Source organism: Castor canadensis, chromosome 7 (genome assembly GCF_047511655.1).
Source record: "Castor canadensis chromosome 7, mCasCan1.hap1v2, whole genome shotgun sequence".
Classification (NCBI taxonomy): Eukaryota; Metazoa; Chordata; class Mammalia; order Rodentia; family Castoridae; genus Castor; species Castor canadensis.
The window spans coordinates 18,657,220-18,801,398 of NC_133392.1; the positions used below are offsets into that span (position 1 = coordinate 18,657,220).

A 144,179-nucleotide genomic window follows, 5' to 3' on the forward strand; every position below is an offset into this window, starting at 1 on the left:
CTTGTAATAATTTGCAAATAAGGCAAGCTTACTATACTGGACATACAGAGAACAGGAAATGTGATCCACCATCTGGAGAAAAATCAGTAAATAGAAAATATGTAATGATTCTGCTTTTGAAATGAGACAAGCACTTTATAGAGGTTAGCATAAAATAAAATAGGTCTATAAAAATAATCTCTAATAATTAATATTTTGTTTATTAAAACTTTGATTGACCATGTAAGAGGTCACTGGGGCAGTTTAGCTCCTGCAAGGCAGCCCCTACTTACCAGGAAAATACAAACTGCATTATTGTGTTGAAGAATTTAAAAGAGAAGATATTAATAATTATTGAACAGATAGGAAATCAATAGAGAATGAAATTATTAAAAAACAATCAAAAGAAATACTAGAACTGAGAATTAGAAAATGAAGCATTCACTGCATATTAGACCTTCTTTTCTGAAATCTTCCAAATCTTCCTCATTGGACCAACCGTAGATCTAATTGGGTAAAAATGCAACTTGGGAGTGGAGGCATGGCTTAAGTGGTAGAATACTTGCCAAACAGGAGGCCCTGAGTTCCAATCCCAGTACCACACAAACAAAAGAGTAAAAAAAGAAAGGGAATGCAACTAGATGCATTTGTACTCTTTATTGAAAGACTATATACTACTGAAATATTTCTTAACTTGCTGTAGGTTAACCTACGTGCGTGCATCTAGGGAAAGTGTAAAGAGATACAAGGAAATGATGAGCATCAATTTTAGGTTGTGACTCTGAGGGAGGAGAGAAGGTGTCATGGTAGCAAAGGAGTATACTGAGAGCTTTAACTGATAATATTTTACTTAAGCTGGATGCTGATATGTAGATTTTCATTTTATTATTCTTCATATCACTCTATATCTCTTAACTATTATATAATGTGCCTACTCAAAGAAAAACCTATGAAAATGCTTATGGGGCTGTGCTTTATTCCCATCTTATATTTTCTTTCTTCATTGTAGTGATAAAGATGCACCATAAGTAGTTGAGAATTTTAGCAAGAGTGAGGGTACAGTGGTTGAAAGCATACAGTTAGAACTTCAGGGAAGGTGTCTTGGATGGGACTCCCAGGAACCAGAGGTAACAGGAGCTCTGGGGTGTGGTCAGGAAGGGAGAAATGAACTCACAATAGAGTGGGAGGAGATTCTGGAGTTAACTTCCTGCTTGGTAAGCATTGTCTTTTGGGGCTTTTGTCCAAGAAGATACTTCTGCACTAAGGGTTAGCCTGAACCCATTGGCTGGAAAGAAACTGTCAGTGTCCATTCCTAGGGAGTGTCATTGTAAGCTCAAGGTCCAAACCAAAGTTTGGGGCTTGGACACAACTGGCAGAGGTGATGTGGTCCTTTTGTCATCCTGAGGCAGGAAAGTTTGCAAAGTGGTGGTTGAGTGAGTCCAAGCAAACAAACTTGGAGATAGGGACTGAGATCTAGTACATATTAACAATAATAACAATGTGTAACATTTAGATAGCACTTACTACATAACGGCTCTAGGCACCTTTAAATCCTATGCCTCAATCATCTCATTATATCTTCAGAACAACCCTGTGAGCTAGGTACTGCTATCCTCTCCATTAAAAATCTGCAAAATCCAAGAGATCTGTAGGACCAAGGTCATATACTAAAAGGGGGTAAAGCCAAGAGTGTAATTGAGAGTCTCAGCCTAGAGTTTTATTTAACTGCACATTACTGCTCAGTGTAATGTTGAGAAAAAAGAATGACTATGGCTAGGAGCCAATTCTAATCCAGCATCAGAATATCCTGGATTCAAGAGTCCAGAGACAGATCGAGGTCTTCAAATGCCAATGTCTGCTTCTGTTAGGGCTGAGCCTCTGTTTGCTTGTTCTGAAATAATTGCAGCAGGCACAGATGAAACTTTGTGGACTTGAAGCTTTTGCAAATTTGAAACTTTAAGAAAAGCAATGCAAAACAGTACTTATTTTAAGATAAAAAATAGGTGGTGATATAAACACATAGAAGAGATCCTCCAGGCCTTGAGAGGGACCAGTACAGATGGGCAACCCAGAAGATTAAGTTTTCTCAGTGACAATTGGCTGCTGGCTGTGTTTGCGGATCATATAGCTTTGCAGTTTGTGAGATATTTATTAGTGTCTATCTCCTCACCAAATAAAGGATTCTAGCAGGAGAGAGAATATGTGTTTCTTGTTCCTTATTTTATTGTCACATAGTAGGCACTCTTTTGTGCTTTAAAATTCTAGGTTGAACTTTATTTGTGCCTTCTGTTAGAAGCATCTGTGTCAGGCTGGGGATGTTAGCATTCAGAGGCCAGCAAGGATGCTGACACATTCTAAGGCTTTCAAAAAGACAGCAGTTGATGAAATTGTTTAGCCAGGTGATAGTGAACTGAGGAGCCAAGCAGAAGATACTGAAAGCTACTTCTACCCTTAGGGATAGAAAGATGAAGGAAATGGGCAAGTCAAATCCAGAAGCCAGGGCTACTCACAAGGGACACAGTCTCACAAGGACTGCCCACCAAGAGTCGGGACCATTTAGGAGGAGCTTTCTAGTAGGTGCTGGAATAATGGAGGAGGGCCAGCCATTTTTCAGAGAGGGTGCTCATGACACAGGGAGAAATGCTCTGCTTCATCCCTTTTGTTACCCAGTGTCTTCTACCTACCTAGAATCAGTTGGCAAGGAAACCTGGGAAATGTAATTTTCTGCAACACAGAAGAGAGAAAGGTAAGGCTGGAAATACAACTGACAGTAACTGGTCTAAGCACAGAGACAACACATTTAAGATGGGTTGTGTGTTAAAATTGTATCTCCCATCCTATCTCTAATTTCATATATTGAGTTCTTAATCTTCAGCACCTCAGAATATGACTACATTTGGGGATAATTAAGTAACAATGAGGTTATTAGGGTGGGCTTAGAAGAAATTTGAACCCCAAACCAGTACAGAGGGATTATCATGTAAAGACATAAGAAAAATATAGTCATATTTAGGCTAAGGAGAGAGGCCTCAGAAGAAATCCTGATGACCCATTGATCTTGTACATATAGCCTCCAAAACCACAGTAAAATGTGGTGGAGCTAGCCAACCTATGATGGTTGGTTATGGCAGCCCTGGCAATCTGTCACCAGAAGACTGCAGCATCTGAGGTATAATGTGTTCCATTGTTGTCCTGGAGATTGTCTCCAGTACTCAATAATTAAACTTGATTCTTCCCAGGTTTCTTCAGCTGTCCATTTACAGAACTCAGTTGGGTCACTCCTAGAGATGGAAACCTCATCCATCACCATTTGATTTTCCTTCTCTTCTTTCTTGAGGTTCCAGGAAACCCTTTGCTGTCTCCTCTGTTCACAGAGTACATCAATTCATGTTTTAATTTCAAGAAGCCTCCTCTTATCTGTGAGCCAAGAAACAAAAACGTGGTGCAATTTGTTTCTGAAACTGTCCAACTCCTCAAGGCAAAACAAAAAACTTTTTGGAGCTGCCACCAATCCTATGTGGCAATAGTTACATAATAAATAATTCCCTCCAGACCAGATGGCAATTGGATGCTTTAGAGGCAAACAACTACCTTTTCATTTTCCCTTTGCTGCACCACAATTCATGTGGATCAGGACAACAGGAGCAGGAGGAAGAACATTCTGCATTTTCTCTCCATCTGTTCCTACAAGGCCAGCATGATAACAATATGGCATTCACTGCGGGATGACAACACAGGCTCTAGACTTGGACCAACAGAATCCTATTTTATAATAGGAAATTGTACTGCTAGGCCCTGGAGGGAAATGTGGCCAATTCCAGAACTTCAAAATATGGTCACTGTGTCCAGTGGTATAGTAAATGAGACATGGTATTTAGCCACAAAACACCAGGCTCAAGGCTTGGCTAAGAGTTCTTCCCATCTGTATGACCTTGGGCAAGTCACCTCTCATTCTGGACATGAGCATCTCATCTGTCAAGTGGGAGCAGCATATCCTGTATGCTGTAAATGTGTGTCTAGCTCTAAATTAGCACTGTGAATATAGAAGTTGTGATTTTTTTGTCATGATCCCAGGCTAAATTTTTGGAACAGTAGTCTCTGTTTTCTGCTCTCTTACTAATTTAGAGAGGCAAACATCACTTTTCACTACTATGACTAAAAGCTTTGGCTTGATCTCATAGTGGAGGCTTTGGGAGTGGTTAATATAACCTAGAATGGCAATTTCCCCATTTAAAAATATCTACATTCGAGGTATTTCTTCACAAATAAGTTGTTTATAATGTTATTCATGTAGCAGAACAATTTTTTTCAGTTTATTGAGGTATAATTTATAAATAATAAAGTTCACTTATTTAAAAAGTACACCATTCTGTGAGATTTGTCAATGTATGTAGTCATGAAATTACCACCATGATAGGCTGGGCAATCTCTGCAGAGAATGATTTAGAATATTCTTTCTTTCCATTTTTCCAAATGGCTAGCAGGCTCTAGCTTCCTATCTTAGTTGGGATTTGTAAATTACATAAGGGCAAACTTGGCCAAGATTCATTTCCTGATTTGGCTTTTCAACATCCTCAGCTATGGAGGAACTTAAGGTGTTCTGGCAGGAAAGAAAGCATCCAAAGATGAGAATGGAGATGATATTATTAAAGTTGATCAAATGCCAGCTCTGGAGGCTTGTATATGTGTAGTTTACTTCACCATTATAACATTTTGTGAGATAGATTCTGGTTTTCTTCCCATTTTATGGATGAGGAATCTGAAGCATTGTGTTGGCAATCTGTCCTTGTAACGAAGTATCTGAGATAAACAATATAATGGAGGAAAGATTTATTTTGGCTAAGTTTTAAAGGGGTCAGTCCAATGCCAGCCAATTCCATTGTTTGGGGCCTGAGGTAAGCAAAATATCAAGGTGGGAGCATGTAGAGGAAGAGGTTTCTTACCATATGGCAACCAGGAAGCAAAGACAGAGAGGGGAAAGGATGGGGGTCCTTAATTTCTCCTTCAAAACCATATTCCCAATGACTTACTTTCTTCAACTAGACCCCATCTCCTAAGAGTTGTACAACTTCCCAAAAGTGCCACTGGCTAACAACCAAGCCTTTAGCACCTTGGTTATAGATCCAAACTATCCTAGCCAGAGATGTAGTGTCTCTCATCCAAGGCAACCTGCATCATAAGTAGCAAAGTCAGGATTGGAACCCATATTCTGCTCTAGGACCTAGTCCATGAAGATAAACAACACGATTTCCCCATATCTAGAAAAAAATTCCAGAGTATGGAATAATGAAAGAGGAACTCTGGTTTTTGCAAGATATGGTAAGCCATATCTGCTACTTCAGGAAAGAGTGGTTTTACTGGAGAAGCCTAGACTAAGCAAGGGTCATACAAACTAGGCTGATAGGCTTGTCAGGGTTAAGCAAGGTGAAAGGGGACTCCTGTGATATAGCAGTGAGTAGGGACTGATGGAGTTATATACTTAGCAGGTTCATTGAAGGAAGGCCTGGAGATGATATTTAGACTTAATTTTCATATGTTCTTGAAGTTGTTATTTGTAATTTAAAACATAAGCTTTCATTTTACAGTACTTTGAAAAGGGGAATTGGTACCCACAGTTCAAATTCCTGAGTTGGGTTAATACACTCAAAAGTGGGATTCTTCTGCCCTTGAAACCATAATTTTCATTAAAATATTCTTGCTGTAATGTTAGGAGGGCAAGAAAGACAACAACTAAGAGGAACTTGGGGAAAGAAGGAAAGGAAAGGAAATGATAGAACATCAGTAATATATTAAAACAAGGTCTGTGAAGGGAGAGGATATAAGGATGTGCATTGAAAGCTGCTGGAAAAAGGAGGGAAGGAAGAGTAATGGAAGGGGTTAAATGGATCAAAGTGAAGTATACCCAGAGTGGGCATACATTGAGAAACTCCTTTGAACGTCAACTTAAATATTAATAATGAAAGACAGGATTGTAAAATAGGTACAGTGTGTGCATGTAGAGGAGTAATAGTGGGAGGGGGGAGGGTGAATAAAGGAGATTAAGGTGAGTAAATATGGTTGATGGACTTCATATACCCATATGAAAGAACAAAGAAACCTTTTGCAACTGCTTTAAGTGGGGTGGGGAGAGACAGTGGGGGTGATGTAACTAATGTACAATGTAAGTCTAATCAGAATTGTCACTATGAATCCCCCCATAATGAATATATCCTAATTTAAAAAAAACCATGAAATTTGACAGGAACACTATTGTTAACCTCCTGTTCTCTCATATCCCTATCAGAATGTTTACAATTGAAAAACAAAAAGTTAAAACAAATGATGATGAAGGTATAGAGAAATCAAAAGGCTCATACCTTACTGATGGGAATGTAAATGGTATTATCATTCTGGAAATCATTAAGTCATCTTCTTATAAAACTAGACATATCATTTCTATATTATCCAGCAATTTCACTCCTAGACATTGATCCCAGAGAGAGGAAAACTCATGATCATGCATAAACCTGTGCAAAAATGTTCATTATGGATTTTGGATCCAAGATGGTAACTGGGACACAGCTGAAGAGCCCATGAGCTCCATGAACCAGGGACTTTGCTGAGAGGCTGGAGACACACTTGGTTGAGGTAAAGCACCAGGGAGAGCCAAAATTTTGGCACTCTGGACCCCTAGCTCATGGAAGGCTCCTCCATACCATGATTTACTAAATGAACAGCCAGCACTGCATGCCAAGCCCTGCCCCATAGACCCGCGGAGGCGCTGCTCTGCAGGCTGTGGAATCCCCCGGCTGCTCCTCAGCCCCATCAGGGCCGCGCTTCACAAAACCACCAGATCTCCCCCAAACCCCCATCCCTCAGGCCCACACGATCTCTGCTGGGCCGCGCTCCCATGCCTGACAAGCCCATGCTCCAAAGGCACTCAAGAAACTCCAAGAGGACAAAAATAAAGAATATGAGAAAACACAAAAATAAATAAATGAAATCATAGGAGCCCTAAATAAAAACCAAAATGAAACAGAAAATACCACAGATAGAGAAATCAATGAATTAAGGATGAAAATTGACAACATTAAAGAGGAAGTGACCCATGATATGGAAAACCTCAGAATAAAAGAATGAAACAGAAATAAAAAACAAAATGGAAGGCCATTCCAGCAGAATAGAACAAACAGAAGACAGAATCTCAAACTTGAAGATGAAATGGTAATTAAAGGAAAAACCAAAGAACTATTAGTCAAACAACTCAATACCTGTGAAAGGAATATGCAAGAACTCACCAACTCCATTAAAAGACCAAACCTGAGAATCATGGGCATTGAAGAAGGAGAAGAGGTGCAAGCAAAAGGAATGCATAACATATTCAATAAAATAATAACAGAAAATTTCCCAAATGTAGAGAAAACTATGCCCATTCAGGTACAGGAAGCCTCCAGAACACCGAACAGACTTGACCAAAATAGAATTACCCCATGACATAATATTATTAAAACAACAAACACAGAGACTAGAGAAGAATATTGAAGTCTACAAGAGAGAAAAAACAAATAACATACAAAGGTAAACCCATCAAAATCACAGCAGATGTCTCCATGGAAACCTTCAAAGCACGAAGAGCATGGAGTGAGGTCTTCCAGTTACTAAATGAAAATAACTTCAACCCTAGGATACTCTACCCAGCAAAACTATCATTCAAAATACATGGAGCAATAAAAGTTTTCCATGATAAGCAGACACTAAAACAATATATGACCACCAAGCCACCACTACAAAAGATTCTCCAGGGAATTCTGCACAAAACCATGAAAGGGCAGGCAATACCAAACCACAGGAGAAGAAAAGCAAGAAAGTAGACAATAACATTGACTCAGCTACACACAATCAAACCCTTAAACAACAAAGACAACTAAATGACAGGTATCACCACATACTTATCAATACTAACACTTAACATTAATGGACTAAATTCCCCCATCAAAAGGCACTGATTGGCAAACTGGATTAAAAAGGAAGATCCAACAATCTGCTGCCTACAGGAGACCCAACTCATCAACAGAAATAAGCACTGGCTGAGAGTGAAAGGCTGGAAAAAGATTTACCAAGCCAATGGCCCCTGTAAACAGGCAGGATAGCAATACAGACAAAGTAGACTTCAAACTTACACTGATCAAACAAGATAAAGAAGAGCACTCTATACTAATAAAAGGGGAAATACACCAAAAAGAAATAACAATTATCAACCTATATGCACCCAACGTCAGTGCACCCACCTTCCTCAAACATACTCTGAAGGACCTAAAAACATATATAAACTCCAACACAGTGATAGTGGGAGAATTTAATACCCTCTTATCACCAATAGATAGGCCATCCAAGCAAAAAATAAAGAAATCGTAGAACTAAATCACACTATAGACCAAGTTGACGTAGTTGACATCTACAGAATATTTCACCCAACTGCTGCACAATTTACATTCTTCTCAGCTGCTCATGGAACCTTCTCTAAAATTGATCACATCTTAAGGCACAAAGCAAGCCTCAACAAATATAAGAAAAGAGAAATAATCCCATGCATTCTATCTGACCACAATGCATTAAAACTAGAAATCAACAACAAAAACAGCAATAAAAAACATGCAAACAATTGGAAGCTGAACAACACATTGCTTAATGATCAGTGGGTCATTGATGAAATAAAAGAGAAAATTAAAAGTTTCCTGGAAGTTAATGAAAATGAAAACACGACCTACCATAACCTCTGGGACACAGCAAAGGCTGTCCTAAGAGGAAAGTTTATAGCCATGAGTGCATATATTTAAAGGCCAGAAAGATCTCAAATCAATGATCTAATGCTACAGCTCAAACTCCTAGAAAAACAAGAACAAGCAAACCCCAAAACAAGCAGAAGGAGAGAAATAATTAAAATGAGGGCTGAAATCAATGAAATAGAAACAACAACAACAACAAAAAACCATACAAAGAATGAAACAAAAAGCTGGTTCTTTGAAAAAAATAAACAAGATTGACAGACCCATGGCAAACCTGACTAAAATGAGGAAAGAAAAAACTCGAATCAGTAAAATCAGAAATGCAAAAGGGGAGATAGCAACAAACAACACAGAAATCCAGGAAGTCATCAGAGACTACTTTAAGAGTCTATACTCTAATAAATTTGAAAATTTTGAAGAAATGGACAGATTTCTAAATACTTATGGCCATCCAAAACTGAACCAAGAGGACATTAGTCACCTGAATAGGTCTATAACACAAAATGAAATTGAAGCAGCAATTAAGGGTCTCCCAAAAAAGAAAAGTCCAGGACCTGATGGATTCTCTGCTGAATTCTATCAGACGTTTCAAGAAGAACTAATACCGACCCTCCTTAAACTGTTCCATGAAATAGAAAGGGAAGGAACACTGCCTAATTCACTTTATGAAGCCAACATTACTCTCATCCCAAAACCAGACAAAGACACCTCCGAAAAGGAGAACTATAGGCCAATTTCCTTAGTGAATATCGATGCAAAAATCCTCAATAAAATAATGACAAACTGAATCCAACAACATATCAGAAAGATCATACACCATGACCAAGTTGGCTTCATCCCAGGAATGCAGGGGTGGTTCAACATATGCAAATCTATAAATGTAATACAGCACATTAACAGAAGCAAAGACAAAAACCACTTGATCATCTCAATAGATACAGAAAAATCCTTCGACAAGATCCAACACCACTTCATTATAAAAGCTCTAAGAAAACTAGGACTAGAAGGAATGTACCTCAACATTATAAAGGCTATATATGACAAACCTATAGCCAACAACATACTTAACAGTGAAAAACAAACCATTCCCCCTAAAATCAGGAATGAGACATGGGTGCCCACCATCCCCACTCCTTTTCAACATAGTACTAGAATTTCTAGCCAGAGCAATTAGGCAAGAAGAAGAAATAAAAGGAATACAAATAGGTAAAGAAACTGTCAAAATATCCCTATTTGCAGATGATATGATTCTATACCTTAAAGACCCAAAAAACTCTATCCAAAACTCCTAGACACCATCAACAGCTATAGCAAGGTGGCAGGATACAAAATCAACTTACAAAAACCATTAGCTTTTCTATACACCAACAATGAACCAACTGAAAAGGAATATATGGAAAGAATTCCATTTACAATAGCCTAAAAAAAATCAAATACTAAGGAGTAAACTTAACAAAGGATGTGAATAACCTCTACAAGGAGAATTACAAACCCCCAAAGAAAGGGGTTTGTAGACTATAGAAAATGGAAAGATCTCCCATGCTCATGGATTGGTAGAATCAATATAGTAAAAATGGCTATACTACCAAAAGCAATCTACATGTTTAATGCAATTCCCATCAAAATCCAAAAGACTTTCATCACAGAGATTGAAAAATCTACCCTAAAGTTCATTTGGAAACACAAGAGACTGCGAATAGCCAAGGCAATACTCAGCAAAAAGAGCAATGCTGATGGTATCACAATACCCAGCTTCAAACTATATTACACAGCAATAGCAATAAAAACAGCATAGTATTGGCACAAAAATAGACATGAAGACCAGTGGAACAGAATAGAGGACCTGAATATGAATCCACATAAATATACCCACCTTATTTTTGACAAAGGGGCCAAAAATATATGATGGAGAAAAGACAGCCTCTTCAACAAATGCTGCTCGAAAAAGTGGTTACCCATCTGCAAGAAACTGAAACTAGATCCATGTCTATCACCCTGCACTAATATCAACTCAAAATGGATCAAGGACCTTAATATCAGACCCCAAACTCTGAAGTTAGTACAGGAAGGAGCAGGAAACACTCTGGAAGTAATAGGTATAGCCAAGGACTTCCTCAATAGAACCCCAGCAGCCCAGCAACTAAGAGAAAGAATGGACAAATGGGACTTCATAAAATTAAAAAGCTTCTGCACAACAAAAGAAATGGTCTCTAAAACTGAAGAGACCACCCACAGAGTGGGAGGAAATATTTGCTAGCTATACATCAGACAAAGGACTGATAACCAGAATATACAGGGAACTTAAGAAACTAAACTCTCCCAAAATCAATGAGCAAATAAAGAAATGGGCAAGTGAACTAAACAGAACTTTCTCAAAAGAAGAAATTCAAATGGCCAAAAACATATGAAAAAATGCTCACCATCTCTAGCCATAAAGGAAATGCAAATCAAAACCACACTAAGTTTCCACCTCACCCCTGTTAGAATAGCCATCACCAAAAACACCACCACCAACATGTTTTGGCAAGGATGTGGGGAAAAAGGAATGTTCGTACACTGCTGGTGGGAATACAAGCTGGTACAACCACTCTGGAAAAACATTTGGAGGCATCTTAAAAATCTAAACATAGATCTTCCATATGATCCAGCAATCCTACTCCTGGCGATATTCCCCATGGAATGTGACATAGGTTACTCCAGAGGCACCTGCACACCCATGTTTATTGCAGCGCTATTCACAATAGCCAAATTATGGAAACAATCAAGATGCCCCACTACTGATGAATGGATCAAGAAAATGTGGTATTTATACACAATGGAATTTTACTCAGCCATGAAGAAAACTGAAGTCTTATCACTTGCAAGTAAATGGATGGAACTGGAGAACATCATTCTGAGCGAGGTTAGCTAGATTCAGAAGACCAAAAATGTTCTCCCTTATATTCGGAGTTTAGATCTAGAGCAAATACAGCAATGATGTAGGACTTGGGTTACATGACAAGGGCAGAACATATACGGGAGGTACAGGGTTAGATAGAAAACCCAAAATATGAAAGCATTTGATGTCCCCACTCCAGAGGAACTAATACAGAAACCTTAAAACAACAGAGGTTATCATGAGCAGGGGATCAGGAACCAGTGTAAAGATCAGTTAGAGATGATTCAACTTGGGTTGTAACACATTAGTGCATGAAAGCAAAACTAGGAATCTCTGTATAGCTGTCCTTATCTCAACTAGCAAAAATGCTATGTCTTTCTTATTATTGCTTATTTCTACTCTTCAATGGAACTGGAGAAAAGAGCAGAGCATGTTCTGCCTGGAAGAAAGGGGGGAGGTTGGGTGATGGTGGAGGTGGGGGTAGGGTGGAGAAATGACCCAAACAATGTATGCACATGTGAATAAATGAATAAAAAAAAGTTCATTATGGCTTCATTTGTAATAGCCTCAAACCAGAGTAAGCCCAGGTGTCCATGAATAGCTATGAAGTTAAAGAGATTGTGTTGTATTATAACCAATACAACGAATGAATTATTGAGACACTTAGATGGATCTCTGAAGAAATAAGTTATGTGAAACAGCAAATAACCCAAAGTATTGCAATAGAATTCTACTTATACAGCATTCTTGAAATGGCGTACCACAGACATGGAGAACAGACTAGTGGTTGTCAGAGGCTGAGGCAGGGACAGGTTGTTATGGATTGAATTTTGTCTTCCCAAAATTTATATGTGGAGGTCCTAATCCATAGTACCTCAGAATGTGACCGTATTTGGAAGGGGAGGTTGCAAGTATAATTAGTGAAGATAAGGTCAAACTGGAGTAGGATGGGTCACTCATTCAATATGACTGGTATCCTTTCAAAGAAAAATTTGGAGACATAGTCATTTAGGGAGAACACTGTGGAGATGAAGATAATGATATTCAAGGTGGCTAACAAACCATCATGAGCTAGACGATGAAACAGATGCTCTCTGACACCCCTCAGAAGGAGCCAGCCTTGTTCATAAGTGCATCTTGGATTTCCAGGCTCCAGAAGGGTGAAATGATAAATTTCAGTGTTTAAGCTGTGTAGTGCTTTGTTATGGCACTGAAGATGGTGAGAAGGAAGTGAGAATGCCTGTAAATGACACACGAGAGATCCTTATAATGCTGGAGGTATTCTGAATCTTGACTGCACTGATGTCAATACCCTGAGTGTGATATTGTGCTATAGTTTTGCAGGATGTCCTTAGGGTGGTGTCCCAGGTAGAGTACACAGGATCTATCTGTATTATTTCTTAACAACCACATTTGAATCTATAATTAACTCAAAATTTTTAGTTAAAAAACAAATCCTTTAGGCTGGAAAAACATATATGATGCTTGAAATTGTACTCTTTACATCTATTTAAGCTTAATATGAAAAATTTTAGTCATCACTTTTGAAAAGTATTTGTTTTCCCAAAATGTCTTAGGGGGATATACTAGCAATGAAGTTGGGAGGCCATAGACGGGGCTCTAGCATTGGTTTGGGGAACTGGCAGGTTGAGAATGGTTGAGCAAAGTCCCTTGGAAGAAAGGGGAATAATGTACTGAAAGGAGAGACTTGGGTTGGAAGACACATAATATTGATTTTTCCCTTGTGTGTGTTTCCCTGGTAGAGATTTTGAACTTACAGGGTTTCGCTCCATTGTGTCTGCCCTTGCCCTACCATGCTCCTTCCTTCCACCATGTTAGAGGTTTTTTTCATTTTTAGCCAAGCACAGGTTCTGGTGTTGTCCTCTAAGATGCACTTGGTCTGTTTGTTCATCTGCAAATAAAGAGTCAAATGAAGTTAGACTGAGAAAGATGTATAGGCACATGGCAGGGGCAGACTGAGAGGATGTATAATTGTGACCTTTTATCCTTTTAAGCAACTTCCTTCCTTGTTTTTTACCTTTTATGCTTAAAGCACAGTCACAATATGTGCCTTCTTTGTGTTTGTTGATCGGCCTGTGTTCTTTCTTTAAGAAACATGAGGAACTAAATGAGATAAAGCTGCAATGGAACCTGCTGTGGAACCAGGTGCAGAGTAGGTCCATCTTCAGCAGTGTGGTTAGTAGAAAGACCATTTGCTTTGTAGGCTGAAGGGCAATGATATTCTGAAAGTAGAGGCTTGGGTTGGAGAACAGAAATATTTAACTTTGTTGTGACACGAGAGATGTTTACAGATTAAGCCTTGCCTTCCTCAACTTTAAGAAAAAATAAGAGTTTTTGTTGCAATGATAAAATGTTATAATAAATCACCAAGGTAATTTGTAGCCAAATGATATCATTTTCTTGAGCCCCACTGGTAAGGAGTCGTGGAAGGGATAAGACACTAGGTTAATATTTGTTTATTGTTGCATAAGAATTGCCCCCAAATTTAGTGATTTCAATCAATCAATATTATTTCAGAGTTTCTGTGGATCATAAATCCAGGTGTTCCTGTCTTGAGGTCTTTCACAAGGCTTTCATCCCAGTTGTAGTCTCAATGAAGGCTTAACTACAGTGAGCTGCTTCCAAATTTACTCAGTGGTTTTGGCAGGATTCAGTTTCTCATGGATGGACCGAGAACTTGAGTTCTCTGCTGGCCATTTGGTCTGAGACTTCTCCAAAGGGCTGCTCACAACATTAGGTCCTAATAGATAGAGCAAGTAAGAGAGGGCAAGAGAAAATGAGCAGAACACAGAGTCATTTTTTGCAACTCACCTCACACCTTTTGTTGTGTTCTGTTCATTAGAAGCAAGCCAGTAGGTCTGGCCCACAAGGGGAGGGAATAAAAGAGGGGGACGGCTATCAGAGGGTAGGGACCACTGGGTGTTAAAGGCTACCTACCATAGTCTACACTCTTGCTTCTAATAATTCACATTCTCTCTCACATGCAAAATATAGTCTCCCTTTCCAGGCAACAGGTCTCCAGTTGCCTTATTCTGTGATAGCATTCGTTCAAAGTTCTCAATACCACGATCTGTGTTAGGTTCAGGATGTTGAATGAGGCTCCTTGACTCTGGTTGTTAAGTACAGCTCCCTGAGTACAGGTTCTAATACTATGAGGATCTGTGAAATTAAGGAGACAAGTTTCTTGCTGCCCTCTCTCAAACACACAGTGGTGGGAAAGCCATAGGCTATAGACATGACTGCTGTAGATATTCCTATTAAAATGGGGGAGTCGGGGTGAGCCACAAACAGAGCATCAGCTGATTTACAGACATTCTGAAATCTCTATGGGAAGTATCCTGCATTTCATAATTATGTTTTGGAGGACCATAATTCAAAATTCCTGTTTAGGTAGTATCCTTATCTTAGCTCAGAGGAGACCATGATGTGGTAGACTCATCAGCAGATGACGTTTAAATTGTGTTATCACTTCAAAGTCAATGGGTCTCTCGGAGGTCAGTTTTCTTATCTGTGAAGTGGGAATTGTATTTTCTTTTTACAGGCTGCTAAGAGAATGAAAAGGAAAAGAGATGTTATGTGTAGGGCTTCTGGCAAATGACTGGGCACACAGTAAACATTCAATAAATGCTAGCTTCCCTCTGCCTTCAGTTAATTAGCAAAAGAGTTAAACCATCCAACAGACCAATTTATGAGAAGGTCACTTGAACATTAACAGTTGGTTTTTATAGGCTTAATATAGCTCCAGTTAATGGCTTATGGATTCCTCATGGTCAGGCTCCACTAGCGATGTCTATTAAAGCAGAAAAGGAGGAGTTGGTGCCAAACAGCCTTATAGCTGGATACAGGCCCTTCCTGAGCCAGACTGGACAGGGATGTTCTTTCAAGATGTCATAGCTCTTGTGTAGGTATGAGACCTCAACCTGAGTGGCAATAACCTCTGAGAATGAAAACAGGTGTTTCTTCTGATTCTCAGCCAGTCATCTTGACAGTTAATGTAAAATAGAGGTTATACACCACAGTTCCTTGTGCCTGACTTCTCAGTGTTGGATATTGGCACTGCTACCTGCTCATTCTATGACCTTGGATAAGTCAGTTACTGGGTTTTTTTTCTTTGCCTTGTTCCTGAGAGTAAAAGTGTCTACTCACTGGGTTGAAGTAAAGCAATTAGAACCATGCCTGGCATGGGTTAAGCATGATATAAATGTTGACTGTTCCTATTATTTTAAGCTTGGGAGAACTATTCAAGCAGATTTGTTTCTAGTTGCCCATCTTTCCCTTGAGTGGAGAGGACCATGGGAGGAGACTTGTGGGGAGTAAGCAGAGGCTTATTATATTATAGTTAATTATAATAGTTCCCATTTATTGAATATAAATAGTACCAAGACCTATATTTGGAACATTATAAAAATCCAATTAAGAGAAAAAAAGAAACAAAAAAAGGAATCACTTAAGTACTTGGGAGGGAAGGAGAGTAAACCAGGGAATTGCTGGAGGAAAACTTGATGATGTAATGCAGACTATGAGGAATCTCAGATGAACCGAGCAGGGGTCTATCTCCACCCTTGGCTGGAGGGACACAGGAGTATGCGGGGTAACTGGAGACCACAGGCTGGGAGGTAGAAGCTAGAATTAGGGCAAGATTGTTAGTTGGAGCAAGAGGCACAACTGAGAAGCTGCTGTGAGGATGCTAATGAATCAGGAAAAAGAGAGAAAATACTATAGCTTCTCCCTTCTTCCACTTTCCAGTTTTTTGTGGGGTCTCCCATTGGCCAAACTAGTCTGAAATGAGCCAAGAAACACATCTTATAGGCCTCAGCCTCCTACCATACAAATAAAACCAATGGAAGTATAAGGAATAGACTTGAGGACATGGAGGCCCAGGGCTGGCATAATAAAATTGCTATAAACATAATGAGGGAGGCATTTTTATAACCCAGTTTATAGACACAGCTATTGAGGCTGGGTAGGTTAGTGATCCCAATATTCATAGCTGGTGAAATGGTAGAAATGGGAGCGTAATCCAAACTGGCCTGACTTAAAAGTCTATGTCTGTCTATTGTCATGAGGAATCTGGACTCAACTTTGCTCACATGTGCGCCATCCCCAGATTTACGTACATGGGGTCCAAGGTCCCTTTACAGAATCTCCTCATTTCATTTGGCCATGTTTGGAGATTCCCATCCTATACTTACTTGACTTGAGGAGCATTGCCTTATTGGTAACTCTTCAGGTTGTGTCTGTAGGTCAGATAGCCACATGGAACTAAAGGCCTTTGAAAGCTGTACTAGTTACACCATGGTCTAAAGGCTCTACCACACTTGGAACCAAGCCAGGCACATCAAAATCACATTGTGGGAGTTCTTAAAACTTTAAATCTCTTTGTCTTTAGATATCCTGAATCAGATAAGCCAGGATGCACCTAGAAAATTAAGGTACATGTTTTTAAAAAATTTTCTTGATGACTCCAAAGCCCAGTCCCGACTGGTCTCCTCGGGCCATACCATCTGCTCTGATGGCCTGCATGGGTGGGCAGGATTTTCTTTGTTCGAAATAAGTTCATCATTAAATGTCATATTAGCATCCTGGCTTATTAAGCACCTGGAGTGAAAATAGGGGGAGGCCAGGAGACCTTCCTGACCTTCAAATCCTACAAGTAGTTTTATTGGCATAAGGAAGAATGACTGGGTACACACATTAAAATGTGTTTGATATGCAAACAGTACTACTCTGTCTTTGGGAGAAGAAACTCATTGCTTTCATTTTGCTGCTTCTGCTTGACCTTTTATATTTGCTTTTAAGAGTCTGAAAAGGCTTTCCACCAAGAAGGGTTGATTGGCAAAAGAGTCTGTCTTACTCCCTCCATTCCCAGATGCTTAGACTACTTGGGCTAGCCTGGTATTTTCTCAGGGCTAAGAATTCAGGCACTCAGTTTGGAAGATAATTCAATGCTTGATTGTCTAAATAGGAGTACCTAGAGATTGTTTTGTATGATAAAGAAATGAATTTCAATTTGAAATTCTACTAGTTTGCAAAAGGTCTCAATTTTTAGTGCACTTTACAATAGATGTAGTGAGCTTTAAAATGTTGATGCAAATTTTTACCCACAGGCATTTTGATTAAATCAGTCGATGGGATGGGTTTAGGTGTTACTATTTTTTAAGTTTCCCAAGTGATTATAAAAGAATTAATGAGTTGAGAAGTAGAAAATGTGGTGCCTCCCTACTTTATATTCTGATGCTGTTTCAGACCAGGTAAGCCTAGCTTCAGATCTGGGTTCCAGGGCTGAAGAGCTGTGTGACCTTAGTCATCTAACTTCTCTGAGCTAGTGGCAGGCTGAGTATATATATATGGACTGGGGTGGGGCTGAAAGCTTAGGTGAAGGAATCAACTTTAGATGTTGGCAATAAAAGAATGTGTTTATAGAATATTTAAAACAATAACAAAAGTGAGTAAAATCCAACCTACTTTTTTATTTCAACCACACAATGGTAATTTAAAATAATATTAAATTAGCCCCCCATATAACTGTGATTTCAATTTTCCCTAATTTCAGTTGCCTATGATCAACTGTGGTAGAAAAATGTTAAAAGAACAATTCCAGAAATAAACAACTTATAAATTAAAATTGAGTGCTATAGTGTGGGTAGATGATGAAACCTTTCACCATCCACTCATCTAACCAGGAACGTGACTTGTCACTTTGTTAAGTGTATCCATGCTGTATACATTGCTAACCTGATAGTTACTTAGTAATGACTGTTATCAGATTGACTTTTGGGTATTGGCAATACTTATATTCAAGTAACCTTTATTTTACTTAGAGTCTCAAAGTGCAAGAATGTGATGCTAGTAATTTTATTATAGTATATTGTTATAATTCTATTTATTATGATTATTAATAGTTTGCTGTGCCTAATTTATAAATTAAGCTTTATAATATGTATGTGTGAATAGAAAAAACCATAGTACATATAGGGCTTTGTAATATCTACACTTGTAGTCCACTGGGGGTCTTTGAACACATCTCCCATGAATAAGGGGACTACTGTAATGACAGGATAGTCTCCTGCAGGTGACGATTCCCATCCACATCCCCCTGACTACACACAACTTTGGTATACCACTGAGCTTAGGTTCCTCATCCATGAAATTTAGTAAAATAGAGAAAAAATATCTACTTTGTAGAGTTGTTATAATTTAGAAATATTATATGTAAACTGTCACTTGGTCACCATTCTAGAGCTATTTAAGCTAGATTACCTGGATTAAATCCCAACTCCATCTCTGTGACCTTGAGCAAGTCACTCTCCCTCAATTTTCTTTGCCTGTGAAACAGGAATAAGAAATCACTACTTCATAGTGCTGCTCATTAATGAGTTAATGTACACAAAGTGCATTTAATCTTCTTTGGTCGTACTAAGTTTTCAATAAGTATTAGCTATTGTTACTGTCACATATTTGTTTACTACTAATTATTGGTTTACAGCTAATTAAACATTTGCTAAGCCCCTACACTTCCAATAAGTGCCATTTATGTTCTTACAGACCCCAAACAGAATGTTACCTAAACCATAATGATGTCAAGACAGTGAAATCCCTGATCTTCCTTTGGTGCCAGGTTCCTTGTCTGTTCTAAAAAATCCCCTGCTTTTATTCCTTTCCTTACCTTATGTGAGAAAATGTGCTGGAAATAGACATGACCTTATTGTCAACATTTCAGACAAATTATGCTGGCTTCTAGTCACCTGCCTCCAATACAGGAAGACCAATGGGTGTGCCATTTTGGTTAAAAGAAGGTTTTTTGATTTACAAAATGCTGCATCACATGGTCCTATCCTGAGAACATTATTTATAATAACTGGCATTATTTCACATGCATGGTGCGCTATGCACTGGACATGCATCATCTTACTTAATTTCCATCAAAATTACTTTGGGTAGGTTCTATATTTGTCCCTGTTCTACATGTGAGAAAACTAAAGCTAAAGAGGGCAAGTGCTTCCCTTCATATACACATATGAAGTAAAGTTCATATGTGGCAGCCTCAACCCCCAGCCTCTATCTCCAAATTCTATGTACTTAATAATCATCACCCTCAGCGTGTGCATACATGTTACTTCCTGCACATGTCTGCAGGGCCAGTAGTTGTTGAGTTTGTATTCTGGAAAGCCAGGTCTGCAATTCAGAGATACAAAATCAATCTGAGTTCTCATTCCATCTACAGGATTAGTTCTATATTTAGTTTGTTTTGTACAGAATTCAGATCTGGTGCATACCCCTATTAGGGATGGGCTGGGTATATTCTCACTAAATTTTCTAGGCGGTTTTCAGGTCTTCATTCCACTTGGAGAAGCATATCCCTGCCATCCTCATATATGAGGCACTTGGGCATTGCTGGCACCTGGAACCTTATATATTTGCTGTTTTTGACTGTGTCTAGTCTTGTGTAGATCAATGCAATGGAAGAATTCCCTCTGGTTGATGCTTTTGTTGGAGTCCACTCTTGACTAGAACAATGCTCTTGTAATTTTCCATCTCCACCCACAGACCCTCCACATCTTTGCCCATGTATTTCCTTCCCTTACATATCCATTTGCCTGATGCATTCATTTTCTAACTCATTATCACAGTGGCCATTACAATTACAATTGGCTTCTTAATTCTAGCTGCTCTAATCATCATGACAATTATGGTTAATTCACAGCAGCTCTTATTGTTATCATTATTATTCATTTATTCAGTTTCATTTTTAATATAATTATGGCTTAAGCCAGGGCATCCCAGGTCTCCACAGGGTGAGGGTACACCATCCAATGCGGTGCAATCAAAATAGCATGGGACTCTTTATGGCAAAACAATATTATAATAATAAATGGAGTTGAGAAGAAAATAATCCTAACTTCAGCATTCTCATGAAGTGACTTTAATTTTTCTTGTGTTTCTTTGTAACTTAACAGAACTCTTTTACACTATACTAATTATAATGTGCCTGTGACTTTGTGGGTTTATTTTTCCCCTTTCAGTAAGCACTATTCCAAATATAGTTGTCCACGTTGTTTTACTGTTCCTGTAAATTTGATGTTGGATTAGAATTTGAGTCTCTACTTGTGTGACTGTCAGTCTATTAACTAGCACTGAAGCTAGGCACAATAGCTGAAAACATGGTTATACTGAAATTCTGAGCTGTGCTTTCTGAGCTACACTAAAAGCTCACTTATAATGTGTTGCCTGTCTGTGAGGTTTTTGTGAGCAGTCAATGAGAGGCTGATAATACAAATACTTGGGAGAAGCCCTAGAAAAGGGAGTTTTAATATACGTTGGTGTCAACTCTCAAACTGTGATTCCAATAGTCTATGTTTGATCAATACCTTATTATTTGAGGCTGAAAAGCTTGGATGGTGAGATTTCTTTCAGAATATAGTTATTTCCTGGAGTTATTAAGAATTAATAAGTAACACCCCACTGGACAGGCAGCCCTGGGAGGCTATGATTGGCCACTTGGCTGGGCCAGCCCAGGCAATACCTTAAAGATAGCTATTGTTCTTTAACCTTGTCCTAGGCCAAAAATCCTGATGCTTAGATATTTTTTAAATGTCTATATTCTAAAGACATCTGATTGTAAAACAATGTTTAACTTCAAGATGTTTTTTTAAAATATCCTTTATAGCTTCACTATTTTCATATAACTGCTTTATTTGTAGATCATAGCAACCATGATCTACATGAAATTTGGTTTTTTGCTTTTTACACTGCTACCAAGGGCCATGACTTCCTTTTTAGTGTCTGTAACATCAAGCATTAAGTTCATGTCCTGTCATTTACTAGATCATCCTCCTGGGTTGGGTATTCGGGGTGTTTTCAGTGTTTAACTACTATATGTGATTCTGCAATGATCAATTTCATGTAACAATCACTTTTTCTTCTTTTAAAATACTTCCCAGAACAATCCTCAGGAGTAGGATTATGGAGTCATAGGGAATAAGCTTCTTAATAGTCCCAAAAGAATCCTGATGTAGCTTTCCAAAAATATTTGCAACAACTTAACCCTTATTTCTTTAATATAACAACTATCTTACTTATAGTCAGAGTAGTCAGTTAATATCAATTCTTCAAAATCATAAAAAGTAGATTAAGGAGAATTTAATGAAAAAATATCATATACCATTCTTTGAGCAAGTGAACAATCATTCACTCCTTCCCTTGCCTCACCTCTTCTCCCCTCCTCTTCCATTCCCATTGCAATTTATGTTAGGAATTAGAAGTGAAGAATCAAGGATGGAGTGAAATAGAAAGGGAGAGCAGGAATAATTAAGAATTGTATATTGCTTTATGGTATAAAGACAAATAATTCTACCATGAAGTTTAACAACAACTCTATAAAGGCTAGAGGGCAAATAATATCCCCATTTTATAGGAGATAGAACTGAGCCTCAAGGAAGTACAGTGACTTGGCTGCAGTCACCTGGCTAGTTGTCTGCCTAGCTGAAATGTTGACTTCCATCCCTTGGTTTTTGACACCTAAATCATTGCTTTTTAGATGCCCAGTTTCTATTCCCTAAAGTGGTTTATCTATGAGGTTGTCATAGAATGGATTAGAGAAGGATATTGTTAAGCACCATTGTTTATGATAATAATTCTAACAACAACAACAACAAAACCAGCTACCATTTACTCAGTGTATACCACAAGAGTGCCTTATCTTGTTTAATCCTCATGACAATCCCAATAGGACTTATTATCTTTATAAATGAGGGAACGGAATCACATAGAGGTTAAGTAACTCTCCCAAGATCATAGAACTTAAGTGAAGGATTTAAAACCAGGAAAACCAACAGTGGAGCTCCTCTTCTTGACTTTAATGTAAGGGGAGTTGGAGCCATGAACCGATTTTGGGAACTGAGACACTTTACTCTCAGCTAAATCCCTTCCTGTCCCAGAGAAGGGGCCTTCTTCCACTTGGTCCTGGTTGAAGAAATAGCTTTAGGACTCTGCTTATAAGGTCGAGAGCAGCGTTGGGCATGCAGAAGAGTGGATTAGTGCTTCCCTGGCACTTCTGAACTTAGGCTATCTATTGAGTGGTCTGTAGCAAAAAAAAAAAAAAAAAAAAGAGGTTCTGAATTCCCTTTGTTCTCCCCTTTTATGTTGCCCAAAGGAAAACCAAAGCAAAAAAAAAGCCCTTTGAAGCTGTTTTCTATATGAAAAAGTAAACGGAACCCTTTTCAGTGAGAGACTCCAGCCTTAGAGCAAGATTTCAGTAAAGCTTCCCTGATGGCCAATGCCCCGGGGACAGCTGTCTGGTGGGCAGAGGGATGCAGAGCTGGCTGCCAGAGTCAATTCATTACATTTCTTTATCCTATTCACCAAATCCTGTCCCTGACAATTTCCATTCTTTTAAACTACATGAATGCGATGCTGTGAGTGTCCTTTAAATAATGAAAATTCAATTAATATGATATTAATAAGTGTGATTCTCGCTTGTGCTCAGAATGGCAATGCCTTGCTTTGAATTGGTGGAGTGTGTGTGAAGAGGAGGAAAGGAGCTGATTTGGGACAGTGATCTATGCTATACTTCCTAGGGGCTCTAGTTGAACTTTCCTTCCCCACCTTCCTCTAATGCACCCACATGTGTGTATACACACACACACACACACACACACACACAGAGAGAGTCCTTCAATGACAAGAATGATTTTAGTTGTTCTTTTGGTCGCTGATTTCCCTAAAATAATTACAACAACAAACTATTCTCGTGCCCAGGATTAATCTTACAACTCATAGTCTTTGGGAACTCACAAAACATGTCTTTCATTCTTAGTTCCCCAATTCCCAAGAAAGGAAGTCCCAGTTTCCACAGGTGTTGACTTAGAGGTCTATATTTCTGATTTTCCACTGAAAGGCTTTGTAACCTGGTAAAGGAGTGAGACGAAGATCCTCCCTATCCTAGAGGGACCCACTTGAGCAGTGTTTTGTTTGACCTGCACAATATCTATGAAATATTAAACCTCATGGGATTTGACATGAAAGTCTGTTGTGTTACCTTTTCTTGGGATCTGGGTGATCAGACATGTTAATGACCTTCCCAGTTGGGATTACTTGGTTGGCACTGAATTACAGGGAGCTACACGCTCGGGGTTTGGGTTTGCAGTGCTTGGTTTCAAGGTTTGAGGGTAATAGTGGAGCCCAGAGACCTCTGTCTAAGTGATTACAGCTAGACCAACCTGTCAGAGTCTATCTGGACCATGGAATAGCTAATACTAATGTCTAATACTCCCACCTAATAGGATGACCCCTAGATGGCCAGGACAAAGATGGTGTTACTAATAAAGTGAAATCTACCTGTCAACTACTTTGCATGTACCTATGTTGATCACACTGGGCACGACCACTACCCAGCACCAAGAGGGTCCAAGGTGTGTGTGCCAGAATCATGACCAACTTTCTAGTGACCTACTCCTTTCTTGGTAGCCCATGATTTTTTTTTTTTTTACACTATTTCTTTTTTTTTAAATTTTTATTGTTTTATTATTCATATGTGCATACAATGCTTGGGTCATTTCTCCCCCCTGCCCCCACCCTCTTGCTTACCACCCACTCCGCACTCCACCCCCTCCCTCTTCCCCCACCCCCTTGATACCCGGCAGAAACTATTTTGCCCTTATCTCTAATTTTGTTGAAGAGAGAGTATAAGCAATAATAGGAAGGACCAAGGGTTTTTGCTGGTTGAGCTAAGGATAGCTATACAGGGAGTTGACTCACATTAATTTCCTGTGCATGTGTGTTACCTTCTAGGTTAATTCTTCTTGATCTAACCTTTTCTCTAGTTCCTGGTCCCCTTCTCCTATTGGCCACAGTTGCTTTTAAGGTATCTGCTTTAGTTTCTCTGCATTGCGGGCAACAAATGCTAGCTAATTATTTAGGTGTCTTACCTATCCTCACCCCTCCCTTATGTGCTAAAGCTTTTATCATGTGCTCAAAGTCCAATGCCCTTGTTGTGTTTGCCCTTGATCTAATGTCCACATATGAGGGAGAACATACGATTTTTGGTCTTTTGGGCCAGGCTAACCTCACTCAGAATTATATTCTCCAATTTCATCCATTTACCAATGAATGATAACATTTCGTTCTTCTTCATGGCTGCATAAAATTCCATTGTGTATAGATACCACATTTTCTTGATCCATTTGTCAGTGGTGGGGCATCTTGGCTGTTTCCATAACTTGGCTATTGTGAATAGTGCTGCAATAAACATGGGTGTGTAGGAGCCTCTGGAGTAACCTGTGTCACAGTCTTTTGGGTATATCCCCAGGAGTGGTATTGCGGGAACAAACGGTAGATCAATGCTTAGCTTCTTAAGTAGCCTCCAAATTTTTTTCCAGAGTGGTTGTACTAGTTTACATTCCCATCAAGAGTGTAAGAGGGTTCCTTTTTCCCTGCATCCTCGCCAACACCTGTTGTTGGTGGTGTTGCTACTGATGGCTATTCTAACAGGGGTAAGGTGGAATCTTAGTGTGGCTTTAATTTGTATTTCCTTTATTGCTAGAGATGGTGAGCATTTTTTAATGTGTCTTTTGATCATTTGAATTTCTTCTTTTGAGAAAGTTTTGTTTCGTTCACTTGCCCATTTCTTTATTGGTTCATTAGTTTTAGGAGAATTTAGTTTTTTAAGTTCCCTATCTATTCTGGTTATCAGTCCTTTGTCTGATGTGTAGCCAGCAAATATTTTCTCCCACTCTGTGGGTGTTCTTTTCAGTTTAGAGACCATTTCTTTTGTTGTGCAGAAGCTTTTTAATATATGCTTTTAGGTCCTTCAAGGTATGTTTGATGAATTGGGTGCATTGACATTGGGTGCATATAGGTTGATAATTGTTATTTCCTATTGGTCTATTTCCCCTTTTATTAGTATGGAATGTCCTTCTTTATCTCATTTGACCAATGTAGGTTTGAAATCTACTTTGTCAGAGATAAGCATTGTTACTCCTGCCTGTTTTGGGGGGCCATTGGCTTGGTAAATCTTCCAACCTTTCATCCTAAGCCTATGCTTATTTCTGTCAGTGAGATGGGTCTCCTGTAAGCAACAAATTGTTGGATCTTCCTTTTTAATCCATTTCATCAAGTGGTGCCTTTTGATGGGTGAATTAAGTCCATTACCACTGATAGGTATGTGGTGATTCCTGTCATTTAGTTGTCTTAGTTGTTTGAAGGTTTGATTGTGTGTGCCTAAGTTGAGGTTACTCTCTACTGTCTTGCTTTTTCTTTTCCTGTAATTTGGTGCTGCCTGTCCTTTCATGGTTATGTTGGGTTTCACTTTCTGTGTGCAGAATCCCTTGCAGAATCTTTTGTAGTGGTGGCTTTGTGGTCACATATTGTTTTAGTTTCTGCTTATCGTGGAAGACTTTTATTGCTCTATCTGTTTTGAATGATAGTTTTGCTGGGTAGAGTATCCTGGGGTTGAAGTTATTTTCATTCAATGCCTGGAAGATCTCACCCCACGCTCTTCTTGCTTTTAATGTTTCTGTTGAGAAGTCTGCTGTGATTATGATGGGTTTACCTTTTTTCTAACAGGCTTCAATATTCTTTCCCTACTTTCTGTACTTGTTGTTTTAATGATGATATGTCGTTGTGTAGTTCTATTTTGATCTGGTCTGTTTGGTGTCCTGGAGGCCTCTTGCATCTGTATGGGAATAGCTTTCGCTAGATTTGGGAAATTTCCTGTTATTATTTTGTTGAATATATTATGCATTCCCTTCGCTTGCACCTCTTCTCCTTCTTTGATGCCCATGATTCTCAAGTTTGGTCTTTTGATGGAGTTGGTGAGTTCTTGCATTTTCTCTTCACAGGTCTTGAGTTGTTTAATTAATAGTTCTTTGTTTTTTCCTTTAATTATCATTTCATCTTTGAGTTCTGAGATTCTGTCTTCTGTTTGTTCTATTCTGCTAGATTGGCCTTCCATTTTGTTTTGCAATTCTGTTTCGTTCTTTTTTCTGAGGTTTTCCATATCCTGGGTCATTTCCTCTTTAATGTTGTCTATTTTTGTCCTGAGTTCATTTATCTGTTTATTAATCATGTTCTCTGTTTCACTTTGGTGTTTATACCGTGCTTCTGTGGTTTCCTTTATTTCTTTTTTGCTTTTTCAAATTCTCTATTTTTGTTGTCTTGGAATTTCTTGAGTGTCTCCTGTACATTTTGGTTGACCCTATCCAGTATCATCTCTATAAAATTCTCATTGAATACCTGTAGTATGTCTTCTTTTAAATTATTCTTGTGGGCTTCATTGGGTTCTTTGGCATAGTTTATCTTCATCTTGTTGGAGTCTGTATCTGAGTATCTGTTTTCTTCATTTCCCTCTGGTTCCTGTAGTAATTTTTTGCTGTGGGGAAACTGGTTTCTCTGTTTTTTCTGTCTTCTCATCATTGTCCTTAGTGTTGTTATTGTCCCTGTACTGTGTGCAATTAAGTATTTTCTGGCTTGTAATAATAGCACTAGTGATATTTAGAATGGAAGGGTGAGAGGGGATGGGAAGCAAAGAAGTTAAAGGAAAAGGGAAAAACAAATAATCAAGGACAAAAAAACAAAACAAAGAAACAAACAAAAAATGTTTCAAAGATATAAACAGGGAGAGACAGTGTACTAATCAACCGTAAGCTTGTCTGCATCTTCCCAAGCTGTCTGGGCACAGGCGTCTGGCAGCCCAGGCCCTCCTGGTTTCTCTGTTCAACGTGAAGTGGAGATTCTCTGTGCAGGCTGCAGGTGTGGAGGGGTCAAAGTTTTGCCTCTTCTCGGTGTCCTTGCCTGCAAGGTGTGTCTCCAGCATTTCTCCAAGATTTCACTGTAGGAGGCATGCTTTCTGCTTCCTCCCTCTAGCCACCATCTTGGAATCTATACACTATTTTCTCCATAAAAACCTCATGGTTCCTATTGCTTTGGAGTTTGTATTTCCAAACAGGCCTCAGATCACTTCAACATCAAGATGGTTGTAGAAGGGTGTAGGCTGGCGCCATCTTTCCTGGAAGAGCAAAGGTTTCTTCAAGAAGAGGGATCAGCTGCATAGGATCCACCCATCCCTCCCCAATCTTCTTCAGTTCCTGGGGGACAGAATTGCCCATGATTTCTTTTTCTGAAATGGTTTGCTTTATTGACACCATCATCATATCACTTGTTAAGGAAAGATGCATTTATCCTGTGTCAACTATTAATCTCACACTCTCTTTACTTATTTTAGAGGACAGCTTTACCAAAGACCAGGAAAGCAAATGTTCCATCCATTTTGCACACAAATATACACACACACTTTTTTTCACTCTTGCCTTCAAAAAGTTGGGTAGACAGGGGTTTGACATAAATGCCTAGATTGTGGGGAATCAGCTCTGGGGCCCTTCTCCTACTCATCTCCAGGACTGTTGCTCTCCTGCTTAGCAAAATGAGCTCTCTGTTTGCTGAAGCAATACTTGGAGGCACTGGTCATCTCATTAAAGATCAGGCACTCCTTTTTGCTCCAGTACTCTTGCCCAGGGAATGGTCTCTGCAGGAAAGTATTTCTTTGATTAATGTATATTTCTAATATTTCTCAGAAAAAAGAACTTTTTCCCCCCTTCTTGTGATAGTCAGCTTTTGATTCATTGAGAGGTTAATATCAAACTCTTTGATTCAATCACATGAGGCACATGGATCTGAAGCTGCTTAAATACAAATAAGTTATCAGTAGATGATATTACACTTGCTTATATCCTTGTCACTAATTATTCCTCAAAAAGTTTAAACTAGATATTATTCACAGGATGCTTTTAGAAGATTCTCTTTGAGTGAGATAGGATGTAAAGGTAAAATATATAGCAAATAATGGCCTTGAAAGGCAACTGCTAAGATATGCCTCATTTCCACTAACTCACTTTACAGCTTCATCAGAGTAGCTCTAGGACCAGAGGCAAATCACCTAGATCCTAGGCAATGCATTGTCTGAAATCTTCTGAAAGGGCTGTCCCTCATTCAGCTGTAGCCCCATTCATATTTTATACCACTGGGCATATTTTCATGTCTCCTCAAACTCTGAACAGAAAAAGGAACTAAGAATGCTAGGAATGGGTATTTTCTTTTTCAGCAGTTTGAGGAGACAAGTGCAGTCAATTGTGCATGGAGAGATTGAGGAAACAGCATTATTATCAGGGATAGAACCTTCTTTTTTTCTCACAACTATTGATTACAACTTGGCAGAGGGGCTTTCTGTTAATTTACATGATATTCACATCACATGCTATCAGATAACTGTGTCTTCTCATTCTTACCCTTTAAAACTCTGGGATGCTAGTGATGTCATAGACTTGTTACATATTGGCTTTATTTCAGCTGAGATATGAAAAGTTAGTAAATAATATCCCAAATAAGTCCTAAAAATGTAAAGTCCTTTCCAGTATGGCTTAGAGTCATGTTGCAAATTTGTATTGCATAGACACACCTGGATGGAGACAGCACCTGTACTATGCCATAAATTTCCCCTTTTCACATTAGAAATTGGCAAACACCTGTGCCACTCACGTGTCTGGTGTGAGTTGTGAAGATGAGACCACAGCTTGAGTTTGCTGGGTGCAAACCACCATTATAGGTAAAGAAATTACATGTCATTAGATGCCTTGTGAGTTTCACACGAACTCCATAAGCATTATCTACTCAAAATAAAACTTTTTTTCTCTCCTCTAAGCCCCTTCCTCTTGGTGTCATCTACCTTGATAAGTGAGACCATTTCCCATCTAGACTTAGAGTAAAAATCTGAGTCACCCTAAGTTCTCTCCAGACTTTCTACACTCAATCCTAAAATTCAATTTGGTTCTTTTTTTTTTTTAAGTCCTCTTTCTCATTTCTTGGAATGATACCTTTTTGTGATAATCCTCCTTCTTTCTCTCCAGTACTGCCAGTTCTATCCAAACTTTACCACCAGAATGGTATTCTGAAACCCAGGCCTCCTTATACCAACATAATGCTCAAACAAAAAAACATCTTCAGTGGATTCTGGTTAATAGGGGATAAAAGCCCAAATGATCTCACACAGTCACCATTTATGGCAAATGTTTCCATCCTTCTTCACTCTTATTGTGGGACTCCTTGGTCTTCCAAGTTTCAAGGATTCAGCAGTGGGAGAGTGCTCACCTGAAGAAAAGTGAACAGGTGTTCTCAACTGGTTGCTGCACTGGGGTATGCAATTTCTTTTGTGTCCTACTGGCCATTATTCTGGTTTTCTAACACTCTGTCTTGCCCAATCTAAAGATCAGTCCTCCCAGTGATCCCTGAGTTTACTTTGTTTTTGAAGTGACAAAGAGCTAGAATTAGTTTCTGTCTTCCCATTTTTACTAGAAGAGACTCTTGAGGATTCTGAGTAGTATTCTGTGTCATTAAGAACTGTTTAGCTAGGGATTTTCAAACTTTGGTGTGCAGTAGAAGCCCTGGAGAGATTGTTGCAACACAGATTACTGGTTCTTATCCCCATAATTTCTAATTCAGGAGGTCTGGGATAAGGCTGAAAAATTTGTATGGCTAACAAGTTCCAAAGTGATGCTAATGTAGCTAAGCTGGGAGCTGAAAATTGAGAACCATGACTTTAGCTGATGTGTGTCAAGAACACATCAAGAACACAGAGGTAAGGACTAGACTCTGGGAAGAGTCACACCTTCTGGGAAAAACTGGGGTTCAAATGACATTTTGGGGTTGTTTTTCCTGTTTATGGGTCATTCCAGAGATAGGGAGAATAGTGCTGATGTGTCTCTGGAAAAGGATTAGTCCATGTGGACAAGTGTGTGACCAGGGTATGGTTTTGTCACATCCAATTACTCTGAGTCCAACTTCAGAAGTCCCTTCCTGTGTTCCTATGCCAATGGAACAGAGGCCTCCAAATTCAAGGGCTGTAATGTCCCTTAATAGTAAGTCTCCAGGTCTCCATCCTTTTTCCAGTGCTGGGTTCCCCACAAAGGCTGTATCAGGAGTGAGTGAGGATGCATCCTGAAAGTAGTGAGAATTTTGCCTCTGCCTGGACTGTAACATATAATCTGGGAGTTGCTTGCTTTCCCCAACATCTTTTTTGCAAATCCTTTCCAATCCTTTTAGGATAGTTGTTTGCTAATTTGTGTACAGAAAGGCCTGTACTTTTGTTTTCTTACAGTGCTGGGGATGGAACCCAGGGCTCTGTACACGCTAGGCATGTGCTTTACCCTTGAGCTACATCCCCAGCCTCCAAAAGCCTATATATTTTTAGTACTTTTTAAAGGATACTGTAGTGATTTTGATTTTGTCTGATGATTTGTTCCCTTTGTATATGATTGGTACTCCTAGAAAGAGAATGTGTGTATGTGTGTGTGTGTGTAATATATAAAACATTATAAAACATAAAAACATGTGTTCCATGCTTTTCCCTTAAAGCCAATGAATGATTGCCAGGTGAGTCATGAGCCCTACTTCCGCAAGCTTTGTGGTCTCCCTGCTCCAGGTGTGCAAATCCTCTTTTGCTCTCCAGGCTTCAGCCTTGTCCAGGTGGACACCATGTGTTCTGTCTCCTTTTGAGTCTATCTGCATTCCTTGTCAAGCCCCAAACTGGGTAAATGGTCAGAATTTTTTAAACTTGATAAATTGATTTTCTTCTGCTTCCGGGAAATGGGAGAGCATTAGGAGGAGGGATTCTACTTTCTAACTGTTCCTTGCAGAGGTTGAAATAAAAATAAATAAAGAGCTGCTGAGGCTTCAAAGTAGCTGTACATTTGGGAGATGAATGAAAGTGCTTGCACTTGGCTGAGAGGATCTTCTCTAATACAGATGACTATGGCCTTTGAAAGATCAAAGAGTCACTCTTTCTCCTGGAATCATCAGGGCTGTTAATAAGCTGACTTTTTCTTGGATAAAGCAGAGACTTTTTAACCTCATCCCAACTGTGGATCTCTCTGTTTGGCCTTCTGTGAGAGAAGAGTGGGCAGCAGTGGGCTTAGGTAATGTAAACATCTCTGTGAAGGTGGTGATGATGACTTATGACCCTCTACATCAACAGGTGATAAACATTTTTCTGATCAAGGTCAGCTAGTAAATATTTTAGGCTCTGTGGACCATATGGCCTCTGTCTCAACCACTCAACTCTGCCAATGTCTGAAAGCACTCACAGACAATACAGAAATGAAGACGCATACTGTGTTCCAATAAAACTTTATTTACAAAACCAGATGGTAAGGTAGATTTGGCCTTTAGTCTGTTGTTTGTTAAGACCTGCCCTAGAGCCCATAAAGCTCAGTGGCTAAGTTTGGTGGGCCTCCCAAACTTGAGTTGGGTTTTACGGTAACCAGAAAATTTAGAAGGACTAGAAAAAATAATTAAAAGTACCTGCTTTTATATTAAGTAATAATGTAGCCATTTTCATGCAGATAGGAAGGAATGGGTCCCTGATTCTTCCCTCCTGCTATGGTTTGAGTGTGTCCTGTAAGGGTTCATATGTTGAAATTTAGTCCTCACTGTAAGCTATGAAGAGGGTGGGAACTTCATCCAATTGTGGTTTTGAGAGCTGGGACCATGATAGGGGATTAGGATTTGATAAGGTCATTATGTTTGGATTCTCATGATTGAATTCTGGTGGTTTATAAGAAGAGAGAGACCAGAGGACCCATATGTTCCCCCCTGTTTGTTGCCATGTGATATCTTCCACCACTTTGGGACCTTCCCATGAATAAGGCCATCACCAGATGCAGGTTCATGAACCTCCAGAATTTATAAGTAAATAGGCTACTTTACTTCATAAAGTAACCTGCCTCAGATATTTTGTCATAATAACAAAAAGCAGACAAAGACATCTCTCAACTTTTGGTCTCCTTTCAGATCCTCATATTGGTAAAACATAACAGGAAACCAGAAAACAAAGGATTTTGCAAAAACACATTTGCTTTTGTGGAGTTCAGCCCAACACCACAAAGTATAGAAGTGTTTGAAGACTGAATTTAAAAACTGGACAAATGACCAACACATTACCAATGGAGTTAATACCATTGGTATAACATGAGATAAACAATGAGACTAATTTAAAATGCAGGTTGCATTCTGATAAACAGGTAAAACCTATCCATTTTATCACTTTCATTGTCCAGATGTAGAATTCAGTTAAGATTTCACTTCTAACTGAAAACTTTGAGGACAAACAAAACTCATATAAGATGGTCCAAATTTATCCTCAAACATACAAAATAAACATGTAGCTGTAATTATCTAAGAAGAAACCTAGTCATATTGTACCACATTGGGGAAGAGAAATTATGAGCAGAGGAATCTAGATAGTCTAGAGAAACACATCCAAAAGTGTATGAATGTGTTGCAGGAATCTCAAGCTGAGATATGGGACACTGAGGCAGTTTAGCAGGAAGAAACATTTTGTTGTGCCGGCACAGACTCAGCGGACTCGTGTCCAAAGGCTGAGCCCTGAGAACAAAGGGGTCTCAACTTATATATCCTTGCAAGCAGGTTACAGAAGCAAAAAGCAAAGCTCAACCCACATATAGCTGCATGTGACTTCATTGGCTATTTCATTTCCCCAGTGCTATGTGACCTTCTTCCTGTTTCAATTCTTTGAGTTTTATCTCTCTACTTTGCCATCCCTTCCCCCTGTCTCATTATCAGAACACAGCCTGCCTGTTTCTCTTCTGGTCCTCTTCCCTGCTACAAATGTACCCAGTGATAACTGTAGGCTTGATGTCCACAGACTCTGAAGTCACAATAATGTAAATTATGGCTTGGCAGAAGTGAATATTCAAGGTAATGAGTCCAATTTACCATAAGAGATTATTCCCTTTAATGAGATGCAAAAACTGCTAAGGGCACATTGGCTATTGAAAATGGGCACCAGCATGAGGTCAGAAAACCCACAGAATGGGAAGACTTTTGCCAGCTATTCATTGGACAAAGGACTAATATCCAGAATATATAAAGAGCTCAAAAACTGAACACCAAAAGATCAAGTAATTCAATCTAAATGGACCAATGAACATCGTTCTCAAAAGAGGAAATACAAATGGCAAATACATGAGGAAATGTTCAGAATCCTTAGCCATAAAGAAAACATAAAACAAAATGGCATTGAGAGTCTATTTTACCCCTCTTAGAATGACAATCAACAAGGAAACCAAGTGCTGGCAAAGATGTGGGGGGAAAAAGGAACACTGATACCCTGTTGGTGGGAATGTAAATTAGTGCACTATATGGAAATCAATATGAAATTTCCTCAAAGAACTAAAAGTACCCTGTTATACCACTCCCAGGCATATATCTGAAGGAATGTAAGTCAACACACAATAGAGATACCTGCATACCCATGTTTGTAGCAGCACTATTCACAATAGCTAAAGCCATGGACTCAGCCTAGATGCCTGCCAACTGATGGATGGGATAAAGAAAATGTGGCATAGATACTCAATGGAGTATTTATTATTGAACCATGAAGAATAGTGAAGCTATACCATTTGTAGGAAAGTGGATGGAACACTATAATAAGTGAACTAAGCCACACTGAAAAAGACAAACATATGTTTTCTCTCATATGCAGAATGTAGACTTTAAAAAAAGTCATGAATATAAAAGAGGGACTGTTTTGGGGTGGACCACTGGGAGAGGAGGATAGCAAAAGGAGAGCAGTTGGAAGGTTTGATTGAAATATTTATATACAATAATGAAAACCATTCAAAAATATGAAAAAAAAAGAGGAAGGGAGAGAAAGAGTAATGGAGGGGGTGAGTTTGATCAAAGCACATGTATGGATATATCACAATGAAACACCTTTTTACAATTAATACACACTAATAAAGTAATAAGAACAGCTGCTGGGGTATTTAAATATGTAAACATGATTAGTTTCCCTTCAAGTCTCCGGTTCAGCTTCTATACCCGGGAACAATAAGTTAATGTCCTTCTAAAGTAGGTGCTTCACTTGGTTCAAATGGATCGTCACTATAGCAGAAACTGTTCTAATCAAAGCCAGTTGTGTGTGAAGGACACTAGCTGATGCACTACCCAGGGGTCCAAGAGAACCAGAACTCACACTTACCCATTGTTCTTTACCTATTCAACCAGCAGTGGGATGGGGGTTGGGTGGATGTCTTAGATTGCTGTTAAGCTAAATCCTTCCTCATTAGAAGGCTGGAATCTGGAGGTAGTAGACATTGCCAACAGAAGGTGAATGTGTTTGATCATTTTTTTTTTGCATCATTTAATACATGGAATGGTTCCTCCATCTTTGCCCTTTGGACTCTCCTATGGTGTTTCATGCATATTTGTTCATATGTACAGAATGCTTTGGTCATACCTGTTTGAGAGTTTTGGTTCATGTGACAATTCTTTCTCATTGTATTAGCAACTCTCTTGGCCTTTGGCTTTTATATCAGACTCTCTGAACCTGGGTTCATGTGAGTCATCTTCAGATCATCAGATCCACTTGTGCTGCGCTCACAAAATCCAGATTTTGAGACTTTAAAGGCTGGTGTCAGAGACAAGCCATGGTGAGTTTCCCAAGGTAAATGGCTTCTTCAGAGTTTGTAAGCACATAGGCAATGGGGACTTGACCTTCCTGGGCAATATTCTGGTCAAGTTGCAATAATATTTTAAAGTTGCCTTTTCAACAAAATAAAATGATGAGCCTTCCCTGAGGCCATAAACCTCACGTCTTGAAGGCTTTGTTTTGGTATAAATCAGAAAGGTATAAACAAACAAATTCATGTGCACATGATTTCCACATGAAGAGATACAAGAAGCTGCTCTTTTGAAGATGGGCTAAGGCCTCTAACCTTGACCTAGTAGGACTCTGTGTGCTTCTATATGAAGATCATATCCAATCTACCTTAAAAGCTGAAAGGGGAAGAGGTAAAGGTTGTTATTCAAAGCTTCTACCACTCCCAGCTTTAGATTTCTGTAGAATACAGGGATGAAACCAGCTATGCTGCCTTTACTATAAATGCATGTCCCTCTACATTGAAAAGTTCACAGAATGTTCTATAGCTGGTGATATTTAATCAACATGATGGCTTCCAGAATCATAATAATTCTGTCTTCCTGTATGTATGTATTCTGCTTTCCATACCTCATTGACTCTCCATCTCATAAGGTCTGATTTCAGAACTTGTCTTAGCTTCTCTTCCCTGGTCTTTTAATTTCTCCTTCTTGCTACATTGGCTTATGACTGAATGCTGTAATTTTTCTCTGGGTAGTACAATGTCATTTCAGTATTGTTTTCTATAATTTATATCAACTACTATTTTCTGTACTGAATTATTTAACTCTTAAGAGTGGCAGACAAACATGTACTACCTAAAAAGGACTATGCAAAATAAACCATGTTTATTTCCTTTTGGTAGAGTTGAGAGCAAAATAGAATGTAGAGCCAGGGAGGGTAGGGCTGCCAGCCTCAGCTTGCTTTTTCTAGTCCTGCTGCCTTTAAACATGTCCCACATCCAGGAAAACACAGAGCTGTGATAGCTAACTGGGTTGTTTAGGTTTTTAAAAATTAACTTTGGGGAAGAAACAAAGTAAGCATGGCCCTTATGACAAAGACTCAACAATCCCCAAACACGTTCTAATCTCCCAAAGCCCACTTGTTAGTAATTGCTAGAATGTTTGTTTCCTTAAATCAACACTTATATACTTGCTTTTAAAGGCAAAGAAACACTATGCCTCATTTTTCCTTTGCCTAGGGAGCTGAAAGGGAGAGTTAGTGTCTCTGTTTATACCTCACTTCTTGAGAAAGGGAACTTACCTATCCAGTCTGCTTACATGAGATAGCTTCTGTTCTGGTTACTCTAACTTATTGTATTAGTTTTCTAGAGATGTTGTAACAAAGCAAAACAAACTGGGAGGCTTAGAACATTGTCTTGCAGTTGTCGTAAGCTAGAAGTCTTAAAGCAAGCATCAGCAGGGACAGGTTCCTGCTTTTGGCTCTAGGGAAGGCTCCTCTCTTGCCTCTCTCCAGTTCTAGTGCTTGATGGCAATATTTGGCATTCTTTGGCTTGTAGCTCCAATATCTGTCTCCTTTTCACGTGGCCGTCTATCCACTGTGTAGATCTCCTTAGTGTCTGTGTGTGTTCACTTGGCCTTCTTTGTCATTGTCCTGCAACAGACTCAGCGCCCACCCTATTTAGGATGACCTCATATTTATTTAAATAATTACATCTGCAGAGACTCTAGTTCCAGGTCAAGTCACATCTTGAAGCCTCAGATGGATGAGCATTTTGCCGGGATACTATTCGACCTACGACACTTGTCACATCTCATATTGACTTTGTAGTAGCATTATCTGGAATGATTTAGTGTTACATGTGTTCTTTCTCTACTCTTTGAATCTTTCTCCCACCCTGCCTGCTATGATGTACTAAAATACATTTCACAAGAAATAGGACTTTTCCTCTCTGTAAAAAATGGGACTTTTCCAAGCTGAAACCTGATATTAAGTAGGAACTTGAAAGAATTTGTGTTTAGTTAATTATTTAACTGATTTAGAGCTCAATTTTAATAGCTTTTCCTTGCTACAGGGACCTTTGTTAAAATGGCTTTTGAATTCTCTTATTTATCTATAACTAACCACCTAAAAATGCTTTTAGGGAGAAGTGGGGAAAAAATTATGAACAAAAATAAAAGGCTGTTGTTTGGAACCACAGTGTACTTTTCCTGAGAAGAAATGTGATGAGAGGAATGTGATAAGATTCCCAGGCTATTTCCTAAAGTTCAATTTTGTTTAAAAACTTTTGAACTTTAAATGGACTAGAAATATTATATATGGGTAGTGGAAAAGCCTAAAAAATAAATAATAGCATTTTCTGTGTACTTGCTTTCAGTTAGCTCTGGAGTAGGACAGTCCAAGAATGTGGTAGGAGGTCTGTTAATGTCCACTAAACATTCATTTATAAAGATAGAAGAGGCTACTCATTTACCTGTTTACCACAGGCTATTTCATGAAGGTGATGAGTTAGGGTTGGGGTGGGATCAGGCTGGCTCTGAATTCTTGATCGCTTGCTACTTGTGGCCCTCTGCTACTTGCAGATCACCAGATCTGAGATCAGAGAGATTTTGGAGTTCGATTGTCCTAACCAGTGCCCTTCTGTGGTTTAAGATTTCTCAGTCACACCTTTTTGTGAGCTTCTTGGTATTGTGCTTAAGCCTATTATACAGCTAAGTCTCTGGGAGCCACCCTTAAAGAGATGGGCCTGAAAAGTGATACACATGCAGCTGTTGTCACACTTATCTAAAAATGAGTCTAAAAGAAAATAACAAGAAAGTGAGAGGGAGGGTGTGAGACAGGGCACCAGGAAGAACATCTGTTGTCTTTGCTGCCTTTTCTAAAGAGACTGCTAGAGGGACTCATAGTAGCAAATGTTCTAGAACAACTTTCAGTATAGCAGGAGCTTCTCTGTCATTCCACTTACACCTTTCCTCCTCTGCTAAAAGATAAAGAGCATTTTGCTATGGAATAGGTGAACTAGAGTTAAATAATAGCCCAGGTCCCCTGGCAAGAGGGCATGGGATTGATTGGCAGTGACCAGTGCTGAGTTTATGGATATCAGTTCACAGATGTCATTCTGGCGGATGACATCACCTTCTTCAAGGATTAGTGTTACTGGGAAGTAGACTAGAAACCTTTCTCTTTATGACTATTGCCTGCACTGGCATCCTCTGGGAGAGGCTTCTCTTCATAGCAAAAGAAGCGTGTCCTGTGGACCTCACAGACAACCAATTAAAAGCTGGAAAGACTTTGAATGATGGCATTGGCCTCATCAGAGGAACACGGTGGTCTGTACCTGTATTCTCATGTGTCATGTGGAAGCAACCAAGCAAATGCTGTAGTTCACCTCCCTACCCAGAATCCTTGCTAAGGGGAGCTGCATGAGGTGTGTTTCTAAATACCAGGATAGAGTCATGATTTGTTAAAGGGTATCACTTTTCTTTTTGCTGGCTTAATTAATTAAGAGAAGATGAGCTGTTTAAACACAAACACCACATTTCTCAGGAAGTTAGCACAATAGACTTATTTCTGTTTTACATTACTGTCCAATGTGTTTGTTTCTGGACAATTAACCTTCCACTGGTTGTTCAAGGTCCTTGCTCCCTCCATCTTGTAGCCCGACACTCTTTGGGCTGTCAGCATCTTCTCTGTTCAGAGGATGGGTAGAGAGAAATAATAGAGAATCAAGTATGGTTGGCTTTTATGGGCCTGGTCTGGAAGTGACTCACCTCTGCCCACATTTCTTGGGCTAAAATGCAGACATAGACCCACCTAACTGTACGGTGGCCTGAAACACATTGTCCAACTGGGGGATCAGGAAAGAGAGGTACTGGGCAAGGGCAACATCTGGATAATCTCTGCCACAAAGGGCAGAATTTTGAGAGCTTGATTTTCCCACAGCAAGATGCAGAGGAGGAATGGCGGGCAGACTTGGTCCTAAGCTAGGTTCCTTGGTGTGAAGGTTTAGAACTAGCAAGCAGCCTTTGGTCCTCCATATGCAGCATACTGAACAACCTAGGGTACTCCACCAACTCCCTGCCAGACTGTTGGATATAATTATAGTTATCTCTCAAGAGACTGAAACCAAGAGAAGGAAAGTATCTACTCCAGACAATATAGTTAATTGTGCCAAAGTTACTATGAACAGCACTAATATCAAGATAATGTTGAATTTGCTTCTTTCTCTCTTACTATTTCTATGTGTGTACATATATACAAACATACATATATATGTACATATACAGACACATATGCATAAATATACATACATATAAAATTATATTCATACCTGTCCATATTAAATAACTTGAGAAGCTAAATATTTTAATTACTAAAGTTAACTTTTGTTAAATCGCTGCTTTTTGACATTGCAATTAAAAACTGCTAACTCAAAGGACTCAGAAAAATGGTTGACTTAGTTTGCCATTGGGACCAAACAATAAAACCCAACCCAGATTGTTTTTAAAAAAACAGATAATTATTCAAAATTATTTAGTAATAAACTGTCTTACACTGTACCTATCATATGCCATCCACCAACAGCCCTAAAATTATTTACTCAATCCTCATAACAACCCCTGGGGGGTGATGTTCTTATTATCTCATATTAAGCTGAGAAGTTGAGGTCCAGAAGGTTTAAGTAAGTTCCCCAGGTTGCATAAGTGGTTAGCGGTGGAGCCAGGATTGAAATCAGAAAGCAACTCCTTAGCCAGTTCCCCCTGTGACTGCATTGTGCACTCTATTTCAGATCACACAGAAGCCCCACAAGTCTAAGGACTTGTTGATTTTGTCTTCTGTGCACAGGTTCTTTTTAACTTTTGTTCTCTGCCTCTGCTTTACTCTATAGTGTAAAAGCAAAGTGGTAGTCATCAGGGCTGGGCTCCTCCACTTCTTCATATGTGGGAGGACTAGCCGCTTTTTCACATTCCTGAACCTCCCTCTCCTTGTGTTTCTTTGATGCAAACTCGTCCAACCTGCCTTCCATCCCTGAACTAATTAATCACTGGCAGGGAGTTGGCTTAGCATGATTGGCTTAGCTTCAGGTTGGTCATTGGGTGTGACATAGATTGAAGGACAATCATAAGGTCCAGTGCAGATGCCAGCATCTCGGCACAAACATGATTCTGATGCATTGCCTTGCTCAAGTGATACTTGGCAGTTCAGGACATTTATTTATAATGAAATTGTATTTTAAGATGGAGCACATTTACATCTATGTTGTCTCTGTTCCCGATGACTAGGTAAGGCACATTGTATGATTTCTATTTCTTAATTCAAAACAGGCTCAAGGATGATGTGTGTTTTCCAGAACCACACAGCTAGATAGTATGAGAGCAAACAGTTGAACCTGTGTCTCTTAGCTTATGCAGTCATCTGTCAATTAACTGTCCCATGTTAAGAGGGCATAGAGTTACAGACTAAAAAAATGTCCTTGCCAGAGCAAGTATTTGGGTCATTTTAGATTTGTTTTATTTATTTTAAAATCTCTATGGCAGGACTTAAGCATTTTGTATTTGTCTTAATCCTCCTGGGCAATTTCTAACTAGATTTTTGTTTCCTTCGAGTCATTCTGAACGTTCTACTTTTTGCTATCCCTAAGGACTTAGACTGTTAAAAATTCCTAATGCTAGATGCCTTTTATGCATGAAGAAAAAGTTTAGAAAGAGCATTACTGCAGCCAAATTTCCAGGACAAGATACACTTCTTCTGCAAGGAATTAAAACTTTTGGAACTTCTTTGTTTCATTAAAAGTATAAAAGCAAGCATTAATAAACAGGAAATTATTAAAGTAATGCATAAAACATATCCTGCTGGTTTCTCAAATCTGACAGTCTTAATTCTTTTGCTCTGTATGTTCTATAAATAGTGTCCAAAAATTTAACCAGCATGCCATAAAATTAATTCATTTGGGGGAATTAATGGTAATTTTAACTGTGGTGAGGAAATGATGGTTAGAATTGTCATCTTGGGAGATGTTGGTGCTGATAATTTAATTAAGCAAACTATTGGCCCATGCTGGCAGAGAGGGGTCAGCACATTGTTGGTTCTGTTTGATCCTTGGTATATTCTCAATTTTAAAGAAATGATAGAAATTCAGACCTAGAAATATCTTTTCATGACTGATGTATTTTAGATGCAGTATGAATTTATTACATACATGCTGAATAAATAAATCTCTACCCTTTTCAAATGAGAAAAGTAAAACCCAGAGAAGGGAAAAAACTGATTCAAGTTCACTTTATCTATTATGGTTAGTGCCAGGGCCAAGACCAATACTCATGAGTCCAAGTTCAGTGCTCATGCTACCAAGTTACCAAGTGGGGAAAGGCTTTCACACTAGTAATTTAATGCAAGTTATGCAAATGAAATCCACAAAGTCAATATGCAGTGTCATGGGCAAGGGGCTCTTTATCTGGGTGGGTCTTTAGATGTGAGTTTGATTAGGATGCATGAGGATCACCATATGATTCAGATTAGGATTGTTAGGGGAAGCAAGGTGAGGGTTTCAAGAAATTTCAGTGTACAAATTGTTGATGCTTTCTTTCATTTGAAGAGTCCTGGATCTTATAAAAATCTAGTAAGTCATTTTCCTGGGCAAAAGTTTCTTGGCATAATAAGACTATATGAATAACGATAGTGGCAATCATTTTAATGAAGACAGAGTAAGCTGTGTAGGGCAGGTGATTTGGGTTCTCAGAAGAAAAAGGTGTCTATAGAGTTGGCAACATAGACAGCAGTTCAAAGAAACAAACATAGCAGTCACTGGAGTGGCAGTGACATACATGGACATATAAGATATGGAAAATCTAAAGAGAGAAAGGTCTAGTTGTGAATCATTCCCCACTCAAAGATCCTTCCTGGTGTGAAATCTTCTACGGAAATCCTAAGAATTATTTTCATTGAGGAGTTTGTGGTAGACAGAGGTAGAAAAAAATGGTCTTTTAGCTGGTGGTAGTGACACATGCCTGTAATACCAGGTACAACGGAGGTAGAGGAAGGACCTTAGTCTGAGCATTTCCCCCCCAAAATTTGAGACCCTATCTGAAAATAAACTAAAAAGCAAAAGGATTTGGGGCATGGCTCAAATGGCAGGATGCTTGCCTAGCAAGTGTTAAACACCTAATACTGACCCCAAAAGAAGGCCTTTTGTGCTGAAACACAACTTGGGAATTTTAACAAAAATTATCTAAAAGGCAAGGCTATGTTCTGAAAATCACTGAATGGCAAATAAAACCAAACAAAGAAAAACAACAACAACAACAAACTCCTACAACAAAATCATCAAGAACAAAACACTCCTCTAATTTCAAAAGCATACTTCAATTGCATTGTTTCGCAATGTTTGGAAACAATGGTTGGCTAACTAAATATTCTAAGTTTTTTTCCAATGGCTGATATGTAGGTCATATCTATCTTTATAAATTTGCTAGTTAGTGGGTGCAATATTTATTTATGGCTTAAATTTGCAAATAGTTTTATTAAAGTCAAAATGACTGAAGAAGAGAAGTGAGTGTAGCTGTGGCATATTCCAGAAAGAATGGGTTGTTTGACTCTCTTGCACTCTTGGTGGATGCATGCTCATTGTGAGCCACCAGGACGAGAATCATAGTGGGGTCTCCTTTCAGTGGTTAAGACAGTCATAAGGGATTATACTGTGAAGATTTCCGTTTATAAGTAGTTTTGATAGCTGCCCTTTTCTCTTCTTAGTATTTGTGGTCTTTTGTTTTCAAGCATAAAACCAATTGTTTGAGTTCTCTACCAGGCAAGTTTTCTCTGCATCTTGTTATTCATCTTCCTTTCATGATTCTGACTAAAAAAATCTGTGAAGTGGGGCTTTCTTTGTCTAATACCTAATACCTGGATGCTATGGTTTGGATACATGTCCTCCAAAGACCCTAGTGTTTCAGGGAACCTTAGGGTCTAGGAGAAGAAATTTAGGTCATTGCAGAGAGGGGGTTCCCTAAAAGGGGATTTTTGCATCTTGTCCCTTACTCTTCCTCTCTTTTTGCTTCCTGGCTACCATGAGGTGAGTAGTTTCCTGCATTACACCCTCTCTCCCTAGATGTATTGCTTCCCCCATAGACCCCAAAGCAATTATGCCAAGTGACCATACACTGAATCCTCCAAAACCGTGAGCCAAAATAAACATTTCTTCTTTTCAAGTTTATTATCTCAGATACTCTGTTACAGTAAGGTTACTAACACACCAGTTCTCTCTGTCTGGAAGCATGTTATTTATCCATGAGAAATTGGTTACATTTTACCTTTTCTATTTTTCTCCTTGTTTCATTATAACTTTTTGTTTTAAGATGGGTCTTTGAATGCCAAGAAAGGTGGAATACTCAAATTTGTAGCAAGGATTTTGCCTGTGAAATCTCTTTTGAGCCACCTAACATAAGAGCCAAATGCAGTGCTGAAATGCATCAGCAGGAGGATCCCTCCCTATGATCATTTTCAATGTCCCCAGGGCTCAGATGAAGACACTGAGGCCTTTTGCCCAGAAAGGGGAAACAAGTTTTTCAAGAAAATATGGTCTCTAACCTCCTGTAACACAAATAATAACATTGGGAAAGCAATTAAATTTTTACTACCTTCTTTGCTTCTCAAAAATTTTTTTGTCATTAGCATGTGTGGTTATATTTGTGATTCACAGCATCCAAAACAACAGCCGGAGTACAGGCTGTGTCTTTCTTCTTCTGAAAATATCAAACCACTTTTGAGTCTTTTATCTCAACTGGCAGAACCTGGCTCATAGCATGCTAAACTAGCAGATCTTAAGAATTATTAATCAAATATTAATACATGTTATATAGTTATTCATTTTTACCCTAAACATATTTACCAGTTTTGTTCCCATCTGATATAATACTTAATGAGTTCAAAGTAAAAACTCAAGAGTAGCTGCCCAAGACCAAATATGAGTATCAGAAGGTAAAGCTAACTCTGCTGAAAGTCTGTCCTGTGACTGATTCAGCATCATAAACTATTCTTGGGGCAGTATCTGTGAAAGTTTGAACTTTTGAAATAAGGAATGCATGTTTAATGCATTATATTGTAGAAATATGCAGATTAATTTAATAAAACTTAAATGTATAACTCTATGCTCAGGAAGCTAGGGAAGTAGCAGATATTTAGTCTGAGTGAGCCAACCAAAAATAAGAAGGCGGCCTGAGAAATTGACCAAGAGAAGCTTCTAGTTACTATAAGTATATATTTCAGCATATCTGAAGGAAACTGGCATGTTTATTAACAAGCAAAGCCCCTTTTTTAACAAGGCTCTTTTTGAATATGAATTCCATCTCAGGTGGTGTCCAATATGAAGATAGAAAAGATCATTCTTACCCACCACGTTGGTTCTCTCACATCTGCAAGTACAATCACATCTGCAAGTATAATCACTATAACATGTACATAAGAGCATGTTCATATGCCCTTTTGGACAAACCCTCCATTCAGTAAGCCCCACTTGGTGCAGTCTAGAAACATAGTTGCCATGTCTCAAGTGCTCCAACCTGGACCAACTATGCATTTCCTCCTGTTGAAGGTCATCAAGGGCCCATGTGTTGATGTTGAAGATCATCAAGGGTCAGCCCCAACAAATATTCCAAAAATTCTAAGATTGGGTTCCTAACACCATAAAGTTGCTTTCCCATTTGATAAAAAGAGCTAGTTGATTAGTGCTCAGAAGTACATCAAGATTTTTAAAATAATCATATCTACCTGTACTTGTTTCCAATGTTGGAGTATTAGTAGGTATGATTTTCATGCGAACATTGAGAATTTGAGCTCTTATTAGCTGTAGGTGAGGTGTGTGGGGGTGATAAAAACCTCCATCAAGCCTTGGGAAACCAAACTAAACTTTTCATATGAATCGTGGCACCCTGGCTGTTTTGATTTTTAAAGATAGAAAAAAAAGGGGCCATGGCATTAATGAGTGTCCTTTTTTAAAAAGACTATAATAGATGACAATCTCCAGTTTTCCTTGTTTTTGACCCTTGCCTTTCTGTAATTTTTCTTTCAATCTTTTTACTGTTGTTATCTTGTTTGCCTTGAAACTTAATTAATTGAAAAACTGTAAGACTTGCTAACACAATTCATGAAAGTAATGTTCTAACAGTTACCAGCACAGCATTACACCAGTGATCCTGAGTGAGAGGCACATAGGGTAGAACAATCTGTCACTGTTCCAACTACAAGTTTTATAGTGCTTAAAGACAAAATTGCTACTTGAGCCCAATTACACAGACATCTCTCTCTCTCTCTCTCTCTCTCTCTCTCTCTCTCTCTCTCTCTCTCTGTCTCTCTCTCTCCACCCTCTTTAAAACTCCAACCTACTTTGGCTTGGAGAATATCTGGTTTGAGGAACTTTGCAATATGCATTAGCTAAATAAAGCCTTTATTCAAGAAAATTCACCTGTTTTCTTTTGATACTTAGAAATACAGACCAGCCAAGTCCTGTTCACTCTAATATCTCCTCTTAGAAATCTTCCTTTATCCATAAGGACCAGATGGATGCCAATCCAGAAATGCCTTCTATGGCATTTAGTACATGAAAAAGCTATGACTTCTTTGTAAATTTCAAGAGATCAGAAGATCTTTGAAGGCAAGAACTTTTCTTGTGTTGACACAGAGGAAACACTCATGTATTTCCTAAATGAATGACTAAATGAACTGAATCCTATGGCTAAACAGTGGTGACAATTTAAGCTTGCCTGGTTTGAAGTTCAGCTATGCTTCTTCTTCTAGTCAGAGCTCAGCATCTAATATGTCAAAAGAACATGTACACAGAGAAATAGGGTAACTGAAGGACTGCTGATTAGCACCAGTATTCAGGGAAAACTCTGTAGGTATTATTTCCATAATTCAATTGCCACCATGGATTAGATGCTATTATATAAGTTAGTCACTATCTATCTTAAAAAATTACTACTGGACATGAAACCTGGCAGTAACATTCTCATTTTAAGGCTCTATCTGCCACACTTGCCTCATTTTTTTCTTCATGGGTTGTGTGGTATGGTTAAATATTGTGGGTTTATGAATTTTCATAAAATTTGAAAAATTTGAGATCACAATTTCTTTAAATATTTTTTCTGCACCTCTTCTCTCTTTTGGACATTTCAGATACAGGTGTATTAGGGTGCTTGAACCATGTCATGCAACTCACTGATGCACTGTTCATTTCCTTTGTCTTTTTCTTTCTGCATTTCTTTTAGAATATTTTTTATTGTTATAACTTCAAGTTCAATAATTTTTTCTTCTACAGTGTCTAACCTATCTGTAATCCTATTTAGCATGTATATATATTTTAAATTTCAGACATTGTAGGTTTTTTTTCAGACATTGTCATTTTTGATCTCCAGAAGTTCAATCTAAATACTTTTTAAAAAATCATCCATCTCTATTAAAATGTCCATTCTTTCTTCCACTTTTTGAACATATAGAATACAGTTATAATAACTGTTTTACTTTTGCTTTTCATGTGTGAATTCAAGCGTTGGTTGTGTTGCTAGGTTAGCTTCTAATGACCATTTCTTCTTCTCATGAGATTTTAGTCACTTTTTTTTTCTCATCAGGATGATTCAACTTTCCTGCCTCTTTGCAGGTCCAGGAAATTTTGATCAGATGCCAGGTACTGAGAATTTTCCCTGTGCTGGATTTTTAAAAGTCTAAATAATTATTTTTCCACTTTCTTCTGAGACGTGATTAAGTTAGTTAGGAACAGCTTGGTCCTTTCAGATCTTGCTTCCCCATGACAAAACAAAATCTTTCTGAGTGCCTTCTGATGCCTCATGAACGTGAGGTTTTTCCACTTTGGTTGGTGGGAGCAGAACTACTCCCTCATTTTGAGTGGTTCTTTTCTGGGCCTTGGATGATTTCTCTCACATGTACTAATGAAACACTCAGCTAAATATCATGGAGGGACCTTCTTTAAATGTCCAGCTCTCTCCCCTCTGGTTTATAACTCTAGCTGCCTTGGCTCCTGGACTCCCAGGATCATTTTCTCCCCTTGGAGAGACTGTAATTCCCACGCCTCCCACCCCTATTTATTTCCCTCTCTGTGCTGAGAGCCTGCAAACTTTCTCTAGACTGAGGAAATCCTGGGCTCAGTCATTCATATCTTGTCACTCAGGATCACTTTTCATCATTACCTGATGTTCAGTGACTTAAAACCTGTTATTTCTTATATTCTGTTTTGTTTTCAAAGTTGTTCAGAAAGGAGACCAAACATAATCTCTGATGTTCCATATTGACCAAAAGCCTGATTTTCCTTATTAAATTTTTCAATCAAACTTTTTATTTTGAGAGTTGTACATTTTTATGCAATAGTAATAATTAATATTGACAGATCCTCTATTCCTTAGTTTTCCCAGTTTCTAAGTGATAATAATTTATAAAACGATACTCCAATGTCAAAAGCAGAATATTGGCATTGGTACAATCAATATACCAAACATCTCTGTCCCCCTGAGGAGACCCCAATTTCTGTTCACATCATACTCTCATCTATACTCTTCACCTCTAATCTGTTCTCTATTTCTATAATCTTGTTATTTCAAGAATGTTACATAAATAGAATCATATAGCATATAATCTTTTGAGATTTTTCACTTTAATTCAGCATAATATATATGGTTGTGTATATTGATCTTTCTTTTTTTTTTTTTTTAACTGTTGAGTAGTAGTCCATGGTATGGTATAGTTTAATCATTTAACAGTTGAAAGATATTTAGTTGTTTCAATATTTTTCTATATGAATAAAGCTGATGTAAACATCCACATACAGATGTTTGTGTGAACATTAAGTGTGATAAAAGCCTTGGAGTTCAGTCACAGGGCTTCTAGTAATCACAAGTGTAGTGTTTTAAGAAACTACCAAATATTCCCACCAGGAATGTGTGAGAGGCCTGTTTTCTCCCCATGCTAGCACACTGTTTTCTAGCTCAGCCACTCTGATGGGTATGTAGTGATAGCTCATTGTGGTTGTAATGTGCATTTGTATAACTGCTAAGGAACCTCTTTCATGAACTCCCTTGCTATCTTTCTATCTCCTTTGTGCAGTACTTCTCTGTGTCTTTTGCTCATGTTATCCTTGGATTATTTGTTATTTTCATGGTGAATTCTAAGAACTTCTTACATATTCTAAGTACTAGTCCTTTGTATGGCATGCTATTTGCAAGTTTTTTCTCCTGTTCTGCAGTTTAGCTTCTCATTCTTTCAGAGAACAAAAGTTTTAAATTTTGATGAAGTCCAATTTATTAGCTTTTTCTTTGTAGGTCATGTTTTTAGTGTCAAGAACTCATGGTGTTAGTCCAAGACTCTTCTGAAACCAGTTCTAGGTTATGAAGTAACTTTTCTAGTGTCTGTCTATCTATTTATCTATCTTCTATCTTTGCCTACATATTGTTCTAGTAGCATTTATTTAAGAGATTCTCCTTTCCTCTATTTATGACATTTTTGCACTTGTTCCAAAAACTGATTGGCCATATATTTTAGGTCTACTTATATTTTCCCCATGCTATTACATTAATTTGTGTCTAGCCCTCTGTCAATATGGCAATCTTCATTAGCATAACTATAAAAGAAGACCTGAAATTTAGTAAATGATTTCTTCCCACTCTATTTCAAAATTGTTTGGCTATTATATTTTTCTAGCTTCATAAAATGGATTGGGAAGTACTTTATTCTATTTTCTGAAAGAAATTATGTAGATTTAGTGTTATTTCTTTAAATGTTGAATAGACATCTCTGATAAAACCATCTGATTTAGAGATTTCTTTTTTGGGACATTAAAAGTTGTGAATTTGAATTTTTAGTAGTTACAGAGGTTATAAAATTATCTACTTAATGTTGTGTGATCTATGCTAGTTTGAATCTCATAGTTAATTCATCCATTTTGTCTACATTATAAAATTTATGTGTGTAGAGTTATTGGTAGAATTCCCTTCCACGATTGTTTTTATATTTTCTTCTTTAAAGCTTTGATTCTTTCCCCATTGTGTCTATTGCCATACTTATGTTGATAGACAATCCTAGGCATTTCCTGCCAGTTCTCAATTGGAGATTCAGCAACATCTTTCTAGATTAGAATGAATGACTGAGGTTTGGGGACCATTTAGAATGATAGTTCTCAATTCACTAGGAACCATAAATTTGGACTGATGAAAAAAAAATCTCTGGAATCACTCATTTGGGAAACTATGATTCACATATTGCTAAACCAAGTGGTGACAATCCATACCCCTCTGTGGTGATACATCCATTGTTGAGAAAGGCCAGGTGTCTGAATTGACTGAGATACCTGCTGGGGAGCACCAGGATCACAACAGAAACAGTATCCCAACTGATTCCTTCTCTGGACACATGTCATTTGAATGTAGAGCACCCAATAAATAGCTTCCATATTAATACATATTGAGAATTTGGAGCGTGGAGATATCTCACTTTCATTTGTCACCATCTTATCAACAAGACAGGACACAGCTTGTCTGATGCCTAGGAAGGAAGGGATGAGAGGGTAGAGATTCAGAAAAGAGGAAATGGTCAGAAGCAATCACTGTGGAGGACATCAAGGGAGGCAAGAAGGGCAAGTGATAGCTTGAACAGCATGAAGAGCTTCTGGTATGGGGAGCAACCTCTTTTCCTTTCTCACTGAACTATGAACCTTTGAAGGCAGGATTATTCTTGAATAATGCTCGGGATGCCGGGATTATTATTATACTCAGCAAATATGTTTTCATTGAAGGACAACAGAGATGCAAATTTTTATTGCAACCAATGGTCCACATTACCTAATTTCTTAGGAAACTCAGCTCTTTCAAACATACCCATGAAGTCCATATTTACCTTCAAAATAATTATATTCTAAGGCAATGGTTCTCACCTTTGGCTGCACAACAGAATCATTTGGCATGGTGAATAACTGTATGCAGTGACTTGGCTAAACTGTGGGGCCCAGTTTTTTGTCAGACAACTAGTCTAGTTGTTGTGAAGGCATTTGGTAGGTATGTTTAAAATTTACCAGTAGCTGATGGAGTGAATTCAAGTGTGATATACTTGATACATTGTGAGAACTTTTATAAATGTCACAATGTACTCCCACCTAGCACAGCAATAAAACAATTAAAGAATTTTTTTTAAAAGACAAGTAGATTACATCCATGTGTGAGCAGGCCTTATCCAATTAGGTGAAGGCCCTAAGAGCAAAGACTGTTCCTAGCATTTCTACTTTGTTACTAACATAAGAAAATGAGAATGCCTTCCCATAGCAACTTCTAAAAAAAATAAAGCAAAACCTAGTTTTCTGGAGAAGAAAGAATTATGCCTCAAGACCGTAGCATAAGGAGGTATCACAATACCTGACTTCAAACTATATTACAAAGCAATAACAATAAAAACAGCATGGTACTGGCACAAAAACAGACATGAAGACCAGTGGAACAGAATAGAGGATCCAGATATGAAGCCACACAACTATGAGCAACTTATCTTTGACAAAGGAGCTAAAAATATACGATGGAGAAATAGCAGCCTCTTCAACAAAAACTGCTGGGAAAACTGGTTAGCAGTCTGCAAAAAACTGAAACTAGATCCATGTATATCACCCTATACCAAGATTAACTCAAAATGGATCAAGGATCTTAATATCAGACCCCAAACTCTTAAGTTGATACAAGAAAGAATAGGAAATACTCTGGAGTTAGTAGGTATAGGTAAGAACTTTCTCAATGAAACCCCAGCAGCACAGCAACTAAGAGATAGCATAGATAAATGGGACCTCATAAAACTAAAAAGCTTCTGTTCATCAAAAGAAATGGTCTCTAAACTGAAGAGAACACCCACAGAGTGGGAGAAAATATTTGTCAACTATACATCAGACAAAGGACTGATAACCAGAATATACAGGGAACTTAAAAAACTAAATTCTCCCAAAACTAATGAACCAATAAAGAAATGGGCATGTGAACTAAACAGAACTTTCTCAAAAGAAGAAATTCAAATGGCCAGAAAACACATGAAAAAATGCTCACCATCTCTAGCAATAAAGGAAATGCAAATTAAAACCACACTAAGATTTCACCTCACCCCTGTTAGAATAGCCATCATCAGCAACACCACCAACAACAGGTGTTGGCGAGGATGCGGGGAAAAAGGAACCCTCTTACACTGTTGGTGGGAATGTAGACTAGTACAACCACTCTGGAAAAAAATTTGGAGGCTACTTAAAAAGCTGGACATCGATCTACCATTTGATCCAGCAATACCACTCTTGGGGATATACCCAAAAGACTGTTACTCCAGAGGCACCTGCACATCCATGTTTATTGCAGCACTATTCACAATAGCCAAGTTATGGAAACAGCCAAGATGCCCCAGCACAGACGAATGGATTAAGAAAATGTGGTATCTATACACAATGGAATTCTATGCAGCCATGAAGAAGAACGAAATGTTATCATTCGCTGGTAAATGGATGGAACTGGAGAACATCATTCTGAGTGAGGTTAGCCTGGCCCAAAAGACCAAAAATCGTATGTTCTCCCTCATATGTGGACATTAGATCAAGGGCAAACACAACAAGGGGATTGGACTATGAGCACATGATAAAAGCGAGAGCACACAAGGGAGGGGTGAGGATAGGTAAGACACCTAAAAAACTAGCTAGCATTTGTTGCCCTTAATGCAGAGAAACTAAAGCAGATACCTTAAAGCAACTGAGGCCAATAGGAAAAGGGGAACAGGTACTAGAGAAAAGGTTAGATCAAAAAGAATTAACCTAGAAGGTAACACCCATGCACAGGAAATCAATGTGAGTCAATGCCCTGTATAGCTATCCTTATCTCAACCAGCAAAACCCCTTGTTCCTTCCTATTATTGCTTATACTCTCTCTACAACAAAATTAGAGATAAGGGCAAAATAGTTTCTGCTGGGTATTGAGGGGGGGGAGCGGGAGGGGGTGGAGTGGGTGGTAAGGGAGGGGGTGGGGGCAGGGGGGAGAAATGAACCAAGCCTTGTATGCACATATGAATAATAAAAGAAAAATGAAAAAAAAAAAAAAAGACCGTAGCATAGAAATCCAACCTGAATTTCCAGTATGCTGAAATGCCTTACAGAGTTTGAATTCAAGACTTTACCATCAGCTCTTAGCTGAATTTCAGTTTGCCAGATTTCAGACTTGCTAGTCCCCACAACTGCATGAGCTATGTCCTTAAAACATCTTGCATCATTTTCTTAGGTTCACTAGATACATCATTCAGGTTTCTGCAGAAAAATGGAACAAATAGGGGAGCCACCTTCACTCCCAAATAAGGCACCCCTATTTTTTCTATTCCTCTGGAGAATTCTGACTGTTATGCTTGGGGGAAATTAAAAAATGATATAAGATACTTGGACTCCACTCTCATAATTCTGTGTCTGTTTGTATGTTTTCAGAGTATTTCCTTCTCTCTCTCTCTCTCTCTCTCTCTCTCTCTCTCTTTCTCTCTCTGGAACTGGGGTTAGAACTCAGGGCTTTAGGCTTGCTAGGCAGGACTCTATTGCTTGAGTCACACCCCAGGTGCACACTACCACACCCAGCTTTTTTTTTTTCCTTTTATAATGGGATCTCACAATCTCTCCCCTCCAGGTTGGTCTAGAACCACAATCATCCTGATCTCAATCTACCAAGTAGTTGGGATGAACAGGCATGCACAACTGTACCCAGCTATTGGCTGAGGTGGGATCTTGTAAACTTTTTGCCCAGGTGGCCTCAAACTGCAATCCTCCTAATCTTAGCCTCCAAGGTATCTAGGATTATAGGCATGAACCATTGGCACCCAGCTTCCTTCTTATGTTTTAAACTTACCTTTTATATCCTCCAGCAGGATATTTTCACAGTAACATATTTAAACCATGAAATGTTAGTTTACTTAATAAAAAGCTAATTTTAATTCAAAGATTAGACAAAGATTAGAATTTAAAGTTAGGTTCTATATCCTTAGAACTTCTATTACTTATTTATTCCTAAAAAGTATGTATTTTGACTCCAGGAGAGAGTGACAATGTGATTTTGAAGAGTTCCTGTCTGCTTCCAGGAGTCTGGAGCTGTTGGATGCTTTTACCCCTAGGCTCAACCTGGTACAGGGTTCTTCTCTGCCTCTCAGGGCTGCCACCCACTGGGCCACTCTGAGCTTGAGTTATGACCGACCAGTTGTCATTTCAGCAGGAGCATGAGATTTCAAAACTACAAAGAGTTTATGGGTGAGTAGGGAAAAAATAAGTGCTCCCTGAAAAGAATAGAAAGAGAAGAATGAGAGACTGTCTATTAGGACTAGATGCCTTCTATATGAAGGTGAAATAGAAAACAGATAGGTTTTGGTTGTGGTTTTTAAAGCCTTATTTTTAATTACGTTTGCCAGATGAAGAAACATAAAAGGAAGTTATTTTTTGTTCATGTGGAATTATAAAAGAGGTTGTTCACTGAATTTCTTGTATCCTAGGATCTGTGAAGTTCTGAGAAAGAAGCGCCAGATGCAAAACTCCTAATGAGCCAGGCAATGTGCAGAGTGTGAAGGACAATGTAAAGGCAAGAGAAAGTAAAGGCTTCCTTTTGATTAGATTAATCAGCATCCTTCTGAGGGTGAAGTGGAGTCCTAAAGGAATAAAGAGACATATCTCCAAGGGATTTTTCTGCTTCCAACCACAGAATGCAGTGCAAAGTCTTCTTTTTTGTGCTGGGGATTGAACCCAAGGCCTTGAGCATGCTAGACAAGGGCCCTACTGCTTAAGGCATGCCCCTAGCCCTTTTGTATTTTTTGTTTTTGAGACAGGGTCTTGATAACTTTGTGCCCAGTCTGGCTTTGAACACATTACCCTTCTGCTTCCACCTTCAAAGAAGCTGGGATTACAGACATGCACACCACTCTGAAAGTCTTTCAGTATCAGCACTGAAAAGATCCCTGTATTTTCAGAAGCCAGGGAGGAAGGCTTTTTACAGCCGCTAGAAAGGCGTATCGTGGAGATGTTAATGAATATTCTTTTCATCCGTGATGCTCAGCATCCTCAAGGACTCAATTGGTTGAAAGGCTGGGATGGAGAAGAGGACACTGCTGGGGCCCTTCTGTTCTGGGACTGGTAGTCAGCTCTCATTGAAGGATCTGAAGAGGCCCTGTGGCAACCATGTAACACTCTAGGGTAATGAACAGCATCTATTGAATGAAGAAGGAATGGAACAGAGTTTCTTTTGAGGTCACCACAACTTTTGGTCAAAGTAACTTGTTTTCCTTCTCAAGGTATTAAGTAGTGGTTCAGCCTTTTATTACATCTCTATTGCCTAGCAGGGGATACACCATGATGGAAAAGAAATCTAGGAGAGAGGATGGGGCAATAGTGCTGGTAAACTGGTTAGGGAGGGAGGATGGGAAAAGGAGAGAGGAAGCCCTGCTCTGTAGTATCTGCTGATTTCCATGGTGTAAATACTTCCACCATGGCTGGTGGGAATGTGGACTTTGGAAGAAATGTATAGAATGGGCAGGACACCAACTGTAGCACATCTCTGGTAGGATTATCAGGCTCTATTGTCTCCAAATTTTAGTGGATTTATTATGGAGATAGAGAGTGTTGGAAGTAGAAAGCTCTATCTTTATGTCTAGCTGGATGAGTTGACTTCTCTTAGCTCAGGTATAAAACTGGAACATTCATAATAGTTGTACAGTGCTGTTAAAAAGGTGAATTAAATATGCAAATTTATTTAAAGCTTCATATTAGCATGCCCCCATACACAATAGATTCCTATAAATGTAATTTATATTCTTTTTTCTTAATAATTGTTATTTTTTTTGAGCTGTATCACTTTTTAATCTCTCTCTGGTCTGTGGGATTCAAAAATACCACCCTCTGTTTTAATGGGTGTAAGTAAATCTTTGAATTGGTGTGAGGGGTGGGCATTCAATGGGGTTTCATCTCAATCTCTTTTTTGCCATTTCTTTCCTTTTATGTCTGTCTTTATTCCTACAAGTAATCACAAAGCTGCTGGGGCTTTTATAAGGTTACTCAGAGATGTTGAATTGATTTGTTCATGAGCATCCAGCAAGTACTTAGCAAAAGTCAGAAGTCAAATCCAGTGGTCCTTTTTTTTTAAAAATTAGTACATGATAGTTGTAGGGGGGTGCCTTATGACATTTACATATGTGCTTACAATAGATCTTAATTACATTCATCCCCTCCTTTTTCCCCTCATCTCCGCCCCCTTCTTAGAACAATTTCAACAGGTTTCATTGTTCTGTGGATACAAAGTACATATACCATATTCACCCTCGTGGTTCTTATTCCAATAAAGGTTTATTATGGCCTCTGCTGTTAAAGATGGATCCCCAGTCTTTCTCTGCTTGAAGATGATAACTAGCATTTACCATATACACTTAATAATAAGCTGGTTTTTCCTTCCAGAAAAAGTGAAGACGCAGCAAACAATGCCAACAAGGTTTGTGCTTCTTGTTACCTCCTTGAGTGTTCACAATGGACAGACTAATGCTCACCTTGCCTCTCTTACATAGGGCTGTGAGAGGCCAGCCATGACACTGAAGGTGAAAGTGTTGTGAAGGGTAGAAAGCCCTGAGAAAATGCCAAATATCATCCTCGTCACCTTCCTAGATGAGCCCACAGCAAGTGACTAGTTTGTGAGCTCTGAAGTTAGATCAATCTCAGTTGGAATCCCAGTTCTATTGCTTACTGACAGGCTGACCCTGGGTGAATTACTAACCCTATTCCAGACTCAATTTCTCTTCAGCAAGTTTGCTGTAGGGATGATGATGCTTCATTCCTTAAATGGTGGTTATGAGGTTTAAATATAACCATGGTAAATCTCTTGTTCTGGCTCTGAGAACTTTGGAAGTGCTCATTAGCTGTCAGTTACTGTCATTATTATTATTCTGCATTGTAGTTTGTACTGCATAGGGTACTGGTTTCTACTTATGAACAGGGTTTTTGAAAAAAGTGAACCCTAAGGGCACAAGGAAGACACTGGCAGGGCAATCCTGTATCCCTTCCTAACTTTGCACTGATGAAGCCTCATGATGGCATAGGAAGGATGGGGAATTGTGGTGACGGCTGTCTATCTTACAGTTATACTCTACCATACCAGACTTTGTGACCCTTTTCTCCACAGTAGCACCTGGGTACTACTGTTAGGCCTACTCATGGATGAGCAATTTCTCTTAGAGTTCTCACAGCCCTCCCCAGGGCTTCCAACTTGTTAGCTGAGCTGGAAGTTCGGCCCAGATCTGGCTGATTCCAGGCCCCATTCTGCCCCTTGCCCTGTGGTCAGGACAGTAGTTTTTGATGTGTGGAGCCCATACTACCAGCAGCAGCAGCAGCAGCAGTGACATCTGGGGAGCTGGCAGAGCCCAACAAGTACCTCTGGTAGGGCCCAAAGTTATCACAAGACTTCCAGGTATTCTGATGAATGCTGAGAACTACTGGAATGCCAAAACCTCCTGGGGTTTCTTCCAGCCTCTCTCCCTTCCATAGATGTTCCAGAGTCACCTTTCTGAGGTGAACTTTCTCCAGTGTGAATGATGAAATGGTATTGGAGTTCTCTTTTACCATTCTGTTTCTCCCTCTCTGAAGACCAGGGCATTACTGTAATTAATTCATTAGAACAAATTAACAGTGCTACTTACATTCTTAGCATGCACCTGGTACCAATAGTATTTTTAATTTTGCATCAGTATTTCCCCAAGATGTGCAGAGTAAATAGGCTTCAATAATTATTTTCTCCTCAAGTCCCTGACTTTGCTGTTAGAAAAAGAACCCAGGTTCTTGTCCAACTACCACATGAAGAACTCCTGCTCCCAAACTTGCTATCTACTCTCTCCTCATATCCAAGCACAATAAACACAGAAACTACTATCTGATGTTAAATGCATGATCTTCTTCTGTAAAAAATGAGTTCTTTTTGGGAATGGGGCTTGCCTGTCACCTCAAGCAGTTTGAAAGGTAGGGAGATATGAAATAAAATATGCTATGTAAGACTGAATTTTGTGTCTTACCATGGGGAAAATTGCCTCCAAAGTACTGCTCAGTAATATAGAATTTCTGAATAATTTATATTTAATTATCTTTGGAGAGATGAGGGTTAGGTTTTTAGCATTTTCTTCCAAATCTGTGCATCTGGGAGATGATGAGGTTTGAGGCGGGGGTGTTGTCTGTCTTATGCAGAAGGCATGTAATGGTGTTATTTCAACAAAAATTATAGTCATGCAAAATTTAAGCATCAAAGAAATGATCTGATATTTAAGATCACTGCTTGAGTTCACAGGAGGTACCCAAGCTATGGCTATAGTAAGATTTTGAGAGGATGGGATTCATTTCTCCTAGTACTTACGTCTTCATGAGTCTAAATTCTCCTGTGTATACATGAAGTATACACCAGATTTCTTAAGTGACCCACACTCCTACAGTCATTCTCATCAGCCACAGCACAATCAGGGTGTACCCACTGAGACTAGATCTTGTGGGTGTAGGGAGGAGAGGAAACAAGGCTGGAGTGAGACTTCTGGGCAGGAGGACCACTTTGGCTTTGGCATGGCTAGATGGGTAAATCCAGAAAGGGGATTTGGGATTTCAATGTGTTAATACATTTTCTGTTGCTATAATAGAATAGGCACCTTATAAGGGAAAGAGGTTTATTTAGCTCACAGGTTTGGAAGCTAAAAGCCCGAGATTGGGAAGCTCCAACTCTTCTGCATCTGGTGTGAGCCAGTGGCAGATGCCATCAAAATGGTGGGAGCATGTGCAGAACAGATCACATGGCAAACCAGGAAGACAGAGAGATTTGGGGGCCAGGCTTGCTTTTTTTTTTTTTAATAACAGTTTGCTCCCAAGGGAACCAACCATGAGAACTATGTAAGTCCTTTTGCAGGGCAGCACACTCAGTGACCAGTGACCTAAGTACCTTCTTCTAGACTCCATCTCTGAAAGGCTCCACCACCTCAATACCATCACCACCATGGGGAACATATTCAAATCTTACCCAAACCATGGTACTCAATGTGTTTTCTCATCTAGAAGGAAACATTGATATCAGCTCCACTGATCTTATACAGAGGCAGTGGTTGGGAGGATCGTGTGCAGGCACAAAATGAAAAGTTTAAAAATTCACTAAACAAAAATGCATTAAAATGCACATTTCTCAACTTTTCCTGAACTCATTATTGGTGGCTTGAGTGAACCTCATCTTTGCTATTCAGGTTTTCTTTATCCCTTTCTCTATTGATAATGGCATTCTGCCTCTGCCACTAGTTAATATATAAAGGGATATAAGAAAAAACCACAGAGCCTCTGGCTTTGGAAACTTAAGAAGTGCAAGGGGAAATTGTTGGGTCAAACATGAGGCTCTGCTGGAGTGTGAGACAGGAAGAGGGTGGAAAATGTCTAAGAACATTCAGGGTATTATGAACTCAATTCCTTTTCATGTTGTTTGAGCAATAACTGGAAATATTCTTAAAATGTTCATGTTTGTCAGATTGTGCTTCTTTAATTGTGATACCATGTCTAAACAGGACCACCTGGGGCATTAGCATGTATTTGTGGCAATGTTTTTATTTTGCATGTTTTAATTTTACCCTTAGTGTAGAGGATTAAATACAGGGCCTTGTGTATCCTTGGCAAGTACTCTACCATTAAGCCACATTCCCAGCCTTAAGGCACTATTTTTTTAAGTGACATTTAAAATTACATACATAGACAAGAATTAATTATGGAAAGTAGTTGAAGATTAGAGAAACCAAAGGGATGGATAAAGAAGTCCTATTCTCTACCTCTCTGACTTATATGAGATGTGAGTAGATTTATATGTATATAAATATGTACATTTACATATATACATACATATATAAAGGACTTTGCCTTTATACAAATGAAATAACCTGCTTCCAAGAAAAAAAAATGCCTGCCTTCTTATTTCTTCTCATATTTAACTATACTTGGATGCAGAGGAATTTGTTAAAGTTGAGCAGTGATTTCCCAGTGCTAAGTGAATTGGTCAAATTCAACTTACAGTTGATCTTTCCTCTTCTTCTGGCCTTTGATTTATGGAACTTCTGTTTGATTCAGAACTCCTGTTCTGTTTCTGAGTTTCATTTGCTTTTTCCTATACTCTTTTAGTGGATAATGCCATCTTTGCTTTTGTCTTCAACTACTGACTCCATACAGAGGACTGCTCAGCCCTTAACTCCCTCCCTGACATTCATGTAGAAGTTGAGACCTGTGTGTCTATAGATCTGAAAATCTCCATCTGCTGAGTCACAAATTTGACCTATCTAAATGTCTACTATCTATCTTCCTCTCAAGTTTACTTTTCCCCAGTGAATGCATGACTCTCCATTCACTAAAATCAGAAACTCTGAAATCATCTATTGGCTTGTTGGTTTTTTTTCAGCCCCCACTTTTAACTTACTGTGAATTCCTATCAATTTAATCCTCAGCATCTCTCAACTTAGCCCTGCCTTTCCACCTTTACAACTCCCCCCATGGAGACTTTAAATTTATACATTTTTAATAATCAGAATTTTTTGTGGTACTTGCTTGCTAAGCAAGTGCTCTATCAGTTGAGTCATGTCCTCAACCTTTTTTTGGCTTTAGTTAGTTTTCAGATAGGGTTTGACCCACCTTCATTGGACCAACCTTGCACCACAATTCTCCTACTTCTACCTCCTATATATTAGTCCTTTGTCATATGACTACATGTCTTGGAGAGAGATAGTTATGAAAAGTGGTCAGAGAGAGAGAGAGAGAGAGAGAGAGAGAGAGGGTCTGACATGGAACTGTTGAGCAACTGGGACATAAGCAGTGAAGAGCCTGGTGTTCAGTGGCCTTACCCTTCCTGGTGAGAGCAATTCCCAGTACCTGAGGGTTGCTGTGGAAACCGAGCTTTGAGCCCACAGCTTGTGAGAAACCAGGATCCATGAGTTGCCTTCTGGATGCAGGGGTTTACTGCCAGATTTGGTTTGAGACTAAGCTGTTCTAGGGACTTAACAACAATGAACAGGCCACAGAGTCTAGGAGGGAGACAGCTAAGAAAGGTGGCTATGATGAGGGGGAGGGTATAACATGAACCCACAGAGAAGTTTAAGCAGTCGGGAGCTTGGACAGTGAGGGACATGGTGGCTGGTGGTCCTGCCTGTCATGACTAGAGCAAGCCACATTGTCTGAGGATCACAGCAGAAACAAAGCAACAAGCCTGAGGCTGTCAGAGCGCTTGCCATTCAGGAGCTGCCTGCTGGCTGTAGGTGCTTGCTATCACGTGGGGTTGAGAGATCTGAGCACAGGCCCTAGGGGTCCTGTGATATCCCCTAGCCTCTTCCTTCCCACAGGGTGAAAAACTGCTGGAGAGGTCTGAAAGAACTGAGACCTGCAGACAGAGCCTCCTGAATCCCTTATTTCTCCACTACCAGAGCATAAATTAGTGTTCTGTTTGTTCCTCCCACTATCAGATGCATTTCGGGAAACCCCTCATTTCACATGGGCTGCCCAAGGGGGTACAACCTGGAGGCCTATGTAACAAGTGGGAATCTGCCTGGCCCATATACTACAAAGCTATTTGTGGACAGTAGCAGCTGCCAATACATAAAGAAGGGGACCTCCTAAAGTGAAAGCAGCACAGAAGTGGACAGCTGACCCATCACCAGCCTCACCCTCCACCTACATATAACACCAACCCATATATAAGGACCTACAAGAGACTTCAGCTAGTTTTCCTGAGTAGTGATGAGAATGAGGCCTGGTTCCTTGAGCTTGAAGGGGACCATTTGACTACTGAGCTATCCCCTAGTCCAATGGTGGGAAACTGCACCACCGTCCTGCCATTATACAGTCCTGTCTGAACATTGAGAGCACTTTAACTGCAACTTAACTTTAACAGGTGATTAAAACTTTCAACCAACAACTTGGCCTCAGTTGTGCAAATCTCAACAAAGAAACAGAAGAAATACAAATAAACAAGGCAACATGACACCCCCCCAAAGGTCAAACAGCCCTACAGTAGTAAATTCTAAGGATAGCAAAGAGGAAGAAAGCCCAGATAATCATTATAAAAAATGATCAAGAAAATTAAAGAGGACCTGTATAAACATCTAAATGAATTAAAAGGGAATACAAATAAATAGCTGAATGAAATAAGAAAGACAATGTAGGGTATGAAAAAGAAATTCAGTAAAGATACAAAAACCCTAGGGGAAAAAAACCTGAAATTCTGAAATTGGAAAGCTCAATAAGTCGTCAATAGGATGGTGTCTCACTAACTTTTTTTTTTGGCTTGGGCTATCCTTGAGCCACCATCCTCCTGTCTGTGCCTCCCAAATATCTGGGATTACAGGCCTGAGCCACTGTGTCAGGCCCCCTTCTTTAAGTTTGTGTAGGAATTGTATGTCCTTCTCTGCTGACAAGTATTCCTGTGGATCATTTTGAGCAAGTGGTTTGGGAGCACCCAAGCATCATATTATTAAATACTGTGTCTCTGGTGTCTGAGGCTGTCCTGACATACGATAGACAATCTGAAAATGTTTGTAAAAATTGCAGGAGTATCAAGTGAAGATGGAGTAGATCTGTAGAATGTAGAAGGTTGGAATACACTCTGGAGGTTTGTTTCTTCTTTTAGACTCTGAACCCCAGCTCTCTGAGCTTCCACTGGCCACCTTCCATTTCTATTTCACATTATGATCATCAATGGTTGTGTTATCTTGAACTAAACACACAAGGCCACTACAAAGATAATTTAAATAAATCCTGTTTTTTTAGGTTATAAACTTGTCTGTTAATGTTAGAGTCTTTGATTAACCAAGGAAGAATATTTCAGACCAAGATAAGAGAATTAAGAATTAAGATATTTGGAACTGTTGTAGTTTTTCATTGCTATTACAGAATGCCTGAGAAAAATAACTGAAGGCAGGAAGACTTATATTCACTTGTGGTTTTAGAAGTTTTAGTCCATGGTTGCTGGCTCCATTGTTTCTGGACTTGTGGTAAGGCACAACAGTATGGTGGAAGGGCACAGTAGAGAGGAGCTGCTCACCTCATAATGGCTAGGAAGCAGAGAGAGAAGGGCCAAGGACAAGATATACCCTTTCAGGGCATGCCTCCAGTGACCTACTTCCTCCAAGTAGGCCCCCTCTACAAAATTCAACCACCTCCTAACAATGCCACAAAATTATAAATCTATCAGTGGATAAATACACTGATGAGGTCAGTGCCCTCATGATCCAATGACTTGCCCCAAAGCCCATCAATTGGTCACCAGGCCTTTAGCACATGAGCCTTTGGGAGACATTCAGATTCAAATCATTAGGATTTAATTTTGCATTGCCTGCTTTTTTTTTTTTTAACAATAATGGAGGTTCATAGTTTTATGGTAAGTAGACCAGTGGATAACTAAACATGCCTATCCTTTGGAAATGTACAAAACATGTGTTTGCTGCAGGTGATTTACCTCCATGATTATTCACTTCAGTAGATCACACTGAAGTGAATATGGTTTCCCTGGATTACAAGATCAGAGGCACATGAGGACTTTAAGTAATGGAAGCAGAACAGGGTAGCCTCAGCAGGAAGAACAATAATGCTTCAAGAGGCAGAGGAAGTTACTTGTGAAACCTTTTTAAACTTGTTGATTTTAACACCTGAACATTAGCTTGGCAGGCTGCTAGGGCTCCCGGAAGGGATTTAATGACACCTGGCCACTTCAGCACCACTCAGCCTTGTAGGGGACACCCAGTTGCTGCTTGGCAGCTGGTACCTTGAGCAAGGAGGGACCCTGTTGAAATCTCCATTCTTCTGGGAAAGTTGGTAATTGAGTAGGGAGGCTTCTGAACCCTCAATTGGCAGTGCCTGCCACAGATTAATTGAAACTTTCTGTGGCAGAAAGATGGTTGAGAAAAATGGCTGGTGGCAAGTGAGCCATTACCGTACCAGGTGTGGCTGTGTATTGGGTTTAGAGCTAGAGACCCACCTTGATGCATGACCTCAGTGAAATTAATTCATTTGTTTGTTTCTTAGATTTCCTATATGTCAAACGAGGAAAAGTAGTTTTGTATTCATTTAGTTTATGTGAGAATAAAATTAGATTAAGTACATTAGTGGTTTCCAGAGTATAGAAGCTCAATCAGTGAGAGCAAAATAAAATTGACAGGATGGATGGAAACAGGTTGATTATGGGTTACCTGCAATTAGAGGAATGAGAGTTGATCAGAGTAAGCTTCTCTAATTATTCAAGGTCCTTGGTATTTCTCACTTTAATAGTCATGGATAATGATAGACAAAACCATTTTGCTACTCCTAGTACCCATGCTTTGATTTGTCAAAGTTGTATGATATATTGGAAAACTCATGGACTTTGGACTTTGACCTTGACTTAACTCTCAACTCAGCTACTGTAAGCTATATGCCCTTAAGTAAGTGGCTAGTCTCTCTGAGCTTGTTGTGTTCAGATGAAGAAGTAACAATTTAGCATGCAGTGTATTTGGAAGTATTAAATGAGAAAATGAACAAGAATGTGTCCAAAATGGTTTCTGTCTGCATTAGTTGCCTTCTCCATAATAAAGTGTATAGGCCTGGGCTGGCTGAGTGACTCAAGTGGTAAAGCACCTACCTAGCAAGCATGAGGTCCTGAGTTCAAACCCCAGTACTAAAAAAAATAGAATGTAGGCCTTTCTGTTAGTCTAGTGTTGACTATTCAAATAGCCAAGATAAAGTATAACAAAATAGTGGAGCTGATCCTGAGTGCATGGCTTATAGAGTCACAGCAGCAGTATCTTAGAGGGCCCTTGAGGGAAGGAATCATTTTGATAATTTGGCAACCTTATTAAATAATCAATTCTTACTGATTTGATTATACAATATCAGGAAAAGCACTTCAGCAGAAGAAAAGTATATAAACTTCTGCTCTTCCAAGCAGTATTCCTAAAATTTCTATTCTTGGTGTCCATTTCTCTTTTCCTATAAAATGGTAACAAGGGGCTTGGTTTTCTGCTCATTCCCCAAATGATATTCAGTGGAGCCTGATAGGGTTTATTTTTATTTTTCTTATTTTTATTCTTATGACTTATTCTAAGTCTGATACCCTGAAATGAATTTATTGTAATTTTCACAAACTGGTTCAGGAGAAATGGCTTCCTGAGAGTATATTGAGTATTGCCCACATTCAGTAGATACAGAGAACAGAAGCCAGAAGCTGATTTCCTAGCTCTCCAAAATCTGGCTCACCATTCTCCCAGTCCACATCTCTTCATCTAGCCAGTTTCCTGATGTTCTGCAATGCCCACTAAATGGAAGGAGCATCCCTCTTCTCAACACTGCTACCATCTTCTTACAATATTCATCTCAAGTTCTGTCTCCTCCGTGGAGTAGGTTCTGAGAGTGACTGTTACTTCTTTTAAGTACAGAAATTGGATTAGAGCAATACTTTTTGAGCAGCAGACCCAGTGAGGCACTGAAGAACACATGTGGGAACCAAGAACTCTCTCTAGACTGAATAAGTAGGATGTCTGGCACATACCTGACAGGCTATTGTTCAAATGTAAGTAGATGCATTTGTGATTAATTTTAAAGGTGTTGCTAAACTCATAGTAGCTTTTCTCATTATATATTTTCTTAGGTTACAATGTGTATTTGGATACTGTTCAGGTAACCAGAAATAAATCTGTTGAATCAAAAATAAGCCATTTCCTGATTCCACTGAACAATATTTCTCCTGACCCTAGTAAGTCAAAAGTCGGTACGGAATAGTGAGGGAGATCTGTCTTCCATTAACTGTGTGATGTTTGGGTAATCATAACCCTTCTCAATGCTGGCAGTACACATCAATTTATTTTGTTTCAACAGCTACTTTTCTGTCTTCTAGAATAAGAGTAACTTTGTTTAGCCTTAGTGAATTCCTCCTCTCCTCTGGCTTATGGTTTTGGCGTGGGCATGTGGTCTAAGTCTGACTACTAGCATGTGCCTCTACTCCTTGTGGATAAGCACATGATTGTATTACATAGATTGGTCAATGAGTGTTAGCTCTAGGATTTTTGCTGAAACTCCGGGGCTGTATGTATTGTTAGAGTTTGAGGCTTTCTGGATATATGCTAGAGGTCAGGCCAGCCATCTTTATTTCTTCAGAGACAGAATATCTAAAATAAAGGCAAAACAGAGACAAACAGAATGAAGTGTTGACACTGATATTTGCCAGTTGATGCTGCCTACCCACTTTGATATTGCTATGTTGGAAGTTATTACCCCTACACTTTGCAGTTACTTGAAGAGAAATTTCCTTTTGGATTTGAGCCAATCTTGGCCTGGGGTTTCTGTCACTAATATTCTGGCTGACAAGAGTTTGGTCTTCCACTATATAATGAGGGGATTAGATAAGTGAATTCTAAGTTTGTTGCTAGCTTGAGAATGCCTAGGATTCTAAAGCTAATTTTCAAAGTTCATTAGCAGGGACATAAATCCCCAATTATTGGATGAGAGCTGACTACAAAGTTCAAGAAAGTAAATTAATTGATCTACTTGAAATTCCACTGTGAAACCTGTCATGGAATCTCAGGATGCTCTTTGATGGAAAACACCTTTGAAGAGATGATTCATTTTGCCTGGAGGTTGACTTTGAAATAGAGTGGGGTGAGAATCACCTCATTTATAAAGAAGTTTCCCCAAACATCTCTTCGCTAGCCCGTCTGCATCCTCATTTTAAAAAGACACATACACACTACATAATTCCCATCCTGGGTGCAGTGTCTAACTTTGATGCTATAGTCTGCAGGTTTTGTGTGTGTGTGTGTGTGTGTGTGTGTGTGTGTGTCTACATGTGTGTCTTTGCATGTTTGCATGTGTGTGTTTGCATCTGTATGGATCATTACCTATCCTGAAAAGGGGTATCCAAACTTTGTTTTTGAAGATTGCTTTTTTGTTGTTATGCTCATCTCTGGAATCTGTCTGGTTAAAAAACAATAGACTTCACTATCATCTCAAATAAATTACACTTTTTTTGTGGGGCAAAACAGATTCCAGGTGACATAATAGAAATTTCCAAACTCTATTCCAGATACAGTACACAAAAATAAGTATGGAGAACTCTCTGCTCCTTCACTTATGTCTGAGCTCTCCAGCTACAGATCTTATTTACAAAATCCTCATGTGAGCAGACCTAAAACAAAATCATTGCATACAGGTCTGGAGAAAGTTCTTTCTTTTTAGTTTTCTCATAGAGGGGACTCAATTATCTGGGAGAGAACACAGTTTTCGTCTAGAGGTTCCTAACTCTGCAAGTTCTCCCAGAAAAAGACACTCTTTGACTCTTACTGCTGTGAAGGAACATGACAAAGCCCCTGAGTCTGGCATGTACTGCTTATATTCAATATGTGATGATCATGCTGACAATTGCGGCTTATGATTTCCTTTGGATCATTCACTTTCCATTTATATGCTTATTAAGTGAAATCTCACATTAATCTTGAGAAATATTTAACAGGATCTTCATACCACAGCAAAGAGTCTCAGAGAGTTAAGGTCTGAGGTTTGAGGTCAAAGGGCTAGCACAATTCCCCAAACCTAGGCTCTCAGCTACCAGTCTACTCTGCCTCCAAATGGATCATTCTGCTTATCCTATTCAGTTATCAGGCAATACTTCTCCCATTTTCAGACCTTTCAGTTTCTCCTAGAGAGGCCACCACTCTGATTTCCCCTGCTCAGGTATCATTAACATTAAATAGCCTCACTGAGTGTTTACAGTTACATTTAAGATGTAGCACTAAAGTGACTATTTGTGGACAGCCAATAGCCTTCTAAAAGTCCTTTGTGCAACACCATACGACTCACAAAGCTGCTATTTTTAAACCATCTCATTAGTGGAGCCATCAACAATGGTTTTCTAAAATAGAGATAAACACCATTAACTGATGACCTTCCAGATGGATGAAAATAAGTTTTTAAGTGAAAGATTTAATCTTACTAAGGACAGCTTTTTCTTTTCTTTCTTTTTGATTGTGCAGGAGGGATGGAAAGGGCAACTAGTAAATGATTGACATGAAATATCATGATTGCTCCAATAGATAATAAATAAAATCAGAGAAGTTTTCAGGCTCTCTTTCTTCTACTAAATGCACTCTTGAGAGTCAGCAAGATAGCTTCAAGGGCAGCAATTGCTGAAGGCTTAGTAAGTGCCAAATCCTGGATCAAAGATTTTATGTAATGTCTTATCTAGTGTGCACAACAGCCTCATTGTCTGCCTATGCTACACTGACCAGGAAACAGCTTGACTTTCAGTTCAGGATGGATTCTTTTCCAGGATCTCCTCTGTCTACCATGTAACTGTATTCATGCTCCTAGGATACCACGAATCCTTCAGCTAGCCAGTCTTTGAAGTGGACAAGATGCAGGTGATTATCTACACAAACACTTTAGGAGAAAGGAGATTCAGGCTCATTTTTCTGAGTCAAGATATCAGGAAATTAATTGGAGGTGTTTTGTTATAACTCAAAATTATTTACAGCTGTGAGTGGTTTTCTAGCAGTGGAGTGCTATTTCCTGGGCTCCTGTCATCCAATTCCATTGTCTTTTAATACCCAGCTCAAGTGTCTACTCATATATCCTTTAGTTTTCCCTTGTGCCATCTGAAGTCTCCTTTTTCTTGTATTCCTGTAAACATCTGCTAAAATTTGCTTGTCCTACCATGTCCTCAGATGAACAGCATGTAGTTATTTTGCCCTGTGTTGTCATATGGGTAGCCAGATTCTAAACATCCCATGTTCCTCCTTTTCAGCATGTTTAGTCCACTGAGGAATACCCAGAGTGTGTCATAAATGTTTGTTTCAGAAAGGGAGAGAGTGCAGAATTCTTAACAAATATCCAAAAAATGCTCTAAGTTGATTTTCACTGTTTGAGTGCTACTGCTGTGAGGTCACCAGCAAGCCAGGCTGCCTGGTGAGGTGGCTTATTCCCTTTCTGTCTGAGTGATTAGCCCTTGGCAATAGCTCTGTGAGTGTGGAGAAATTCAGCACTGTGATTTTACTCTGCTAAAAATTGCTGCAGTTTGAGCTTCCCTTGGTTTCTAGAGGTCTCTGTAGTATCTCTTCTCTCCCACTTAGGTGTAGATCTCTAAACTGGGACCCTAGAATGTGATCCTGACTTTCATTTTAAGGTAGGGAACAGCATTTTGGGAAAGAGCCTGGAAGGGCTTATAGACAAATTGTCCTTTTATGAAGCCCTTTGTAAATGTCTAATTCCATGTCATTCTACTACTAGAAAAAAATTTAAAAGACATTGAAATGAGCAAAAGTTTACATAGTATCCCTTTGATAGAACCTAGGCATTGTCTTGAGGATGCTGGTTCTTGAGGGTTCTGTGCCTTTTATTGTTTTTGACTATTTTGAATATATTCATTATTTTCTATTCTGCAGAGATACAAGTAAACCTATGGAGACCTGATGGTGATGTAAATAACTCCTGGTCACAGAAATGGAAATGATCTTGTCCAGTGAAGACCCATTTGATTTATTTCCTTTCTATGCATGAGTCAGAAAATTTACCTCAACATTCCTGAATGTGTGTATGTGCACATGTGTGCACACATCACACCATATGCAGACACACACACACATGTACATTTCTGTTCTTTATCTTTTTTGAACTAGTTCTAACATCTTACCTTTCATTATCTGGACTGAAAATAAAATCTTTGACATAGGTTCTTTTATGTATGAGTTATGATTTTACCTTATTTAAAGAAATAATTATCCTTTTAAACACCCATAGCCTATCAGTTTGGTGTGGTAAAAAACCCAAGTTAGTGCAGATTGCTAATTGCTGAGTTCAAGTCATGCTTTGCCATTTGCTGGTTCAATATCTTCATTTGTAATTTTTTTTTTACTTTGCTGTTTGTAATTCTATGACTGAGAATAACAAACTCATAGAAGATTTCTGACTGGAATAAAATATCTTGATACATTTGTCATAGTTTAGAATTCACTCCCTAACATTTAGGCTTCTGAGGTTTGAGGATAATCTAGAAGAGACACAGACAAATCTGGTAGGTAGGAACTTGGACCATTTTTATCAATGTAATACCTCCTAAAGACTTCATGAAAAGAAGTAATGTAAGCATCAAGTTCATACTGAAAAACAGTGTTTGACCCAGGATTAGCATGACTTCAGAAACCTGTTCCTTGCAACAGAGAGACTGAGGATAGGATTTGGTGTCTTTCTTGAGTGTCACTTGTTTTTATGTTTTATATTTTCTTGAAACATGGTTGCATTATGTAGCTCAGACTGGCCTTGAACTCTTTATGCCTCAGCTTCCCAAGTGCTGGGATTATAGGAGGGTACCACCATGCCCAGCTTGAATATCATTTATTTTTATGTACTTTGTAGCAAACAGTAACTCTTCACTTTTTCTGACCACTTCAAACTTTCTTTAGAGTGAAGATTAGCCATTCAACTTTGAATATCTCACTTTTATGTCTTCTCTCATTGTGCATCAGGACAAATACTAAGAAGGAACCAAGTGGAATTCAGAAAAGATAGTTAATTTCCTCTGAGTATGGAATCTAAAGGGGGAATCTAGAGCCTAGTAAGGCCTTAAAAGGGTAAGCATAAGGAGAAGACTTTGGGAAAGTAGTGGAAGAGGAAACAAAAAGAAAGTTTCTATACAGATTTCTAGGTTAATAAGATCAGTGGAAAATAGGAAAAATTCTAAGTTCTCTTTGTGTGCATTGTTGATTCTTTTCTGTTTTTATACTTAGCCTTTATGCCCTGTATATATTTCCTAAATTTATTCATACTAAAGTTTTATTCATTTATTCAATAGATGAATACTAAAAGCTTCTTAACACTCTAAGCTCAGTTCTAGATAGTGGAGATAAAATGATGATTCATAAGGTCCTTGCCCTAGATTAGCTTGCTCTAATGGATTTATTTGCTGGATTTCCCAAGAGAATTATGTGGCCTTTTTCTGCTTGCTCCCAAAGCATAAATTGATTGCTGTGAAATATAGCTATGAGTCTATGATGACTGACAAGTCTGACTTGTCAATCATAGTCGAGCAATATTTAGCATCTATGGTGTGGTGGTATGAGGCAGAGAAGGAGAAGGTGTTCTTCACAAAGTCCCTAAAAGCAGACAACTCCCAGTGGCCCAGAAAAATGGAGGAAGGCTGTGAAGAGCTGCAGGCCCAGATTCATGACTTACTGTATAATTTTTGGTGAATTGATAAACTTCTCCAAATCTCAGCAGATTTATCTGTAAAATGAGAATATGAATGTCTACTTCACAATATTATCATGAGAATTAAATATATGGAAAATTCTGCCTAACACTTGGCATATAGTAAGAATTGTTCAATAGTTACTTTTTGTCCTCATGGTAGACAAACACCAACCCAGAAATGAGGCTTTGTGGTCCATGTATTTGGTTCAGTGTGTTCATCTGTGTTACTTTGTTTGATATGTTCTTAGAAGAGGATGTCAACCACCATAATACTGTCTTTGATTGGTGATTGACCTTGAGCAGGTAACTAACCAGGATATGCTCATTTTGAGCTGGGATAATGTCTTTATTGCATATTTTTGATGCCTGGCTATATCTCTTCAGCTTAATGGGAGATCAGCACAGAAACCCTATGGCTTCCTGAGGTTCCATGCCTGAAAGCTTTCTTTGGGTGTGGAGTATACCCTGCTTATAGGACAATCTGGATGCCACAGGACAGGGAAGGGGGTTATACTGCAGATGTAATCCTCAACCAGTAAAGACAGATGAAAGGTTGTGGATTAATTCCCTACCTTCCTCACTCATCTATAAGAAAGCTCCAAGTTGTCTCCACATCATCTCTTTGATAATGCCTAGTAAGATTGAATACAAGTTGACTATAAAGGTAACATATTTATTAATACACTCTCTCATTGGATTTCTTCCCTTTCCTCAAAGTATTTTCTGACATGAACTTATATCAGAACCTTGACTCAGGATTTGATTTGGAGGAATACAAAACCTAAGCCATCCCTAAGATAGACCAAACTGGGAAAGTTGAAAAGACAATCTGGAGTCATGGTCTTTAAGAGAAGGGTTTTACTGATGTCTGGTCTCATCTAAATATCAAGTCTAAAGGGCAAGGCTGAGGTTGTATGCAGGAGATATGACCATGAATTAGAGTCCAGACAGAAATGAGACTGGATCTGGTGTAAGCGAAGGTGCTGTCAACCCTCCTGTCTTGTGTGGAAGGCTATATGGAAACCAAACAGTGGTGCTGGCCATAGGACTTTGGAAGTTGCAGCTGGGTGGTTTGACTTCTTACTTGGCAACCTTCCTTCCAGGGAGAATAACTGTCCATTTTTGTCCCAGCTAGACAGAGCAGTTGATTCTAGTGGTGGTTGTGGAGACAACAAAGATTTTAATATTTTACTGGCAGGTTCCATCCAGAAATTATGAACCCCTTTTCTGGATGAGATTCAGTACAAAAGCTGCTAGCTCATGGGTGCTTGGGGACTGCAGCGGATATTGAGATCTGTGCAGATAAATTTTTTAACCTTGATAGAATCAGTGGGAGTTTAATGAGTAACTGAGATTACAGCAACAGAGATAAATATGTAGGCAACCAGGAAATATAATTATAACATTTCCTTACTTCACTAAACTTAGGAAACTGGATGAATTCAAGAGTGAAACATACTTTAATTCAAAGAAATACGTGGATGAACACATAATGGCTCTCCTTTTCTTCCCCATTTCCCCCCTTTTATCAAGAAAATAAAAATGAGCATTTTGTGCCATGATGCAGGAGGAATTTAATTGGGTGCTGATGATTCAATTTAGCTTGTAAATTAGCTGCCAGAGAGACTATGAGTGCCAAAAGTACCAGCCATGCTGTCTTTTTAACTTGTTGAAATATGTGACAGAAATTAGTTATCAATTTATGGTGCCACAGATGACTGACCTCTGAAGACGACATGGCACATACCCTGGAGAATGAATGATCAAACTTAGGTCAAAAAAGTGATCAGCTTGTCTCAATGAAGAGAGATTCTTAAGAGTTCCTCTTCCTTTTAGGCTTTAAGGAATGAATGAGAATGAAACTCTTTGTAACAACTTTCCTAAGTGATAACTCAGCCTTTAGAGAAAGTGTGGTTTATTTACCTATCCAAAGCAGACCTTGCAATTTAGGCATGCTTCCAGAAGATGGTGAACATCCCTTGATCATATATCTGATCTAAAAGGCATGAGCCACTCAGCTATGAAATTTATAATAATTAGCTCATTAACCTCCATGACAACTCAATGGGTTACTCTTTCTGTTCCTTTTTACAGATGGAGAACAGCCTCAGAAAGCTAACTTGTCCAAGCTCATATAGCCAGCAAAGGGAAAACCAGGAATTAAAATATGTGAAGTCCAACTAAATCCAGGTCAGGTGACTACCACTATGTACTCTCACTACCCACTGCCTGCTGTCTTCTGATTCCATTTTATTGGATATCCCTGCAAGCTTCATTGCTAACAACCAGATAACTCTCCCTGATCATTTCCAGGCTGCCATTTTCCAAGAGACCTTTAGAAGTAAGACTGATAGGATTACCTGATTCCCTTGGAACCCTAAGCCAAGCCATACCTGCCCAGTAAGCACTTCTTAAGTAGATGTTGAATCTCTTTCCTTCTACACTTGGATTCTTTCATACTGACTGGGCTTCTAATAAGCACAATACTAGCATCTTATGGACAGGGAGGGCTGCTGGAATCTTGTGTAAAGGTGAGGAAGGCACATCTGTGCATCTACTTACTCCTCACTAGCCTCTAAACTTGAGAGGGTCACATGAAGCCTCGCTGCCCACTCTGCCCTTGATTTGTGCAATGATACACTCAGACTTTCCATCCTGCAGCCCAGTTAGCCCATGCTGGCTGAAGTTTCTGATTCTTGGTGTCCTTTTATACAGGTCCTTTTCCTTCCTTCCTGCTTAAGCAAATCTGGGATCATCTCAGTTGCCAGTCTGGCTTCTAATTACCTGCATGAACCTCACTTTCCATTTATTATGTTGGCATCTGAACTCATCAGAGAAAAGCCTGCTCCACTAATGACTCAACTGACGTCATTCCTCATTGCCTTTTTGCTTTACAAGCATCCATCTAATAAATCTGCAATGACTAATGAATTTAAAGAACTCATACCCACAGAATCTTTGAAATCTGTTGCTTTCTCTGTTGAAGTGCCCATTTACCATCTTCCCAGCTTGGAAGATTTTCAGTATTCTGAATGGGGATGCAGTGAATTTTATTTTGTCTCAGGGTTTGTTTTTCCATAATGCTTTCTTCCTGAAACAAGGAGTCTCAAGTGTGTTTGATTTTCTGAAGTGCCTGTGAGGAATATTTTTCCCCTTGTCTTAGAAATACACAGTTGCAACCACAGGCAAGACACTGAGATTTCATCTCACCCCAGTCAGAATAACAATCAAAAAGACAAGCAACAATGTTGGTGAAGATGTGGGGGGTCATTAACACTACTGGTGGGGATGTAAATCAATGCAGTCATTATGGAAATAGTATGGAGCTTCCTCAAAAAACTAAAAAAAGAATTATCAGATGATCCAACCATACTGCTCCTGGGCATATATCCAAAGGAATGTATATGATAGAGATATTTACGTAGCCTGTTTATAGAAGCACTATTCACAAAAGCCAAATTATGGAAGCAGGCTAGTTATCCATAAACTGATGAATGGATAAAGAGAATGTGATATATATATATCACATATATATATATATATATATATATCACATACACACACATATATATATATATATACACACATACATATACAATGGAGTATTATTCAGACATAAAGGAGAATGAAATTGTCATATACAAGAAAATGGATGAAATTGTAAGTTGTTATGCTAAGTGAAATAAGCCAGAAAGCTAAAGACAAATATTACATGTTCTTTCTGAAATGCAGAAACTAGACCTTAAAAGAAAATAATGACACTAGTGTAAAATATGGGGACTATTTGGAGGAGAGAACTAACAGGAGAGGTTATGATGAGAGGAGAGTGTGAAGGGTGGTGAATATGACAGAAGTACTTTATATGTACATATGAAAACAGAAAAATGAAACCCAAAAGGATGGAAAGGGATAAGAAATAGTAATAAAGGTGGTGAATTTGATCAAAGTACACTATGTGCATATTTTGAAATACCACAATGAAACTCTTTTGTACAATTAATACATACCAATTTAAAAGAGAGAACAAAACAAATCAGGGGCAAGGATATCTGCAACTTAAAATTCACTCTTTGAGGTTTCAATTATAGCTAAGTTTGAGCACCACTGTCCCTGGGATCCTTCAACAGTCCAACATTTTTCTGCTGTACTAGAATGGACTCTTTTGCCATTAGGTCATGCAAAAATGTGTTATTTTTCTCACCAAGTCATTCTTTCATTGGTTCATTCACTCAGTTAAATATTTGGCTGGCTCTAGAGCTAATTATTGTTGGGAGACTCAAGTATAAGTAAAATAATCCTAACCCCCAAGATTCAAGCGGAGTTGAAAGTCCTACTGTATATCTTAAGAATCAACATCATAAAATAAGTATCCAGACTACATACACCCAGCATACACCCAGTCTTCCAGAGATGGGTGTATGCTTAATGTAGAATTGGCTAGATTATTTGTATTTGTGTGAAGTGGTGAAAACAAACAAATCATTATGGTTGATAGGATGACCAGATTCTCTCTATTTCTGATTATGCTGCATTGCTCTGTAAATCTGATCTTAGGATTGAATCAGTATATTTCTTGGTCCAAAAGATTGTTCCCCCATCCTGTTTTAAAAAGTTGGAAAAGAATTTCTCTACTTAGTGCACAAATGGTATGTTCTTAGTACATTTGTGACTGATGGAGAAGTCCACAGACTGGGTGGTCTTAGGCAGTTCCCTGGCATCTTTGGAAGTCTCTTGGACAGCTTTGTGTATGTTTTCCCTTGCCCATTTGTGTATTTATAAATCAAGGCTGTAGTTCTCACAGCAGGTACACACATTTGTGTAGGGGTTTGAATAGGAGTGTCTACCATGCTCTGAGCTTCCACAACATTTTAGACACTGTGCTAGATGTACTACTTACCTTTTTTTCACTTAACTCTTACAACCTCTCTGTGATTAAGTAGATACAGTTGGCCCCATTTTACAGATGAGATTATTTGGGTTCAGAGCAGTTAAGCAACCACCAGCCAGTTAGCAGTAGAAAAAGAATGGCAACTCAGATCTATTTGACTCCAGAGTCCATAAACTTTCTGTTTACATCACCTCAATTTTGTACTTATAAGCATACATAATATTTTTCAGCACACATCTTTGTATAACTATATATAAAAAGGGAAAGCTTAACACAAATTTAGGGCCAGTATTTAGGGCCAGAATTTATAGTCAGAAGTATACCCTTTCATCAGAGATAAAATATCTTTATTAGAGTGCTACCTTTAAGTCAGAAATAATGTAATTTAAATGTCAAGGATGAGCAAATTACAATCTCAAATTTCTAAGTACCTGCCTTGCCTAATATTTTCACCAACCGATAGTTCTTCAAATAACACAGTTATTTAGAATCTACAGTTTATTTACTTTTGCAGTAAAGTTACAATAGGCCCATAGTAAAGAAATTCATATAAATGATTTCCTGTTTATAGACATCAGGGAAAATGCAAGTTTTAATTTATGTACTGGTATTCTGGACAAACAGTATGGGTCAACTTCTGCTGTCCTCTCCTCTCTTCTTATCTATTCCCCAGATGATATCAGGTCATCTTTTCTTCCTTAGCTGTTACTACCACTTAAAAAATCTGTCCCTGCTCTAACTAGCCATCCAAAGTCTCAACTTAGGTATTGATTCTTCTGTGATACCTTCTCATATGATTCACACAGATTTTGGAATTGTCCAATGAATGAATGAAAACAAAAATAAAATCATCTGGTTGTCTTGAAGATTAGATATGGGTGAATGAGGTGTCAAGGTGGTTTCTTATTTGTGTAACTATTATTCAAGGCATCTTTCACTTGGGTACCTGTTATATAGGATACAGAACAAATTTTGGGGGAAAACCGGTAAGTTTTAGACAGGTTGGATTTAGATTTCAGTGAGAAATTAAATTATCTCTTCCCAGAGGATTGGAACTCAGGAGAGAAGCAGGATATGGAGATGGCTTTGGAAGTAATCCTATAAATGTGGTGTCTGAAATCATGGATGAGGGTAAGGTGATGATAGGCTTAAGCCTTCAGTTGTCTGATTTTCTTCCTGAGAGAACATAGCACACAAGGGGTGTCCAGGGGAAGAACATGAGCTATTGACTGAGGAGATACCAGATGTCCAAGAGGAGGTCCGGGATTGAGGGAAGTTAGGTCAGTCAAGAAGGAAGTTCTTTAGAGAAGGGAATAGACAATGGTTAAGTGGACGAGGCTGTTGATTTCAGCTTCTATAGAGTAGAGTAACAGGGTAGGTGTGTGAATTAATGGTTCTAGATTAACAGAAACCTTCTTAATGGGATTGATTTGTTTCATGCTCACCTACCCAATCACACACCTCTTTTGCTTGTACCTAATTACCTTAATTGTGCCTTATATATGTTTTCAAATCATGCTTTGGGTTTTGAATCAAGGAAAATGTTTGGTTGGAAAGTTACCTTCACTCAATTTCCTGAACCCTATTCCCAGGGTCTATTTTTGCATCTTATCCAGATGAGGGCCAGAATTTGGAAGGGCTTGGTTAGGATAGAATTGAGGCCCATGACGCTAAAAAGGGGAAAATACTGAAAACTTTACCAAATATGTCTCTATGTATAAGTATTTTACTTATTTCTAAAAGTGGTTTCTTAGGAAAAGAGTGTCCTGCCAGAAAATGGAGGCAGGGGTGGTTAGAATTGGAAGTGCACGGCAAATGTTGGGAACCAGAGACTGGGAAATAAAACATTACACTGCATGTTCCTCTGTGTGCCTGGGTTGGTCATGCTCATGGGTGAGTGGATCAAGTTTTATCTCATTTGTGATTTGTGATTTCTTAGTTCTGTTTCCTTCTTGGATAGCCTTCAGTCTTGTTACTCTTCAATCTCTCTCTCTCTCTCTCTCTCTCTCTCTCTCTCTCTCTCTCTCTCGGATCAAACTCAGCCTTGGGCTTGCTAGGCATGCATTTTATCAATTGAACTTTGCCTTGTGTGAGCCACTCTGCCAGCCCCTTTTGTATTGGTTAACTTTGGATACAGTCTTACTCTATGCCCAGACCAGCCTGGACCATAACCCTATCAATCTCTGTCTTCCATAGCTAGGATTATAGGCTTGAACCACCATGCCTGGCCCTCCAATTTCTGATGTTCAGTTTTGCACTGTAATCATGTAGTCCCTTTGAATGATGATCCTAGAGAATTCATAAGATCCCTAAGAAGTGGCATGTTGGATTTGTTTGATCTAGGTGACAACCAATAGCTGACCATTTTGCCCAGAATAGATTTCAAATTTCTGAATGGTAGTAAGTCCATTTCATCTCCTGTTTATTTGAAAAAAATCAAGGCAAAGAAAGAGATGAAGACAAACATTAATTTGATGCCTGCAGCATTTGAATCGCTGTATTTGGAGCCTTGTGTACATCATTCTGTTTATTACCAGTCAACCCCATTTTATGAGTGAGGAAGTTGTACCTCAGAGAAATGAACTAACTTACCTAACTAGTAAAAACTAGAGGTAACCCTTGAATATCTCTGGCATTTTTTTTTTTTTTTTGGTGGCACTGGAGTTTGAAGTCGGGACCTTAGGCTTGCTAGGCAGGTGCTCTACCCCTTGAGTCACTCCACTAGCCAGGGTTTAAATATTTCTGAGTTAAAAGCTTATGGTTTGTTCTTTACCCTTACCCAATGATGGTGTCATTTTGACCTCACTAAGTTTCCTATAGGAAAATAAAATTTTAAGACAGATGTTTTTTGATAGATTAGTCAACCTCTATATAAATGCAAATTTTGATTCTTCCAACTAGGATTAGAATGTGCTCTAAATTAACATGAGACCAAGTGAATATATCCTGCTCAATAAAAGGTGTGATGCATTGTTCTTCCCCAAAAGGCATAATTTTCTCAGGAGTACTTTGGGTCTGAGTTTATTTCCTTTGAGCTTCTCCTTCTCAACAGGCTGCAATTTTAGCTGTTCCCTGGGAATGATGATTCAGATTTCTGAGGTCATAGCTAAATAAGTGTCAAGCTCCTACACTGCAGTATCTGTACTCATTTTTGCCAGTGTGAGGGTTTGGAGGAGGCAACAGGAAGCAAAGACATACAGCAAAACTTTTAACTTGTAGTCATGTTGACAAATAGTTTTCTTAAAGTTCATGGCCTAGGAATTTCCCCCAGAGTGCCCAGATGCTAGTGGGAAACCACTTTGCCAATAGCCTGAAGGCTTTTCCTGCTTCTATAAGCAGGATGAACCAGGTAGAATTAGAAATCAAGTTTGTGCTGGGCTCTCCCTCCCACAGCTCTTAGAGTTGTTCTTAACTGTGTTCAAGTTGTTCAGGAGTATTAAGAAATGCCAAATTTCAGGCCACTCTCTGGAACATTTTTCTAGGAGTAAAAGCATCTATATTTTTAATATTCCCCAGGTGATTTCAATGTGCAACCAAAAGTTGAGACTCACTGGTCTTTGACGTTTAAGGTTTAGAGAAATAGTTCTCAACTTTGGCTACATGTTGGCATAACCTAGGCAGCTACTAAAAAATGCACACTTCCAGGCTCTACCTATATTGAATTGGTCTGTGGTGGAACCTGGGCATCAATAGTTTTAAAGAATATTCTAGGTGATTCTAATGTTCAGCAAGGATGAGTACCATTGTACTTGAACTGAGTATTGGTAGTGATGTTCAGATTGCTTCTCAGACCTGGAGGAAACAATGAACCCCTGGGGATCTCATTAAAACACAAAACACAGGATCTCACCCCAGGAGATGCTGACTCAGTTGGTCTAGAGCAAAGCCCATGACTTTGCATTTCATCCAAGCCCCCAGGTGATGCTTCTCATTCCCAGACTGCTCTGTGAGTAGTACTGCCCAAGCATGCATCTTACATGCTTAGTGCCCAGTGAACCTCCCAGTGAATTTGGTAAGAAGAGACTACACTTCTCCCTTCCAGATCACTGGTAAGTATCTCGTAGTCATCAAGTGCATTGACTTGGGAGTTCTTGGGTTTGTTTTCCATTTTGTTTCAATACTCTTGTTGTAGGATAGAAGCCAGGACAATAGAGGTTATTATTGGGTCCTTGACTCTAAAATGGGGATGAAATTCAGTATAAGGATTAATAGAAATGCTGCATATAAACTTGTTAGCCCAGTGCTCAACATGCCACAATTACTCACTCAATACATGGTAACCAACATTAGATATGCATTTGTGACATTCATGGGATTAAAAATTGTTCAATATATTTTAGTCTCAGGACCCTTTCTTTGATGAAAACTTACATGTAAGTTTCATATACATAGATTTGATAAGGCTGAATTCACTCTGGAAACAGAGAGATATACACAGCATCTAAAATCCTTCTGCTTTTCCCCTAGCATCCTATGTCCTTAGCAAAGTCAGCTGGTGTGCACTCTTCCTTTGACTATCCCAAGTCATTTATCAAAAAAGCCTGTAAAGTAGGACTGAGTGTAGTGGTACACAACCATAATCCCAGCTGCTCAGGAGGCAGTGGTAAGAGGATTAAGGTCTGAGGCTGGCACTGAGCAAAAAACAGAAGACTCTATCTGAACAAATGAAAAATAAACTGAAGAAAAAGGGCTGAGAAACACTACAAAACCCCTTGTTCCTTCCTATTATTGCTTATACTCTCTCTACAACAAAATTAGAGATAAGGGCAAAATAGTTTCTGCTGGGTATTGGGGGGGGGAGCGGGAGGGGGTGGAGTGGGTGGTAAGGGAGGGGGTGGGGGCAGGGGGGAGAAATGAACCAAGCCTTGTATGTACATATGAATAATAAAAGAAAAATGAAAAAAAAAAAAAGAAACACTACTTACGTGGGAGAGCACTTGCCTAGCAAGCACAAAGCCCAAGGTCGAAGCCCAGTACCACCAAAGGTAAATAAATAAACCATCAAGCAAACAAAAACAAAAAGTCTGTAAATCACTTAACCTGTGTCAACTAGTACATTGCAGAGTCCACAGTGAACTTGAGTATCATGTTACTAATTTCTCAATGGCCATCAATAAGGGGCTTTGAACTAAGACTTACAGACTACTAGATCCAGTTCCTCTTATGAACTGGATTTTAATTTTATAATCAATGCATGTTTATAGTAAGAAAAAGAATCGACACAAAGGAAAGCATAAATCTCTTTTCCTATTTTTATGATTCCCATCCTCAGTTTTCAAGGTAAATAATTTATTGGATGTTTTAAAATTTTTTCTATGTCTATGTAGTAATAACATAAAATATTTATAAGTACATTTTATTTTCTGCACATGGAAACAACCTATACATACTGTTATGTTTCTAGTGCTTTCCATTTAAAATTTTTATTTTGAAAGTCATTTCATTCAATATATATAGATGTACCATATTGTTTTTATATTTACAAGATATTCTGGTTTTAGTTTAGGTTAGCCAGTGTTCCTGGTGATGGCCATTGGGTTATTTTCATTTTCACTGTGGCTGTGTTGCATGCTTTGGCCATTCTTCCTATATTCTTGCAAATGGAATTTGTAGGGTCAACCTGTCTGGACATCACTGCCATTTCTTCTGCAGGCCTATTGGTGGATCACTCTGGGAAAAGAAAAAAAAGGAACTTCCAAGGCCAAAGTGCCAGACTGCTTCCACATTAGCCTTTTCATCTTGGCCCAGATTGTAGAGGTGGAAAGTTTCAGCACCACCTGTGGTATTTTGTTCTGAGGCATAAATGCTGAAAATGTTCTACCCTTAATTCCCACTGAATTGGCTCCCCCAGCTCCCATTCATTCAAGTTCTAAAAGGTACAAAATGATACTGCCTCGCTTTAATACTTCCTTCTATCCGCTCTGGGGGATTGTTGTAAAAATGGCAGCATCTGAAATATACACCCTGATCTATGAATTTTCTCATAGACTAAGTTGTTCAGTGATTTATCAGATGATGCACCTAGGAAAGGGGAAATGGTTTAGAGCTATGATTAGTGCAACTGTGTCCCTCGCTGCCTTACTTCCTCAGCTCATCACCGTAAGTAATTACCTGCCTGATCCTGGACAAGTCCTTCTATTTGGCTCAAGTCAGCTATTGATCATTTATTTAAGAAATGCATACCCTAGGGAAGGAGGAAAAAATGTCTCTGAATTAATTTTTTGAGCCCACTGTGGTCATGAATAAATATCTTTCATTTCAGGCAATTTACATCAGCGACTGCTTAGCCGTGGGAATTTGTTTACCACTTCTGACCTGCTCCTCTGAAAATTGGTTTTCTAGCCAATATGTGAACAACAGTTTTAAATTGACACATTAAATTTTCAAAAGTGTATTTGTGAACTGCACTCACAATGTAGCTCTACACTTTGACAGGTACATGCTGGTGTTCTGGTTATAAGACTAGAAGGCTCTCCACAATTGGCTGTGTGGAACACACACTTATAGGCTAGAACTCTGGGTAACAGATTTCATAACTGGAGGATGCAAGCCTGGGGTGACTTTTTGAGCAAAGAGAGTTTGAAAAACAAGCAAAAAAAAAAAAAAGTAGTCAATTTTAGCAACAGTTTATGTTCACCGAAGCTGCCTAAATGTAAATTTTCATGAGCACTGACTACAGTATTAAAATGCTTCTAATAATTTAAAACCACTTATAAATATGCAGCCTAAGTAAGAAAGTTGTCTTGAGAAATGTCCTCTTTCTAGTGTACAAGTCTTTGTGTGTGTGTGATGGTTCTGTTTTGTGTCAGGTGATCTTAGCGTTAGCATATTCTTGCTAATCTGCAAGCATTTTCTTATTATTAATTACTCAGGGCTAACAACTCCCTGAGGTTTTAAAACAATCTTTGTTGACAAGGGATTTACTGCTACTTAGAAACATAATTATGTGTCACCATTTAACAAGCAGGCCAGAAGTTTCCTTGTGTGTGCACTGTTCAGATTAGTTCAAGCAGGCAGGATCACCACTCCTGAATGCAGCTCCCAAATATAATGAAAGTCTTGTTTAACACTGAGGAGCTATGACTAGGGTACAGTATCATATTCTGTATTTCCCAGCATAGGCCAGACTTTTACAATCTTGTATTTACTCAAGAGCAGTCTTTAATAATTGAACTGTATCGTACATGTGGGGAGGAGCCAACTTTCTGCAATTCCTTCCTTTAAACTTTGGACTCTCCAAGGTTACAGCTTGAATTCTAGTAAGATTCTCTTACTAGAGATTGAAATTGCAACTGTAGAATTTTTAAGAGCGTGGTTCTGAGGCAGGGTTTGAGAGTTGAGGGGCAGCCTGCGTTAGGATAAATGCACAGTGGAAGACTAGCAATATGGCACTCACTGGTTCAAATTTGCCAAGCATCAGACTTCAAGGATAATCAAGACCCAACTCCATTGTGGTTTCAGAAAAACAGTTTGTGGGAGGAAACACTGAGGGTAGGAACTTAATTTCCTCCCGGGTGCAAAGGAACAATTACCCAAATATGATGGGCACTCATGCTTTTGAGAAAGCAGGTTTAGTATAGAATAGAGAAAATATCTGTAATGTTAACTTGAAATTTCCCCTGACTTCAGACTGATGGATAAGTCAGGAAAGCCATGCCTTCTAAGCAAGCAAGTCTATTTTTTAAGTGAATATACAGTAAATACTTTCCTGAGTTGACATATAAAAATGTAACTAGAATTTTATATCAGTATGGGTAAAAACAACTCCCAGAGTTCAGGAAGGAGTATGGACTATGATGAGGGATTCTAGTGTATACAAAAGTCCCATTTAATACAGAGGGGCTATCAATAAGGTACAACATCATGTTCCTGAAGTAATGCTTCTGAAGTGAAACAACTTCACGGAAAAGGGTAGGTAGAAAAACTGGTGATAAAAGTAGCTTTGGAAATGAGTGAAGTCTGTGAGACTAAAGGCAAAAGGAACTGAACACAGAACTGTACTCTAGTTGATACAATTATTTTCCATAGGATATAGATTATGAATTCTGATACCCTTCTACATTTGTACTTGAAGAATTAAGTAAATGAATGGTGGATAGTGGGAGCCGGGGCGGTAATTTTCAGATGACCAAGAGAGAGGAGACTAGAACAATCCATATATGTGTGTGCCAGTGTATACATATATGTTAGAATATACCCACATATATGTTTATCTGTGGTATCAGATGAAAAGGCCTGAAAGAAATATCACACCAATAGTAATGAATATATCTAGCATCCAGGTCTTGGTGTCTAATACCATTCTCCAATTAAGGGAACCAGGACATTTTGGAGATATAGCTATTGTAGTTCTAAGGCAATAAATAAGTGAGATGATCGTGGAACATCTTATAGTTCCAGAAAATAAAGAAATGCTAAAAATCAACACCATAAATGATACATATTAAATGATCATACAAGCTAACTGATGATCACCTAATTCACAAAGCTGGATAAATTTATGCAACCAAGAAAGTAGTATTGGATTATAACCCAAAATATATAATTAATATCCATGAGTCCAAGTATGATATAAGTAAATTGTTGAATCAATTCATGAATAAGGAAAATGACAATTCTCCCCTGCAGAAAAATCCAAATAATTGATGGGTATAACTCCCCAGTTGGGCTGTGCAGAGTGACTTCCTTCCAAAGTATACAGAATAGAAAAGGGCTAAATAAAAAGTAACTTTATGGTAGAGAAATCTGAAAAATACTACCTCAGCCAGATGATCAAGGTCAACATCAACAACATCAGGTTGATAAGATGTATCCTTGATATGATAAAAATAACACTTTATCTCTCTGTGTGTTCTTCCTCCCCCAAACTGAGAAAACATCAGACAAACTCAATAGAAGAGCATTTTACAATATATCTGTCCATTGTTGCTCAACATTATTAAAGACATTAAAAACAAGGAAACCTTTATAAGCTGTCACAGCTAAGAAGATCTGAAAGGAGACACAACTAAATGTAATATGGTATCCTGGATGACACGACATAGAAGATACATTTGATAAAAACTAAGGAAATAGGAATAAATATGAACTTCAGTTGATAATAATGTCTCAGCATTTGTTTGTTAATTATAACAAATGTGTTGTACAAATATAAGATGGTCATAACAGGAGAAATGGTGTGCAGGGTAGTACATGGGAACTCTCTGTACTATCTTATCAATGTTCCTGTAAATATGTTCCAAAATTGTCCATTAAAAGAAAATGCAAATCTTAGTGTCTTAAAAATATCCAGGTTCATTTCTGCCATGTGCATCTTTGTTCAGTTGGAGCTTCCTCCCTACTCTCTCATTCAGGGGTATTGGCTCTTGGAACTGCACATCTAACTGTAGCTAGTCATCTTAGAGTGGGGACAAGAAGGATACACTATGTACTTGCAAAGCTTTCTGGAAAGTGACTATGTCATTTCTGCTCAGATTTTATTAGGCGGAGTGAATCACATTGCCATACCTAATTTTAAGGGGGCTGGAAAGTGCAATTCCTCATATTTCCAAGAGGAGGCCTACCTATATTTGGCACTCACGACTTTTACACTGCAATTCTGCAATTCTATATTTGTTGAAAACAAGGCCTTAGCATCCCACTCCCTCAACTCAACACCTAGTCCCTGATCCGTGCGATATAATGAGGTGGAAGATATAGTTCCTGCCTTTGAGGAACCTACATTTTGGTTGGGAAAAATACAATAATCATGCAATGACTCATGAGATACCCCAAAGCTGTTTAAAAACTGCATCAAGTGATGCATATGACCTAATGTATGCAACTGAATGTACACTTGTAGGGGAGCATTTCTGTTAGGTTATGAACAGGTGGCTTCTTGACAGGCAGGTTTCACAAAGGAGGTGAGATTGATTAGTGTCCTTAGAGAATTAGAGAATGAAATGACTTGTGTGAATACCAGGAGGCCAACAGCAGGATTGCAGAGTGCCAGGCATAAAAAGATGACAAAACTACTCCACTAAAAAAAAAAAAAAAAAAAAAAAAAAGATAAGAAATCTGCTCCACCAAAAATAATACCTTTGGAATAAACATTTAATTTACATTTGGACATTCCTGGCACAGAGGATAGATCTTCAAAGGATTTCATTGGCTTGAATGACATTTGGTGACAATAAGTTTACCAGGTTCTGATGGGCAGGTTGAACCAGACTATAAAGTACCATAAACAATGAACCAGGAAAATTTGACCATATGTGGTAGTAAATAGGATGTTGCTTTTCTACTGAAAATAGAGGAGACTGATATTTATTGAATGTACATATCCATAGATATGTAGAAGGATGTTTGCCTTTACTCCTTTTCCTAGGCCTTCAAAGATTAATCACTTTTAGTGGGATGTGAAATTTCTTGAAGTAAGGCTAACAAAAGAGGATATTCGGTAATGGCATTTAAGGTAGAAGAAGAAGAAATGGAGCTGTGGTAAGCAGAATAAGAGCCTCCCAAAGTGGTTCATTTCCTAATTCATGCAACCTGGAAATATACCAGGTTACATGGGAAAGGGAAATTGAGGTTTCACAGGACATTAAGGTTGCCAGTAGATCGCTGACTTTAAAATAAGGAGATTAGGCAGGCTGGTCCAATGAAATCACAAGCATCCTCCAAAGTGGAGAGGGAAAGCAGGAGAATCAGAGGCAGATATAACTGAGGAGGAATGGTGTGTGGCTTTCAAGATGGAATAAAAGGGGTGGTGAATCATGGGGTTGACCTCTAGAAACTAGAAAAGTAGGGAAACAGAGTCTCCCCCAAGAAGCTCTGGAAAGGAGCACAGCCCAGTGTTTTTAGCCCAGTGAGAACCATGTTGAACTACTAACTGGCTGAACTGTCTGATAATATAGTTTTAATCCTCTAAGCTAATGCTAATTTGTTACAGTAATGGGAAACTAATATAGAAACTTTCAGCTTAATAACACACAGGAACTATGCTAGGAGGAGACTCATCTCAACTGTGCAAAATGGCTGAATGTCCCATAGATGTTAGACCCTCCAGCATTTTAAGGAATATTCCAGTCCCTAATAAATGCACTTCTGCTGATCCTTTAAATATAGAGTTATGGATTAGAAAGGAGGAAGCAGAGGAATTAAAGGAACATAGGAACCATGGGATAAAAGGAGAAAATTAAGAAATGTTCTGTAAGGATTGTTGCTTTTTAGTAGCAATAAGAGAATAGCTGCAAAGAATGCCCACCAACTCTAATGATGTCTCAGGACTATTGAAAACCTAACAATGAACTGAGCAAAGAAGGGAGGTGGCTCCTAGGCTCTATTTAATTTTTTCAGATTCCAAAGTTTAGAAGATAAAACTTGAACCTCAAGTAAAAGACCATTTGCAACATTCTTCTGAACTACATTGATGTGTATGAGCAACTAATTGCAAAGGAATTTAACTTGGGTCTTATATATATTATTTTGTTCAGTTCTTACAGCAATTGCCATTCTTATGTTGAAGGTGAGTAAGTAGAGGTTCTGAGAAATATGGCAACTTGTCTAAGTCCACATAGCTGGAAAGTGGAGTGTCTCTGATTCAAATCTACCTTGTTTGATTCTGAAACTCACCTTTCTTTGTAGTTCAACCTCTCCTGTCCAAAGTGGTGCATTAGACAATGATGAGAGGTTGGAGTAGAATGAAGAACCATAAAGGATGCTAAGACATTTGGATAGGTGAGGTGTAGAAGAGCTTGACAGAGCTGGTGGGTGTTTAGATTCACTGGAAGGGAAAGGAAGGGAAGTGGAAGTCTGTCCAAATAACTCGGATGCTATTGGGCACTGATTAGCAATGAAGAAATAAGAGAAGAGTGCTCGCCAGCTATGGTTTTTCACAATGTCATATTTTTTACTGGGCATTCAGAGATGCAATAGATCCTTTTAGGAAACAAGTGGTTCAAAAGATGGTTGAAAGTCAGTAGTTACCAAGACAGCTGTCTTTAAGGGAAAGGTGGCACCAAACAGTAGTGTTTAACCATTGTAATGCCTTTGATTAATTTTTAAGGAAATGTTTCACTCAGTGATCCCCTGTGGCTTACCCTACTGCCTATTGTACAGATGAATGTTGATGATTTGCTCTTCTTTTACTGTCAGTTTTCAGGAGGTACCCCTTAAAGTCCCAGTACTTCTGGGATTGGAGAATATTCATTTCTCTTCTTTTCCTTTTTAGATGGCAGGTTTAGGCTAGGTTTTCCAATTCTTCACAAATAAACCAAAGGAAGAAAATAATTGTTTCAAATTGCACTCCAGTATCAAAGGCTGCCATTTATCCTTTCTCATTTCAGCTGAAGTGATTAATATTCAAGTTGGTACTATGTAAAGATTAAGCTTACTGTGTATTCTCCAGCCATTTATGCTAATTTAGTCTCATTTGTATTGAAAGATTCTTAAAAGTATCAAGAGACACTTTATATTGAATTAAAAACTATTGCACTGGGTGTTTTAAACCTCAGAAAAGAACAATTATTAAAATGTATTATTCAATTAAACATAGAAGTTGGGAGTATAAGCAAAAGTGCTAACAGCTAGAATGGGTACACTAAGACTCAGAGTTGTGGCAATCAGTATTTTATGTGAGGTTGGGCAAGGAAGGTACAGGAGGGAGTAGAGATATATTATCAGGAGGTGGCAGAAAAATTCTGGCTTGTTTTGTCTCCCCTTCTCCTGGTAGAGAAACACACTTCTAATAAGGCACAAAGCCCCTTGAATATCTAACATTTCCCAAGCTAGCCAATGCATTTTCAGAAGATGTCTATCATTCTTTCAGCTAAAAATCCACCTGCCAATATTTGTTCCAAGAAGAAAATGACATGCCAAAGGAGCCAGCCAGAAAAAGGAACCTGAACGAAAGGCTCTCAATTGACAGGAGATCTCTCGGCTCAAATTTCCCCTCTCCTAGGAGACGTGAGCCAATTAAGTCCATTCTTCTAATGACCAACACTGTCCCTGGCACAGACCTCTACTTAAACTCTGACTGTTCACCACTGTGGTGGGTTTTAAACTCACCTGTTCTCCTTGTTTTGCTGCAGACTTGTTGCCAAAGCACCCAGCAAGTCCAGAGTCAACTGACAAGTCCAGAGCTACTTGGCATGGAGCCTTGGCCTCTTGGTTCTGAGTACATTAGATGAGTGCCGCCTGCTGTTCTCTGCTTCCTGGCTTGGCTAGCTCCTTGTAGAACACAAATTATATAAGAATGGAAAATAGCTAGGAGGAAGGAAAAATAGATTGCATTATTTTCAAAACCTCTAACCAAAAGTTGTGTTTGCTTTCTAAATAAAGCAGGCTGCTCTAAGGCACAAGAAACTTGGCATTTAGGATGCATAACATAGAAGCCAACAGCTGCTGCCTCGGGAAATGGTCAAATCTGACGAAAGATTTTCCCCAAGCCAAAGTATCTGGCATCTAGTAACAGAGCTTCAATAAACGAAGAACAAAACCTGCATATGATGATTGTCTCTGGAGGAATCCTACTGGTGGCCAAGGAGGGGTGTGTCAACATTTAGCAAACATATCTGAAAAGTCCTCAACATGAGAACTTGGTTTGGTCACTGTTGGTCCATTCTCTCAACAAGCATTCAATTGGAGCATCTTTGTCTCTTGGTTCAGTTTGTAAAATAGGTGTTGAGTACCTATATTGCCCAGGTGCTGTTTCAGACACTGGGTGACAGAGATGGTGATAGGTCTCTGTCCTTGAGAACAGAATTTTGTGACTCTAATATTCAGATGAGGAGGATATTGATTGAGACTTTACCTGAGCTCAGTTTTTCTGCACTAGGGAACTGTGAGAGCTACAGCAGGAAGCAAGTACTTACAATTTGCTAAGGTTATAGTATGCACACATGAAGACTGAGAGTCAGTTTAAAGCTGATGTATTTTGTGTGGTGAAGAAGATCAGCTGTTTGCTGTGGAGAACTTCAGAGCAGTAGCTGCAGATGCACAAAGGTGAAGACAATGAGTCAGAGAAGGCCTTTAGAAGACTTTTATCCTTCTTGGTAAGACTTGTATGCCTACCTTTGATCTGGATATCCTTACCCTTGCCTTCTCAGGAACTTTACATCGCCAGTAATGCCTTTTTTCTTTTGGATATTTAATTCCTTCCTTGAAACTGGGGTTTTCCTATTAACACTTAAATACACTTAAAGCTACCCTGCTAAGAAAGAAAAGAAGAATGGATGGAGGGAGTGGGGAAGACATGAAGATAACAGGTTCCCCATCTCCCTCCAGCCACTATCTCTTCTGTTCCTTCAGCCATATTTCTTGAGTAATGCTTTAGGCTATATCATCCTCATCATCCCACAAAAACTACTCTTGTTAATGTTGAAAGTGATCTCCACATGCTAAATCCTATTCTTCCTCATTTCTCATTGTATTTGAGCTCTCAGTAACAATGGATACCAGCCATCATTCTTTCTCTTTTGTGTAGTGGTTTTAAAATATGACTCCAGAGGAGGGCTCCCATGCTGCCGCCAGCTCCCAGCACCCAGACGGCTTGGGAAGAAGCAGACCACAAAGTGAGCTAAGTGGTACGTGGTACTCCCACAGACAACCCTGGGCCAGATCAGCATAGCCCCCTGGAGAGACCGACCCCCACCCAGGGAAAAAAGAAACTGAATAATAAGCAATAACAAAAAAGACACATAGCACAGAGGGCGGGGTGCCCTGAGTGCTGAAGCAGGGGCAGCGGGGGAGGGGAAATCCCTCACAACAAGCCGGCTGGAGAAGGCAGGAGCGACAGCACATGCCCAGCAATCAGGAGCGGGAAAGCTTGTAAAAGTGGCGGTGGGAGGAAAACTCCACAGGAGAAGGGGGAAGACCTACTTCCCACGTGAGCTGTAAATAAACATGCAGGCCTGAGAAAGTGGGCGCAGTGTCACCTCCTCCAGTGTGCTTGGAAAGGGGAAAGCTTGTAGCAGTGGCTCACGCACAGGAGAACTCTGAGTAAACAAAGCCTGAGGGGCTAGGCGAGTGTTAAGCTCACTCCTGAGATCTGCAATCAATAAAGTCTCCAGCAACAGCAGGCTGACAGCAGTGGGCAGGTGAGCCACAGCCTCAGATAGCCACTCACAGAACTGTCTCCAGAGTCTTTCTTTTCTCTCTTCCTTTGATGAGACAACTGAACTACACCTGAATGCTGAAAAACTTACTGAAACTGTACTGCATTTGAACTTGGGATACTTTGTGGAGGTTTTTTTGGTTTTGTGTTGTTTTGTTTTGTTTTAGTTTTGGTTCCCCTTTGATGAGACAATGATAGACCTACTTCTGAGACACCATCTCCATGATTGGAGGTTGAGGGATGAACACCAAAATTATTAAGACTGAAATTTTATTGCATGTGAACTTGGAATTTTATATATATAAATATATATATATATATATTTATATATATATATAAATATATATATATATTTCTTCTTTCATTTATTTATTTTTTATTTTTCTTTTCTTTTTTTATTTTTTTTTATTTTTTTTTTAAGGGAAAAAAAAGAGTAGAATTTTATTTAAAATTTACAAAAGAAAAAGGGTTGGGAAAGGGACAAACTGGCATCTTTGAGATCTTTCATTCAATAGCCATGTGGTCTTAGGCAGTCTCTTCCCCTTTGGGCCTCAAATTTCATTTGTAAATTAAGGAGTTTGGGCACTTTGTGGTGGTTGGAATGATCCATTAATTTTCCTTTTTGGAGACAAGAAAAGGACAGAGTGCTAATTTCTACCTTGGTTCAACTCACGCAATTTTTTTTTGTTTTTTATTTTTCTTTTTAAGTCTTTCATTGAGGCATATTTGTCCATTGTTACTGCATACATTATGCTTTGTGGATGCATCTTTTTTGTCAGTGGAGGGATTACAAGAATGTTGCAGAGAGGCCAAAGAAGAGGGATTTTTTTTTCTCCTTGCTTCGTAAAACCAGTAGGCAGACTTGGCTGTCTCGTGGTCTTCAAATTGATGTCAAACCTGGAAGGGAGGCAGCTGGTCTGGGCCTTTTCAGTGTTGGCACAAACAGGGCTGCATCAAAGGGATGGGTGCTGTACTTGTGATTCTGATGCTGCCACAGAAAATCCAAAAGCTCCTGGAAGATGGGGCTGACTCTTTCTTTCCACATCTCTTTCCCTTTCTTTCTGTCCAGATCAATCATTACAGTTTAGTGACCTCAAACTTGGCTTCCTCTCACAAGCTTGTGTTTTTAAGTTCTCCAGGATTTTCTCTCTTGGGTACACCCTCAACACATGTTGGGTGAGGGGATCCAGTTCCGCATGGGTGTACTGAGTTTGTCTGTTCAAGATGACACCCCCTCTGGCAGCCATGCAAAGAAAATTCAGAGATGGTGACAATGAAGGGTGCTGACATCTCCCCTGGCTGCTAACATTTGGAGCACAAATGACAATGGACTTAGTCACTTGTGTTCTTTTTTTTATTTTTTATTTTCAATCCTCTCTCTGTCTCTCTAATGCCTGTTCAGCTTACTGTTGATTAGTATACTATCTCTCACTGTTTATATCTTTGAAACTTTTTTGTTGTTTGTTTGTTTTGTTTTGTTTCTACTTGTTTATTTGTTTTTCCTTTTTCTTTAACTTCTTTGCTTTCCATCTCCTCTCACCATTCCATTCTAAATATCACCATTGTTATTATTACAAGCTAGAAAATACTTAATTGCACACAGTATAGGGACAATAACAACACCAAGGGCAATGACGGGAAGACAGAAAAAACAGGGAAACAAGTTTCCCCACAGCAAAAAACTAGTATACGAAGCAGAGGGGAATGAAGAAACAGATACTCAGATCCAGACTCCAACAAAATGAAGATAAATTATACCAAAGAACCCAAATGAAGCCCACAAGAACAATCTAAAAGAAGAAATCCTACAGGTAATCAATGAGAATTTTATAGAGATGATACTGGATATGGTCAACTAAAATGTACACAGGACACTCAAGAAATTCCAAGACAATAAAAATAGAGAATTTGAAAAAGCACAAGAAGAAATAAAAGAACCATACAAGCATGATATAAACACCAAAGTGAAACAAAGAACATGATTAATAAAGAGATAAATGGATTCAGGATAAAAATAGACAACATTAAATAAAAAGGGACTTGGGATATGGAAAACCTCAGAAAAAAGAATTGCAAAACAAAACGGAAGGCCAATCCAGCAGAACAGAACAAACAGAAGACAGAATATCAGAACTTGAAGATGAAATGGTAATTAAAGGAAAAACCAAAGAACTATTAGTTTAACAAATCAAGACCTGTGAAAAGAAAATGCAAGAACTCACTAACTCCATCAAAAGATCAAACCTGAGAATCATGGGCATTGAAGAAGGAGAAGAGGTGCAAGCAAAGGGAATGAGTAATATTTTCAACAAAATAATAGCAGAAAATTTCCCAAATCTAGAGAAAGATATTCCCATACAGATGCAAGAGGCCTCCAGGACACAAAACAGACCAAATCAAAATAGAACTACCCCATGACATATCACTATTAAAACAACAGTACAGAAACTAGGGAAAGAATTGAAGGTTGTAAGAGAGAAAAAACAAATAACATACAAAGGTAAACCCATCAAAACCACAGCAGACTTCTCAACAGAAACATTAAAAGCAAGAAGAGCTTGGGGTGAGATTTGGGCACTGAATGAAAATAACTTCAACCTCAGGATACTCTACCCAGCAAAACTATCATTCAAAATAGATGGAGCAATAAAAGTCTTCCATGATAAGCAGAAACTAAAACAATATGTGACCACAAAGCCACCACTACAAAAGATTCTTCAAGGGATTCTGCACAAAGAAAGTGAAACCCAACATAACCATGAAAGAGCAGGCAGCACCAAACTACAGAAACAGAAAAAGCTAGAAAGTAGAGAGTAATCTCAACTTAAGTACACACAATCAAACCTTCAAAAAACTAAGACAACTAAATGACAGGAATCACCACATACCTATCAGTACTAACACTTAATGTTAATGGACTTAATTCACCCATCAAAAGGCACTGCTTGATGAAATGGATTAATAAGGAAGAGCCAACATTTTGTTGCTTACAGGAGACCCATCTCACCAACAGAAATAAGCATAGGCTTAGGATGAAAGGCTGGAAGAAGATTTACCAAGCCAATGGCCCCCGAAAACAGGCAGGAGTAGCAAAACTTATCTCTGACAATGTAGACTTCAGACCTACATTGATCAAATGAGATAAAGAAGGACATTCCATACTAATAAAAGGGGAAATAGACCAAAAGGAAACAACAATTATTATCCTATATGCACCCAATGTCAACACACCCAATTTCATCAAACATACCCTGAAGGACCTAAAGCATATATTAACTCCTACACAGTGGTTGTGGGAGACTTTAACACCCCATTATCATCAATACATAGGTAATGCAAACAAAAAATATCAATAAAGAAATCCAAGATCTAAAATATACCATAGATCAAATGGACCTAGTTGATGTCTACAGAACATTTCATCCAACTTCTACACAATATACATTCTTCTCAGCAGCCTATGGAACCTTCTCAAAAATAGATCATATTCTAGGGCACAAAGCAAGCCTCAGGAAATATAAGAAAATAGAAATCATGCCATGCATTCTATCTGATCACAATGCAATCAAACTAGAACTGAACAACAAAAGTAAAGACAAAAAACATGCAAACAGCTGGAAACTGAATAACTCATTACTTAATGAACAATGGATCATTGATGAAATAAAAGAGGAAATTAAAAAGTTCCTGGAAGTCAGTGAAAATGAAAACACAACCTACCAGAACCTATGGGTTAAGCAAAGGTAGTCCTGAGAGGAAAGTTTATAGCCATGAGTGCATATATTAAAAAGACTGAAAGATCCCAAATCAATGACCTAATGATACATCTCAAAATCCTAGAAAAACAAGAACAAGCAAATCCCAAAACAAATAGAAGGAGAGAAATAATAAAAATAAGAGCTGAAATTAATGAAATAGAAACCAAAAAACCATACAAAGAATCAATGAAACAAAAAGTTGGTTCTTTGAAAAAATAAACAAGATCAACAGACCCCTGGCAAACCTGATTAAAATGAGGAGAGAAAAAATCCAAATTAGTAGAATTAGGAATGCAAAAGGGGAGATAATAACAAACACCATGAAGTCCAGGAAGTCATCAGAGACTACTTTGAGAACCTATATTTAAATAAATTTGAAAATAATAAAGAAATGGACAGATTTCTAGATATATATGATCATCCAAAACTGAACCAGGATTGAGAGGGAAGAGATTCCACGATGGCGGCTAGAGGGAGGAAGCAGAAAGTGAGCCTCCTATAGTGAAATCTTGGAGAGACGCTGGAGACACACTTTGCAGGTATAATCACTGAGAAGAGGCATAACTTTGACCCCTCCACACCTCCAGCCATCACAGAGAATCTCCACTTCACATTAAATGGAGAAATCAGGAGGGCTCCTGGGCCGCCAGTCACCCGTGCCCAGGTACCGTGGTACTCCCACAGACAAGCCTGGGCCAGAGCAGCATAGCCCCCTGGACAGACTGATCTCCACCCGGGGAAAAAAGAGAAACTGATTAATAAGCAATAAGAATAATTAAGACATGCGGGAAAGAGGGTGGGGTGCACTGAGCGCTGAAGATTGGGGGAAGGGAATCCTTCCCGGGACTGTAAATAAACAAGCCGGGCGGGCCGGAGAGGCTCCAGCGGGAGCTGGGTGCACATCCAGCAACCAGGAGCAGGAAAGCTTGTGAGAGTGGCGGAGGGAGGAAAAGTCCACAGGAGAGGAGGGAAGACCCACTTCCCACGTGAGCTGTAAACAAACATGGTGGCTGGCAGGAGCAGCAGCACCACCCAGTAATCAGGAGCAGGAAAGCTTCTGAAAGTGGCAGTGGGAGGAAAACTCCACAGGAGAGGGGGGAAGACCCACCTCCCACATGAACTGTAAATAAACACGCAGGCCTGACAACACGGGGCCAGTGTCACCTTTCCCAGTGTGCTTGGAAAGGGGAAAGCTTGTAGCAGAGGCTCCTGCACAGGAGATCTCCGAGTAATCAAAGCCTGCAGCGCCAGGTGAGTGCTAAGCTCACCCCAGAGATCTGCATAAATAACGCCACCAGCAACAGCAGGGTGACAGCAGTGGTCAGGCAAGCCACAGCCGCAGATACCATTCTCAGAACTGTCTCCAGACTCTTTTTTTTCTTTTTCTCCCTACCCTTGATGAGAGAACAACCAAATTACACCTGCATGCTGAAAAACTTACTGAAACTCTATTGCATTTGAAGTTGGGACACTTGGTGGGTTTTGTGTGTGTGTGTGTGTGTGTGTGTGTGTGTGTGTAGTTTTGTTCTACTTTATGTGTCCCCTTTGATGAGACAACTACAGAACAACATCTGAGGCACCATCTCCAGGATTGGAGACTGAGACAGACACCCAAATTATTAAGGCTGAAACTTCATTGCATTTGAGCTTGGAGGTTTTTTGGTTTTTTTTTTAAATTTTCTATTTTCCATTTTAATTCATTTTTATATATAGATATTTCTTTCATTTACTTATTTTTTTATTCTTATCTTTATTTTTTTTATTTTTGATTTTCAATCCTCTCTCTGTCTCTCTAATGTCTGTTCAGCTTACTGTCAATTAGTACACTAAAGCTCCCTGTTTATACCTTTGAAACATTTTTGTCTGAAACCTTGTTCTGTTTTCTCCCTCTTGTCTGTGTATTTGTTTTCCCCTTTTCTTTAACTTCTTGCTTACCATCTCAGCTCACCCTTCCATTCTAAATATTACCATTGTTATTATTACAAGCTAGAAAATACTTAATTGCACACAGTACAGGGACAGTAACAACACGAAAGACAATGACGGGAAGACAGAAAAAACAGGGAAACCAGTTTCCCCACAGCAAAAAATTAGTACAGGAACCAAGGGGAATGAAGAAAACAGAAACTCAGATCCAGACTCCAACAAAATGAAGATAAACTATGCCAAAGGACCCAATGAAGTCCACAAGAATAATTTAAAAGAAGACATACTACAGGTACTCAATGAGAATTTTATAGAGATGATACTGGATAGGGTCAACCAAAATGTACAGGAGACACTCAAGAAATTCCAAGACAACAAAAATAGAGAATTTGAAAAAGCAAAAGAAGAAATAAAGGAAACCATAGAAGCACTGTATAAACACCAAAGTGAAACAGAGAACATGATGAATAAATGGATAAATAAACTCAGGACAAAAATAGACAACATTAAAGAGGAAACCACCCAGGATATGGAAAACCTCAGAAAAAAAGAACGAAACAGAACTGCAAAACAAAACGGAAGGCCAATCCAGCAGAATAGAACAAACAGAAGATAGAATCTCAGAACTTGAAGATGAAATGGTAATTAAAGGAAAAACCGAAGAACTATTAATTAAACAACTCAAGACCTGTGAAAAGAAAATGCAAGAACTCACTGACTCCATCAAAAGACCAAACTTGACAATCATGGGCATTGAAAAAGGAGAAGAGGTGCAAGTGAAGGGAATGCGTAATCTATTCAACAAAATAATAATGGAAAATTTCCCAAATCTAGAGAAAGCTATTCCCATACAGATGCAAGAGGCATCCAGGACACCAAACATACCAGATCAAAATAGAACTACTCCACGACATATCATCATTAAAACAACAAGTTCAGAAACTAAGGAAAGAATATTGAAGGCTGTAAGAGAGAAAAAAGAAGTAACATACAAAGGTAAACCCATCAAAATCACAGCAGACGTCTCAACAGAAATATTAAAAGCAAGAAGAGCTTGGGGTGAGATCTTCCGGGCACTGAATGAAAATAACTTCAACCCCAGGATACTCTACCCAGCAAAACTATCATTCAAAATAGATGGAGCAATAAAAGTCTTCCATGATAAGCAGAAACTAAAACAATATGTGACCACAAAGCCACCACTACAAAAGATTCTTCAAGGGATTCTGCACAAAGAAAGTGAAACCCAACTTAACCATGAAAGGACAGGCAGCACCAAACCACAGGAAAAGAAAAAGCAAGACAGGAGAGAGTAACATCAAGTTAGGTACACACAATCAAACCTTCAAACAACTAAGACAACTAGATGACAGGAATCACCACATACCTATCAGAACTAACACTCAATGTCAATGGACTTAATTCACCCATCAAAAGACACCGTTTGACAAAATGGATTAAAAAAGAAGATCCAACAATTTGTTGCTTACAGGAGACTCATCTCACCAACAGAAATAAGCATATGCTTAGGATGAAAGGCTGGAAGAAGATTTACCAAGCCAATGACCCCCGAAAACAGGCAGGAGTAGCAATACTTATCTCTGACAAAGTAGACTTCAAACCTACATTGATCAAACGAGATAAAGAAGGACATTCCATACTAATAAAGGGGGAAATAGACCAAAAGGAAATAATAATTATCAACCTGTATGCACCCAATGTCAACGCACCCAATTTCATCAAACATACCCTGAAAGACCTAAAAGCATATATAAATGCCAACACAGTGGTTGTGGGAGACTTTAACACCCCATTATCATCAATAGATAGGTCATCTAAACAAAAAATCAATAAAGAAATCCAAGATCTAAAATATGCAATAGATCAAATGGACCTAGTTGATGTCTACAGAACATTTCATCCAACCTCTACATAATATACCTTCTTCTCAACAGCTCATGGAACCTTCTCCAAAATAGATCATATCCTAGGGCACAAAGCAACTCTCAGCAAATATAAGAAAATAAAAATTATACTGTGCATACTATCTGATCACAATGCAGTAAAAGTAGAACTCAATAACAAAAGTAAAGACAGAAAACATGCAAACATCTGGAAACTGAATAACTCATTACTTAATGAAGAATGGATCATCGATGAAATAAAAGAGGAAATTAAAAAGTTCCTGGAAGTCAGTGAAAATGAAAACACAACCTACCGGAACCTATGGGACACAGCTAAGGCAGTCCTGAGAGGAAAGTTTATAGCCATGAGTGCATATATTAAAAAGACTGAAAGATCCCAAATCAATGACCTAATGATACATTTCAAACTCCTAGAAAAACAAGAACAAGCAAATCCCAAAAAAATAGGAGAGAAATAATTAAAATAAGAGCTGAAATCAATGAAATAGAAACCAAAAAAACCATACAAAGCATTAATGAAACAAAAAGTTGGTTCTTTGAAAAAATAAACAAGATCGATAGACCCCTGGCAAACCTGACTAAAATGAGGCAAGAAAAAACTCAAATTAGTAGAATCAGGAATGCAAAAGGGAGATAACAACAAACTCCATGGAGGTCCAGGAAATCATCAGAGACTACTTTGAGAACCTATATTCAAATAAATTTGAAAATCTTAAAGAAATGGACAGATTTCTAGATACATATGATCATCCAAAACTGAACCAAGAGGAAATTAATCACCTGAATAGACCTATAACACAAAATGAAATTGAAGCAGCAATCAAGAGTCTCCCCAAAAAGAAAAGTCCAGGACCTGATGGATTCTCTGCTGAATTCTATCAGACCTTTAAAGAAGAACTGATACCAACCCTCCTTAAACTGTTCCACGAAATAGAAAGGGAAGGAAAACTGCCTAACACATTTTATGAAACCAGTATTACACTTATCCGAAAACCAGGCAAAGACACCTCCAAAAAGGAGAACTATAGGCCAATCCCTTTAATGAACATTGATGCAAAAATCCTCAAAAAATAATGGCAAACCGAATTCAACAACACATCAAAAAGATTATTCACCATGACCAAGTAGGCTTCATCCCAGGAATGCAGGGGTGGTTCAACATGTGAAAATCAATAAATGTAATAAACCACATTAACAGAAGCAAAGACAAAAACCACTTGATCATCTCAATAGATGCAGAGAAAGCATTTGATAAGATCCAACACCATTTCATGATAAAAGCTCTAAGAAAACTAGGATTAGAAGGAAAGTACCTCAACATTATAAAAGCTATATATGACAAACCTACAGCCAGCATTATACTTAAAGGAGAAAAACTGAAACCATTCCCTCTAAAATCAGGAACTAGGCAAGGATGCCCACTTTCTCCACTCCTATTCAGCATAGTACTGGAATTCCTAGCCAGAGCAATTAGGCAAGAAGAAGGAATAAAAGGAATACAAATAGGTAAAGAAATTGTCAAAATATCCCTATTTGCAGATGACATAATCCTATACCTTAAAGATCAAAAAAACTCTACTCAGAAGCTTCTAGAGATCATCAATAGCTATAGCAAGGTAGCAGGATATAAAATCAACACAGAAAAATCATTAGCATTTCTATACACTAGCAATGAGCAAGCTGAAAAAGAATGTATGAAAACAATTCCATTTACAATAGCCTCAAAAAAAAATCAAATACCTAGGTGTAAACCTAACAAAAGATGTGAAAGACCTCTACAAGGAAAACTATACACTCTGAAGAAAGAGATTGAGGAAGACTATAGAAAGTGGAGAGATCTCCCATGCTCATGGATTGGTAGAATCAACATAGTAAAAATGTCTATACTCCCAAAAGTAATCTACATGTTTTATGCAATTCCCATCAAAATTCCAATGACATTCATTAAAGAGATTGAAAAATCTACTGTTAAATTTATATGGAAACACAAGAGGCCACGAATAGCCAAGGCAATACTCAGTCAAAAGAACAATGCAGGAGGTATCACAATACCTGACTTCAAACTATATTACAAAGCAATAACAATAAAAACAGCACGGTACTGGCACAAAAACAGACATGAAGACCAGTGGAACAGAATAGAGGACCCAGATCTGAAGCCACACAACTATAACCAACTTGTCTGTGACAAAGGAGCTAAAAATATACGATGGAGAAATAGCAGCCTCTTCAACAAAAACTGCTGGGAAAACTGGTTAGCAGTCTGCAAAAAACTGAAACTAGATCCATGTACATCACCCTATACCAATATTAACTCAAAATAGATCAAAGATCTTAATATCAGACCCCAAACTCTAAAGTTGATACAGGAAAGAGTAGGAAATACTCTGGAATTAGTAGGTATAGGTAAGAACTTTCTCAGTGGAACCCCAGCAGCACAGCAACTAAGAGATAGCATAGATAAATGGGACCTCATAAAACTAAAAAGCTTCTGCTCAACAAAAGAAATTATCTCTAAACTGAAGAGAACACCCACAGAGTGGGAGAAAATATTTGCCAGCTACACATCAGACAAAGGACTGATAACCAGAATATATAGGGAACCTAAAAAACTAAATTCTCCCAAAATTAATGAACCAATAAAAAAATGGGCAAGTGAACTAAACAGAACTTTCTCAAAAGACAAAATTCAAATGGCCAAAAAACACATGAAAAAATGCTCACCATCTCTGGCAATAAAGGAAATGCAAATTAAAACCACACTAAAATTCCACCTCACCCCTGTTAGAGTAGCCATCATTAGCAACACCACCAACAACAGGTGTTGGCGAGGATGCGGGGAAAAAGGAAACCTCTTACACTGTTGGTGGGAATGTAAACTAGTACAATCACTCTGGAAAAAAATTTGGATGCTACTTAAAAATCTAAACATAGACCTGCCATTTGATCCAGCAATACCACTCTTGGAGATATACCCAAAAGAATGTGACACAGGTTACCCCAGTGGCACCTGGTCACCCATGTTTTTGCTGTACTATTCACAATAGCCAAGTTACAGAAACAGCCAAGATGCTCCACTACTGACGAATGGATCAAGAAAATGTGGTATCTATACACAATGGAATTTTATGCAGACATGAAGAAGAACGAAATGTTATCATTCGCTGGTAAATAGATGGAATTGGAGAACATCATTCTGAGTGAGGTTAGCCTGGCCCAAAAGACCAAAAATCATATGTTCTCCCTCATATGTGGACATTAGATCCAGGGCAAGCACAACAAGGGGATTGGACTTTGAGCACAAGATAAAAGCTAGAGCACATAAGGGAGATAGGAGGATAGGTAAGACACCTAAAAAACCAGATAGCATTTGTTGCCCTCAATGCAGAGAAACTAAAGCAGATACTTTAAAGCAACTGAGGCCAATAGGAGAAGGGGACCAGGAACTAGAGAAAAGGTTAGTTCAAGAAGAATTAACTTAGAAGGTAACACACACACACAGGAAATTAATGTGAGTCAACTCCCTGTATAGCTATCCTTATCTCAACTAGCAAAAACCCTTGTTCCTTCCTATTATTGCTTATACTCTCTCTTCAACCAAATTAGAGATAAGGGCAAAGTAGTTTCTGCTGGGTATCAAGGGGGTGGGGGGATAGGGAGGGGGCAGGGGGGAGAGGGTGGAGAAATGACCTAAACATTGTATGCACGTATGAATAAAAAAATTAATAAATAAAATGTGACTCCAACATTTGTTCACACTCCTCCCATGGAAATGTTGGGTCTCTACCTTGTCCTTTTGAATGTAGATTGTTTTGTGACTGCTCTATCAACAGAATACAGCAGAAGCATGACTGTGGATAGAAGCAGGGTAAAAATAGATTGCAGGGTTAGGTTTTTTGTGTGTGTGTTTCAGGGGCATACCTGTTCTGGGAGTGGGGGACTAGCTAGCATTTAAGTAGTCCAACTACCTTGAGATGTCCAAATGGAGTGGCCCTATTTAGATATTCCAGTTGACCACTGCAGCTGAGCTTCCAGCTTTAACCAGTTACACTGTCAGCCCTATGAGTGAGCCATCTTGGATGTCTATCCCAGGCAAGGTTTTGAATGACCTCTGAGGTGAGTAATGGCATGAGAGACCTCAAGTGAGAACTGTCTACCTCAGCCCTTTGCAAATTCCCAAGCCACAAAGTCATAAGCAATGCAAATAGGTTGTTTTAAGCTGCCAAATTTTGGAGCTATTTGTTATGTTGCAATAGTTAACTGAAATACTGTGGATGACATAACAAACAGTCCAGATTTGCCTCCCAAACCTCACTCCAGTTTTAATTTCCTGTATCAGTTTTTCCACACTCCTGTGCAGACAGCACAGAAATGGTCTTAGGACATAGTTACTTCTGACTTCCAGTTCCATGGATCCAGTTGCCCACTGAGAATCTCTAAGGCTGAACTACTACCCTAACTTTGGTTCCTTGACCACACCAGGTCTTCTTCCACAGAGGCTTGTGCATGCTCTTTGCTGTCCTAGAATGCTCACTACATCCTTTGGCTAACTCTTCCTCACCCTTCCGACTTGAAGTCATGCCTTGAAAAATGACACATCCTCATAGAAGCCTTCCCTGAGATCCAGATCCTTTGTTTTATGCTCTCATGGAGCACTCAACTCCATTTAAAAATATATATTTCCCAGTGCTCTATTTCCTTTATAAACAAAGGTAGGTCTCCACTGCTATATCCACTGCTATATCTAGTCCATGCCAGCAGGAGTGGCATCTGAATTCTGCTCACTATTTTTCCCCTCCATGCCTAGTACAGGGCCTGGCCCAGTGTAGGCCCTCAATTATTATTCATGCATTTTTCTACCCTCAAAAGCAGTATCACTTCACCCATTCATTTATTTCCTCATGATAGTCATTATAAAGACTATCATTAATTAACCCCAAATATGTGCCAGTCCTTAAGTTAACCATTCTATAAATGCCATCTCATTAATGCTTCATGATAACATAGCGAGGAACTTATTCTATCTTCATTTTCCCTAAGGGAGAACTCAGGCACAGAGAGAGCAAACACATTTTTTAAGGCCACACAGTAAGGACAAAGTAAGGAGGTAAACCCAAGTTTGTCTGGATTAACATCTCATGTTCTTTAGTACTGTTCTTTTTAGTGAGGACAGGACTTCCTGATGGAGAAGCATAAAGATAAAGTCAGCAGTGACCCTCTTGCTTCCATTGGTTGGTAGAAAGCAGGATGTACATGATAGCTACTGTCCCCACCAATGAATTTGAAGGTAGAAAGGCAGTGTAGCTGGAGTGCCTTGTGCCCCAACCACTTTCCCTGGCACTCAGCATCATGCAAAATCTAAATTTCCTTTCCACCACTACTTGGGCTTCCTAGTGAGGTCTCCAGACATTGGGAGAGGTTGGGGTCTCTGTCAAGGCTCTAGCCTGCCTGGGCTGAAGTTCTAGGGATTAATGAAAGTGAGTGGTCTATCTGGGGAATAACAGAACCACTCTGTTGCTGAAGGTACCCGCTCATTTTGTGAGCAAAATGTCTCCCTCATGTCAACCTGGCTATAAAAGGGCTGTAGAGGAGGGCTACAGTAGCCCTGACTGTCTGGGAATCAAAAACATGGACTACTTCATTACCCTTCACTTTTTTACATTTATTCTGAGCCTAATCGTGTTGCCTCCCACTGCTCAGGGTCGAACAAGCTGACAACTTATTATGGTTACATCAGCCTTTTCTGCCACCTAAAGATGTGTGTCAGCTGAGGTCTCTTAGAGCTATAGGGATTAGTAATGAGCAAGAGATGACTGAGGCTGAGTGGAGGAATGGCTTCTGATTATGAGGTTTGATGTGTCACCTCCCAAGTGCAGACTCTGAGACAGTTTCCTAAGGGAGTGGGTTGATTCTCAGAAACAGGTTCCAAACAAACAGAAGGAGGAGAATATTTTCACAGGAGTGCAGTAGGTGGCACCCACTCTCACCTTTACCACCTCACTGGACTCTCACCCGTTAATAAAGGTTTATCACTTTATAGTCACAACACCTATGTCCCTTTCAGAGAGAGTCAGCCCTTCCTTGACATAGCCACTTGCTATAGAAGCAGCTCCCAAACTGGGAGACTATTTGAGGGTGAAAGGGAGCACTGAAATAATCAATGGGCAGATAGCTCTAGCAGGTATAAAATGAAACTCTCCTGGGCAAGCTAGGTCTTGTGACATAGAGTTAGGCAGCAGTGAACACATCGATACTTCTCCCAATAATGAATTAGAAAACCCCTGCTAGAGGTCCCTAATTTTCCAGAGTAAAGGAAGGCTGTCATGACACTTAAACTGTCTTTGATCATGTAGAGAAGCAGCCTTCCAAGTCATGTTACAGGAGAAAATAGTGTTCAGATGAAGAGAAAAGATGGTAATGGGACAGCAGCTGGGAGGAATATGGCAGAGCTGCAGCTCATCATTGGTAAAAAGTCCAGGTTAGTGGGTGTGGTGGTACACACCTAGAATCCCAGCACTCAGAAGGCTGATGCAGCATGATGGCCAGTTTGAGGCCAACCTGGGCTACATTCTGAAATCCTGTCTCAACAAAACAAAACACACAACACACACACACACACACACACACACACACACACACACACAAACAAAAGGCTGGGCCAAAGAGGGAGCTGGATGAAAAGATGTCCTGGACACAAGAGATTCACTGAACAATACAGAAGAAATAGCTTAGAATTTTCTCCATAGTGTTCAATCATCTTCCTATCTCTTCCCATTCAGGTTACTGGGTTGCTAAGGTGGTACTGCAACTTATGTCATCCAGCCCTCGAGTTAAGATGTAAGTGGAGTACTCTAAAAGCAAATAGGATTCCAGTGACGACAAACAAGAGAAATGCAGCCAGCTTATTTAAGGAAAAGTACCAAACCTAGGGAGAAATACAAGAAGTGAGAACAGAAAGCTTCAGCGCTTCCTGGAACCTCTGTCACAAGGAGAGCATTGTTCTAGAGGATCTCAGGGAGCATGCATTCTTGAAGAACACAGGAAATTCATCAATTTCAGGTACTTGATAAGCTTGAAAATAGGCTCTTGATAAAAGTGAGATGACATTAATGACAATAATTACCAATATTTATTGAGCACTTATGTCCTAGGCCCTACTCAAAACATTTTCTCATTTAGACAGGATATTAGAAAGGAAAGGAAACAATGAATTTAAATAAAGTCAAAACTATAAGTACAATGGCAGAATTTGAATCCATATTAGAGACACCAGAGAGCTAATTTGGTATCTGGGAAAATATCAAATTCTTGACACAGAAGAGAATTTCTTTAAAAGAAGGAAGCCAAGAAAGTGAATATGGTTGATATACTTTCTATACAAGAATTAATATAGATTTTTTTAAACTTGTTGAGTTCACCGTAAGAAGGGGACTAAGGTAAAAAGGAGAAAAATAGAGGGCATGAACCAATTTGGATTATAGTACATATATACATGGAGATATTACAATGAAACTCTCTGTGTAGTTATCTCAAACAAACAAAAATGCCTTTTTCCAAAAGTGGAGAACAGGAGGGTCAAACAGGTCCTGTCTGGGGTTGGTACCAGTGCCGGGGTGGGTGTGGGGGATAAAAGGAAAGGATGTCGTAGGGCGAGTGTAATGGTAATATTATGTACTCATGTATGAAGTGGATAAATGAGACCTGTTGAAGCTATTCCAGGAAGAGGGGCTAAAGGAGAGTGATGATGGGGGTGAATTCAACTATGATATATTGTAAGAACTTTTGTAAATGTCTCAATAGATCCCCAATACAATAATAATATGATCATTAAAAAATTACAATGTTAAATAATGCATAGGAAAAATGCAAAAAGATGACAATTGTTAAACATTATGGTGTCAAAACACATGCAGCAGAGGCTAATTAAAGTACAGGGTGCAGGAGCAAACTGCAGGTGTGGCTCAAATGGTAGAGCACTTTGCAAACATGAAGTCCTGAGTTCAAACCACAGCTCGCCCTCCTCCCCCAAAAACCCATATGGAGCAAATAACAGAAAAACTAAAAAAGCAGTAGGCTACTTGCATATATTTCTTGGCATTTGACAGACCAAAAGTAAATAGGTAGTTAGAAATTTTGAAAAATAAAAAATTACGTTTAATTTAATAAACGTGTATCAAACTGTATACGCCTCAAAGAATATATGTTTAAATTTTAAATTCTTATAAGTCATATGCAAAAGCATGTATATTAGGTTGTAAAGTTCTAAGTCATTCCCCCAAATCAAAAGTTAATAGATTAATCCTCCACCCTCAAAGCAGTAATTTTCTACCTAAAAACAGTATCATGAAAAAATTAATGATAAGCATTTACTTTATAAATCTAATTATTTGGAAAAAATATAAATATCTTAAATGAAATTCTGTCAATGATAAAGGGAAAAAGGAATCATACAAAATATAGAAATTAGAAGGAGGAATATTAAGTATGCAAATATGTAGATAAAACTAAACTTAGATGTTTCTATTCTTAAACAACACAAAAGCAAAATAAGCTAATTACTAAATATAAGGAAATAGATAAGAAAAACAAACAATAGGAAACAGGAGGTAGAAATTAATATAGACAAAAGATCAATAAGTGTTTGCATGATTCTTTATAAACCTCAAGGGAATTGTTAAGTTTCATGCTACGTGGACTGTTACAGAATACAGAGGAAGAAATTTTCCCAGTTCGTTTTATGGATTTAATCCTGATGTTAAAACCCAAGAGTAGGACATATCAATCTAAACAATATATTGGTATTTTGAATCCTACTGTACATTAGTAGTACTGTGTTTTATTCCTGACTAGTAAGACCTGATTAGTAAAGTCAGCTGCACATGATGGTGAGTTTTATGTGTCAATATGACTGAGTTAAGGGACACTCAGAGAACTGGTAAAACTATTTCTGGGTGTCTCTGTGAGGATATTTCTGGATAAGATTGGCAATAGAATTATTAGACAGAGTAAAGAAAATCTGCCTTCACCAGTGTGAAAGGCATCATTGAATCTGCTGAGACCTGAGGTAGAACAAAAAGCCAAAGAAAGACAAATTTTCGCTTTCCATCCATCTTTTCCTGCCCTTGGACATTAGTGCTCTGGGTTCTGTAGCCTTCAAATCCCAAGATTTACACCAGCAGACCTCAGAATCTCAGGCCTCTGCCTTGGATTGAGAGTTCTACCCTTGCCTTCCTTGGTTCTCAAGCCCTCAGCATCAGACTGAGTTATGCACACCACTGGCTATCCTCACTTTCCAAGTGACGGACTGCACATTGTGGGAGGTCTCCATACCCATGTGCATCAATTTCTGTAATAATTCCCCTTGTATATATCTGTGTATCTCATTGGTTCTTTTTCTCTAGAGAGTGTTGACATTAATAGGTCAAAGGAGAAAAAATGATTTAATTAGACAGGGAGTTCAGTATGCATTTCTGTTCAACATGATTCATAACTTGGGATTTGAGTCCATATTGCCTTTATAGAAGGCAAATAAGAAAATGAATGACCCAATTTAAAAATAGGCAAAATATCTGAACAGATACCTCACTGAAGATAATATATCGCTTTCAAGTGACTTTGTGAAAAGATGCTCACCGTCATATATGATGAGAGATGTATAAATTAACACCATGGCATGCCTATTATAATAGAGAAGACCCAAAAGACTGACAACAAATGCTGGTGAGGATGTGGGGAATTCTCATTCCTTTCTGATTGGAATCCAAAATGTTATAGGCACTTTGGAAGACAGTTTAGCAGCTTTTTACAATATTAAACATAATCTTACCATATAATCCAGCAATTCATATCCCTGGTGTTTACCGAAGTGAATTAAAACTTATTTTCATGTATACCCTGTGCACAAATGATTATTTCAGTTTTATTCATAATTCCTCAAACTGTATGACTCGTGATAGCCTTCAAAGGTGAATGGTTAGTCTGGTATCCATACAATGGAATATTATTCAGCACTCAAAAGAAATGAGGTAACAAGACAAAAAAGACATGTGGGAAACTTAAAGGGAAATTGCTAAGAGGAAAGAAGCCAGTCTGAAAAATCTACATGCTAGATGATTCTAAATAACTGGCATTCTGGAAAGAGTAAAAGTAATGGAGAGAGCAGAAAGATCAGTGTTTGCCAGGGGTTCAGGGGAAGGAGTGGGATGAGGAGGTGAAGTGCAGAGAATAGTATAATATTATATGATTCTTTAATAATGGTTCATGATATTACAAATTTGTCAAATTCCTAGAATTTAAACACAGTGAACCCTAATGTAAAATATGGTTGACACGGCCAAAGTAATGTTGGTTCACTGACTGTAACTAATGTGCTACCCATGCTGAGTGTGTGTGTGTGTGGTGTGTGTGTTGGGGGGAAATGGAAGTATGTGGGAATTCTCTTTACTTTCTATTCAATATTGCTATGAACCTAAAACTTCTCTTCAAATAAAGTCTCCTGACTTAAAAACGGAAGTGATCCTTGAGAATATAATGTGATAAGAATTAAAAAGCCAACATATCATGAAGAGAATTCTAAATGATCCTTCTTTGTAAATCATGATGGTTTTACTTGAAAATACAAAAAAGACCAAAATGAAAAAAGGAAACTAGTATGTGGACAGAAAGTTGATTGATTATAAAATAAATACATTGAAGTCTTTTTTTCCTATATGCCAGTAAAACTAGGAATATTGCATGAAATCTTTAATTTGGTAAAAAAAAAAATTGGCCTTTCAAACAATTTTGGTGAAAATTTCAGTATTTTTCTTACCAAATAAAAAATTTCATGTATAATGATCAGTAAAAATTGAAAAGTATGTATAATTGACCTCAACCAAATATATATGTACAACCTGTATCAAGGAAAAAATTTAAAGTGTCCAAAATACATAGAAACATATTTCAAAAAATTAGATGGGAAGTTTCAAGATTTTGAAGACTATTCTACATGACTTTAAATTCAATTAATATCAGAATTCCAATAGATTTTTTGTTTCAGTAGTGGAGTCTGAAGTCAGGCCTTTGTACTTTCTGTGAAAGGCTTTACCACTTGAGCTACTCCCCCAGAGCATTTTGCTTTTTAGTTTGTTTTCGGGTAGTCTCACACATTTTGCCTTACATCAGCCTGTGACCAGCACAATCCTCTTACTTCTGTCTCACATGTAGTTGACATTATATGCGTGCACACCAGGTTCAGCCCCTGTGCAACTTTTGTAAACATGAAAGAAGGGTAACAAAATTCACCAGAAAAACAAAAATTAAAAACTTATATAGTCAAATACATTTTGCAAAAAGAATGAAGGATGGAAAGAAAGAAAATGTAAATATAGGCCAAGGGATGCCTTGCTCTGTAAGATATTAAATAAGGTTTATCAAGTAACAAGTCAAACAGACCCAAGTAAAACAAGGTATTTAGTGCATGATACATGTGGTTGCAAATCAATCAACAAGATGAATTACTCTGTAAGTGATTTTCAGATGGTGGGATAATCATTTTGAAGTCTACATTTATAACAATTTCCTGTTTTATATATTAAGCAAAAAAAAAAAAAACACTGGGATATTTTAAAAGTTAAATTGTAAGGTAATAACCAAAGTTTAAGTAGAAAATGTGTTTAAATGGTTATGGTGCTCACAAAGATTAGTATAACCTCTATGTATCAATAGATTCCATATACATAGCTAAAAGAAAATGAACAATATAGGAAAATAATTATAATTCACATGGGCAACAAAGGATAAATAGGTTTACTGTGTAAAGAACTCTTACAGTCCAATGTATAAAGAAGGCAAATCCTAAAAGGAAATAGCATTGGCTTTTTAAAAAAAATCACAGAAAGCATTTTAAAATGTACAGCACTCAGTACCTGTGTGGATATACAAGGGAACAGATCTCCTGTTTCTACAAGATGATTTGTTAACGTGTCAAAAATCTTTAAAAATGCATAGCCTTTGACCAAGTAATTTCATTTCAAGAATTTCTTATAAAGACATTCTGATTTATAACAGTGAAATATAGGAAAATGCCCCAAGTCTGACAATATGAAATTTATTAAGCCAATTATTGTCCATTATACCATGGAATATTTTTCAGCTTCTACAAAATCAAGACTCTGAGAATATTTATGCCAGAATAAGTACTCTCATAATGTACTCTTTGTAAAAAGAAACTCAAATCAGAACTACTGCAAATAGATGAAGAGTAAAATGTCATTTTTGTAGTGGTGAAAGGGTGGTAGATGAGTGCATTTGTATGTTATACTTATCAATTCTGGGGAATGTGATTTTTAAGCAATTTTAATTTCCTTCTCTATGCATACATTTATTTCCCCCCCCAAATCTTTATATTTCACAATCATAAATGAAGCACAATAAATATTGCACTATACAAGAGTGTGGATTGGGCTGTCACAGGTTAATACATAATCTTACAACACTTAATCTTTACAACAGTCCTGGGAGGTAGATATTATTGGTGGATTTATTTAAAGATGAAAAAATCAAGGTTCAGATTGTTTGTATGGCTACAATTTGAATTTAAACCTGTGCAACATAAAAGCAAGTGCATGTCACATTGCGACATGCTTTTCTCCTCCTGAAGAAGTGAAAACCTCAGTAGCTGTATTACGGAATAGAACATAAAGACATTAAGTAGTGATAATGGAAATTAATCACTATGTGCCCAAATAATATGGGCTGTCAGGAACCCAAAGCTGTGTAGGTAGAGATGCTCCCCACGCTTGTCCCTGTCAGAGCTGGGCTGTGGACATGGCAAGGCCCCATTGGGCTCCTTCACAATATCTGTGGTTTTCCTCTGTCCACACTCACCCGCCACTTCTCAGGGTAGAAAGACATTGCTGAACAATGTATACTTTCCATTGGCCTAGCTCAGGCTTGAATGAGTTGGAAATAAATCAAACTGTTAATAAGAAATGCAGAACCAAATAACACTTCACTGAAGAATAACAAGGATGCAAATGTGGCCATATGTCAGGCAAGCTTAAAGAGAAGAGGCTGACTGTGGTTGGTTTCATTTTCTTTCCAGTCAGAATCCCATAAAACGCCTTTGATTTACAGAATTAAACTCTAGTTTGCATGTAAACAAGTCCTTAATGTTTCCTGGAAAATTCCCACACTTTAAATCTTGAAAAAGGAAAGCAAACATCATTGCCTACAAATGCTGTGAATTTTAATCTATGTATCTTTAAAAATCTACCTAGCTTTGTTAAAGCAAAATGCATCCATTAACATCATTGAATAAGCAAGACTGTGTCAAGTCACAGATATTGTGTAGGAGGTGGTGCAAACCTGCTGTTTTTAGTACTTGGTCTACATTTATGGGCCAAAAATGAGTTAATTAGAATCTCTGTGGAAGTGGCATAGAATAGTTCCTAGGAAAGTATGTTGAGCTACCTGAAACTCAAAAAAATGTTGACATAAACTTATATTCTTTTTAGGTTATAATTTATGCCCAGTAAAGTACATAAACTCAGAACTGTTTAGTTCGCATGGGACCAAACTTGCCAAAATCTCCAGTGAAGTAGCTTAAACACTATGTGTTCCTTGTGTAGCTAAATGTTCTTGGTGTCAGAGAACTGCTGGGTGCAGGGACTCAGAACAGCTCTGCTTCTTTCCTTGTTGGTTCAGCCATCCTCTGGAGAGGATGTGTCTCCAGCACATTCGCATTTCTATTTTCCTGACTTTAAGTCCAGTCAAAATGAGACCTTTTGCTAACAGTTCCAACCAAAGTTGGCGGATTGCATTTGTTGACTTGAACTGGGCCACATGCTTTTCCAATAACCAGTTATTGGAACTGGCAATAGAGTCAGGTGCATCCTCACCATATGCATTTGAAAAGAGGATAATTAGGGGCCATTACCAGAAAAGCAGGGAATGGATGTGAGATAGGAAATTCACCAAATGTCAAAAAAATCCTCAAAAGAGGCTTTGGATCCCTTCCTGTGTGAAATGATGTTGTGATGAAATGTTAATTAACAAAATAATGCCTACTTATTAAGAACCTATCTTCCAAGAACTCTACTGAAAATCCTTATCAGTATATCATAAGATAGGTGTTATTATACCCATTTTAATAAAGATGAAACAGAAGGTCAAGAAGGTTAAATGGATTGCCAAGGCAGCATCTGCAGTAAGAGGGGAAGTCAGGATCTTAACTCACGTCTGTCTTAGGATCCTAGAGCTTTCCAATGTGGCTATCTAAGTAAGCATTTCAACTTGATAGAAAAAAGCGTCTCTGTGTGTGTGTGTGTGTGTGTGTGTGTGTGTGTATGTAGACCTAAGGGAGGGATAAGAAAATAAATCATAACTGGAAAGAAGATACCCCACATGAGCAAATTTGTGTCACAGGATGGCCCAGGTCCATCTGTGTCTGGGAGACTCCAACTAGAGGACATGGGAGATTGTCTTTGGCCTGCAGTTCTCTAGTATCATGTATTTCTACGCTTTGTTTTCTTCGTCAAGTTCCCAACAGCTGCGGGACTTATTAAGCCCGAATCATGATGCATATTCATTACATGACTTGTTAATCATCTACCAAGCTCCTCTGGAGAGCAGGAGTATGGAGCTCAAGGGAAGAATAAGACAGCACGATTTCACACGCTCTCCTGAGCAGCGTGTTACTGGTTTATAGGAAATGTGTAAAGATTTGTAGGAAAGTAGGTTTATGGCAGAGGAGAGTTTGCTATTTGTGGATGCAGCATGCTTTCATTTTGAGCATTGTTTTATTTAATTAAATTTTTTTTGGTGTACTGGGGTTTGAACTCAGAGCTTCATGCTTGTAAAGCAGGCACTCTATCACTTGAGCCTTGCCTCTAGTCCATTTTGCTCTGGTTATTTTGGAGATGTGGTCCAACAAATTATTTGCCTGGTCTGGCCTCAAACTGTGATGCTCCTGTTCTCAGTCTTCCAAGTAGGTAGGATTATAAATGTGAGCCACAGGCTCAATCTTTTTTTTTTTGGAACTGGGATTTGAACTCAGGACCTCTTGATTGTTAGGTAGGCACTCTACTACTTGAGCCACTCCACCAGCCCTAAAGGCTCAACCTTATTATCTGCCTCCTCCACTATCCAGGTAAAGTAGGAATACTCTCCAGTGTACAGAAGGGAAAACTGAGGCCAAGAGTGTTAGTCATAGAGAGTTTCAATTTAGAAGCCCTATTACGAAACTCAGTATTCTCAGTGATAGGATACTTCATCTGGGCTTTCCTGCCAAGAAGTTTCTTATTAACAGCACATGTATGCTGGGCATGGTGGGTCACCCCGGTAATCTCAGATACTCAGGTCACAGAGATAGGAGGATCACTGTTCAAGGCCAACCTGGACAAAAGTTAGCAAGACCCTATCTAAAAAATAAGCTGAGTATGGTGGTGTACATCTGTAGTCCCAGTTATTTGGGAGGCAGAGGTAGGAGGATGGTGGCCTAAGGCTGGCGTGGACAAAATCACAAGACCCTATCAGAAAAATAAACTAAATGCATAATGTCAAATGGTATGGCACTTGACCCTTATGTCAATCTCTACTAAGAAAAAAAAAGAAAAAGAAAAAGAAAAGCAGCAGATACAGTTTTCTAGAGTGCATGTCAATAATCTCTTTAGTTCAAAACAAGCCCCAAGTTCCTAGAACAGTGTCTGGGCCATAGAAGAGATTAATAAAAATTCATTGAGTGAATTCAAATTCTTGAGACCTCAGGTGGAAATCTGATGTATAATACCGACTCCCAGGTCAACATGGCTATTGGCAATTGTGTCCTCTCAAGCCCTCCTACAGGTTCTCAGTGAACGCTGCTGATTCCCACAAATTCTCATTCAAGAGGCTTTTGGCTTATTGGTTGGTCTCAAAATGGTCTCTCCTGTCCACTGTGTCTCCCTCACTACTTATCCTTAATGATGCATCCAGGCCTTGTCTTAATTCTTCCAAAGCACAGGTAATGCCAGATAGAGGTGTTTCGTAATACCCTCCCTTTTCTGTGAAATGAACTGGATGACAACAGAGCCTAGCTCATGGTAGTTACCTATGAGACATAAAAGAATCAGTATCTGTAAAGACATTAGAATATTCCCTGACAATATAATAAGTGATACAAAGGTGGTAGCAAGACAGGTGACATCTAGCAAATCCCAGCAGCAGAGGTTGCTGCTCTTGAAGTTCAGAGACCCCTGGGGGTCCCCAATGTTCTAATTTTCCTCTTAGTTCTCACTGTATCACCATTTGAGAATTCCTCATTCCTCCCCTACCCAGCATTAACTAAAGTTTGAACCTCAACCTCTCTCTTGAAGAACAAAAACTGTTGAAGCTGAGATGTGCCTTATCTACAATAAAAAAGGCACTATGAACTGAAATTTTCTAAATATTTCAAGCATCCACATTTGCCTGATTTCCTAGGTGCTTCTCTTCCTTTGGTGGGGAGTGAACACTGGAATGAATAAAATTATCAACTTGGTCCCCCTGTGAAGAAAAGAGAAAACAAATTCCTGTCTGAATGTGCAGCAGCTTATGACACCCATATTGCTTTTTCTAGTCTCAATAATTTCAAGATTCAGGCTTAATTGCCAAGCAGGCAATTGCTGGTAACTATAAAACAGAAGTTTTTCCCACTAGGAACATACTTTACCAGTGGTTCCTGGATCTGCAACATCAACCTCAATGGAAATTTGCTAGTGATAATAATTCTGAGGCCACACTTAGCAATTATTACAGCACATTCGAGCAATTTCTCAACAACATGCATGTCCCCTCTAGCAGAATTTTTGTTTTGTTTTTTATAGGTTCTAGGGTTTGAACTCAGGGCCTTGTGCTTAGTAGGCAGGCACTCTACCACTTGAGCCACACCTCTAGTCCTCTAATAGAACCTCTTTACTCTCAACATTCAAAAATCAATACCCCACTTGGTGTGTGTTTATTTCTTGCTTTGAACCCATTACTACGTGTGGATCACTAGTGTGAAACTATGCCTGGCATATGGTTCTTTCTTTAGAGTCATAAGCTTAAGGTTATACATTTGTTCTCCTTAAATAAGACCTCTCAGTAGACAAATGGGTAATCACCAGATATAAGCACTTGTAACTAATATGTCATGCATTTGGCATTTTTTTTCAGTTTGGAGGAGGTGCTATTACCCAGTGTGGCTGACAAGGCCTTGACATAGTGAAGTGAACTATAGCTAAGCTCAAATGTGTGGTGTTTTCTTCACATCAAAACCATAAGGTGTCAAGTAATCCACACTCAATAGAAATAAAAACAAGACTTATACACAGTATAATCCCTTTCACTATGTGTAATTAGCTCTGCAAAACCCTCCTACTCTCTGACCTCAAAGCTATTCTAATATTTGTTATGCATATAAGATTTTTATTCTTTCCAACCCCCTAAAAGAAGAAATATTTATGAACTATCAATAAGGCTCCATATATACATGTTTATATTTTTATGTGTTACCAAGTGTACTTAAAAAACCATCTAGGACTAAGCTTTAGCCCAACTTCTAATTAAAGGATTTCTTAAAGTCCCAAAAGTCCATTAAATGTTAAGCTTTATGGGCTAAAGCTTTTCTGCTTCTTTGTGAGTCTACTAAAAATCCCTCCAGTATTGACATAGCACTTGAACTTAATCATTTAGACCACCGAATCGGGAACTTGGAGTGTAGAATCGTGAAGTGTGTTTTTAACAAGCTCTCCAGATGGCCTACTCAAGATTGAGATCAGCTGTTGTACAGTGGTCCTGATGCAGAAAGCCCTAGATTTTACTCAGCAGACCCTCCACTCTGTTGTAATGAATAATGAGAGACCTGTAGGCTTTGGTAATTGTCCATCACCTCCTCCCACCTGCTTGGCTTTACACCTGTCCTAACTCTGATTTATGTCCTGCAAGAGTTCTCCTTCCCCTTGTAGAGAAGCATTAACAGTTTCCTTGTTAAGTGTGCGGTCTTCAGAGGCAGCCTTGTGTGGAAGTCTTAACTCTGTGACTTAAACCCCAATCAAAGTTTTTTCTTCACTGTGATTCAATTTCTTCATCTGTCCCATTGCACTACAATAGTTACTCACTGACTTTGAGGATTTAATGAATTATGTGAAAGCACATTTTTGTGAACATAGCAAGTAATATGGCTATGTGGAAAATAAATACTATACAGTGATCCCTCTAGTTTTTTACTTTAACTTGCTACACAATAAACAATCACCAGTCATCCTCACACTGTGCTACACATGAAAACCATTGGGTAGATGTTAGAACCGATGCCAAGCAGCACATTGATATGCCATTAAATCCTGATTTCGGGGGGTGGATGTCAATGTGTTTTAAACTCACCAGGTGCTGCCAAGTTTGGGAACCATCACTCTAGATTTCTTTCTAGTTGCTTTGCAAAGGGAGCACTATAATTTGAGTATGAAATGTCCCCCATGTGTTGTTAAAAGTTTGGTGTCTAGCCTTGGTACTATTGGAAGGAACCTTTAGGAGGTAGAGCCTAGAGGAAGGAAGTTAGGCCATTGGAGGCATGCTCTTGACAGGGGTATTGGGACTCTAGCCCTTTCCTCTCTCTTTTTACTTCCTGGCCTCCATGAACTGTGCAACCTCCTCTGCCACATGCTCCTGCCATGCTGTACTACTTTAACACAGGCCCCAAAGCAATGGAGTCAATGGACCACCAACTGAACCCTCCAATTCAGTGAGCCAAAATAAACTTTTCCTCCTTACAAGTTGATTATATCAGGTATTTTGATGGAAAGCTAACCCATAGAGTGAACCATGTAGCTTGACATTGCAGCATGAGGTGGTTTTGTTGAATCGAAGGCCATCTTGTCTGCCAAAGACAGACACGTGTCTGTGTACATGTGTCCAATCAACTTAGAGGTAATTGAAGTGCCAGAAAACGTGACCATGGCTCAAGCCTCATTACTCCAGCCTCATTACTCCCTGCTCCCAAGTCCGGAAAGTTTGTGACTTGAATTCACCAGTTGGCATGTGTTATGAATTAAATGACAAAGACAATAGGCTTCAGCTTGAAGAGCAGAGAGCCTAACGGGCCTCTTTGCAAAGCTTCAAAACTGAGAACAAGCACTCAACCCAGATTGCATTGGTTTGTGGCCAAGATCTAAATATACTGTGCAAACTTTTGTAAGTTAATTAGCCTCTCTGTGACTCAGTTTTCCCATTTGCGAAAGGAAACTAATGACTAGACTTCCCTCTTAGAAGGATTGTGAGGATTAAATGCACTAGCACATGTGTAGCACTTAACACAGTACTTGACATGTCAACAAATGTTACCTGTTACTATTATTATTATCCTGGAGACCTGTTCTACCCAGTCTCAAACTTGCTACAGGCATTTGTACCAAGCTGATATAAATCAAAGATCTTTCTATATAATTCAGTTTTCATGTTGGGCCTATGATAAGCAGAGTGATTTCATCTCAAATTCTGTGATACTTCAGCCTGTTTACTTTTTCATTTTTAGTACTTAATACAGTGCCTGACATACTAAGACATAATAGGTGTTTGAATAAAATAATAAATGAGCAAATGAGCTGGACTAAACTGAACCATGCTTCACTTTTAGACACTCTTGGTTTTCCCTGTAAGAATTATAGAAGGGAAAATATGTACTTCAAAGACAACTCAAATACAGACAGTAATCAGAAGTGGGGAAAAAAAGCAGGCACTCCCAGCTCTTTATTCCTTAAGTTGTCACAATATGCCTTGTGAAATGCCTGGCTCTGGCTTCCTACAAGCCTGGTCCACTGTTTCAGATCAGCTTTTTTCTATTAATTTTTATAAAACCTCTTCCATTTCAGTCTTTGCTGGATTCCTGTGTCATCCTCACTAATTCATTCAGTTTTCAAAGCAACAACTTTAATTATCAGTTACAGTTGATCAAATCTCCAAAGGCACTCTGTGCGAACCTCCCCCACTGCCTGCATGGAGCCATAAGTCAGTGTGTGACTCCTGTGTTCCCTGCTCCTTGGATGAATCAGCTCAACTGCCAGATCACTGGCCACACCATGATGCCCTCCTCACCAAGGCTTCACAGATTCTGCTTTGGGTTTGTTCACTTCTGGAAGGAAGTATTTACCTTTTTTTGGGTAACTTTCTTCAGAGGCTTGAAAAAATCCAACTTTTGTAGCCTAGAAATTGTGTAAATGGTTGGTGGCAATAGAACTGAATTCCAGGAGACAATAGGCCATAGAGATTTTAAGACAGGAAGATTCAAATCCCACCTTCTCACACAGTTCTGTGACCTGAGGCAAGGGCTGCAGCAAAGTGTATTTTACAGACCACTGCCAGTCTATAAACCATGATTTACCAGGGTGCAGGGAGATTAGAAGCTTGCACCACAATGTAAATCTTTTACATCACTAATCACACTATTAATTCTGCTGACTTTCTTATTTCCACAACAAGATTTTCTCAAGGAAACAGTGTGATTGCCATTCTGGTATGAGTATCTCTTCAGATTGTATAAATCTTTCACCTTTTACTAAATTATATGTTCTCTATGAAAATGCATTGAGATGTGGAATGCCAAGTGCTTGAAATGATGTCTGGTACATAGCAAGCACTCAACAAACAGACAGCTACTATTAGTCTAGATAAGATAATGCTGGTAGTTCAATAGGATGTTAACACTGTTATATGAAGAACCAAACAATATATGTTTAAGAAGCAAAATGTTCCATAGTCAAATCAATTTATTAAGCTGATTATGCTCTGGGGGATGGAAGGAATAGATTCTATGCATGTGCCATGCTTCTTACTCTTTGAGACAAGAATGTACTTATTTTTGAATTTCCAAAGCCATCAAAAACTATGCTCAGTAAATCTATGGAAAGCCCAAAGGTAGATTTCCCCTTAGAACAAGTTGCTGTAACATCAGTGGGACCAGACTATCCCTGGTATCTTATTTCTCCTCTTTCCATCCCCCAGTCTGGCTTTCTTGAGTATGGGGGATCGTGTTCTTTGGGTTACCTCCAGCTGCATGCAGGTCTTCTGACCCCACATTTCTTATTGAATGACTTTTAGCAATCTGGCAGCAAGGACTCTTTACTTAGGCTGTATGTACTCTGAGAGGGTGCTGGACATCATGCCTCCAGTAAGTGACTTTTAAAGGGCCAACTAACATGGGGTATGTTCTTTCCAGGAAATCATGAGTCCTTGGTGGCAGAGAGACACAGGATAAAATTTTGCCATAAAATCTCAAAGGGATCTCTGGAAGATATGTGCAGGTAGAACTGTGTTCTAATCCAGCAGCTTTAAAGAATTTTCATCCTACAACTTCAGAACCTTTTATTTTCCAATACAAAATTTTAGTGTTTTTCTTTTAAATGATCATGCACTTGCTTCAGATTAAATATGTAATAATCAGGACTCTTGATTAAAGTTTAAACATAAACATGAAAATATATTTGTCATCATTAGTAATAAGGGGAATACAAATTAAAAACTACAAAGTGATAGTGCTACATATGTACTATAATGGCTAAAATTGAAAAGAACACAGTCCCAGCCAAGGCATAGTGGTGTACACTTGTAATCCCAGCACTCAGGTGGCTGAAACAGATGGCTAGTGAGTTCAATGCCAGCCTAGGTTACACAGGGAGTTCAAGGTGAGCCTGTACTACATAAGGAGAACTTGTCATAAAAACCAAAAATCGAGAGGTATCCAAGATGGCGACTAGGGTATAGAAGCAGAAAGCCTAAGCTCCAAGACTCCAAAAACCTTCCTGAGATGTTGAGGCCACACTTGGGTAATTTTCACTGCTTCTAGCCAAAATAATAACTGCCATCACACTAGGTGCAGGAAAAAATTCAAAGACTGGTCCTCAAATCAGCCTTTAATCGTACCTAACAGCTGTGACCCGCTACATAGCCAGCAAGGTGGGTCCAGCCCCGGGGAAACCCTCCTCCCCCACAGTGATTTTTTTTTTGTTTTCTTTTTCCTTTCCTTTTCTTTTCCTTCCTCAATAAAGCATCAACCAGAATTGAACCCCTATCCCATGGAAAGCCTCCCCATGCTATGTTACACTGAGAAAATTTGGTGCCATTTCTCACCACTGCCACCACCATGGGCTCCAAACCTGCCTGGAGACATTCAACAGACCAACAGGTGAGCACCATGCACCATGTGGGAATCCCCTATCCACCCCAGGGAACATAAACCAGCACAGCCCCTGGGCAGACTGATCCCTCTCAACAAAACTGAATAAAAATCAGCAAACTATAATCAAACATGGACAGTGGGGGGTGGAATGCTGAAACTGCACCAGAGAAAGGGGGAGGGGCAAGGAGCTAATCTCAGTGTGGAACTATCAGTAAATAAACACAGGAAAGGCAGTGAAGACTGATAGTGGATGGGTGATAAGCCACTCCCCGAAGTACAGTAGGTAATGGATCAGAGATCTGATCTCCTGAACCAGAGAGCAGCATCCAAAACCGAACTGCCCCACAAAACTGAAAAACAAACAACAAGCTGTAATAAAAGATGGACAGTGGAGGGGGAGGGTGGAACACAACCTGCACCAGAAAGAGGGCAGGACAAAGAAATAAACTCCCAGCACTGAACTCTTAGTAAACAAACACAGCTATAAGCCACCTTCAAAGCAGGGCAGGTAATGGATCTCAGAGCTGATTTCCTGAACCAGAGGGCAGCATTCAAGATTGAATTTGCCCCACCTCACTGGAGGAGGACCCGACCAAACAGCTGCAGCTGACAGATAACACAGATATCAGCTGGGGAAAAAAATAGCTCTGACCACCTGCAAGATCTGGCAAACCTACCACACCTCACAATTTCAATTCAACTGATAGAAGAACAAAACACTACTCACAAGCCAATCACCTGGTGAGACCACATCAGAGCTTCTGCTTATATGTCAATACCAGGACTGGATGCTGGAGGAGTAACTCCAGAACTTAAACCAAACACTGAAATGCTATTGTTCTTGAACCTGGTGGGTTTTTTTTCCCCTGTTGTTCTTTTTGTTTGTTTTATTATTGTGGGGTTTTAATTTTCATTCCTATTTTCTTTCTATACTATCAACTTTATCATCACCATTTTCTCATCCCTACTCTCACCCCTTCACTCTCCTTCCTTCTCCTGTGCTAAAATCCATTGTTCTCATTCCCAACTACTCTTTCTGCCCCTTCTCACCCACTCTCCTCCTGCCCTCACCTTCCCCTCCCATTCTCCCCCAACCTGTCACCACACTACCCCTCCCTCCCATACACTCACTGCCTGCTGACCAACCTACAATACCAACTTTACACAGCCCCAACTCCCTGCAATCCCTGACACAAGCACCCTACACTACAGCAACAGAAATACACCCAAGCACACACAAGAGCCACAAAACCCAGCAGCCTCCACACTGCTTTCCCCACTCACCCACCCCACTTCTTGCCTCCTGTTTTAGTGCCACCCTAACCAACTCCCCAAATTTCTATAGCTAGCCCAACAAACATTAACCCCCCAACTCCCACTGCTTATAGATATTACCACCAAGGGGTCTTCTATATAATATATAAACAACTGGTCAGGTATTGAACCTATGAATTAGTTATTGCAAAATTACACCTCTAGACCAAGGACAAAAATAGCACACCAACCTAGCTAACAACCAAGACAGCCACAACCCAAAAATTAAATCAAGGGTAAGAAAACAGGTAACTAAAACCACCAACTAGCTTATCAAGAACATAATTGCTCAGTACCAAGTGGAGCAATGGAAAGAAGAAAAAGGGAAGGAAATCACTCTCCTCAAAAAAAATAATTTAATACAGGATTCAGAAGGAAATGAAGAAAGTGAATACCCAGTTCCTGACCCCAACAAAATAAAGATAAATGACACCAAGGAACCAGTGATGCCCACAAAAACACCCTCAAAGAAGAAATCCTGCAAGTAATCATTGAGAATCTTATGGAGAGGATACAAGGTGCAGTTAACCAAAATGTACAAGATGTACTCAAGAAATTTCAAGACACCAAAAATAAAGAATATGAAAAGACACAGAAACAAATAAATGAACTCATAGGAGGCCTAAATAAACACCAAAGTGAAACAGAGAACACTATAAATAGATAAATGAATTAAAGATGAAAAATAATATTAAAGAGGAAATGACACAAGATATGGAAAACCTCAGAAAAAAGAATCAAACAGAAACACAAAACACAGTGTAATTCCACTCCAGCAGACTAGAACAAGTGAAAGACAGAATCTCAGAATTTAAAGATAAAATAGATATTAAAGAAAAAACTGAAGTACTATTAGTCAAACAACTCAAGAGCTGTGCAAAGAATATCCAGGAACTCACTGACTCCATCAAAAGACCGAAACTGAGAATCATGGGAATTGAAGAAGGAGAAGAGGTCCAAGCAAAAGGGATTTTTCATATATTTAATAAAATAATTACAGAAAATTTCCCAAATCTTGAGAAAGTTTTGCCCATTCAGGTACTGGAAGCCTCCAGGACACCAAAAAGTCTTGACCAAAAGAGAACCTCCCCATGGCATATTGTCATTAAAACAATAAGCACAGAGAATAGAGAAAGGATACTAAAAGTTGCAAGAGAGAAAAGACAAATAACTTATAAAGGTAAACCCATCAAAATCACAGCAGATTTCTCAATGGAAACCTTAAAAGCAAGAAGGACATGGAGTGAGGTATTTCAGGCATTGAATGAAAGTCACTTCAACCCCAGGATACTTTACCCAGCAAAACTATCATTCAAAATAGATGGAGAAATAAAAATCTTCCACAATAAGCAGAAGCTAAAACAATATATGACCACCAAGCCACCAGTACAGAAGATTCTACAAGGAATTCTACACAAAGAAGATGAAAGCAAACAAAACCATGAGAGGATGGGCAAAACCATAGGAGAAGAAAAGACAAGGAATCAGAGAGTAACATTGATTCAGCTGCATACAATCAAATCTTTAAACACCAAATACAACTAAATGGCAAGAATCACCACATACCTATCAATATTAACACGGAATGTTAATAGACTTAACTCCCCCATCAAAAGACACTGTTTGGCAAACTGGGTTAAAAAGGAAGATCCAACACTCTGCTGTACACATCTCATTGACAGAAACAAACACTGGCATAGGGTGAAAGCCTGGAAGATTTACCAAGCCAATGGCCTCCAAAAAAAGACAGGAGTATCAATACTTATCTCAGACAAAGTAGACTTCAAACTTACATTTTCAAATGAGATAAAGAAGGACACTTCATATTAACAAAAGTGGCAATACATCAAAAGGAAATAACAATTATCAACCTATATGAACCCAATGTCAGTGCACCCAATTTCATCAAACATACTGTGAAGGAATTAAAAGCACATATAGACTCCAACATGGTGGTAGTGGGAGACTTTAATACTCCCCATCACCAATAGATAGGTCATCCAGACAAAAATATCAAAAAAGAAATTCTAGAACTAAATCACATCATAGATCAAATGCACCTAGTTGATGTCTATAGAATATTTCATCCAACTTCTGCACAATATACATTCTTCTCAGCAGCCCATGGAACTTTCTCCAAAATTGATCATATCTTAGGGCACAAAGTAAGCCTCAGCAAATATAAGAAAATAGAAATAATCCCGTGCATTCTATTTGATCACAGTGCATTAAAAATAGAACTCAACAAAAAAACAACAGTAGAAAACATGCAAACAGTTAGAAGCTGAAGAACACATTGCTCAATGATCAGTGAGTCATTAATAAAATAAAAGAGGAAATTAAAATTTTCCTGGAAGTTAATGAAAATGAAAACATGACCTCCCAGAATCTATGGGACACAGCAAAGGCAGTCCTAAGAGGAAAGTTTATAGCCATGAGTGCGATATTCAAAGGTCAGAAAGATCTCAAATCAATGATCTAATATTACATCTCAAACTCCTAGAAAAACAAGAACAAGCAAACCCCAAAACAAGCAGAAGGAGAGAAATAATTAAAATGAAGGCTGAAATTAATGAAATAGAGACCAAAAAAACCATACAAAGAATCAATGAAACAAAAAGCTGGTTCTTTGAAAAAACTAAACAAGATTGACAGACCCCTGGCAAATCTGACTAAAATGAGGAGGAAAAAGACCCAAATCAGTAAAATCAGAAGCGCAAAAGGGGCAATAACAACAAACACCAAGAAAGTCCAGTGAATCATCAGAGACTACTTTGAGAAATTATATTCCAATAAACTTAAAAATCTTGAAGAAATGGATAAATTTCTAGATACTTATGACCATCCAAAACTGAGCCAAGAAGATATTAGCCACCTAAACAGATCTGTAACACAAAATGAAATTGCAATAAAGAGTCTCCCAAAAAAGAAAAGTCCAGGACCTGATAGATTCTGTGCTGAGTTCTATCAGACTTTTAAAGAACTAATACCAACTCTCCTTAAACTTTTCCACAAAATAGAAAGGGAAGGAACACTGCCTAACTAATTTTATGAAACCAGTATTACACTCATCCCAAAACCAGACAAAGACACATCCAAAAAGAGAACTATAGGCCAATCTCCTTAATGAATATCGATGCAAAAATCCTCAATAAAATAATGGCAATCTAATCCAACAACATATCAGAAAAAGCATTCACCATGACCAAGTTGGCTTCATCCCAGGGATGCAGGGTGGTTCAACATATGCAAATCAATAAATGTAATACAGCACACTAATAGAAGCAAAGACAAAAACCACTTGATCATCTCAATAGATGCAGAAAAAGCCTTTAATAAGATTGCACACCACTTCATGACAAAAGCTCTAAGAAAACTAGGAATAGAAGGAATGTACCTCAACATTATAAAGGCTATGTATGACAAACCTACAGCCAACATCATACTGAATGGAGAGAAACTGAAATCATTTCCCACTCTTCCCACTCCTATTCAACATAGTCCTGGAATTCCTAGCCAGAGCAATAAGGGAAGAAGAATTAATAAAAAGAATACAAATAGGTAAAGAAACTGTTAAAGTATCCCTATTTGCAGATGAAATGATCCTGTACCTCAAAGACCAAAGAACTCTACCCAAACACTCCTAGACACCATAAATAGCTACTGCAAGGTGGCAGGATACAAAATCAACTTACAAAAAATCATTAGCTTTTCTATACACCAACAATGAACAAACTGAGAGAGAATATAGGAAAGCAATTCCATTACAATAGCCTCAAAAAAATCAAATACATAGGAACTTAACAAAGGATGTAAATTACCTCTACAAGGAGAACTTCAGATCTCTGAAGAAAGATTGAGGAAGACTACAGAAGGTGGAAAGTTCTTCCGTGCTCAGGATTGGTAGAATCAACATAGTAAAAATGGCTATACTACTAAAAGCAAGCTACATTTCAACACAATTCCCATCAAAATCCCTAAAGTTCATTTGGAAACACAAGAGACTATAAATAGCCAAGGCAATACTCAACAAAAAGAACAATGCTGGAGGTATCACAATCCCCTACTTCAAACTATACTACAGAGCCCTAGCGATAAAAACAGCATGGTACTGGCACAAAAACAGATATGAAGACCAGTGGAACAGAGAAGAGGACCCAGATGTAAATCCACACAGCTATGTCTACCTTATTTTTGACAAAGATTTTGAACAAATATTGCTGGGAAAAATGGTTATCTGCCTGCAGAAAACTGAAACTAGATCCGTGTCTATCATCCTGTACTAGTATCAACTCAAAGTGGATTAAGGACCTTAATATTAGACCTGAAACTCTGAAGTTAGTACAGGAATGAGCAAGGGATACTCTGGAAGCAATAGGTATAGGCAAGGACTTCCTCAATTTAACTCCAGAAGCACAGCAACTAAAAGAAAGGATGGACAAATGGGACTACATAAAATTCAAAAACTTCTGCAAAACAAAAGAAATGATCTCTAAATTGAGGAAACCATCCACAGAGTGGAAGAAAATATTTGATGGTTATACGTCAGACAAAGGACTGATAACCAAAATATACAGGGAGCTTAAAAAACCAAACTCCTCCCAAATCAATGAACTGATAAAGAAGTGGGCAACTGAACTAAACAGAACTTTTTCAAAGGAAGAAATCCAAATGGCCAAAAAACACCTGAAAAAATGCTCACCAGCCCTGACCATAAAGGAAATGCAAATCAAAACCCACTAAGATTCCACCTCACTCGTGTTAGAATAACTATCATCAAAAACACCACAACAAAAATGTTGGTGAGGATATGGGGAAAAAGGAACCCTCATACACTGCTGGTGGGAATGTAAGCTAGTGCAACCACTTTGGAAAACTGTGGGGAGCGAAGTAGGAGAAGCCTATGAGGAGATGAATTGCAGCTCAGTTGCTTTTCCTAAGTTGTTTAGATGCAGGAATGCAGGTTCCTCTTGTTACAATGTACAACTCTCCCCAAGAACTGCTGCTCCACCCTGTTTACCACTTGATATGAAAGACTCGCTGAAGGAGGACACAGGCTTTGGGATGAAAGGAGGTTTTTTGGATCAAGGGAGGCTTTTGGATAAAGGGATGCTTTTTGATGGGGGGTTTTTTGGCTGAAGAGAAATTGTTGGAGGGAGATTGCTGAAGGGGGAAAAAGGGTTTCTGAAGGGAAAAGAATTTCTGAAGGAGAATTATGAAAGGGGAATTGCTAAATCTAAAGAGAGACCATGGACAGTGCAAGTCTGGGGGCAAAGACTTTAAGAGAGATTAAGCTAAGAACAGCTAAAAGAAAACATGGGACACAGTGAGTCTAAGGAAAGAGACCTTAAAGAATAGAAAAGAACACTTTAGAAGCAAGGTTTTAAAGAATTGTAAAGGAGTTAGGCCTTAAAGAAAAGATTAAGAAAAGAAGCAGAGTAAAGGTAAGAGAATAATACACATAAAAAGCAATGAGGCTGTTGTGCATCTCCACTGAGATGCACAACACACCTGGCCCCACTTTTCTGCTTGTCTATTATAGTCCTTTCTGAATCTCTCATCACCTCCAATTAGGCCCAGTTAGGTCCAGTAATAACCAGGAGTGAGAAAAAGCTTGCTCCAGAAAACAGTATGGAGGCTTCTTAAAAAAAACTAAACATAGATGTGCCATATTATCCAGCAATCCCACTCTTGGGGATATACCCAAAGGAAAGCGACTCAGGTTATTCCAAAGGCACCTGCACACCCATGTTTATTGCAGCGTTATTCACAATAGCCAAGTTATGGAAACAGCCAAGATGCCCCACTACTGACGAATGGATTAAGAATATGTGGTATTTATACAAAATGGAATTTTAGTCAGCCATGAAGAAGAATGAAATTTTGTCATTCGCAAATAAATGGATGGAACTGGAGTACATCATCTTAAGCAAAGTTAACCAGGCTCAGAAGGCCAAAAATCATATGTTATCCCTCATATGTGGACTTTAGACCTAAAACAAATGCAGTAATATTATTGGACATGGGTCACACACTAAGGGGAGAACAAGTACAGGAAGAATAGGGAAAGGGAAGGAATACTAAAACTTGAAAGTGTTTGATGTGCCCACTGTAGAGGAGTGAATAAAGTTATCTTAAATTGGCAAAGGCCACTATGGGAAGGTGACCAAGATGTAGTGAAGAGGTCTGGTAGAGATGAACCAATTTGGGTTGTAATACACATGTACTTGGAAGCAATGCTAGGAATCTCTCTGCATAGCTATCTTTATCAAAAGTAGCAAAAATTCTATGTGTCTTATTATTGCTTATGTTTTCTCTTCAACAAAATTGGAGAAAAGGGCAAAACAGGTTCTGCCTGGAATCGAAGGGTTGGGAGGAGGAGGAGGGGGTGGGGGGCAGACGGGAGAGATGGCCCAAACAATGTGTACACATATGAATAAATGAATAAATGATAATAAAAAAACCAAAAATCAACCAAGCAAGCAAGCAAGCAAACAAATTGAGAGTCCCAAGTGTTAGTGAAGATACTAAATCTCTCAATCAGTACTGGTGTGATATAAGATGATACTACAAATTTAAACATGCTCTTCCATTATGACCTGGCAAGCCTATTTCTAGTTCTTTAATCAAGGGAGGGGGTGGGGGCAGGGGGGAGAAATGAACCAAGCCTTGTATGCACATATGAATAATAAAAGAAAAATGAAAATAAATAAATAAATAAATAAACATAGATCTGCCATAAAAAAAAAAAAGAAATATGAAAATTTTTTTTAAAAGTTAGAGTGATTCTAACTTCTTGATGGTCTCATGGAATATATTTTTCAATTTTTAGGGATTTAGAAACTACTATTCCTCAGGGTAAGGAAATAATTATTCCATGTTCAGCAATTTCTTTTGCTTTGCTTCTTATTTTATGATGTTATGTTAAACTCAACCATCTTACCAAAACAGCACCAATAAAATAATTCTTTGATAGGAAAAAAAAAAGAGACATAAAAACATATGTAAACACAAAAGCTATACATGCATGTTTACAGCAGTTTTATTAATAATCTTCAAAAGCTGGAAATATCCCCAACGTCCATCAACTGGTAGATGAATTAACAAACTCATCTATAAATAGAATACTATTCAGCAATAAAAAGAAAAGATTCACTGATACAGGCAACCACATGGGCAAATCTCAAAAGCATCTTGAGTGAAGAAACCATGTTGAACAGGCAAAACTAAGCTGAAGGGACAGAAAGCAAATAAGTGGTTCTTCTGGGGTCCAGGCTGGGAGGGACTGACTAGATAACCATAGAAATGTACTCTATCTTGATTTGGATAGTGATTAACATGGGTATATGTTTGTCAAAACTATTGAACTTAAAGAATTTATTGGATGTAAATTATAGCTAAATAAAGTTGACTTAAAAAGTAAAAGAAAAAAGAGAAATTAGGGAGAGAAGAAATGGGCCAATTAACAAAACAAATGTGCATTTCAGTATATTGCTGACAAAACTTGACAGAAGGACAATTTTAATGGAACTGCAAGTACAAATGAGGGAGCAGGTTCTGGGCACAGGTCTTATCAAGGTCACTCAAATTGCTTAATATTGTAACACTTCATCTGTCTGAGAAATTGACTAGTCTTGCTTATTAAAACACTAACTCACTTCAGTCTGAGAGAAAAGCCATATTCCCCACATCTTCTCATCACTAACTTGGCACTGTTGATGAACTCAACACTCATCTCTCTCTGGCCTTTCTCTTCAAATGTCTGCTGCATAATATATGCTTAATGAATATTAATTATTTCTGTCATTTTGACTTAGGTCCTTATAATGCAATCTCATAAAATATTTATAATAACCTAATATTACAATTGCTCCAATTATCATCTGCAGAAACTGAAAGCCAGAGACTGTGTGACTGATGGGGCTGATATTCTTCAGGCTTGTCTGACTAAAATGTCTAAGACATTGATCTCTACCTAACTTACTTATTCTCTGGTGGTTGGGAGATGAGAGAAAAAAAGTATTTTTCTTGACCCAAAACCAATTCCAGCTCCACATCAGTAATTCACACTACCCTGGCTTTTGGGCACTGTCTCATTTTAATTGTGGAGCATTCATTATACAAGGGTCTCTTATTTAATTGTTAAGACTTTGTGAAGAGGATGCTGTCTTGACATCCCAATCTAATAATCATACAACAAAATCTCCCCATGATATTTCTTCTTAAGCACAGATGCTGTCTCCTGTTTAATTTGAAAGACAGGGACAAGATTGGGCTAGTTTTTAGCAGTTCCATTTTGGTCCTATATTGGTGGCTTTTTGTTAATAATCTCCTCCTGGGTTGGGAATAATTTCAGCATTGCTGAAGCGCCAGGTTATCTCATTTCTGTTGTTGCTGGTTGCCTGTGCTTGTTCCCTTTCTACCTCCTGCTAAGATGTTCATCTTCATTTTGTGTGGGGCACCAGTTTAAGAGTCTTGAAAGATACAGCAAAAATTTTAAAGAAACAAAATAAATATTGAATTCCCTCTGGTAAAGGTGTGACAATGATTTTTCTTCCTCTCCTTATTGGAATCTTGTCTCACTGATGTGCATGTAGGTTTGGAAGGAATTTTAACACTTGGAAGAGAAGGTAGGCTGTTGGCTTACAAACCTTTGGGTCAGAGAATTCAATGGAGGCCAGGAGTCTCCATCCTATGTCTATGATTTGAACCTTCCTGGTTCACTTTCTGCCTTCCTGACTCCTTCTAGTCTCTTTCACTGGCTCCTCTAGCCTCTGTCATTTCTCAGGTTCTTGATGATTAGGGTATTATTATTCTTATATTATTAATATATAATATATTAATATGATTAGGATATTTCAGCTGTAAGGAACAGTTTAAAATTCAAGGATGCTTGTCTTATGACAAGAAATCATCCCATTAGTCAGTTGCAGCTTGATTAATTCAGCAGCTCAGCTCATTCCCTCTATTATACTGTTTTCTTGGCTTGGTCATTATGCTTCTTCTCTTGTAAGGTGGCTTCTAGAGTTGTAGGTTTATGGTATTATAAAAGTTGGCTAACAGAGATGGACACATAGATGCCTGATGCTTCTTTTTCTATCAGTGAAGGACATTCTCCAAAAGCTCCCACCCTTAACTTCTCAATGACCAGAGCTATATCCCAGGCCCATTCCTAAACCTTGCAGGAGCCATGGCATAATCTTCACAGCATTAGAACACTCAGGACTTAGGCCCCATAACTAAGGATGGGGAAGAGACCCCATCCTGGACATCTAACCTTGTGGAATGTAAAGATGAACAAAAATCTGGGTCCCATTACTTAAAGTTATTATATATGTTATAAGTGAACACTTGCCTTTGCCTTGGTGGGTTATCATACTTCTTTTATGTTTGGATTTGCTTCCAATTAAACTAGGATGAGCAATACAGTATTTACTTCACTACATCGTAGGCAAACTCCTAGTTGTAGCATGACTTTAGAGCTCATTCGTTGTTATTGTTTTGATCTGAATGTTCCTCAATGGCTCATGTATTAAAGCTTTACCTCCAGCTAGCTGCTATTGGTACCTGATGGAAACTTTAAGAAATGGGACCTAGTGGGAAGTCTTTGGTCAGTGGGTACATGGCATTGGAGGAGATAATGGAACTATAGCCCTTCTTCTTTCTCACTCTTTTGTGTAACCAATAGGGCAGTGCATCATAATTATGTAACTTTAGTTCAGGTTATTTTTGAGAATCAAATGAGAAACTTCAAATCTTTGCAAAAAAGCAGGAGATCCATGGAATGGTCCAGGGACAAAAGTAACTTGGTCTCTTGCCAAAGGCCCATGACTCTTCCATTTAAGTATATAGATCTTCCTTCTGGATAAATGGTATTGCACCAGCTATATGACTTTAGACAACAAAGAAGCTCTTTTCTAGAGAATGTCACATGTCTTGTTCATTTGCCTCTTCATTTCTAGCATCATAGTCAAGTTTTTGGAACCTCATCAGAAGTTAATTATGGACAGAGATCAGGTCAATGAATCTCATTCTTTGATACCTGTCATGGATATCTATAGAGGTCATTATTTTTTATTTATGTATTACATGAAAAGAACTCCTATTGAGAGCCAGGATTTATGAGAAGCCCTAGATTTTTAAGGTATTGCATAACTACAAAATAACTATTTTTAAAAGCTGAAACCACAAAATATTAATAATTAATGGGAAAATTTATAATTGTTCCTTGACTTTTAAGTTTTTCTATCAAGACATTAAAAGTCTTCTTATTACCACTTATAAAGGCCTAGAGAAATGTAAAAATAGTGAAATTAATACTTATTTAGTACAATGTTATTGAAAATGTTAGAAATATTGAAAATTAAAAGGTTTTATTTCTTATAAAAATAAGTTATGAAGATTAGTTTGAATAGTGCCTGCCATCTTGACATTGTATACATTATAATATTAGTGAATACCTTTTCTTTACCCTGATGGGTTATCATATTCCTTTCTGAGTTTGGATTAGCTTCCAACATTTTGTCCTTTATACTTAGAATGTTGTGAAATAGTTTCAAAGTATCTTTCAATGTGAAGGTTTTGGATGGTGCTATTTTTTTCCAGGAAATTTTCTTCCTTTTCATCAAAAACACTTCCCTTACTTATGTTCTGTGTTGAATTTCATGAAGCTTCTCTGGCTGCATGTCTAATCTCACACCTAGTAGAAGACTGGCCATTCCCATGGTCAGCTGTTATACTCCATTTACATGGATTCAGATTTCACTTTCAGCATTTTCATGTTTTTATTTCATTGTTGCTCTTTTCTCTTTGTTGGTCAACTCTGTTTTTATTATCCATTTTTATAAAATGTCCTGTGGGCACAAGGAGGCAACACAAGTACATGCTTTGCTGGCTGTGTACAGCCTAAATAACAAATGTGCAGTAAACAATCACAGACTTTGAAAGTGGTGGTCTTTTGCCACAGGGTGCACCTATTGTTTACGTAGTGGTTTGTGGACTGAAGACCTGGTAGCAAAAACTTAATGACATTCAATTATTCACAATCAATATACCATGGGAACTAAAAATTGAGTTGTGTTGTTGGAACACTGATGTTACTGAACTAAACTATGGGCAAGAAAATCTGTGCAGGTCATAGCTGTGCCAGCTGAAGGATGTGTGAGTTAAAGTTCAGGACATATCTGCTCACTCTAGACCAGGTAGCTGTGGAGAAGTCAAAGAGAAGAGGTTCATCAAATGCATATTCCTGACTTATAGTCTGGTCTCTATCTTTAGGGAAGGGTATACTTTTAGCCTGGAGTCTGTGCAGTGGAACATACTGGAAACGACTATTAATGGGGGAGTTAGTACACAGCATAGAAATGCCAAGAAGCAGCAATGCCACTAGTAAATTTAACAGAGCCAATGAAGTCCCACGCATCAATCAGCAATGGTAAAGTTATCAACTTGCTTTCTCTTTTTTTAAAGGAATCAAACTATTATGACCACTTTTCACCATTATTCACAATAACAAAAACTATACAGTTGGATAACATTCTGATTACTACAAACTTGTTTTCCCAGCTTCTGTGGAATCAGTAACCCAAATTCTGCAAAGATTGAGCCTACATGTAAGGAATGCATTTGGGGAAAGAAAAAGCATTCACATAAATAATTTAATTATAAAATTTTGTTCACCCATTTATGCCAGCAGATCCTAAATTGCCAACATCTCTATCCAGCTGATTACTTTTGCATGAGCCATCTTCTAGATATTCCACAATTCATGAACTTTTATACACAGATTTCGACTTTTTGTAAAGGAATGGCTCACTAGAGGAAACTTTAAATGTCTACTTAGTTTTGAATAGCTAATTAAAACAAAGCAGGGTTTATCTAGTTTCCTCATCTGGATGGAGAGTTTGTTGACAGTGATAACAGGAAATTTTGCAAATAAACTATTGCATTTATGTGTCTATAAATAAAATAAGCCTGATATGGTGATGGATACCTGAAATCCCAGCACTTAGGCAACAGAGACAGGAGGATTGCAAGTTGGAGGCCAGCCTGAGCTACCTAGTGAGAACCCTTTCTCAAAAACAAAAGGGCTGGGATGAAGCTCAGAGGTTAATTTCTCTTTTAATAAAAATAGAAAGTATATGCATCTTCTATTTTCTCATATCTACTTAATCATATGATTCCTTTTATATAACAAAGGGAGCTATGGGTGTATGGAAAGAGCACAGATTTTAGAGTTAGACATGTCTGGTTTGAAAACTAGCCTTGGCTATTGACTGTCCTTGGGACTCCAGTCATGTCTAAGCCTCCACTTTTCTCATCATAAAATGGGTTCATTAGTTAGGTTTAAATAGTACTGTTTGTGAGGTATTTAGCCTTGTCCCTATACAAGCCACCCAATATGCCATGGTTACTATGACTAGCACTTAATTAATGAGTATGAATGCTTTACATACATCAGTTTATTTGATTCATGTATCAGTTCAGGTCATACAGCAACAGATAATGAAGGTGCTCAAAATGCTTTTTCTTTAATCTCCCGAGGTACTTAAGCTTCCAGTATGCACAGAGCTCATCTGGAATGCTAATCAATCCCAAATATTTAGTAGCAAAGTCTCCGCTCTATTCAACTGCCGTGTGTGTGTGTGTGTGTGTGTGTGTGTGTGTGTGTGTCTTTGTTCTTCACTATTTTCTTTTTAAAAACATCACTAGTGCACAATAGTTGTACAGGGGATTTCATTGTGACATTTCCATATATTTGTGCAATGTACCCTGGTTTGGTTCATCTCCTCCATTATTCTCCCTCTTTCCCTTCCCCCTTAAAATGACGTCAACAGTTTTCAGTGTTCCATATTCACACATGTATAGAAAATACATCAATCATTTCACCCTCCTTTACTCTCTCCCTTCTATTACCCGCCTCCCCTTAACATGACCTGTTTTACATTCATGTCGTTCATTGTTTAAGTGTCTGTTCATAGTTCAGTGGTGTTTGTCTTGGTATTTTACCTTTGTATAAGTTGTACTTTAATCAGTCTATCCCCCTCACTATTTCCTTTGAGTATGCTTTAATATGAGAAATCTACCCAAATCATTTGTTTTTTTTTTCTTTTATTCGTATGTGCATACAATGTTTGGGACATTTTCCCCCCTTCCCTCACCACTTTCCTTACCCCCCCTCCCCGCCCCCTTGCGACCAGGCAGAAACTATTTTGCCCTTATCTCTAATTTTGTTGAGAGAGAGTATAAGCAATAATAGGAAGGAACAAGGGTTTTTGCTAGCTGAGATAAGGATAGCGATACAGGGAGTTGACTCACATTGCTTTCCTATACATGTGTGTTACCTTCTAAGTTAATTCTTCTCGAGCTAACTTATTCTCTAGTTCCTGGTCCCCTTCTCCTATTGGTCTCTGTCACTTTAAAGTATCTGCATTAGTTTCTCTGCATTGAGGGCAACAAATGCTACCTAGTTTTTTGGGTGTCTTACCTCTCCTCATACCTCCCTTGTGTGCTCTCGCTTTATCATGTGATCAAAGTCCAATCCCCTTGTTGTGTTTGCCCTTGATCTAATGTCTGCATATGAGGGAGAACATACGATTTTTGGTCTTTTGGGCCAGGCTAACCTCACTCAGATTTGTAAATGTGGGAGATATAAGAAGTGAATGAATAATTACTAATATTTCTCCTTCAGTCTCTGTGATGTCCACATCATTCTGCTATCCTTCCATCTGGTCTGTCACCTGCTGTAATATGCAGCGACATGCTTTAGTTTGTGGGGAACTTTATCTTGGAAATAATTCAATTTCCCCTATAGGTATTTTGTTGAAACCATATGGTTAGCACCATGTCAAAAGGTTTTGACTGTGCTGTTTAATTCTCCAGGTCTCCAGAAGCAGCTTAGAGCAGGTGTTCATATAACCTAAGGTGGCAGGAATAATGGTTTGTATTCACCAAAGTCCATTTCATTTATTCTTCCTGGGCCTACAAGACTATTTGTCCTCTGTACTTAGGCTGAAGTCATGGTTGGGTTCTGACCAATCACATGTGAGTGGACTTCTTTTTAGGTCTGTCCACAAAACCTCCTAGGAAATTAACAACCCTCTGTCCTTACTTTCCAGAGACTGTCAAAGACATATTTTTAATGGACCTGGATTCCTGATTTACCACATGGAGAAATACCTCCATCTGAACCTGCCTCAGATTATGAAGTGAATAAGAAACTAAATTTTCTCTAAGCTTCTGAGATGTCAGGGCTTATTCATTACTACACCATAGCCTATTCAGTGGTAACTAAAGTACTTCCTCATATACCTAATGGATTTTAATGGAGATAAAAATGATACTGTGCTCACGTTAGTACTTTGTAAATTTCATATGAAAGCAGTGTGTGAATACATCATGTTATTTGTAGAAACCTGAGTTCAAAAGTCAAGAGACCAAGCAAGTGCTGGCATGAATGTCAAATGCTTTCATCTCTGTTTTCTGCAGCCTTGTCATCTGTAAAATAGCACTACTAATCCTTGTCATGACTACTTCTCAGGGTTGTTACAAGATGCAAATGAAATCATGGATGTGTAAGAATTTAGAAACTATAAAGTTATGTCAAGTAGAAGACACTGTAATTATTACTCTGGAGCTTCAAATCTCTCCCAGGAATACCCTTTGTACATGGAAGGGATGCCTCACTAAAGCCCCAAAGTGTTACAGTTTTCTAGAATGTCAGCCCAGACTTTTGTTCAGCAAAGTGTGAGCTCAAACCACCTGAATGCAATCCAGAACACTTGGCAGGCATTTTCTGCCTGGAACAGCTGCTTGAAGCCAAAAATAAAGGTGCCTATGATTCTAAACACAGAATGTCTGTAGGGGAGAGAAAACACTGCATAGAGTTTAATCTCTCTTGAAGACAAGGGTGAAGTATCAGAGGAGTGTGCAGTACAGCAGAGGATGAGGGGTCACTCTGGGAAGGAGAGCTCACATACCTAGGCAGGTCAAGATACATAGTTATTGGCATCATACCCAGCTCCTACAGGAGCAGGCAGGCCCAAAGTTCTGACCCACGCCGGAGTTGGGCGTTGAAGCTTCCTATCTAAGCTTCATTCTTTTTAGCTGGTAGCTTTGTTTCTTATCTAAAATTGACCAACAGATAATCTCATAGGACGGATTTTGCCCAAAGTTAATAATGTTCTAATGAGTCTTTGGGAGAACAAGTAGTTTTGATGTCACAGTGGAGATGCAGAAAGTAATTCACAGATGAGGACCAAGAGGCCAAGGTCATCCACAAGGACCCGCTGGGGAAGGGGTCTGCTCTAAGGAAAGCTGAGCCTTGGCTCATAATATGAATATTCTTAGGTCTTGCTGCATGTCCTAAGCACTTCACAACTGTTAGCTTGTTTAGTCCTCATAAAGTAGGTACTATTATCCTGACCATTTTGCAAGTGGGGAAACTGAGGCCCAGAGAAGTTAAGCTCTAGGACACAGAAATAAGAAGCAGATCCATAGCAGATCCAGGACTTGAGCCCAGTCAGAAGGTTCCACAGTCCAGGCTTTAAGAACTAAACTCTGCTGCCTCATCTGGAAAAGGCATAGAATATTCCTATTACCTTCTGAGGTCCCAACAGCCTCCAATACCCTGGGGATCTCTTACTTGAATTCATCAGATGACAGTTGGCCAATTGAAAACCAAATCAACCAAGAAAGCCACTTCTTAACCAGTTTATGCTGTGCAGATATGTGATTAGAGCTAACAACAATAAAATGGGAACTGTGTTGGTCAGTTCTATGCTACTAGGTACAGCATTAAATACTGGAATTCTACAGCAATTGAAACAGGTCCATTGGAGAGCCCCAGAGTCCACAGCTCCAAGTGAACTCATTACCTATCACTTGGTTGTTGCTAAAATAATGAATAAAAAGGAACCCTTCCAGACTTATGCTTTTAGTTTGGGGTGCTGAGATTCATTAGCATATCTTCATAAAAAATGCCTGTTTGTGGAGTTTGTATATTGCTCATCAGAGTGCTTATATGTACCTCACTAATTACCAGTTGCCTTTAGTCATTCACTTGAAGACAGTCAAGTACTGTGTAATCAAGTAGAGCTAACAAATTGCTTTTGTGAGAAATTTGGGGAAAGGAAAATGCAAGATTAGCAATTAGTATTTGTCTCTGACTTTCCTTACTGGCCGGTCACTGTTGTGATGTATGAAGCATTATAACCCAGCTGGATCTTAATGAGTCCCCTCTCTACAGTCAGTGTTTCCATCCCCCAAAGTGATATTTTTCTACTGTCTTCCCTTTTGACTTCTGAGTTAGTATTTAAAGTGCAGTCCACAGGTCACCTGCATTTGGTTTACTTGGGGTGCTTTCTTAAAAGTAGAGGTCCCCAACTCCAATGCAAGCCACTGAATCAGACTTTGTTCAATGGATGGCAAGATGTGCTGGCTGCATGAACTGGTTTATACCATTAACTCAGAGTTACTTTAATTCTCAAAAGTGTTCTGGTTTTTACTAAGAAATGTTGTGTGCCCTCTAAGCATGAGATTGCATTTTTACACATGACCCTGGTGATTCTTACGCATGTGAAAGTTTGAGAACCACTGATCTAATTGTGGTAGAGGGATTGGATAAGACTTAGTAATAATGAGTTTGGTAGGGAGAAAAAGCATTCTCAGCTGTCATTTAGAAAAATCATATTCCTACAAATGTCATTCGTTTATGCTAGAAGTAATCTGCAGAGACAATAATAGGCAAAATGGGCTTTCTTAAATATTACTTCATGACTGATTTCTCTGATTGGCCTCAGACAGACAGGAAATCTGGAAAACCTATGTCAAAGAAGAAAAATTCTATGAAGGCAGGTGGCCTACATGAGCTCTTTCAGGATATATCTTTAAGGAGAAGTCACCAGGAAGGGCTCCTAGTGTGATCTATAGGCTGTGAAATTGTGAGTAAAAGATGTAAACTGCCAATATCTGAGGCACAGCTTCTCACAGGTGCATTCTGTTCTATGCACACAATAATTTACTTGTTTTATGTTATGTGCAGACTTTAAAAACCAGATGGTTTCATGTTTAAAGCAGTATTTCTGACTTCTCTTGAAAAACCAGAGGGATTGGCAAGAGTAGATTTTGTTTCCACATGGCAGGAGTTGCTAACTGAGGGATAGCTGTCCTCTTCAGATGGACCTGAATTTCTATGCCACCATCCCAGCCATTCTGCTTTACTCTGTCCTGCTGCCTGCCTGTCCTTAGGGCCATTGGTACTGCTGCCCCTGCTCTGTGGCCTAACCATTTCTAAACTTGGGTGCATATTAGGATGATGTTTCGAGAGACAGAAAAGAGATTGAAAAGGTAAGCAATGAAAGACAAGACTGCACTGACCACAGACAGTTGCTGCAGGGTGGGGCATCTATTTTTTAAGCTCTCTGTATTTTTTTAAGCTCTCCAGGTGATTTTCTGCCAAGAGAGGTTGAGAACCACTGGCTAACCTCTACCCTAATGAACTTTCCAGAAGCTGGAAATCCTCAAGCGAGGATTCCAGCATGGTCATACTCTCACTGACTAAGGACTTATATCTAATTGCATTGTTTATGACTTTGACCTTGAAGTGCTACTCTTGGAAGTTCTGTTTAGGTGGACCTGTGGTGGACACAGGGTGTGCATTTTACAAACTCCCTAGTAGGTTTTAATACAGGAGGATCAGAGTGGGCTACTTGGTCAGAATGTTCATCTTTGTCTTCCTTCTAACAGAGTGGAAAGAAAGGTAAGCATAGGGAAATCAGCCATCCCATGTCATCAACAAGGAGGGTCGAGGTAATAAGGAGTTAAATGTTTGAGAAAGCAGACTAGGCCTTTGTTTCTGAAAGTCTATGTGGCATTTTAAAAGAATTCTGCTCATGGCCTTCCCTTATTCTTAAAACCCGATGACTTCTATGAGCATCTGGTCTCTTATGAGAAGCTACCAATGTCTGTGACATGTAAGTACAAGGAGCACTTCTTTTTTTTTATTGTTTTATTATTCATATGTGCATACAAGGCTTGGGTCATTTCTCCCCCTTGCCCCCCCTCCCTTACCACCCCCTCCCCCCTCCCCCCTACCCCCTCAATACCTGGCAGAAACTATTTTGCCCTTATCTCTAATTTTGTTGAAGAGAGAGTATAAGCAATAATAGGAAGGAACAAGAGTTTTTACTAGTTGAGATAAGGATAGCTATACAGGGAGTTGACTCACATTAATTTACAAGGAACACTTCCTGATCAGAGCAAATTCTCCCCCTCTCTGTCTACTTGGTGCCATTTGGACTTTTTTAAAAAAGCTAACCCCATCATGATAAAATGGTACAGATGGAGAATTACCAGGGTAAAGGCCACTCTGTTTTTTTCTGTCTCTGATTTAATTTGTTCCACTTGGCTTAAAGTCCCAATGAGCATTTTCACTGTATAGTTCCTCTCAATATCCAAAAAAAGGGCTGGGGAATGAGGGATTCTCAGATCAAAGAGCCAACAGGAAAGAGCTCAAACTGAGTCAATGAACATTTATCTAAAAGGAAAAGTAAAGCACTTTTAATTTCTCTTCCCCGAGCCTGCTGACATCTAAGTGTTCTGCTTTGGGACATCTCAAGTCCAAGGTCTAGGGCAAAGATTCTGGACCTAAACTACCTGGACTAAATCCCATCTCTGACTCTTAAAGTTAAAAGAGTCAGGCTGCCTCAAATATGTTCCTGCAACTCTTTTTGCCTCAGTTAACTCCATTTTAAAATGGAGAGTTCTAATCGTTACTATTTGATATGGTTGTTGGAAAAAAGCCAATGCATACAAAGCACTTAATCTCTCCATTATGTGTACAGGTGCTTTTTCGGAAGTCAAGGATTTTTTTTGTTTTCTTCACTACTATATTCTCCTGATCACTTTTCTCCAGTGCCTATAGCTGGGTAACAAGTGTTAGGTAAATGAATCAATGAACAACACCCTGTCAGAAATCATTTCATCAATGACTTGTAGAGATCAATTTCCATGAAAGAAATGGGAATACAATTTTTTCTCTAGATAAATGTTTGCTGGTGGGTCAAATGGAGAAAACTATTGTCTAGAGGTAGGATAGGATTTTTAAAAGCAACTACTTAAAACAGGAAACATTGTCAACCTGTAGAATTTCTCAAAATTCACAATGTGGGAAACTTACAATTTTGATCAATATGGAATAGCAAAGAGTACATTTGCCCTTTGTTAGGAAACAGCTAAAAAAGAAAGACAAGAAATATGAGACACTAGCTTTGCAGACACTGGATAACAAGTAATGAGCAACAACCATCTCAGAGGCCTAGAAAACAAAAAAGGTGGGTTTCATGATGGCCAACTTATTGGCTGAAGAGTTTCAAGGCCACAGTGTAGAGAGGGGATCCCAGCAGAGCCCACTAGTGTTACTGAGTGAGAAGACAGAGCTAGTAATCTGAGGATACCAGAGTAGAGATTATAGGAAGAGTACTGGAGAGGAGAGAGTCCCACAGGAAAAGAGAACTCTAGAGATCCATAGGGGGTGCCCTTGAGTATTCAGCTGGTTATTGATCAGCGTGTGTGTGTGTGTGTGTGTGTGTGTGTGTGTGTAAATGATCTTAGATGAAAAGTAATGGGCTATGCCAAGAGTATTAGCAGAATTGTCCTCTGAGCTCACACAAGTCTAGAAATTATTCCCCTTCTTCCCACCATCCAAATGGAAACCTCCTAACTTACATGGGTCTTGGATGGAGGATTCAGAAGAGTTTTGTCTCAGTACTGAGGAAAATTTAGCTCTAGAGTAAATGTTGCTGTAATTCCAAGTAATGAAGCTGAAAACCAGGACTCAAGAGAATTAAACTATTTCCAAAAAACTTGATTACACCAAAGAATGAGTCATAAAATCTTTAATTATTTTAAATCATAGAGTTAACTCAAAATGGATTATAGACCTTATTATATGACCTGAAACTGTAAAACTTCTAAAAGAAAATATAGGAACAATTCTTCGTGACTTTAGATTTCCCGGTATACCACCTATAGAGCTATCATAAAAAAACATATTTTGGACTTAATCAAAATTAGGCACTTTGCTCTCTGAAAATTACTATTGGCATCAAGGAAATGTTTGAAAATCCCAGATTTTTAAAAAACTTATATCCACAAATTCTCACATTTCAATAAGAAAAAAATTATTTTAAAAAATTGACAAAAGATTTGAATAGGTTCTTCTCCACCTGGGAGATAAAAAGATGGAAAATAGGTATATATAAAGAATTTGAATGTAATTAGGCATTAGAAAATGCAAATTCAAATTATAGTGTTATAGCACTTCTATGTTCAACATCAAATGTTGGTGGAGATGTGGAGAAACTAGAACTCTCATACACAGCAGTTAGGAATTACAATTGTACTACCACATTAGCAAACAGTCTGTTTTATGATCCAGGATCTCATACTTCACTGTCTATAATTCTTGCCTTTACTTCCTATGTATTAAATGTTATCCCAGACAGATTTTCTTGTCATGGTACCTAAGATTGTGGCAGCAGCCCCAGCCTCATATCTTCATAGATGTGAGGCAAGGAAGGAATTGGAACCTTTCCAATCAATCCAAGCAAAGTGGGTTTATATCCCATTCTCTCTGTAGGGTCACATGATATTCTCAGTTAGGCCAGAGGACACAATGTCTGATTTCATGGCTTACCCTGCATCTTACCTCTGGAGCTAGTCCCAAAACACAGCCACTGCAAATGTTGAGACAATGAGACTCAGATATAGTTTCCCAAAGTTGAGAGCAGCAGGCAAAAATCAAAACAAATCCACAAATGGATTTTTCTAATGAAAAAAATCACTACAACCATAACCAAATCCTTAACTGTTATACCCAAAATACACATAGAGTATTATCCAGGATTAAAATACTAATGGAATCGGGGGAAAGTGCCAGGAATTATAGCTATACTGGACATTTTTTAGATAATGTATGCCCTGTATAGAAAAGTATGAAATGTATATGACATACAATATTTACTTATGCAACTGGTATATGGTTTTCATAAGCAAAAAAAAAAAAGCTTTAATCTTTTTTTGCAGGCAAAAAACCCCAGTCTTAATCTCATAATTCCAAACTAACTTTGATATTCTGATTGAAAATAAGAGAGCAGGAGTGTACATGAGTGAGAATGTATACAAGAAAGAAGAAAAGTGGTATCATAGGTTTTTTTTGATTGATTGAATTCAACAGGATTGAGCATCTCTGTTTAGTCTTTGTTCCTGGTGGTCCCTTCCATACAAAACCTTCCATTTGACCATGAATGGTCAACTGGACATTTTCTATTACACTCAAACACATATGTGTGCACATGTGGCACACAAGGCCACACATATGCAAGCACACACAGTCACAGATCAATTTAGGTGAATCTGAATCCCCTGGAAGATGCTAGTCTCATTAGAAAGAAAGAAACTAAGGAAGATAAATCTTAGAAATTTTTCTTTTCAACTCTTTGTTTCCATCTGGCATGATCAAAAATAAATGGACTTAACTTACTTCCACATTTGCATTCTAAAATATTTTGTGTCTTCAAAGATCAAAGGCAGGAAGAGAATATAGGATCTTGTCTGGGCATAAGCTGTTGTTTTCTCCAGCAGGCAGGTACAAGAATGAAGCAGGGAAGAATATCCTTTGTCTCTTTCCTTAGAGCCTTGGATAAGCTTTTTGCTTTTCTCTTCCTTTTACAAACGGAAAGGTGTGTATCAATTGCTCAGGAGGCAGGTCACGCTGGAAAGCTGGAAATTATAAGAACACTGAGGACTCCGTAGGGACAAAAATTCATCTATGGCACTGGGTGCCAGATTGTGGTAGAAAGATGTTATGTCTTTTTATGACCCTTCAATGTCCAATTTGAAATGAACTTTTCATTTCAGTCGTTAAAAATAAAGGACAACATGACAGAATTATGACTGTCCAATCAGTACTTTGTAGTGTGGTAAGCAAGAGTACAGTGATTACTAAGAAAAAGAGGCGTTTTTATCTGTGTTGGTCAAGGGCAACTGATGTTATGACACCCATTACACTGATGAAAAAAGTGCACTATGTGGAGAACTCAGAACTTTTCTCAATTAAAACTTAAACTTCTTGGCATTCAATTCCTTCCTACTGGCAGGAATAATCAGCATCATTTTTGATATTATTCTCATTGTATACCTGAGATATTGACTTCCTTGCCTATTACCCTTGTAGCAAAGTGAACCTACCAAGCTTCTGGAGAGTTTAGCCTTCCATACATGATCCTGCACCTGTGGCTAAGGCCAATGGCATCATCCAGTTAGATCCTCTACAATACATCTGAATTAAGGTCCAAAGACTACAGTCAGATGGTGGTGGATACTGAAGCTTAAGGATCACAATGTGTTGAGGTGCTCAAGCTTTAAGGAGAGGTCCTGAGGTCCATTGGTCCCTAGTTGACACTGAATGTGATATCTGTTTCTGATTCCCCAGTTTCAGTCTTCCCAAAGGCCCAGTTTCATTGCCCTTTTTTGGGTGTCTACATGTCTCAATCTACTTGGGCTGCTATAACAAAATGCTATAGGCTATGGCATATTTTCTCTTAATTCTGGAGGCTGGAAGTTGACATCAGGGTGCCAAGATGGTCAGTTTCTGTTGAACGCTGTTTTCCTGGCTCGTAGATGGCAACCTTCTCACTGTATGCTCACACAGCAGGCAGAGAGAGGAAGCAAGGTCTTTGGTGATAGGACCTTTGAATGATAAAAGTCCTGGGGTAGGT

At 38.7% G+C, this 144,179-nt stretch overlaps 1 long non-coding RNA gene across 1 annotated transcript; it reads right to left on the reverse strand.

Annotated features, from left to right (window-relative positions):
• Positions 1-13,973: 13,973 nt before the first annotated feature.
• Positions 13,974-88,513, reverse strand: LOC141424747 (uncharacterized). Its single transcript, XR_012449629.1, has 4 exons — positions 88,282-88,513; positions 70,329-70,379; positions 18,904-18,968; positions 13,974-14,383 (listed from the first exon to the last, which is right to left on the reverse strand). It is a non-coding gene; the product is annotated as an uncharacterized lncRNA (long non-coding RNA).
• Positions 88,514-144,179: the final 55,666 nt, after the last annotated feature.